The 138893-nt window shown below is 54.9% G+C and overlaps 5 protein-coding genes across 5 annotated transcripts in view; 2 read left to right on the top strand and 3 right to left on the bottom strand.

Moving 5' to 3' along the window:
- RNF213 (ring finger protein 213) overlaps positions 1-38633 on the bottom strand; it is a gene marked incomplete at both ends in the record, with an annotated part of 111379 nt that extends 72746 nt beyond the window's left edge. The window contains 24 exons of the mRNA XM_080714157.1: positions 862-951; positions 1803-1967; positions 3866-4019; positions 7295-7350; positions 8360-8843; positions 10119-10316; positions 12695-12954; positions 14345-14625; positions 15678-15877; positions 17212-17367; positions 17581-17714; positions 17813-17980; positions 18322-18444; positions 19128-19554; positions 20470-20576; positions 23356-23499; positions 27240-27360; positions 27666-27757; positions 27830-28002; positions 34855-34999; positions 35359-35390; positions 37321-37408; positions 37510-38298; positions 38574-38633. Of these exons, the coding sequence (XP_080570283.1) occupies positions 862-951; positions 1803-1967; positions 3866-4019; positions 7295-7350; positions 8360-8843; positions 10119-10316; positions 12695-12954; positions 14345-14625; positions 15678-15877; positions 17212-17367; positions 17581-17714; positions 17813-17980; positions 18322-18444; positions 19128-19554; positions 20470-20576; positions 23356-23499; positions 27240-27360; positions 27666-27757; positions 27830-28002; positions 34855-34999; positions 35359-35390; positions 37321-37408; positions 37510-38298; positions 38574-38633 (4647 nt within the window). The remainder of the gene's footprint in view (positions 1-861; positions 952-1802; positions 1968-3865; positions 4020-7294; positions 7351-8359; positions 8844-10118; positions 10317-12694; positions 12955-14344; positions 14626-15677; positions 15878-17211; positions 17368-17580; positions 17715-17812; positions 17981-18321; positions 18445-19127; positions 19555-20469; positions 20577-23355; positions 23500-27239; positions 27361-27665; positions 27758-27829; positions 28003-34854; positions 35000-35358; positions 35391-37320; positions 37409-37509; positions 38299-38573) is intronic.
- Positions 38634-45462: 6829 nt separating this feature from the next.
- On the bottom strand, positions 45463-71448 carry SLC26A11 (solute carrier family 26 member 11; the record flags this gene model as incomplete). The annotated part of the gene is made up of 16 exons (XM_080714262.1): positions 71234-71448; positions 69460-69652; positions 68620-68705; positions 64496-64575; positions 63466-63608; positions 60939-61114; positions 59246-59318; positions 56956-57006; positions 55120-55180; positions 52618-52673; positions 52315-52455; positions 50671-50798; positions 50342-50441; positions 49790-49923; positions 49270-49342; positions 45463-45554 (listed from the first exon to the last, which is right to left on the bottom strand). Exons 1-16 carry the CDS (start codon positions 71414-71416, stop codon positions 45463-45465), a joined length of 1770 nt encoding a protein of 589 aa, XP_080570388.1. The 5' UTR covers positions 71417-71448.
- Positions 71449-72755: 1307 nt separating this feature from the next.
- Positions 72756-82042, top strand: SGSH (N-sulfoglucosamine sulfohydrolase; the record flags this gene model as incomplete). The annotated part of the gene is made up of 8 exons (XM_080714261.1): positions 72756-72843; positions 75346-75506; positions 76538-76643; positions 76859-77009; positions 77915-78071; positions 78354-78435; positions 79686-79889; positions 81483-82042. The coding sequence occupies 8 exons, from the start codon at positions 72756-72758 to the stop codon at positions 82040-82042; spliced, it is 1509 nt and encodes a 502-aa protein (XP_080570387.1).
- Positions 82043-84771: 2729 nt separating this feature from the next.
- Positions 84772-110937, bottom strand: CARD14 (caspase recruitment domain family member 14; the record flags this gene model as incomplete). Its single annotated transcript, XM_080714155.1, has 20 exons — positions 84772-84979; positions 85417-85532; positions 87034-87155; positions 89609-89782; positions 89888-89999; positions 90562-90625; positions 91461-91698; positions 91918-92044; positions 93547-93826; positions 93942-94008; positions 97039-97121; positions 97255-97394; positions 100554-100661; positions 101745-101894; positions 102378-102503; positions 103982-104101; positions 105704-105871; positions 107502-107827; positions 109060-109197; positions 110727-110937. The coding sequence occupies 20 exons, from the start codon at positions 110935-110937 to the stop codon at positions 84772-84774; spliced, it is 3078 nt and encodes a 1025-aa protein (XP_080570281.1).
- A 16338-nt stretch (positions 110938-127275) lies between these two features.
- EIF4A3 (eukaryotic translation initiation factor 4A3) lies at positions 127276-137897 on the top strand (the record flags this gene model as incomplete). The annotated part of the gene is made up of 11 exons (XM_080714154.1): positions 127276-127444; positions 130908-130980; positions 132663-132729; positions 133127-133189; positions 133821-133953; positions 134153-134233; positions 134650-134791; positions 135257-135395; positions 136121-136236; positions 137548-137655; positions 137741-137897. 11 exons carry the CDS (start codon positions 127276-127278, stop codon positions 137895-137897), a joined length of 1248 nt encoding a protein of 415 aa, XP_080570280.1.
- Positions 137898-138893: the final 996 nt, after the last annotated feature.

Below are 138893 nucleotides of genomic sequence, written 5' to 3'. Positions count from 1 at the left end.
AGCCGCACACGGAGACATAAGCCATTGGTCCTGAAAAGATCCATCTGACAGCTATGTAATAAATGTGCATGTCCTGGAGGGAGTGGCTTGCCCAGCGTCCTGGGCCTTTAAAATGAAGAGTTTTTAGCCAGGCGTGGAGGCTCACACTTGTAATCCCAGCATTCCCGGCTGAGACAGGAGGATCGTGGTTTGAGCCAGCCTCAGCTACTTAGTGAAGTTCTGGGACCCTGTTTCAAAATAAGACTAAAAAATAGGGCTGGGGCTGTAGCTCAGAGATAGAATGCCCATGGGTTCTGTCCTAGTACCAAAAAAAAAAAAAAATTTAACAAGACCTCCAATCTTTCCTAGGGTTCCTGCCATCTGGAGCGTCTGCCCACTCGGTTTTACCCCGCATGTGTCTAGGCTCCCAGGTCGACAAGATTCACTCTATTTTTCTCAGAGATATTGCACTAGATTTTTTTTTTTGCAATACTAGGGATGTGACCCAGGGGCATTCGAACTCCAAGCTACTCCCCCAGCCCTATTTTTTATTCTTTATTTTGAAACAGGGTTTCCCTGAGGTGCAGAGGGCCTCACTAAGTAGCTGAGGCTGGACGCGAACCGCGATCCTCCTGTCTCAGCCTCCCAAGTGCTGGGATTACAAGTGTGCGCCACCACGCTTGGCTCGCACTAGAATTTTGAAGTGCCGGTTCTGCGGCCAGCTACAAAGGCCAGATCGAAACAGGAATACAAAGTCCTGGTTGACCCCATGCCCTGCACAGACTGCCTGTCCAAACGCAAGGTTCAGAGCTACTGGTGTTACTGGGGGCTGGTCTCATGCACGATTCTTTCTCCTCTGGAAGTGTCCCTGCCATCGGGCACCTGCTTGAGTCTGCCTTCCATGTCCCCCAGCAGCGTCTCCTTCCAGCCACGCTCCGCAGGGAAGTTTATTTCCACCAGCCGCCGCCACACCTGTAAAACCCACATGAAAGTGACCGACCGCGATGGAGACCAATCTGCAAGGCTGGCCAAAAGGAAAGCGAGCCAGGGCCAGGCGCGGTGTGCACGTGCGTAGTGCCGGGGACTTGGGACACGAACACAGGAGGATTGCTTAAGCCGGGGGGCTTGAAGCCACTCTGGGAAAGACAGCAACAGCCTGTCTCAAAAAACAAGACAGCCTGACCGCGCCAACGTACGGTGGAGAGCAGGCCGTGCCTCGCTCTCCGCCGAACAGAGAACAGCAGCTTTCACCGTACCGGGCCCCAAGCTTCTCCTCTGAGTAAGGCTGTGGCTTGGCCTCAGCTGCTCCGTACTGCGTACAGGGAGGCTCTGCACCTCGTTCATACAAAGAAACCACCACCGTCGGCCCGACACAACCACAACGCACAGACTGACGACTAAGAAATGATGACGAGCTGCCGTTATCTTCTAATGAAATCAGAACATGGACACACGAACACCCCAAGTCCTTTCAGGAACACCAGGCGCAGGAGCACACCAGGTTCCCCAGAGATACCCCTCACCCTAAGAGGAGGTGTACCCCAAGCCTAAGCATGGTACACTGCGACCCCGATCACCTCAGCACTGGTCATGAACTTGCCAGGAAAATCCCAGCATCAACCCTCTGATTCTCTGTCCCGGGGCTCAGCACGACGCGGGTTTGTTTAATTTTGCCACTGAGGTCGACACAAAGCATTCTCCACTCTGAACCCGCACCCACGGGACCCTGACCTCGACGGCGCTGCAGGATCCGTACTGAGCTGGCTCTTGGCTGGCCGGCGGTGGGTCTGACCACGTATGTCCCGCCCCTCTCTCACACTTACGTCAATCTCCTCGCGGTAGGTGAAGTGGACGGATGAAATGTTTTTCTGGAACATTCTCTCTTTAAACACTGTGTGAAGCCAGGTTCTCGTGGTGGCCAGCACATCCTGGAAGGCACTGGTCACTGCGCTCTTGGTGGCTTTGGCCTCTGGCCCCTCTGCTGTGTCCTGCAAGGATGTGGGAGACAATGGACCGAGGCCTTGTTCAAATCCCACCCGTGACGAGGACTTTGGTTACCCCAGAACCCCGGGCTGCCCTGGAGGGACTAAATCACAGGGGACAGAGAGGAGGCACATGGCCATCCTCTGATGAAGGTCCTTGCGCAGCCTCAGCCTCACCGAGAGCCTCCCAGGGCTGGTCCCAAGGAGGAGCCAGGTGCTTTCTCCAGGCCGGGCAAGAAGACAACCCACAGCACAGAGCTTCTGAACGCCCTCAGCGGGGCGTGCAAACTCCCGGGCCCCAGGCTGCTGGCCCGAGGTCCACCAACACCTCCTCCCGCATCCAGTACCCGCAGACCCTCCCCCAGGCCCCTCACTACAGCAAGGCCTCTCCAACTGCAATGTGGGGTTCCGCGGCGCCCCACAGACCCCGGGGCTCCTCGCCTCCCTGGGGTTTAGTGAGAACCCACCGCGGCCTCTCCCAGACCCGGTGGCCAAGACCACATGGATCCTGCCAGAATGGGAGGGAGAGGGTGGAGAGCCCCAGGGGGCAGCGTGGGCAGCGGCTCCGGGTGCGGCGTGACACGGGCGCTAGGAGTATGGGGTACGAGTCCCTTCGTAGGGTCCCTGAATGGCACGGCCCCTTCCAGAACAATCCAGAAGCCTCTGTATGATGAGGATATCCCTGTGGACATCGAAGATGTCCCCCAGGGCTGGATGCGGGGCTGCACGTGCTCAGCTCAGTGTGTATTGGTTTCCCCACCTCGGCACCGCAAAGTGTTTTTTCTACCACACAAGTATAGCATTTGTGAGACCCGTCCATTCAACTGAGCCGAGATCCCACACAGCAGAGTAGACAGTGGTCGCTGTAGGAAGGAGATAAGTAGCTGACGGCAGTCTCCGACCCCATTTACCCGGGACCTGGCATCTTCCCGTGATGGAGTAGATGGTACCATCCAGTTCGCCTTAGCAACAAAATTCATTCCTAAAGAGAGCTGGGCGTGGTGGCACACACTTTTATTCCCAGTACTTGGGAAGCTGAGACAGGAGGATTGCAGGTTCAGAGACACCCTCAGCTACTTAGTAAGGCCTCTGCAACTTTAAAAAAAAAAAAAAAAGCCAGGCGTGGTGGCGCACACTTGTGATCCCAGCACTTGGGAGGCTGAAACAGGAGGATCTTGGTTCGCGGACAGCCTCAGCTACTTAGCGAGGCCCTCTGCAACTCAGTGAGACGCTGTTTCCAAATAAAGAATAAAAGCTAGGGCCGAGGGTATAGTTCAGAGGTATAAAGTCCCTGGGTTCCATCCCCAGTCCTGGGGGGGAAAAAAAAGAATTCCAAGATGTGGGGCAGCAGGAGTGAGCAGAATGAGACTGGCAGGAGGCGGCATGAGGGTCAAAGCCACACATGCTGAGGGTCAAAGCCACACAGCTGTTGTCAGGGTGAAAACCAGAAAGCGACAGCCTCGGGGACATGGAGGGTGACGGAGGCCGCGTGGCGGGCACAGGGGCAGCAGAGTTTGCAACTGCCAAGGAAAAGCTCCGAGGAGGACCGGGTGTGCACTGGTGTCTGGGAGGGCGATGGCCAACAGGATGGGGGTGAGAGCAGGACCAGCTTCCAGGCCAGGCCCTCCCCGGCCTCCACCTTCGCTAGCCCTGTACTGTGCCTGCGGTCATGGGATGCGCCACAAATGGACTCCAGCCCTCCACGGAGGGCGAGGGCCGGCCGTCGCATTTGCTGAAGTCTCCTTGAGGCACAAATTAGAGGCCAGCACGGCACGGGTACCAAGTACGGATCTGATGGCTGCTGCGGCCTCACGCTCCCGGCCAGTTCCTGTTCCCCTGGGATGGAGGCTGCTCGGCTCCCCACCTCTTCTGGGCCCGCTCTGCGGGGTTTGGAGTCCACTTACCACCAGGGGTTTAAGTTCAATGATTCTGTTTAGGAGCTCGGCAGACAAAGCAGGCAGCTCATAGAACCTTCTGTCTTTAGTGATGGTGCACACAGCTTTGTGGAGCTTCAAGCACACGGTCAAGTAGGTCTGTAGCAAGGGCTCCTCGAGAATCCTACCCCAAGAGAGGCAGAGAAATCACTGACGTTGTGGCAAAGAAAATGAGACTCTTCTTTATAGAAGACCCTCTAGGAAGGCTTCTCTTCATCCCCTCTGGGCTAACATCTGGGAAATCCCTGTAGGTCTCCAACTTCTAAGATAAAAAGGAAGCAAAAAGCCGGGCGTGGTGGGCACGCTTGTAATCCCCGCGCCTGGGAGGCGGAGACAGGAGGATCGCGCAGGTTCAAAGCTAGCTGTGACAGCTGGCTTAAGAGATTCTGTTTCCAAATAAAAAAAATATAAAACATAGGTCTGGGAGTGTAGCCGGGAGATAGAAGGGTTTTCAGGAACCCCAGTACCACCAAAAAAAAAAAAAAATTAATAAGGAAACAAAATCTGTCTGTCATGCTTCTGTGGTCTGCACTGTCTACGAAAGCGGGTTTAAAGATCTGCACGTACATCCTCTTACTAACAACAACAAAAAAAAAAAAAAAAAGCAAGAAGGGTGCGATGGTGCACACTCCTATAATCCCAATACTTTGGAGGCTGAGACAGGAGGATCCCAAGTTTGAGGTTGGCCTCAGCAACTCAGTAAGACGCTCAGCAACTTAGTGAGAAATTGTTTCAAAATAAATAAATTAAGAGATGGGGGTGTAACCTGGAGTTAGAATGCCCCTGGGTTCAGTCCGCAGTACACTCTCCCACACACACTCACAACCCACAAGGGGTGTGCATTTTTAATTATTAAAATACTGTACACATGTGGAAATTTTTCATAGAGATACAGGGAGAGAAGGGGGAAGAACAAGAAATGCTAGAAAAAGGAACATGTGCTATTTGGGGAATTTCTTTCAGCCCTGTGTGAACTAGGTTTCCTGTTTAATGACTGACAGTTCATGAGTGGCTGAGGGTAGAGACATGACAAAGACTCAGTGGAATCAAGGGACAGCTGTCTGCCTTCCCAGGTGTTGACACCTGCATCCCACCGCATCCTCCTGCATCCAACCGGCATCCTCCTGCATCCCACCGCATCCCTCCTGCATCCCACCACAGCCCTCCTGCATCCCACCGCATCCTCCTGCATCCCACCGCATCCCTCCTGCATCCCACCGGCATCCTCCTGCATCCCACCAGCATCCTCCTGCATCCCACCGGCATCCTCCTGCATCCCACCGCATCCCTCCTGCATCCCACCGGCATCCTCCTGCATCCCACCACATCCCTCCTGCATCCCACCGGCATCCTCCTGCATCCCACCGGCATCTTCCTGCATCCCACCGGCATCCTCCTGCATCCAACCGGCATTCTCCTGCATCCCACCGGCATCCTCCTGCATCCCACCGCATCCCTCCTGCATCCCACCGGCATCCTCCTGCATCCCACCGGCATCCTCCTGCATCCCACCGGCATCCTCCTGCATCCCACCGCATCCCTCCTGCATCCCACCGGCATCCTCCTGCATCCCACCGGCATCCTCCTGCATCCCACCGCATCCCTCCTGCATCCCACCGGCATCCTCCTGCATCCCACCGGCATCTTCCTGCATCCCACCGGCATCCTCCTGCATCCAACCGGCATTCTCCTGCATCCCACCGGCATCCTCCTGCATCCCACCAGCATCCTCCTGCATCCCACCGCATCCCTCCTGCATCCCACCGGCATCCTCCTGCATCCCACCATATCCTCCTGCATCCCACCAGCATCCTCTTGCATCTCACCCACATCTCTTTTGCATCCCACCAGCATCCTCCTGCATCCCACCAGCATCTTCCTGCATCCCACCAGCATCCTCCTGCATCCCACCATATCCTCCTGCATCCCACCGGCATCCTCCTGCATCCCACCGGCATCCTCCTGCATCCCACCGGCATCCTCCTGCATCCCACCATATCCTCCAGCATCCCACCGTATCCTCCTGCATCCCACCAGCATCCTCTTGCATCTCACCCACATCTCTTCTGCATCCCTCCTGCATCCTTCCTGTATCCCACGTGCATTTCACCTGCATCCCTCCTGCACCTCTCCTGATTCCCAACTGCATCCCTCCTGCATGCCTCCTGCAACCTGGACCCAGCTCCAGGGGCCCAGTGGAGGGCACCCTGCGGGTTCTGAGACGCTTCAAAACCACCCATCCCTCCTGTGCAGAGGCTCTTTCCAGGGTGGTAGAGATCACACAAAGGTGTATAAGTAAATCATTTGGGTCAATTATCCAAAGTCATCCTTGATTTTATAATAAAATGGTCCGACTTGCAAAAAAAAAACAAACATAAAAACTTGAGCTGGGCGTGATGGCGCATGCCTATAATCCCAGTACTTGGGAGGCTGAGAAAAGAGGATCCTAAGTTCAAGGACAGCCTCAGCAAGTTGTGAGATCTTTATCAACCTAGCGAGACCCTATTTGAAAATAAAAATAAAAATAAAATAGGGTTGGGGTGCATATAACTTGGAGGTAGAATGCCCGTGGGCTGGCTCATCCCTCAATACCAAAAAATAAATAAATATTAAAGAAAAATAGGACACAAGCAGAAATACACACCATGAAAACGACCATTTTGAAATAAGTGGGGAAAAAAAGACCAGATGGAAATAAAAACAAAAATATCAACAGCTGATAGCCCCCCCCCACTCCAGTTCCCTCCCTCCCTTCCTTATCTCTGAGGCCAGAGGCACTCTACCACCGAACTAGACCCTTGACCCTTATTTTCTTATTTTGAAACTGAGTCTCAGTAATCCCAGTACTTGGGAGGCTGAGACAGGAGGATTGCACAGGTTTGAAGCCAGCCTCAGCTATTCAGTGAGGCTCTCAGCAACTTAGTGAGACCCCGTTTCCAAATAAAATATAAAATAGGTCTGGGAGCATAGCCCGGAGGTGGAAGCCCCTGGGTTCCATCCCCAGTACTGCAAAAAAAAAAAAAAAAAGAAAGAAAGAAAGAAAGAAAGAAAGGAGACTGGCCTTCAATGGGGTGCTGAGCTTGGCCTCAAACCTCTGATCCTCCTGCCTCAGCCCCCCCAAGTAGCTGGGTTACAAGCATGAACCACCATATCCAATATTATTCCCACTTAAAAAAAAACAACAAAAAAAAAACATATGGCTGGGCGTGGTGGAGCACTCTTGTACCACTACCAAAAAAAAACAAAAAAAAAAAGCCATATGATGGGGTTGGAGACCAGAAATGGGAAGGGGCTGCACACTGGTTTACGACCTTCCTATGAGGGCAACTGTGAGACACGCCAGTGCTGGGCGGCCGCACGACCCCGGGCCAGGTGCCTGCGCCTTGCGTTTTTACTTACGCGTCCTGATACATGTCGACCAGGTGCAACAGCATTCTAAAAGCTTTCCCCAAGTCCTGGAAGGCGAAGAGAAGGAAAAGAGAAGACATTTAACCATGGCGTGACTGTCTCGTCTATAAGGGGGCTGAGAAGTCCTTGTAACTTGGACACAATAACATGGCGTTTTTTCTTCCTATCCGGAAGCTTTAGACTGCCCAGGGCTGGTCTTCTTTGACCAGTGATATTTAGGATGCCAAAACTGTACCAATTTCTACACCCCCAAAAAATGTAAATGGACAGATAGCAACTGGGGCGTGCAAGGACTGGGGCTACAAGGTGCACCAGTGCGCCCAGCTCTGCGCTGTTTCCTAACACACAATAAAGAGTTCAAGAAATCAACATTTCTTTTTGGGGGGTGGGTCTGGGGATGGAACCCAGGGGCATTCGACCTCCGAGCTACACCCCCTGCCCTATTTTTTATTCTTTACTTTGAAACTGGGTCTCACTGAGTTGCAGAGAGCCTCACTAAGTAGCTGAGGCTGACTGCAAACTGTGATCCTCCCCGTCTCAACCTTCCGAATGCTAGGATTACGAGCGTGCGCCACCCTGCCTGGCTCCTCAGCTCTTTTTCTATTTTATTTTGAAACAGGGTCTCACTAAATTGCTAAAGGCCTCCCCAAATTAGACTCTGGCCTTGACCTTGCGATCCTCTTGTCTCAACCTCCCAAGTACTGGGAGTACAAACATGTACCACCAAGCCCAGCTCGCCAGCGTCTTTATATTTATTCGTTTATAGTATGGAGAATCGGGTCCAGGGGTGCTCTACCTCCAAGCTGGACCTGCAACCCTACTAGGAATCAAGGTCTCTCTAAGTCACTGGAGCTAGCCTCCAACCTGTGGTCCTCCTGTCTCAGCCTCCCAAGTACTGAGATTACAGGCATGGCCACAGTGCCCAGCTCGAACTCTTCTTTCTCAGTGCTTGCCCGATCGGGCCATCCATCTGGACAGAAGACTCACGAGCCCTCAATGTGCGCCTCTCACCCCACCCTGCTAAGTGACACCACACAGCCTACTTCCACAGCCAACCTGGGTGTTCTCGAGGGCGACCTCCCGCAGCCCCTCCAGGCGGTAGCAAAGCCCCAGGAAGCAGTCGAGGACTCTCGGGGGCGCGTGGCTCAAGTACTCCGTGCAGTGTTCCATATAGGGAACCAAGCTCCTCAGCGGCAGCAGGCTGAACCAGGACCGGAAGAGGTGCGCGTCCAGCCGCAGCAGATGCTGCTGTTTCTCCATTATCTGCAGCATCTGGCTCCTGAGGGAAGAACCCGGCGCCCGTGAGGCGGCGGCGAGGCCGCGGGACACTCCAGTACACACCGAGGAGGACTCCGGGGCCCTCTGGGAGGAGTCATGAGTGCGACGCCCGGAAAGATGGGGGGTCACGCCTCCCCGGAGACACCAGGCTGAGGAGAATAAGCCACCGCCAAAGGACACGCGGCAGGGCGGCACGCACACGGCCCGCAGCCACGGGCGCAGGCAGCGGGCGATGTGGAGGGGCTGGGGAGCGGGGTCCACGCTCCAGTTGGGGAAGGCGGGTGGAGGGGATGCCCGGGAACTGCGCACTGCCTCGGCAACTTAGCGACACCCTTCACGGCTGTTTCCGACCAAAAAACAACGCACCCTTGAAAGTGACCAACACGGCAAATTCCGTGCTAGGTGTGTTTTGCCACGATTTAAAAAAGAAAGAACGGGGCGGAGGGTGGAGCTCAGAGGCAGAGCGCTCGCCTTAGCACGCGGACGACTGTAATTCCGTGCCTAGCATCAAATACAAAAAGAGAGAGAGAATTCCTCTTCTGGCCTTTTTCTCCTCCCACACCACCCCGTACTAGGGATTGAATCCAGGGGTGCTCCACTTTGAACCAATGCCCCCAGCGGCTTTTACTTTTTATTTTGAAACAGGATCTTGCTAAGTTGCAGAGGCTGGCCTTGAACCTGTGATCTTCCTATCTCGGCCTCCCAAGTCCTGGGATCACAGGCGTGCATTAACACACCCTGCTACTGGTCTTTCAAGCACACACACAGCAACATATCCACATTTGGACAGAAGCTGGGGAAATGTGCTTTATTGTCAACCACGAACATCTTGGGCTTGTAACTACTTTCATGTTTTTCCTTACAGTTTTTTTTTTTTTTTTTTTTTTTTTTTTTTTGCAGTACTCGGGATTGAACCCAGAAGTATTCTACCTCAGAGCTACACCCCTGGCCCTATTTTTATTCTTTATTTTGAAACAGGGTCTCACCAAGTTTCAGAGGGCCTCATTAAGTAGCTGAGGCTGGCCACGAACCGCGATCTTCACGTCTCAGCCTCCCAAGTACTAAGATTATAAGCACATTGCCGGGCGTGGTGGGCACACTTGTAATCCCCGCGCTTGGGAGGCGGAGACGGGAGGATCGCGCAGGTTCGAAGCCAGGCTTACGAGACCCTGTTTCAAAATATAAAATAGGTCTGGGAGTGTAGCCCGGAGGTAGAAGGGCTTCCAGGAACCCCAGTACCACCAAAAAAAAAAAAAAAAGATTATAAGCACCACCACGCTTTCTTTGTAGCTTTTCAAATGTGAAGGGAAGCGTATGCCTTCTCCCCGTGGAGGCAGGGATGCGTAATGGGGTCCGCCTGGCTATGGAGGGCTCAACTGAAGATTGCTACTCTAGGCCCAGGACGTGGCGGGTGGTGGGGCGCTCTTCTGGCATGCACAAGGACCTGGGTTAGATCCTCAATGCCACAAGAGAAATCAAAAGTCAAAAACCCCACTCTTCCCTGACGTACTCAGACAAACACAGCCTTGCAACTTACTCCTCTTGTGTGCTGTCCCGAAACTGTGAGAAGGAGAGTCCTTCGAGGGCTGCCCAGGTGTCCTCGGGCTGGCGGGCGCAGTCCTTCCTGGGAGGCGGCAGCTTCAGACAGTGGTGCAGGACAGGAAGGGTGAGCAGCCAGTGGCCGACCTTCGCGTCCATGCACCTCTGGCACAGGTTTACCAGGTATTCCCGCCACCTAGGAGGGAACCAAGAGCCCGCAGTGAGCTGAGGCCGGCCGGGTCAGATCCCTGGAAAGAATCCTCGCGGGGCCCTGGGCTGGAACCCAGGAGGCCTGGCCACAGTGGCTCTCATCACAAGGCATGCCTTAGCTACTTCTCAAAAATTAAGAATAAAGCCGGGCGTGGTGGCACACGCTTGTAATCCCACGCTTGGGAGGCTGAGACAGGAGGATCGCACAGGTTCGAAGCCAGCCTCAGCTACTGAGTGAGGCTCTCAGCAACTTAGTGAGACCCTGTTTCCAAATAAAATGTAAAATAGGTCTGGGAGTATAGCCTGGAGGTAGAAAAGCCCCTGGGTTTCATCCCCAGTAACACACACACACACAAATAAAAAAGAGGGCTGAATGCCCTTGGGTTCTGCAAAGTAATAATTAATAATAATGATGTGCAAGCTGGTGTCCATTAGGAGCCAATCAGGAACACCTGCAGGCGTGACGGTCACCCCTACCATGTGAAGGCCATTGCCTGGTCATCAAGGAGCCTTGCCCGGCTGGCCTGGCGGAGACAGTGCGCTTCCTGAACCACCGCACAGGAAGACCATTCTGCGGGCAGGAGCACCGAGCTCGGCAGGAGGCACTGGGATGCTTTCTGTTGTCTTTTTTTATATATATATTTTTATTTGTGTGTGTGTGGTAAGGTACAAGGGATGGAGCCTGGGGCATTCTACCTCTGAGCTACACCCCCAGCCCTATTTTTTATTCTTTTTTTTTTGCGGGTCTGGGAATGGAACCCAGAGGCATTTGACCTCCGAGCTACAACCCTGCCCAATTTTTTATTCTTTATTTATTTTATTTATTTTATTTTTTATTTTTGGTGGTACTGGGGTTCCTGGAAGCTCTTCTACCTCCGGGCTACACTCCCAGACCTATTATATATATATATATATATATATATATATATATATATTTTTTTTTTTTTTTTTTTTTTTTTTTTTTTTTTTGTGGTACTGGGGTTCCTGGAAGCCCTTCTACCTCTGGGCTCCACTCCCAGACACCTATTTTGTATTTTTATTTAACAGGGTCTCTTAAGCCAGCGCATGCGCCTGACTTCGAACCTGCGCGATCCTCCTGTCTCTGCCTCCCAAGCGCGGGGATTACAAGCGTGCGCCACCATGCCCGGCTTATTTTATATTTTTTTATCTGGAAACAGGGTCTCTTAAGCCAGCGCATGCAGCTGGCTTTGAACCTGCGCAATCCTCCTGTCTCTGCCTCCCAAGCGCGGGGATTACAAGCGTGCGCCACCACGCCCGGCTTATTCCTTATTCTTTTGAAACAGGGTCTCACTGAGTTGCAGAGGGACTCACTAAGTAGCTGAGGCTGTCCTCGAACCGTGATCCTCCGGTCTCAGCCTCCCAAATGCTGGGATTACAAACGTGCGCCACCACGCCCGGCTCCATGAACCTTTTTAAAAGCAAGTGTATTCAAGAGAACTCAGAAAATAAGAACATTCAAAATACCCTGTGTGGAGCCTGGCATGGTGATGCACACTTGTAATCCTTTTTCTTGGAAGGCTGAGAAAGGAGGGTCACAGGTTTGAGGACAACCTCAGCAAGTAATGAGACTCGAATCAACCTAGCAAGACCTGTTTTCAATTAAGAAATAAAATTGGGCCGAGCGTGGTGGCGCACATGGGAGGGGGAGACAGGAGGATCGTGCAGGTTCGAAGCCAGCCTTGCTGGCTTAAGAGACCCTGTTTCCAAATAAAAACATAAAAATAGGTCTGGAAGTGTAGCCCAGAGGTAAAAGGGTTTCCAGGAACCCCAGTACCACCTAAAAAGAAGGAGAAGGAGGAGGAAGAGGAGGAGAAAGAGGAGGAGGAGGAGGAGTAGGAGGAGAAATAAAATTGGGTTGGGGGTATAACTGAAAGTAGAATACCTCTGGATTCAATCCCCAGTGCCTGTGTGCTAGGAGAAGGCAGGAGGCATAGAAACTGAAAGGTTACTGGGCGTGGTGGCGCACACTTGTAATCCCCACGCTTGGGAGGCTGAGACAGGAGGATCGCGCAGGTTCGAAGCCAGCCTCAGCTACTTAGTGAGGCTCTCAGCAACTCAGTGAGAGCCTCTTTCCAAATAAATTATAAAACAGGTCTGGGAGTATAGCCCGGAGGCAGAAAGCCCCTGGGTTCCACCCCCAGTACCACAAAAAAAAAAAAAAAAAAGAAAGAAAAATGAAAAAGAAAAAAACAACCTGAAAGGACAACTTGAGTGGGAGAATTACGAGTGGTTCTGACTTTTCCTCCTTGTACCCTCAGGTGTTTTATGACAAGCATTTATCTTTGTAATCAGATAAAAATAATCAGTAAATAGCTATGCACCCTGTGAAAGTAACAGAAATACCTCTCGGGGGTGTCCAGGATGTGGCTTAGGTCTCTGTGAAGGTCGTCCAGAGAGCTGCTGCTGGGGCCCAGGAGGCAGCAGAGTGAGCTCAGGTCGTCCTTGGGTAAGGCAAGGTCAACGTGCTCCGTTATGAACAGGACGACCAGGCCCAGGCGCAGCCCGCTCCGCACTGTGCACCCAGCGGGCAGGGCGTCCCCGCTCTTTTCTTTCAGAAAGGGCTGCATCTTCGCTTGCAAATAGTTCCACAGTTCTTTCTTCACCTAAGCCAGGAGAAAACGAAGACGGATGATCCACGGAGCGCACGCCTGGCGTGGAGGCTTGGACAAGAGCGAGGTAGTGGTCCAAGGCCCCACCCGCCTGCCTCCCCACTGCCCAGGAGCAGACGCATGCTCGGTCCTCAGCCCCACAGGTAGGAACTCAAGGTCAAACTCGGACACAGCTTCAAAAGCAGGGCACGGTGGCCCATTCCTGTAATTTCAGTACTTGGGAGACTGAGACAGGAGGATTACAGGATTGAGGACAGCTCCAGTTAACTTACATCCTCTGCAACTTAATGAGACCCTATCTATCTCAAAATTTAAAAATAAAACAGGGCTGGAAGTGTAGCTTGAATGTAGAATGTCCCTAGGTTCAATCCCCCTTTCCAAAATAAAATAAAATAAAATTATTTTCCCCAGTGTGGTGGTTCACACTTCTAGTCCCAGTACTTGGGAGGCTGAGACAGGAGGATCACAAGTTTGAGACCAGCCTCAGCAACTTAGTAAGTCCCTCAGCAACTTAGTGAGACTCTACATGAAACTCTTGGTGAAACTTTTGTTTCAAAATTTAAAGATTTAAGCCATGCTTGATGGCACACCTTATAATTCCAACATTCGGGAGGCTGAGACAGGAGGCTCACAGTTTGAAGGCAGCCTCAGCTATTTAGTGAGGTCTGTTGCAACTCAGTGAGACCCTGTTTCAAAATAAAGAATAAAAAATAGGGCTGGGGTACTATAGCTCAGAGGTAGAATGCCCCTGGGTTCCATCCCCAGTACAGCAAAACATAAAAATAAAAATAAATTAAAAAATAAGCCGGGCATGGTGGCGCACACTTGTAATCCCAGCATTCAGGAGGCTGAGACAGGAGGATCACAGGTTCACGGACAGCCCCAGCTACTTAGTGAGGCCCTCTGCAACACAATGCGACCCTGTTTCAAAATAAAGAATAAAAAATAGGGCTGGGGTACTGTAGCTCAGAGGTAGAATGCCCCTGGGTTCCATCCCCAGTACCACACACACACACACAAAGAAATTAAAAAATAAAATGGAGCTGGGGTATAGCTTAGAGATACAATGACCCTGGATTTTACCTCCAGTATGAGAGAGAGAGAGAGAGAGAGAGAGAGAGAGGAGAGAGAAGAGGGGAGAGAGGAGAGAGGAGAGAGGAGAGAGACAGAGAGAGGTCCAGCCCTGTCTTCAAAGCACAGGGCCACCTGGCAGTGTGGGCGGAGGTGTAATAAGGGGTCCCCCCCTCTTTCTACTCCAACCAGGCCAGAAGAAACCGATAGTTGTTCCTTCCCGTCCGTGCCACCCAGTCCAGCGGGCCCCAGTGGGTCATGGGACACTGCCTGCCCACGGAGCCGCCCGCTGGCGCCGGCGGGGACACGGTACCTCCTTCTCCGTGTAGTTGAGGTCCTCCCACGGCAGGGCCTTCCCTTCGTACACCATAGGCACTCGGGTGACAAAATAGAACTGGCGGAACTGGGTGAAGAAGGTCTTGAGGTTGACGGGGGTCCAGGTCTGCAGGACGCTGAAGATGTGGTCCAGCATGATGGCGACCGCGATCTGCTTCCCCCTCACCACATCCTTGGCCTTGTTTCTGAAGAAGTCCACCATCTTCTGGAACATCCCAGTGGGCTTCGTGCAGACGATGTCGTCATACTGATGCCAGTCTAAGGGCGACAGCGAGAAGAGAGGCGTCCGACTGGGGGCCCGACCCACCACCAGGCACCACCCGGCAGGAGGCGCCCGGCGGCACGGGGATGGTGAGTTCGAGGCTGGCCTGGGCAACTTAGGGAGCAACTGTCTTAAAGCAAACAAAGAAAACACAAAAGATACAAGGGAACAGACTGAGGAGGGAAGAAAGTCAGAAACACGGAGGCAGCCAGGGCTCCCGATACAACTGCCATGATGTGCGCCCACAGCCCGCGAGGAGTGGGCAGCCCAAGGCGCCGGAGCTCTGCAAGGCCACACCAGGCGCAACATCTTAGACAAACCACCGTGTGGCGCAGAGGCCTGCGGGCGGCTTGGGGGCTCTGGCCCGTGGTCACTTGTCCTCTGTCCCCTTGGCTGGTCCTGGAGGCTACTCCCGCACCTCTGCCTCGCCTCGTACACCCTGGGCCTCTTTGTGATTTATCTTCTCTCCTTCCCCTTGGTCAAATGCCCCAGCTAAGCATGGCCACACACCTGAAATCCTGGTATTTTGGGGAGGCTGGGATAGAAAGATTGCAAGACAATTCAGGGAGACCCTGTTTCAGAATAAAAAAGAGGGAGCTGAAATGTAGCTCAATGGCTCAGTGCTCCTGGGTTCGCTCCCTGGTACCACAAAGACAAAAGACTAAACCCTGTTCTTTTGGGCAAGGACTGGTCTAGATGTCTCTAAGCCATCGGGGACACTAAGAGTTTTACTAGCCGGGCCTGGTGGCGCTCGTTTGTAATCCCAGCATTTGGGAGGCTGAGACAGGAGGATCGCAGTTCATGGACAGCCTCCGTTACTTACTAAGGCCCTCCGCAACTTAGTAAGACCCTGTTTCCAAATAAAGAATAAAAAGAAAAAAAAGAGCAGGGGGTGTCAGTTGGAGACAGAATGCCCCTGGCTTCCACCCCCTGTATTGCAAAACAAAAAAGTTTTATTAGACACCAGGGAGGGAGCAGGCGCAGGGCAAAGAGGACGCAGGGACGGAGCACTCCGCCCTGCAGGGAGAAGCCAGGCCACGGCGCTCACCTCCCGAGCCCACGAGGGCAGAGCGCACGTGGAGAAGGCGGTTCACGTGCTCCTTCTTGCCCTCGCCCTGCTGCTTGTAGATGAACTCATAATGGCCCTTGCTGCTGTAGACGAAGTACTTGTAGGGGATGTCCTTGTCCAGGCTCCGCTTGGGAATGACCAGGCTGCCCTCGATGAGGAGCCCGTGCTCACGCAAATCCCTGCGGATCAAAGCACCCGGCCGGGAGTCAGCGAGGCACAGACCCAAGGCCCAGGGTGCATCCAGAACAGGGCCCAGTGTCCAGCCCCATCGTCCAACCCCATCCAAGACAAAGAGCCGGGGCCAGGGCAAAACTATTACAAAGAACGCACAGGGGCAGGGTTTATTTTATTTTGGTGGTCCTGGGGATGGAACCCAGGGGCCTTTTACCTCAGGGCTGTACTCCCAGACCTATTTTATATTTTATTTTGAAACAGGATCTCTTAAGCCAGCTGAGGTTGGCTTCGAACCTGCGCGATCCTCCTGTCTCAGCCTCCCCAGCGCGGGGATTACAAGCGTGCGCCACCACGCCTGGTTAGGGGCAGGGTTTAAAACACTTGAGCAGGCATGGTGGCGCACACTTAGAATTCCAGTCCTCAGGAGGCCGAAACAGGAAGAGTCCAGATTCAAAGCCTAGTGAGACCTTGTTTCCAAGTAAGAAATTTATTCAGGCGTGGTGGCGCACACTTGTAATCCCAGTGCTTGGGAGGCTGAGACAGGAGGATCGCGCAGGTTCGAAGCCAGCCTCAGCTACTTAGTGAGGCTCTCAGCAACTTAGTGAGACCCTGTTTCCAAATAAATTACAAAATAGGTCTGGGAGTGTAGCCCGGAAGTAGAAAGCCCCTGGGTTCCACCCCCAGTACCACACACACACACACAAAAAAAAATTTAAATCAAATAAGGAATAAAAACAGGCAAGGCGGTATAGTTTGGAGGTAGGATGCCTCTGGGTCCAATCCTCAATACCAAAAATATAAAAAATAAAAATAATGCCAGGCATGGTGGTGCATGCATGCAATCCCATTACTTTGGGAGGCTGAGACGGGAGGATGGCAGGTTCCAAGCCAGCCTCGACAACTTAGTGAGGCCCTCCGCAACTTAGTGAGACCGTTTCAAAGTAAAAAAAAAAAAAAAAAAAGAGCCGGGCATGGTGATGTATGCTTGTATGTATATAGCATTTGGGAGGCTGAGCCAGAAGGATCGTGGTTCACAGCCAGCCTCAGCTACTTAGTGAGGGCCTTTGCAACTCAGTGAGACCCTGTTTCAAAATAAAGAATAAAAATTAGGGCTAGGGGTGTCATTTGGAAGTAGAATGCCCCTGGGTTCCAACCTCAGTAAAAAAACAAGGGCTGGGGTTCAAGCTCCGAGGTAGAATGCCCCGGGGCTCAATCCCCAGTACCACAATAAATACATAAATAAATACAAAGCACCTGCCTTCCAGAAGCGTGCGACCCCGTGCACTTGTGGCGAGGAGAGTTATGCGCACCCGCCCAAGCCCACCCAGGACACACTTACTTGGTGTAATGCATCTCGCAGGCGTCCCTCCAACCGGACATCCCCAGTTCTTCTCCGCCCCTGACGAACACTTTGTGGACGTCGGGGTTGAAGCCGAAGTCCTTGGAGAGGATCGCGTGGAAATACACGGTGACGCCTTCCCCCGGGACCAGCGAGCTGGGGGTTCGAGAGGAAACAGCGGCCGCCCTTTCAGCCCTGGTCTGCAGGTGTGTGTGTGTGTGTGTGTGCACGCGCACGCGCGCTCCCGCACCATCCTGTTCCTTAACTGTATGAACAGAGCCGAGCAGAACTGTGGCAATCCCCCAGGTTCACACACTGCCTGCGGCAGCCGCCTCCTCTCCCCAGAAAGGGAAGCCGCCTGTGCCTCACCTTCGGTGGGCTGGGGGCCCGGGCAGGCAGCAGTCTGCGCCATCACGCATTCTCCTGACCCCCGAGTTCTGGGACTCCAGGGCAGATTGGGAAGGGACGATCTGGGACAGCTGCCTGGCCCGGTCCCCTCCTGCCTGGTTCCCCAAAGCTCAACTGACCAGGGAGCCCTGAGGGGCGCAGTCCGGCCCCCAACCCCCTTCCCCCCGCCGGCCGGCCGTGCCTACCTGGGCACCGCCTCCTGAGCCTTCGCCTTCTGGTTCTGCTGCTCCTTCTTATTTTTTACAGCCGCTGCATAATCTTGGGTGTCGCCTTTTGGCATCTTCGGTTCCTCTGGCTTCACGCTCTTGCTTTCAGCTGGTTTTTTTCCAGGATCAGTGGACTTGCCCTTGACCTCAGCTTCCTGGAAGAGGATCGGAGCCCACCTTTAACGTGGCCTCTGGTTTCCCACCGCCCAGTCCGTGCGGCCCCTCTCTAGCCTGACCCAGTCTGCATCGGGCCCCTGCTGAGGACCAGCCCTTTCCCTCATCATGTCTGAGGTCCATCCCCAGGCGGCCGAGGCCTGGCTCAGCAGCCCTCACTCCTCCTGCCCGGGCCTCACCCCCTTCCCCAGGGCGGTGCTCCCTAGCCCAGGTGTGCTCCTCCTCGTTCACAGGGCAGCCCTCACACTCCATAAAATATCTGCCACAGAACTGAAGGGCATGGGCGGGAGGCGCCGCGGGGGCCGTGGGGAGGAGCCTGTACCTGGGGGTGCTCCTTGGAAGCGGGGCTGCTCGCAGGCGGCTGTTTGGTTTCGTATGCTTTATCTTTCGTTGGGGTCTCAGCCCTGGTGACAGGATGACCTGGCTCAGCTGCAGTCCCAGCTCCCTGGGAGAAATACAGGGCCAACCGTGGTGACACCTGGCAGACAGTTCTTTATTATGATGGCGTGCACGTGTGTGTGTGTGTGTGTGTGTGTGTGTGTGTGTGTGTGTGTGTGTGTACTGGGGTGGAACCCAGGGGCCTTCTACCTTCCCACTATAACCCACCCCTATTTATTTATTTATTTGTTTATTTATTGGTGCTGGGGATTGAACCCAGAGGCCTTCTACCTCCGAGCTAAACCCCCAGCCCAATTCTATTTCTTATCTGTTAACAGGGTCTCACTAAGCTGTGAAGGGCCTCGCTCAGTTGTCAAGACTGGCTTTGAACCCGCAAGTCTCCTGCCCCAGCCTCCCAAGTACTGGGATTTACAGGCATGCGCCACCATGCCCGGCTTCGTATTTTATTTCTATTTGAACAGGGTCTCTCAAAGGTGTAGCGAGCCTCACTGAGTTGCTGAGGCTGGCTTTGAACCTGTAATCCTTCTGTTTCAGCCTCCCACGTGCTGGGATGACAGGCACATGCCGCCATGCCCGGCTTGAAAGGGGCTCGTTTGACTCCAAGTCTTAAGGTCATCATTGGCTACAAGCCCGGGAGGTGAGGGGGCTAGCAGCCCCTCCTGCCCCTCCAGGGTTCAAGACAGGAAAGTGTCACCTGACACCCCATGGCCGCTGCTCCTGGCCACTCACCCCAGAGGCTGGGGCCCCTGCCTGCTGCCCCCTTGACTCCTCCTTGCTTGGCTCAGAGGTGCCCCCTGTGGATGCGGGCAATGGTGGTCCTTGGGCAGCATCTTTAGCCTGGGGGCGGCCTTCGCAGGCAGAGGTGGTGGATCCAGCCCCCTGCTGGGGGACGCCTGTGTCCCCAGAGGGCACAGGGGAGTCCTGGTCCTTCCCCGGGGGCTCGGCAAGGTCCTGGGCTGCAGGGCTGCTCTCAGCTCCATCCAGGGCGGCTGCAGGCGTGCCGGGGGCGGCTGGGGCGTGCGGGGGGCCGCCGCCTCCCCCTGTGGGCTGGTTGGGGGGCCCTCCCTGCCCACCCTGCCCGGTGGGCCCTCCCTGCCCTTCTTGGCTTGGGGGCGGAGCTGTGCCCTGGGTCCCAGGGATGGAAGGCGAATTCAGACTGCAAGAAGACAGGCAAGACAGAGACGATTCTGGGGGAGCAGGAGCTTTCTGACTTTTTTTCTTCTTTTTCTTCTTTTTACTCTAAACAAAAGAGGGAGAGAGAGAGAGATACTAATTTTACTTTTTCAATTCGCTACACTCTGCCCAGTGTTTCCCTCCTATATTCTTCTTTGTTTCTCAAGACTACCAAGTTTAGCTCAGCCAAATCAGTAACTCAGTTACACCTGCAAGTTCTTGTTACACCGGCAACGTCTTTATCCTGGACAGAATGAAGAAACAAAGAAGCTGAGTGTCTGACAAACACCTAGAGTCCAGTTTTCGGGAGGCAGAGACAGGAGGATGGCAGGTTTGAGGTGAGCCTCCGCAGCTTAGTAAGACCCTGGGGAATTCAGTGAGATACTGTTTCAAAAATCAAAAATAAAATAGGGCTGAGGAGTATAGCTTGGGGAGGGTACCAAAAAACAAACAAACAAACAAACAAACCAGAAATGGTGGCACATGCCTGTAATCCTAGTACTTGGGAAGCTGAGACAAGAGAATCACAGGTTCAAGGCCAGCCTCGGCAATTTAGGGAGGCCCTATTTAAAAATAAAAATTAAAAAAGGGCTAGGTGGCCGGGCGTGGTGGTGCACGCATGTAATCCCCGCGCTTGGGAGGCAGAGACGGGAGGATCGCGCAGGTTCGAAGCCAGCCGCGCTGCCTTAAGAGACCCTGTTTCCAAATAAACATATAAAAATAGGTCTGGGGGTGTAGCCCAGCTTCCTCTCCCTCAGCCCAAATTTGGGAATCCGGTGCGGCCCAAAGTCCCCATGAGGCCCGGCCCATCCCCAGAACCAAGAAAATAAAATATTAAATTAAATGAAGTCATGTCCCTGCATCGCAGGGCCTCGTGAGGACGGCGTGGAGGCCGAGCCTGCGCAGTCTCAGGGAGCTGCCGGCCACGCAAGCCGCTCCTGCCTGGGTGCTGCTGTGAGCCGTCACCAGCCACAGGGAGCGCTTCAGGCTCCTCCCGCTCTCACCCTGCATGTGAATAGAGCCCTCTACTGCAGACCTGGGCTCAGCCCTCAGCCTTGGGCTGGAGACCCAATCAGAGCCAAGGAGACCAGAGAGAGCTTCCTTCTGTAGGGGCCACGAGAGGCATCCCCCATCCTGCGTGAAGCAGGGGGGCGGGGAGCTGTGGAAGCCACGTGTGACACCAGGGGACGGATCCTGGGCAGCGAGGGACCCTGTGGGGACGCTAAGGCAGAAGCTACCATGGGGGCAGTGTACAGAGGCAGGGGCACCAGGACATCAGAGATGTCTTCTAGGTACCTGGATCACGCCATGCCTGCAGCCTCAGGATTTATCAAGATGCGAGCAATAAATTCCCTTGTGATACAAATCAGCCTGAACTGGGCTTTTTGGTTATTTCTAGGAGCCAAAATCTTTTTTTTCTTTTTCTTTTTTTCTTTTTTTTTTTCTTTTCTTTCTTTTTTTTTTTTCAGTACTGGGATAAAGACAGAGGCCTTTTACCTCTGAGCTATATATACCCCAAGACCCATTTTATTTTTCATCTGTAAACAAGGTCTCACTAAGTGGCGGAGGGCCTCACTAAATAGCTGAAGCTGGCTTGGAACCTGCGATCCTTCTGTCTCAGCCTCCCAGATGCTGGGATTACAAGCATGCGCCACTACACCTGGCAAACCAAAAGATTCCTAATGGCTCAAACAGATCCGGAACTAGGCGGTTCCCTTCTGACCAAAGTGGGAGGAAGTCCAGGGAAGCTTTGATGATTAGCTGTCAGGTTTTACCAATACTTGGGCCACAGGTCATCAAGCCACGGCCCAGGAGGACCCCACTGTGACCCACCCAAGCCTCTGGACGTGTTAGAACATCACCCCACCCTCTGCGCTTGAGGGGGCAGGACGGAGCAGACCCCAGGGCAGCTGCCAGCCGCCCTCCCCAGGGAAGCCGGGTCCCACCTGCCCCCCAGTGAGGACAGGAGGGGACGCAGCTCCAGCATACCCAGGCAGTTCCCAGGACCCAGGAGGGTGAGGGCTGGGGCCAGGGGAGGCAAGGGAGGGCCTGGCTATCCCTACACAGCACAGGAGATGCTGAGACCCTAAGCGTGGGGTGGCCAGGGAGCGACCGGCCACACCTGGACGCAGTGGCCAGCCCAGGTCCCTTCTCTTCTTTCCTTCTCTGTTTCTTTCTTTTTTCTTTTTTGGCATTACTGGAGATTGAACCCAGATAAGTTCTACTTCTGAGCTACACCCCCAACCCTATTTTAGTGTGTGTGTGTGTGTGTGTGTGTGTGTGTGTGTGTGTGTGTGTGTTTTACTGGGTGTTGAATCCAGCGACATCCTACCTCCAAGTTACACCCCCCGCCCTATTTCTTTTTTCTTTTTTTTTTTTTTTGAAACAGGGTCTCTCTAGGTTGGTAAGAGTCTCGCTACTTGCTGTGGCTGTCCTCAAACCTGTGATCCTCCGGTCTCCACCTCTCAAATACTGGGATGCGTGAGCCACCACACGGGGCTTTTGATTTTTTTTTTTTTTTTTTTTTTTTTTTTATTTTGAATCGGGCCCTCATTAAACTGCTAAGGCTGACCTCGAACCTGCGATCCTCCTGTTTCAGACACTCAAGTACTAGGATTATAGGTGTGCTCTAGTGTGTCTCGCTGCAAACTTCAATGCCAACGAGCCTGGCCAGCCTGACGGATGGGAGCGCAGGGGCCAGCGTGCCCGCACCCCACACCTGACTGCACATCACAGGTTTCTCCTCTGCAAACCTCTGGCCTCTCCCGTCCACGGTTCTAGGAAGGCAGACGCTGCCCAGCGCTCCCCACTGGCCCTCCGCCTTGCGGGCTCACTCTGGTATCTGTGTGGCTGTGGCACAGGGTTCCGGGCAAGTCCAGCCCCAGTGCTGACCTGCTTCATTCATCCACCGAGCAGGGAGCTCGCTGACCAACCCAGGCCCGTGGAGGAAGACTCCACCGCTCCTGCCTCCCGACCCAGCACGGACAGCATGTGTTGCATGGCTCATCTTGTAACATGAAAAGGCCGGGCGTGGTGGCGCCTGCTTGTAATCCCCATACTTGGGAGGCTGAGACAGGAGGATCCCGCAGGTTCGAAGCCAGCCTCAGCTACTTAGTGGGGCGCTCAGCAGCTTGGTGAGACCCTGTTTCCAAATAAAATATAAAACAGGTCTGGGGGTGTAGCTTGGGGTAGAAAGCCTCTGGGTTCCATCCCCAGTACCACCAAAAATAAATAAACCCTTGTTAACAGGAACGTGTGACCATTGATCGACCATCCTCCGCAAGAGAGGGGTCATCACACTCCCTGCACGGCGCAGCCGCGGCCTTGCTTCTCCTCATACACAGCGCACTCTCGTTACATCTCTGAGCGCCTCTCATTTCTTAGTGGGCCCTACTGTGAGACACTCGAATGCTGCAGAATAGGACAGGAGTCAGGCTTCCAGGCACAGACACTAAATCCAACAGGGCGCCCATGACTCCGCGGGGTGGCTGGGTCACAGACACAGCCCAGAGGCCACCTGCCTGGTCCTGCACTCTCCAGGACTGGCCTCTGCCCGCCCCCGAGAAGCCGCCTGGGTCATCTGAGGCAATTCCCCAGGGCAAGTTTCTCCAGATGTCAAAGGAGAGGGTTTCACAAGAAATAAAGCTCACACACAGGCCAAAGGCGGCTCTGCAGACCACGCCCAGTCCTGGGCCAGAAGCGAGGGCGGCCCTGTGCCATGCGCCAGGAGGACCCGCAGGCATGCAGGGCTGATGGAGGCCAGGCAGGGGAGCATGCAAGCTACCTGCTCAGAGTCTGCAGGAAGCAGGCCGGCGCCCTCAGGAGGGCCCACGTCCACCTTTCTTCTCTTGCTGGGAAGGGACAGAGCAGCTTCCGGCTCATCACATGTGCCATCCGCAGCATCTACAAAAACCTCTGGGGCCACTGCCTGCAGAGACACGACCCTTCAGTCAGGGCAGGGCCATGGGTTCCCCGGCAGAGCCACCACGGGGTGGGGAGCTGAGCCAGCTGCCCAGCGACCTCAACAGCCAGGGAAACTAAGGAAGGGCCCCACAGGCAAGCAGAAGAAATCCATCCTGGAGCAGAAGTGCCCCACAGGCGGGCGCTCCAGCCTCCGCCCGCAAGTGAGCTGGGGCCCGGGCCACTGCTTCTGAAACCACAGTGGGCCGGGGACGCCATGCCCAAGGCAGAGCCGGGCTGGGCTCCAGAAGCCAGTGCAGCTGCCTGGCCCCTCGGTGGGTGCATGCATCTGCCTCCACCCACAGGGCCAGGGGTCCACCCTGCCCCAAGCGCCCTGGCAGGAAACCCAGGGAAAGAAGCGTCGAGGGCACTGGGTAAGTCGGAGCCTCCCAACCCGTGCCAGTCACAGCTAGGTCTACGCTGCCCTCTCTGCTGGGAGCACAAGCCCATTAGCCTGGAGAGGAAGCAGAGCCGTGCAGAGCCAGCAGGTGCACCTGGAGCCACCCAAGAAAGGCCAGGTGGGGACTGGTCACCAGGCGAGAGGAGGGCACTCCCTCCCTCCCGACCACAGCTCTCTGCTCTGCTGGGGTGGGGGCCTCGGGCCTGGCTTCTGAGGTGGGGGCCGCCTCCCCGGAGGCTCCCCACTGCAACACCACTTCTGAGCTTGGAGACCAGTTCTCTGCACCCTGGATGTTCAGACGGAGCCTTACAGGGCTGCACCACGGGACTAGGGACACTCAAAAGCCCCAGAGAGCCGGTCACGGAGACCACCTCTGACATTCGCTCCGGCACCACGCCCCCAACTGCACTCGCGTGGGGGTTGTGCAAAATCTGGCATGATTCTTGCAAATCTCCTCTGTGACAATACTATACAATGCGTTCTTTATAGAGAGGCAAAATCATATAAAAGGAATGTTCTGCTCTGTCTGTGGTGCCCGGGGTGGGATTGCAAAAGTGCATCCCCACGCCCAGTGCATGTGTGGATCGCGGTTCGCGGCCAGCCTCAGCTACTCAGTGAGGCCCTCCGCAACTCAGTGAGACCCGGTTTCAAATTAAAGAAAAAAATAGGGCAGGGGGTGTAGCTCAGAGGTTGAATGCCCCTGGGTTCCATTCCCAGACTCTCAAAAAAAAAAAAAAAAAAACTTTACTTACGCGTGTAGCACTCAGGATTGACCCCCCGGTGCCAAGACCGCCTGCCGCCTCGGCATCTATGTGTTGAGACCCCACTCCACATGGTTAATCGGCAACAAGCCCCGAGAAGGAGGTGTCGTCTCTGGCCAAAGTACCCCCCCACTTTTAGATACCCTTCATGACTATTATTTTCTTGGTAATGATTCCTTTTAACTCTCTACACGAATTGCTCCAGTGATGTGAGATCAGGACTATGAAATTGAGTCCGTGGAAATAAATTCTCTAATAATTTGTCTAAACGTCCTTGGCTCTGCTCAAAAATAATGAAAAACTGGCCAGAACTCAGACGCTGTGATAAGCATTCCAGCTGCAGCAATCACAAATGGCCTCCGACCCTCATTTCTATCACTAATTTAGGTTAAAAGCCATTAACTCCGGTAAAGTAGCTCAGTTCAAAGTAATTGTTTACCCTTGAAATCCTGCCTAGAGACAGAGAAGATAAAAACCTTGTGTGTGACCTTAAAGCAATTTAGTTGATAAACAACTTAGCTGCCCAAATACAATAGACCCAAGGAAAAAGATTGTTGACTTTTACCTCAGTGTGAGCATTCCTGGAGATAGGGAGACTGGCCGCATGGTTAGAAATAAATATGACAAAATAAAGGACAGACGTTCTAAATATATATGTACGAAGGAAAGGAAATACCGTAAGAGTAAGAAAAGCATTTTTGCATGAAGAAGAGCTTATCATAAGAAAGTCCCAACTGGGAAAGAAAGGAATTAGAAAGTTAGAAGCAGGCTGCAGAGAGTTTGTGACAAGGAAGTGGATTATTAAAAATGAGTAGGCTTTTAATAGGCTTGTTGTCTAAAGAAGAGTGCTCAGCAGTTAAGGAAATACATCTGACAATTAGAACTAAGAACCTTGTGGTGTTGTTTGTGGTATTTTGTCTGCCAAACTGTGTTGTGAGTATGCTTAAGCTTTCAGATTTAGAAGATAAGATGCCAACACCTGAAGAAACTCCATCACATCCACCTGAATCACCACATTTCCCCACACTTGCTATATGAACTGAGCCCAAAAGATGGAAAGTTCCAGGAAAAGTTAAAGAAGATTCCCCGAGAAGCTCCCAAGCCTTGACTATGCCTGTTTATTCTGGGAGGCTGCCACCTGGAACTGCTTATCTGCGAGACCTTGGAGAGGATCAGGAGTTAATATTTCGAAGGCCAACAGCCAGCTGAAAGACACCCACCCCCTTTTTCTCTTATTATTAACTTTACTGGTGAAGGGTATAAATTTCTTGGGGTTTTTGTAATAAAGTGTCATTGGCTCAAAAAGCCTTTGTCCACCTCAGGTTCTTTCCAAAGCGTCGTCATTTAGGGACCTAAAGAAAATTCAGTCCCTAAAGGGAAAGAATCGCTGCAGACAAGAGGCTGCAGAACTTCACTCTAATCCTTCCCCATCTTTCTGAGGCTCCCGGCCGCGAGTGAACTCGCGCCCCAACAGGACTGAGCCTGTCAGCAACACCCCGGGGCATTCTACTTCCAAGCTCTATTCTCAGCCCTGTTTGTTATTTCGTTTTACTTTTTATTTTATTTATTTATTTATTTATTTAGCGGGTCTGGGGATGGAACCCAGGGGCATTTGACCTCAGAGCTCCACCCCCTGCCCTATTTTTTATTCTTTATTTTGAAACCGGGTCTCACTGAGTTGCAGAGGGCCTCACTAAGTAGCTGAGGCTGTCCGCGAACCGTGATCTTCCAGGTCTCAGCCTCCCAAATGCTGGGATTACAAGCGTGCGCCACCACGCCCGGCTCCCAATTATTTTATTTTTTGTGGTACTGGGGATGGAACCCAGGGACATTCTACCTCTGAGCTACATCCCAAGCCCTATTTTTTATTCTTTATTTTGAAACCGAGTCTCACTGAGTTGCAAAGGGCCTCACTAAGTAGCTGAAGGCTGGTTTCAAACCTGCATGATGCTCCTGTCTCAGCCTCCGAAATGCTGGGATTATAAGCATGCACCACCACGCCCGGCTCATTCTTTATTTTTTTGAAGCAGGGTCTCACTGAGTTGCAGTGGGCCTCACTAAGTAGCTGAGGTTGTCCGCGAACAGCTATCCTGTTTCAGCCTCCCAAATGCTGGGATTACAAGCGTGCGCCACCACGCCCAGCTTACTCTTTATTTTTTTGAAGCAGGGTCTCACTGAGTTGCATACGGCCTCACTAAGTACTAAGTAGCTGAGGTTGTCTGCGAACCGCTATCCTCCTGTTTCAGCCTCCCAAATGCTGGGATTACAAGCGTGTGCCACCACGCCTGGCTCTGTTTGTTATTTTGAAACAGGGTCTTGCTAGGTTGAGGAGAGTCTCACTACTTGCCGAGGCTATCCTCAAACCTGTGATCCTCCTATCTCGGCCTCAGAGCACGGCCAGTGACGTCACTCCCGCCCCTTGTCTCCCAGCTAGACCAGAGTGTCACCTGCAGAGAACAAGACAGAAACCAGCCCCAGCCCAGTCAGAGAGGACGCCTCCCTCTTCTCATCCTGCAGCAGGAAACCCGGGGTCTGGGCTCCCTGTACCGGAGCCGGGCCCGGGGCACCTCTCCTCCAGCTGTTCTCCCTGGACACCTCCAGGATGATGTACTCGAGAAGCCGTTGCCACTGAGGAGGTATTGTCCAATACCACACATGGCAGGGGCCACTGCAGGCCACCAGGAGATGAAGGTGGCCTCAGCCTCCCCGCTGAGGAAGGGCATCCGCCAGCTGTGTGTTTCCCACACACAGGCCCGCGCCACAAATGGCCAGGCACCTCTGGGCTCACACCCTCCATGCAGACAGACCCAGGAGAGCGGAGAGCGGGACCCCTGTGTCCCTGTGCATGGTGACCGCAGCCTGGTCCCACTCCTATTTCAGCCACCGCTTCTGGGAGACACTTGCATGGCGGCGAGGGTGGGAGGACCTAGAGACCTGTGATGGGTGAGCCAGGCACAGGAGCTACCCGGCTACTGCCGGGGCTGGCTCCACAGCGCCCCCTCAAAGGCCAGCTGGACCCCATGCAGCAGGGCTGCTGCAGGAGTTAAGTGCGGCCCAGAATCCACCTGGCTCAGCCACCCAGGACACCAGAGCGGGAGGCAGCATCCGGCAGAGCAGAGAAGGGACGCCTCACTCACTCTTTGGACGGTCCAGGGGGCATCAGAGCTGGGCTCCTCTGGATTTTCCAGCCAGTCTCCGGAGCTTAGGGACAAGAACGGCCCCCCGTCTTCCTTCAGCGCTTCACCGAGCTCCATGGGCTCCGGCTCTCCCTCCGGGGCAGACATCAGCAAGGAGTTGTTATTCTCCAAATCTACAGGGGCGGGGGGTAAAGGAAGGGACAGGTCAGGGACGGCAGGAAGCAGGAGGTAGGGTGACCGGACCCTCCCCACACTGAGAACTCCTCCCCGGCGTCCTCCAAGCCCAGCCATGATTTCTGCCACCAGCCAGGCAGGACGCAGCCAGGGATGCCAGCCCAGCTGCGACGGGTGGAGAATCTAACAGAAAGACGCTGGGCAGCTCGGCACAGTGGCGCACCCCTGTAGTTCTAGCTATTTGGGAGGCTGAAGCAGAAGGGTGGCAAGTTCAAGGCTAACCTAGGCAACACAGCAAGACCCTGCTTGAAAATTAAAAGTAAAGACAGCCGGGCGTGGTGGCATACGCTTGTAATCCCTGCTCTTGGGAAGCTGAGACAGGAGGATCACACAGGTTTGAAGCCAGCCTCAGCTACTTAGTGAGACCCTGTTTCCAAATAAAATATAAAATGGATCTGGGAGTATAGCCCGGAGGTAGAAAGCCTCTGGGTTCCACCCCCAGTACCACCAAAAAAAAAAGTAAAAACGTCTGGGGGGGAGGGGTTCGGTGTAATCCCCAATATAAAAACAAAGCAGGAAGAAAGGCGGGCAGTCTGAGCAGCCGGCCCCTCTGGATGTCCACAGCACCTCAGACAGCACAGCTGTAAACCAGAACTGATAACCCTTGCCTCCCTACCAAAACCCGTCCTCCATTTTCAGGGTGGGAAGCCCCAGGCCAAACACCTCTCTGAGCAGCACCTTGGAACCGTCAGTGTCTCCCTCCTCCTCCCAGACTCACGAGCATCCTGTGGGTCCACCTACATCCACACCTGTGCGCATCTGTCACGCACACCACGCCAGCACTGCCACTCCAAAGAGCACATCTGAGCCTGAGCGGCACCCTCCCAGGGTCTCTTGCACATCTGGGTCTTGATGAGACAGTACCATTTATTTATCTTTTTTCTTTTCTTTCTTTTTTCTTTTTTTTTACAGTACTGGGGATGGAACCCAGGGGCGTTCTACCTCCAAGTTACACCCCCAGCCCTATTTATTTATTTATTTATTTATTTATTTATTTATTTATTTATTTTGGTGGTACTGGGGTTCCTGGAAGCCCTTCTACCTCCGGGCTACACTCCCAGACCTATTTTTATATTTTTATTTGGAAACAGGGTCTCTTAAACCAGTGCGGCTGGCTTCGAACCTGCACGATCCTCCTGTCTCCGCCTCCCAAGCGCGGGGATTACAAGCGTGCGCCACCACGCCCGGCTTATTCTTTATTTTGAAACAGGGTCTCACTAAGTTGCAGTCTGCCTCACTAAGTAGCCGAGGCTGTCTGCAAACCACAATCCTCCTGTCTCAGCCTCCCAAATGCTGGGATTACAAATGTGCGCCATCACGCCTGGCTCCTATTTCTATATTTTTATTTTAAAACACAGTCTCACTAGATTGATAAGAGTCTCACTACTTGCTAAGGCTATCCTCGAACTTGTGATTTTCCTATTTCAGCCTCCTAAGTACTGGGATTACAAAGGTGGGCCACCACGCCTGGCTAGATAGTACCATTTCAAGCCTGATTTTCTGCCTGAAACTTTCGTGTGTGTGTGTGTGTGTGTGTGTGTGTGTGTGTGTGTGTGTGTGTGTGTAATACTGGGGCTTGAAACCCAGCAGTTCTACCTCCAAGCCCTACTTTATTTTTATTTTGAAACAGGGTCTCACTAAGTTGCAGAGGCTGGCCTGGAACCTGGAATTGCAATCCTCCTGTAATCCCAAGAACTGGGACTACAGACGTGCACCACTGGGTCTGCCTGCAAACTCCTGACTCCCCAGCCCCTCTCCAAGGCCCAGGCTGCCCAGAGACACCCTCCACTCCAAGCTCCCCTCCCCATCCCCTTCTCTCCCTGGCCCAGCACTGCTGGAAGGCAGGCACTGCAGACCTCAAGCCCACGGTGCCTGAATGTATAAGTTCACTAAGAGAATTTAAGATTGATAACAAATCTACTGTCTACACACACACACACACACACACACACACACACACACACACACTCTCTCTCTCAGTGGCCAAAAAGTAAAAGCAAGAAAAAGATGTGTGTACACACATAGCTGTGCGGCCCTTTCCCTCTGCACAACTGAAGTGCAATAATAAACCTGGGATTCTGACTCCCTCTCGCTACTCCAGCTGGAGGGGCGGCCCTCGTTACCCCAATCCAATCAGAACTCCTGGCTCAGGGACTGACTCAGGGAAGGGCCAATCAGCAGGAAGTGTGTTAAGGCTCCAAGACTCCTTCACTGGAGTTTCTGACACATCCATTCCCTCGCCTAGAGGACCAACAGAGGGGATGCCGGATGCTGGGATAGGGCTGCGTCATTTCTGCCTCCAGCTAGAGGGCAGAGCCCTTGATACACAGAACGCGGAAGTGCAGGGCTGTCAGGCAGGACCAAGAAAGGAGGAGTGCTGGGCTCTGGCTTCCTTCCTCCTGCTAACCAAGCCTGGGGAAGTTGGGTTTCTCCAACATAAACAGCCACACGTAAGCGGGCGTGGTGGGCACGCTTGTCATCCCAGAATTCTGGAGGCTGAGACCGGAGGATCACGGTTCGCGGATAGCCTCAGCTATTTAGTGAGGCCTTCCGCAACTCAGTGAGACCTGGTTTTAAAATAAAGAATAAAAAATAGGACAGGGGTGTAGCTCAGAGGTCAAATGCCCCTGGGTTCCATCCCCAGACTCGCAAAAATATAAAAAATAAAAATAAAATAAAATAAACAGCCACGGGTAAATATCAATAAGAAAAAACAAAGCCAGGCGTGGTGGTACATGTTTGTAATCCCAGCATTTGGAAGGCTGAGACAAGAGGATCAAGGTTCACGGCGAGCCTCAGCTCTGTTGTGAGGCCCTCTCAGACCTTGTTTCAAAAAAAGAATAGGGATGGGGGTGTAGCTGAGAGGTAGAATGCCTCTGGGTTCCGTCTCCAGTACTACAAAAATAATAAAAGATTTAAAAAGAAAGATAAATGAAAAATAGGGCTGGGGGTGTAGCCCACAGGTAGAATGCCCCTGGGTTACATCCCCAGTAACACAAAAATAAATAATAAATAAATAAAACTCCTAGATGGCCCTCACCTTCACCTAGAAGGTCTGTTTTCCTTCAGATCTACATTTAAAAAAAGGTCCAGTCAGCCAGGCAGGGGGTGGTGGTGAAGGCTTGTGATCCCAGCATTTGGGAGGCTGAGACAGGAGGATCATGGTTCACAGTCAGCCTCAGCTACTTTGTGAGGCCCTTTGCAATTCAGTGAGACCCTGTTTCAAAGTTTAAAAAAAAAAAAAGAATATAGGGCTGGGGGTGTAGCTCGGAGGTAGAATGTCCCTGGGTTCAATCCCCAGTACCCCCCACAAAAAAAGGTGTGGCATGGGGATTGAACCCAGGGGCAATTCTGCCACCAAATTATATCCCCAGTCCCATTTTTTTTTTTTTTTTTTTGAAACAAGGTCTCACTAAGTTGCAGAGTGCCTCACTAAGTAGCTGAGGCTGGCCACAAACATGCGATCTTCCTGTCTCAGCCTCCCAAGTACTGGGATTACAAGCATGGGCCACCATGTGCCCAGCCAGGCCTAAATTCTTAAAAGGTCCAGTAAGACCTGGGCGTGGTGGCACACACTCTAATTCCAGTACTTGGGAGTCTGAGACAAGAATTGCAGGTGTGAGGCCAGCCTCAGCAGTTTAGTGAGCCTCTCCTTAGTGAGACCCTGTTTCAAAATAACAAATAGGGCTGAGTTATACCTTAGAGGTAGAATGCCCTGAGTTCAATCCCCAGTACCCCTCATAAAGGTCCAGCAAATCAAGGGAAGCGAGCACACATCCCCAGGCTAACACGTGCCCAGCCCTCATCAAAGTCCCCGGTAAAGAGCTCAGAAGGCTGGGCATAGTGGGCACACTTGTAATCCCAGCACCTGGGAGCCAGAGACCAGAGGATCCCGGTTCTTGGACAACCTCAGCTACTTAGTGAGGCCCTTTCCAACTCAGTGAGACCCTGTTTCAAAATAAGGAATAAAAATATAGGGTTGGGGGTATAGCTCGGAGGTACAATGCCCCTGGGTTCCATCCCTGGTACCGCAAATTAAAAAAAAAAAAAAGAGTTCAGAGACCTCAAACGCATCTCTCTGGAGGTGGCCCACATTCCCCCTTGAACGCGTATATCTTACTTTTCCTAAATAAACCTCTGTTTGTGTCTCTGATTGGCATGCGCTGAAATTCTTTTCCGTCTCAGAAGCCAAGGACCCCGCAGATCCTAAGTTGAGGAATCTACTCTTCTCCCACAACAGTAACACACACACACACACACACACACACACACACACACACACGCATCACATACACATACACACACATACACACACACACACACACACACACACACACACACACACACACAAGCATCCATCCCCCATGAAAACTTAGAAAAGCAGAAAGTAAAAGACACACTGCCTGGAATTCCACCCATTCCCCAAAATCACTTCCCAGCACTGGAGGTCCAAGTCCCACCTGGGTCCCTGGGGCCTGGGGCAGGGGACATCAGGACACCCCCACCCCTCCCAGCCCAGAGCTCTCAAAGCCCTCAGGCCTGCAAAGCCACCCTCCACCTGTGCAGGCATCTGGGCTGAGGACACCCTGGCCCCTGCTGGCCCCACACCCCTTGGGGACCGCCCACCTAAGCCCCCTCTTCAGAAGCCAGCACCCAGCCCCAGCGGCCCCACCAGTGGCTGGAGGAGGGGCCCCGGCTGCAGCCGGAGCGTCCCGAGGGCATCCGGTTTCAGTTTCTATTCCCGCAAACAGAATCACAAACAGAATCACTGCGGAGTAAATGGGAAGCTGGGCACGAGCCAGCTCAGACTTGGTAAGGCGGGCACCTGCCCGCTGCCCCGACCTGCTGGCTGAGTGGCCCCTTTAAGGCGACGGCTGAGGGCTCAGGTATGAAAAGACTTCGTGGCATCGGGTGTAAGAACCACACACCCGCGTTCTCAGGCAGACCTCCAAATTTTCCCACAATGAAAGAAGGGAAAAGGGACAGTGACCTTTGAGAGAAACCCTACCAGAGGGCGACCTAGAGTCCTAGGGTTGCCAACGGTCCCAACAGGACCAGACCAGATGCAGCCCCTCAGGGCACAGGGATTAGCCTGCTTCCTCCCATTAAGTAGAGTTTTGTTTTTGCAGTACTGGGGAGGGAACCCAGGTACGAGCTACACCCCCAGCATTCTTTTTTATTCTTTATTTTTTTGAAACAAGGTCTCACTGAGTTGCACAGGGCCTCACTAAGTAGCTGAGGCTGGCTGTGAACCTTGATCCTCCTGTCTCAGCCTCCCAAATGCTGGAATTACAAGCCTGTGCCACCACGGCCAGCTTAATTAATTTTAATTCCTTTGCAGGGCAAGCCTGTTAAGAGGAGGCCGAGTTGCTCCCCTCCAGTCCAGATCAGCACCCCCTTTCTTCCCTTCTCATGAGGTCAGCAAGACCTCAGCCAGGCCCCCTCCATTGAAAGGATACCAAGCATTCAAATCCTGCCTCTTTTTTTTTTTTTTTTTTTTTTTGTGGTACTGGGGGTGGAACCCAGGGGCTTTCTACCTCTGAGCTATACTCCCAGACCTATTTTATATTTTATTTGGATACAGGGTCTCACTAAGTTGCTGAGAGCCTCACTAAGTAGCTGAGGCTGGCTTCGAACCTACGTGATCCTCCCATCTCAGCCTCCCGGCCCTGGGATTACAACGCCCGGCATCCTGCCTCTTAATGCGAGCTGGTACCTCCCTGTGATTCTGTGATGCAAGCTCAGCAAGGGCAGGGCGCCGCACAGAATGAGCGCACTGCAAACCCTCCCCGCCCAGGCGCCACCCACAAAGATGTTCTTCCTAGCACGCAGGGATGGGGAGCCCTGGCAGGTGTCACTGCAACCCAGAACCAGCGGCTCTGTCGTCCCCACGGCTACCCATTCTCCAAGGCGAGGAGTCTATAAGAGGGGCCACGCGGTCACTTGGTACGCCAAGTCCAGTGGGTCCCCAAGGAAAGTACCCCGAATCAGTCAACCCAAGCCCCTTCCCAAAGCGCAGGACACAAATGGAACCCAAGGAAACAGAAATCAACAGTGAACAGCAGCCTCTTGTCGCCATGGCCCCAAAACAGCACTAGCGACAAGACGGTGCTGAGGGAGACCGAGCAGAGAGGGGCTCCCGGCTGCCTCCCACCCCAGCGGGGCCAGCCAGAGGCCGCGACCGGTCATTCACGCGCTCAACGCCCGAGCATAGCCTTTCAGGGAGCACACGTGGCCTTCTCTGAGGTGCGCGGCAAATGTGCACCTAGCGTCGCACAGGGAACTCGGGATAAAGCGGTGCACGGAGCAGGATCCCTAGAAAGCCTCAGGACCGGAGGAGGGCGGCGGGAGCCTGCAGGAGGGCAGGCCAGGTGTGCTCCTGGGGGCCTGCAGGCTGGCCAGGGCTGGAGGGGAGCCGCGCTGCCCTGGGCAGTGGTGCCTCCAGGCAGAGGTGGGTGCAGCAGGGGGTCTCCTGCACAGCAGGAGAGGCCTCAGGCCCCTTCTTGTCGCTCACTCCGCTGTCCTTTGTCCGATGGCATTACAAACCCAGACTTAAGACCCCCCCCCCCCGCAATGTCCTCTACGGTCCTCCGCTGCAGGATTCTCATTCCCAAGGGAGAAGGGAACCCCAAGATCTCTCAAAGAAACAAATTGTCCGAGAGAAGGGTGCCTCAGCCAGGGCCAGCCCACACCGCTTGAGGAAGCGCTTCCTCGATCCCAGCTCCAGGGTCAACGGAGGCCAGCATCCCGGGCCCCCGGCTCCACTCCCCGGCTCCAGAGCCGAGGCTCACCTGCTCCGGAGACTGCAGGTGGCAGCGGCGATCCACACTGGCTGCAGAACTTGGGGGCTTCCTCGCTGGAGACATGCTGGCACCGAGGACACGCCGTGCCCCCGGCTGGGGGCTTCTCCAGAGCCGCCTCCATCCCCCTGCAGATCTGGAAGGAAGGAAGAGGAGTCCTGAGGGAAGCCGGCTATAAACCCTGGCTCCTGTCACGTGACCACACTCCTCCTTCAGTTTCATTTTCTGGGAAAGTGAAATCAGTGTGTCCAGAAAGGTACCGGGTCAATCGAAACTCAGTGCTAGGGCGTCCGCTCCACCTCAGACCCGAGCCCGCCTCCTCTGCGCTGCCCCCATCCTGCTCTCCCGCTCACGCCTGCCCACCGCGACGTGGGCACAGGTGAGGATCAGGTAAGCCACCCGGGAAGCTTCCACGCACCTCCTGGGGAAGCCAGCCTGCCTAGGCTAAGGGGGCGGCCATCTGGCTCCTGATCACCTGGAAAGGCTGCCACTCACCGAGGCCCCGCCCTCCTCATGGGCCAGGTGCCCTGGGAACTCCACAGCCGTGAGGTCAGACAAGGCTAGTCCAGCCGGGCGTGGTAGGCACGCTTGTCATACCAGCATTTGGGAGGCTGAGACAGGAGGATCACAGTTAACGGACAGCCTCAGTTTAGAGAGGCCTTTTGCAACTCAGTGAGACCCTGTTTAAAAAAAAAAAGAATAAAAAATAGGGCTGGGGGTGTACCTTGGAGGTAGGATGCCCTTAGGTGCCATCCTTAGAATAAAAATAAACAAATAAATAAAAATAAGGCTAGTCCAGCAGGCAATGGCCAGGGGAAAGGGCACCCGCCTCCAGGGCTAACTTGGTGAGAACTGGAGCCCCCCACCCACCCAGGGCCTAACCTGAGAGCTACAGCCTCGGTGAGACTCCACCGTCCACTCTCTTCCAGGCTGCACACAGGCGCAGTGGCCAGGCAGCCTAGAGGCCTCCTCCGCCAGCTGGGAGGCCCTTCCTGCTCCTCCCTCCAGGAGGCTGCCCCAGTGCCGCCATTACCATGGCCTCCTACGCCTCTGAAGGCTCTAGAAAGTGAGCTCTGGTGGGCGGCTCCCTGGCTTCCCCGGCCACACCCCTCCCCTCTACCAGGAGACCTTCTTTGGCTCCCTAGGCCCAGGCCACTTCCACCGTTGAGGACTGAAAAACCCCTCCACCCCTTAAGGTTCTTTGGCTGGGCTGTGATTTAAACCCACATAAAACCCAGCATGGTGGCGCACGCTTGTCATCCCAGCATTTGGGAGGCTGAGACTGGAGGATCGCAGGTTCGCAGACAGCCTCAGCGATTTGTGAGGCCCTCTGCAACTCAATGAGACCCTGTTTCAAAATAAAGAATAAAAAGTAGGGGTGGGGGTGTAGCTCCGAGGTACCGCAAAAATAAATAGATAAATCAAATAAACCAACATAAGACAGATTAACAGGGGGAAAAAAAACCTACACATTTAATTATACACCTTTGCACCAAATAAAAGTCTGGGAGGGGTCCTAGGGCTGAAGGGGAGCCACAGAGGTGCTGGAGCCTGGGTCTCCCAAGGGTGGAGCCCTGCAAGTTGTTGGAAGGCTGGTCAGGGATTGAATGAAGGGTACAGTCTGTGTTATTATGCAAATAAAGTGATGTGGGTGCGGCCTTCAGCCCTTTCTTTACCCCAGGGCAATTTCCTTTACTGGTGCAAATTTCTTTTTTACAAAATAACTGCTTAGTCGTGGGAGGTGGTGCACGCTTGTAATCTCAGTACTTGGGAGGCTGATTCTGGAGAATCAAAGGTTCCCAGACAGCCTCAGATACTTAGCGAGGCCATACATAACTTAGTGAGACCCTGTTTCAAAATAAAGAATCAAGCTAGGCGTGGTGGCGCACCCTTGTAATCCCAGCGCTTGGGAGGCTGAGAAGGAGGATCGCACAGGTCCAAAGCCAGCCTCAGCTGCTTAGTGAGGCTCTCAGCAACTTAGTGAGACCCTGTTTCCAAATAAAATATATAAAAAAAAGGTCTGGGAGTATAGCCCGGAGGTAGAAAGCCTCTGGGTTCCATCCCCAGTACCACCAAAAAAAAAAAAAAAAAGAAAAGAATCAAAACTAGGGCTGGGGGTGGAGCTCAGGGTTAGAATGCTCCTGGATTCCAGTCCTAATACCTCAAATTAAATAAATAAATAAATAAATAAATAAATAAATAAATAAATAAATAAAGACAGCTTTCGTGAGCTACTCCAGAACCTAAGCTCAGAATTAACAACCTGCAGATATATTCTGGGGTGTCACCTTTTGGGGTGGTGTTTCCCGTTTATTCAACACCACCCTTCTCCAATGCTCCACGCCCCCAAACCAGGAAACTCTGAGCCGGGCTCAGGAGACCCTCCGGAACACGTCCAGACGTTCCCGGTCCCCCGGCTCTGGGCAGGAGCGAGACCCCGGCCCCGGCGCCCCTCACTCTGCCCGCTGCCACGCGTCCCGGCCAGGCCCGGGACCGACTCCAGGGCTGCGCCCACTCCCGCCGCGGCCGGCCCCGGCGCCGCATGCTGCGGGGTAGACACAGCGGGGGCGCCGCGCGGCGGAGGCGGAAACGTTTTTCTCCCCAAAGTTACTTTAGTTGCGGCGGGAGCGCGCGGCGGGAGCGCGCCGTGCTTGGGTGCGCCGTCCTTGGGCGCGCCGGGCGGGCGGCGGGGTCCTGCCCTCCGGCCTCGGGGAGCCCGGCCCCGCTCCTGCGGCCACTGCCCCGGCTCCCGGCCCGCGGGCCGAGCTGCACCCGCCGTCCGCGGCGAAACCGAAACTTGGAGCCGCAGGAAGGGGCGGCGGACGCAGGCGCAGCCGGACGCAGGGCTGGGCTCCTGCAGCCCCGCTCCCCGGACGCCGCCATCTCCGACCTGCCCCGCCGCCCGCCGTCCCGCACCCGCACCTCTCCGCGCGGGCCCGCTCCCCGCCTCCCCGGGCACTTGCGCGCAGGCTGGACCCTGTGCCGGCCCAGATGGCCGCCCCTGCCCCCGGCCTCCCGCCGCAGCGCGCCCAGGGCGGGCTCCCCAGAGGCACCAGTCTTGGCGCTCGGATCTCCCCACCCACCGGCCGCGGGGAGCCCAGGGGGCCCTGACAGGTGCGCGGCCCAGCCCCGGGCCCCAGAGTGGACCGTGCGCACGACCCCACCCCCAGAGCCAGCGGGCAGCCCAGGAAGGGCCCACGGGAAACCTAGAGGCGCTTCCAAGTGGAATCCCAGGCCCGGAGTCAGGCAGGGCCTGCGGATCGAGGGGCCACCAAGCTCGTGGTAGTGGGGGGCTGGCCGGCCGGTGCTCCAGGTCCCCCTCCTCTCTTCCCCTTTGCCTCTGGGACTCTCCTGAGCCACTTCCTTCTGCAGCTGCCTTGGGTCCCGGGAGCCACAGGCCTGATCAGTAAACACGTTTATGACGAGGGACCCAAACTACCCCAAGCCACAGGGAGCCCCCCAGAACAGATCACCCCAGGACCAGAGCCCCCCCGATTGGGAGCAATGGCCCAGCATGGAACCGAGGCTGCCCCTCGGCGGGAGAGGTCACCCCAGGGCATCACAACACCCCGAGATCCAATTCCGGCCTGCCCCGGGCACCTGCTCTGCCCGCTGGGCCCCATGCAAGCCCCGGGCCTTGCCTTTGCTCCCCTTCCTGTAGAACCTCAGAGGACGGTTCAATGCCTCCTCGAGGCCAGATCTCTGGGCACTGTGCCCGTGTCTGTGCTTCCTGGCTGGGCCACACTGCTGTAGCCTCCTTTCCGGCCCATCTCTGATTGGGATATTGAAACGGCACATGCTTGTAATCCCAGAATTTGGGAAGCTGAGACAGCAGGATCATCTGAGCTACACCCTCAGTCCTATTATTTTTCTTTTTTCTTTTCTTTCTTTCTATCATTTATTGATTGATTGATTTTTTGTGGCACTGAGAATTGAAACTACAAGAGCCCAGTGTGGTGGGGCACACTTGTAATCCCAGGATTTGGGAGGCTGAGACAGGAGGCTCGCTGTTCATAGACAGCCTCAGCTACTTAGCGAGGCCCTCTGCAACTCAGTGAGACCGTGTTTCAAAATAAAGAATAAGCCAGGCGTGGTGGTGTACTCTTATAATCCTAGCGCTTGGGAGGCTGAGACAGGAGGATCGCACAGGTTTGAAGCCAGCCTCAGCTACTTAATGAGGCTCTCAGCAACTTAGTGAGACCCTGTTTCCAAATAAAATATAAAATAGGTCTGGGAGTATAGCCCGGAGGTAGAAAGCCTCTGGGTTCCACTCCAGTACCACCAAAAAAAAAATAGGGGGGGGTGTCTTGGAGGTAGAATGCCCCTGGGTCCCACCCCCAGTAGCCTTTGGGTGTCAGGATTCTTTCTTCACAGAGGCCTTTCCTGGGGGCAGACAGGAAGCCCGAGCCAAGCCAGTGACCTCTGTAATCGAGGCACTTTGCTTCCTGGCCCTGACTAGCAGTCTTATCACCAGCTGTCCTTCCCAATCTTTCAAGGACAATCACCTGCCAGGGACGTTCTCTCTTCACATCTTTTGTGTGATCTGTTGTCTGGGAAACAGATTCCACCCTCCAGGTGGCCACAGCTCCTGAACAAATTCCAATTTGGTACTCCCAGCGTTTGGGAGGCTGAGACAGGAGGATTGCACAGGTTCCAAATAAAGTATAAAATAGGTCTGGGAGTATAGTCTGGAGGTAGAAAAGCCCCTGGGTTCCACCCCCAGTACCCCCCCCCACACACACACACACAAAATTAGGTAGAAAGGAGGCACACTGGGAAGGGAAGGAAGATAAGGTTTTAAAATCTGAAGTCTGCTGGGTCTGCTAGCGCACACGTGTCATCCCAGCATTCAGGAGGCTGAGACCAGAGGATCGTGGTTCTCAGACAGCCTCAGCTACTTAGTGAGGCCCTCTGCAACTCAGTGAGACCCTGTTTCAAAATAAAGAATAAAAAATAGGGCTGGAGGTGTAGCTCCGTGGTTGAATGCTCCTGGGTTCCATCCCTAGACACCCCCCCCCAAAAAAAAAAAGGCTGGGGATGTAACTCAGAGGTAGAATTCCCCCGGGTCCCATCCCGGGTACTGCAAAAATAAATAAATAAATCTGAAATCTTCAGTTAACAGAGTTTAGTTATTCCTAAAAAGCCAAGCCCACAGTTTTAAATTAAAATAGAATGTCTCAGGAAATTCCTGAGGTGATTACAACCTGAGAGCTTCACCTCCAGGAAGATCCTCACAAGTCACAGGTTGTTAACAGAGCCCCACCCCACAGCCTCTCTCTGCTCCTACTTCGGTCCCCCACTGGAGGAGTCCTGGCCCAAAGGGATTTTCACTTTTGTGAACCAGGAGGCTTCAAACAAAAGAGATCCCCATCCATTCTCTCCTGTACCCCTAGCCAGCCCTAGACACCCTAGGAAGAAAGACTGTGGAGGACCCAGGTGCTCTTATGCGCTCTCTCTTTTTTTTATTTTTTGGAGTACTGGGGGTGGAACCCAGGGGCTTTCTACCTCCAGGCTATACCCCCAGGCCTATTTTATATTTTTTTTGGAAACAGGGTCTCACTAAGTTGCTGAGAGCCTCATTAAGTAGCTGAGGCTGGCTTCAAACCTGTGCAATCCTCCTGTCTCAGCCTCCCAAGCGCTAGGATTATAAGAGTACACCACCACGCCTGGCTTATTATTTTGAAACACGGTCTCACTGAGTTGCAGAGGGCCTCGCTAAGTAGCTGAGGCTGTCTATGAACAGCGAGCCTCCTGTCTCAGCCTCCCAAATCCTGGGATTACAAGTGGGCGCCACCAGGCCCAGCTTCACACTCTCTTGAGGTGGCCCTCATTTCCTCTGAAAGCAAAGTATCCTTTGCTTAAATTAAAACCTGTGCCTTTATCTCTGACTGGCACGTGTTGAAATTCTTTTTGCCACAGAAGCAAAAAGAATTTGTTCAAGACAAGGGGGGTGCTATGCCATGTGTTGGCGGGGGTGGGGAGCCTTGAGAGGGCTGCTGGGCCCCGGCCACGGCCACAGGGTGTGGTGCTCTGCGGCAGCGCAGCTCAGTGGCCGGCTCTGGCTTGGGGCCTGCTGCCCCCACGCCAGCAGTGCAGGCTTGAGACAAGTCAGGAATGCATAGGACACTTGATTTCATTTGGGAATCATGTGAATAAAAACCAGAGCCAGGAGGGCCTGCAGTCCAGGGCCCCGATGGCCTCTGGTCCCCGGTCTTCTGCAGGCCTTCGGGCTTCGAGGTGCACATCAGATGAAGGTGAATTTGACTGCTGGGAGCCAGCTGTTGTCTGGGCCTGGCTGCTCCTGCCTGGGCTCAGGCTTCTCTGGTTCCGTGGATTAACAAATGACTAGCAGCAGGATCTTGCCCAGGTTAAAACAGTGCAGGTCAGAAAAGCTGGGCGGGGTGGTGCAAGCTTGTTATCCCCGCTCAATTTAGGGAGACCCCGAGGTCAGAGGTTGAATGCCCCTGGGCATCCCCGTGAGGAGATAGAAAGGAAATAGGCAGATAGGGAAAAGACCTCGGTAGAAAAAAAGTTAATTTCCTGAGTACTGAGGGGCGACAAATGCCTGAAACTCCAAAGGCTCAGAGATAAAAAGGCCAGAGCTTCACAAAGCCATCCTGAGTTTCCTAATCAACAAACCCAGGAGCCAGCACAGAGCAAGTCGGACACTCCCACTGAATGAAAGGAGACCCTTCAAAGGACTTGCAAATGTCCTATGCAAATTCTCCTTGGAATCCCAAAAGTCAAACGGACTTGCAAGCGGTCAGGCATTGGCCAGTTGGATGGCAAAAGGGGGGGACTTTCCTGCTCGGGACCCTCTCCCCTTTTGGGGAGCTGTTCTCTCTCGCAGGTCGTGTTGGCCCTGAGAGAAGGCAGAGTGCATCTGAGGGCACGTGGCTCGGGCGACTCTCGAGTAGTGACCTGAAGGCCTCCACTGGACATCATGGCTAACCAGGCCCCTAGGGGTGACCTGCACCTCTTTTCTGGCAGATCGCGTGGACTCTGGGAGAAAGTAGTTTGCAACTGACGGGCACTTGGCTCAGGCGACACTCTATTCCCTCTGGAAGAAAGCAGCCTGCACCTGAAGGCAATTTACTCCCCTTCCTGAGGTCTGCTCGGTTTCACCCAGACCAGCAAAGGCAATAAATAAGTAAATGAATAAAAAAGGCTGGCTTCTGTCTCTCCCTCTCTGTTTTTAGTTCTTTTCATTTCTCTGCTGGGGATTGAACCCAGGGGGCTCCTTCTTTACCCCAGCTCTTCCTTTGCTTTGAAACAGGGTCTCACTAAGCTGCTGAGGCCTCCAGCCTGGCATCCTCCCGTCTCCGCCTCCCAAGTGCTGGGATTACAGGCGCCAGCCACCATGCCCGGCTTGTTAAGGCTGGCTTTCTTCGACCTGCGTGTCAGCCTTGGAGAAAAGGAGGACGATTAAATGCCATGTCCCTGCAGTGCCCTCTGTTCCGGAGAGCCGGGCCAAGGAAGGGAACAAGGAGACAAGGAGGAGTCTGGGCTAGAATGACCAGAGGAGCAGATTCTCCGGGCGCCGGCTTCCTCTCCTGCGTGCTGGGGATCCGGGCCAGACAGTGCCCTAGGACTAGGAAGCCTTCTTCTTTTTTTTTTTTTTTTTTTTTTTTGTACTGGGGACGAAACCCAGGGGCATTCTACCTCTGAGCTACACCTCCTAGTTTTGATTCTATTTTATTTAATTAAGTAATTTATTTTTTGTGGTACTGGGGGTAGAACCCAGGGGCTTTTCTACCTCAGGGCTATACTCCAGACCTATTTTAGACTTTATTTGGAAGCAGAGTCTCACTAAGTTCCTGAGAGCCTCACTAAGTAGCTGAGGCTGGCTTCGAACCTGTGCGATCCTCCTGTCTCATCCTCCCAAGTGCTGGGATTACAAGCATGAGCCACCTCGCCCGGCTTGATTCTTATTTTAAAACAGGGTCGCACTGAGTTGCAAAGGGCCTCATTAAGTAGCTGAGGGTGTCTGTGAACAGTGATCCTCCTGTCTCAGCCTCCCAAGCGCTGGGGTTACAAGCGTTTGCCACCACGCCCAGCTTGAGCCTTATTAAGTACGTGGCACCAAGCCACCAGCCATCTCCCTACAGATCTGGTGACACTACTGAGGAGATAGAAAGGAAATAGGCAGATAGGGAAAAGGTCTTGGTAGAAAAAAGTTAATTTCCTGAGTTTCCTGAGGGGCGACAAATGCCCGAAACTCCAAAGGCTCAGAGATAAGAAGGCCAGAGCTTCACAAAGCCATCCTGAGTTTCCTAATCAACAAACCCAGGAGCCAGCACAGAGCAAGTCAGACACTCCTACTGAATGAAAGGAGACCCTTCAAAGGACTTGCAAATGTCCTATGCAAATTCTCCTTGGACTCCCAAAAGTCACCCTAACCAAAAACGGACTTGCAAGCGGTCAGGCATTGGCCAGTTGGATGGCAAAAGGGGGGGACTTTCCCACTCTGGACCTCCTCCCCTCTCAGGTCGTATTGGCCCTGAGAGAAGGCAGAATGCATCTGAGGGCACGTGGCTCGGGCGACACTGAAGGGTAGCGACCCTGAAGGCAGCTACTGGACCCCGGAGTTCCGACAGCCCCTATGGGGTGTTCGGCCACTTTTCTCTATTCCCTTCTGGCAGATCGCGTGGACTCCGGGAGAAAGCAGCCTGCACCTGAAGGCAATTCGGCTACTCTCAAGTATTGTCCTGAAGGCAGCTGCTGGACCCAGAGTTCCAGCCCCTTTGGGGTGTTCAGCCCCCTTTCCCCATTCCCTGCTGCTTCCAGTAAACCTTTTACTCCCCTTCCTGAGGTCTGCGGGTGTCATTCTTCGCTCACCGTAGACAAGAACTCTGTAAGGAAATGCCGAGTTTCTTTCTTCATCTATGATGAAACTCCAGGTTTCTTCTCAGGAAACCCCCCTTTTCATCTTGGGGGCTCAGAAGAAACCCCCGTTTCAGTACCAGCTACTCAGGAGGCTGAGGCAGGAGCAGCTCAAGCTTGAAGCCAGCCCGGGCAACTTAGAGAGACGTCTCTAAATAAAATTAGAAGAGCTGAGTGCTAGTGTAGGACCAGAGCGGAGCCATGGCAGGCGTCCTCCATGCAGCAGACACGCTCGGCCTGAGTTTCAGTCTCCCAGGAATACAACTGACAGTTAAGCGCCAGCTTTGGCACCTGGGTCAGGATGAGAAACTCCCAGCCAACCCCAGGAGGCACAAACCAAATGGGGGGCACCAAGTGTCCTGTCCGTTGCTTGTGATAACGGCAGCAAAGATTCCTTTTGGTCTAAAGATAACTCTGTAAATCACAGCCCGAGTGACTGAAATGTGTAAAACTGCCTTGGAACAAAGACTCGGGGTCCATGTCAAGCCTCCCTAGCTCAAGCTAGTTGCCCAATAAACCCTTCCCCCTTCCTGCTTTGCATTACTGTGTGATGGTGGTCTCTCTCCCCGAGATCCCGGACTTTGGGTGTAACACTAGAGCACTTGCCTAGCACAGGCCAGGCCCCGGGTCCCCAGTTAAACACACACGCACACGCACACGCACACCCAAAGATGACTTTTAGGGAGATACAATTTAGTCCGTAACCCACATGCAGGTTCAACAGAAGGCTCATTAAGTAAATTATGGTACAAATAGAAAACAAAATATTATGTAGACCTTAAAAGTCACGTATTTTAATGTCATTTATTATCACAATAAATAATTCACAGCAAATGATTGCGTGACAGTGTGATGTGGGTCACAAAGCACCATGTGTGAGGTGACCCCCTTTATGTGGGACCCTGACCACACCCACAAACTGACGGACACACACTCACACGTACCTGGGGGTCAGGGAGTTTCTAGGAGGACCACTAAAGTAGATTGGGGGAATGGTTTCCTGCGTTTGTTTTTTTTTATGATTTTTACACAAGACCACGGTACTGCATCCATTTAAAAAACACAAGGAAGCCGGGCGTGGTGGCACACGCTTGGAATCCCAGCATTTGGGAGGCTGAGACCTGAGGATCACAGTTCGCGGACAGCCTCAGCTACTTAGTGAGGCCCTCTGCAACTCAGTGAGACCCTGTTTCAAAATAAAGAATAAAAAATAGGGCAGGGGGTGTAGCTCGGAGGTCGAATGCACCTGGGTTCCATCCCCAGACCCGCAAAAAAATAAAAAATACCCAAAAACACAAGGCTGCTTTCAGACAGACTTGAGGTCTGTCTACCTAGCTACAGCGCAGATGCCCACGGAGGTCGGGCATCTCCAGGGGCCCTCCCGCCCTCTCTCCCCGGCCAGGGAGGGCCTGGTGGGAAGGGGGCTCAGGAACGCAGGAGGGTCCTGGAGACCCCTGCTCCCACCCCTCACTTCCTCGGTCATTCTGGAAAGCTCTCACCAAGCCACTGTCAAGAAGGGAGCTGCCCAGTAGACGGGGAGGTGTCTTCAACTGTCCCAGGGAATGCCTCAGTATCCCAGGGCCTCCCGGCTCCCCAGGTCACCTGCGCAGCCTTTCCTCGGCCCTCAGGCCAGCTACCAGGCGGCATCCGGCATCGCGCCACAGTGACAGGAACCTTCTGGAAGAACCTCCAACACCCCACGCCCCTCCCGACCCACTAAGCCTTCAGTAGCGCGATCCTGTGTTCCGGGACAGAGTCTTCACAGGCGTGGTAGGGCTGGGCCCCCGGGTCTTGCCTCAGATATTTGTCTGCAAGGAAAGTTTTTCAGGCACTTAAAAAAAAAAAAAAAGCCAGGCACGTAATCCCCGCGCTTGGGAGGCTGAGACAGGAGGATCGCACAGGTTCAAAGCCAGCCTCAGCTATTTAGTGAGGCTCTCAGCAACTCAGTGAGACCCTGTTTCCAAATAAAATATAAAAATGGGTCTGGGAGTATAGCCCGGAGGTAGAAAGCCTCTGGGTTCCACTCCCAGTACCACACACACAAGCCGGACATGGTAGCGCACGCTTGTAATCCCGCGTTTGGGAGGCGGAGACAGGAGGATGGCACAGGTTCAAAGCCAGCCTCTCTGGCTTAAGAGACCCTGTTTCCAAATAAAAAATATAAAAATAGGTCTGGGAGTGTAGCCCGGAGGTGGAAGAGTTCCATTCCCAGTACCACCCAAAAAAACAAAACAAAAAAAAAACCAAAAGCGACCAGTGCTGAGCGAGGTGCACCAGGCCTGGAATCCCAGTGCTCGAGGCTGAGCCCAGAGGAGCACATGTTCAAGGCCAGCCTCAGTAACTTGGCAAAACCATCAACAACTCCACAAGACCCGGTGTCCAAATAAAAATAGAACAGACCTGGGGGTGAAGCTTGGAGGTACAATGCCCCCCAGGTTCAATCCCCAATAAAATAAAAATACATAAAAAGTAAAAAGAGCCGGGGATGGTGGTGCACGCTTGTAATCCCCCGCGCTTGGGAGGCGGAGACAGGACGATGGCGCAGGTTTGAAGCCAGCCGCACTGGCTTAAGAGACCCTGTTTCCAAATTTTAAAAAAGTATAAAATAGGTCTGGGAGTGTAGCCCAGAGGTAGAAGGGTTTCCAGGAACCCCAGTACCACCAAGAAAAGTAAAAAGAGCCACAGCACCCCCATGGTGGCTCACAGGTGTGATCTCAGTATTTGGGAGGCTGAGACAGGAGGACTGTAGGTTAAAGGCCAGTCCCAACAACTCACACACACTCTCTCTCTCTCTCTCTCTCTCTCTCTCTCTCTCTCTCTCTGTGTCACACTCACACACACACACACACACACACACACACGCACACACACACACACTGTGGAAGCAGAGGAGACTCAGTTTGATCTCACCAGGCACTACCGGGTAACTGAATCCCCCTCCCTCTTCCTGTTTCCAGCGGCAAATCTAAAGTTTAACCTTGTTCCCCTAGGAATGAGTCCCCGCAGGGAGGAGACTACCCCTTCCCCCAACAAGGCTTATCTCTGCCTAAAATTCCTGTGTGCGGTCCCCTCCCCCAACACCTCCTAACCGGGGAATTCCGCTTCTGTAACCCGCCTGCCTACCCCTTAAAAGCCCCTACCGCGGGCAGTCGGGGCGCCCCTCTGGTCTGATTACAGACTGAGGGCTCTGCTGCTGGCCAGCTAATAAAGGCTTCAATTGGCACATTTCCCTTGGGCTCTCGAGTCTCCCATTTCTTGCAAATTCTGCATACAACAACAACAACAACAACAACAACAACACACACACACACACACACACACACACACACACACACACACCAGGCCTTGAGGTGTGGAGGTAGAAAGCCCCTGGGCTCAATCCACAGTACCAAAATAAAACAAAAAACAAAACTTGAGGGAGGATGGGTCATTCCTGGGATGGGGTTAGCTGGACATGGCAGGGCACGTCTGTAATCCAGGCACTTGGGAGGCTGAGACACAAAGATCACAGGTTTGAGGACAGCCTCAGCAAGTAGGAAACAGTCTCATCCACCTAGTAAGACCCTGTTTCAAAATAAAACTAAAGTAGGGCTGGGAGTGTAGCTCAGAGGCAGAATGCTCCTAGATTCCATTCTCAGTATCACAAAAATTAAAGATAAATTAAAAAGTAGGCCAGGTGTGGTGGCACACTCTTGTAATCCCCGCGCTTGGGAGGCTGAGACAGGAGGATTGCACAGGTTCAAAGCCAGCCTCAGCTACTGAGTGAGACCCTGTTTCCAAATAAAGTATAAAATTGGTCTGGGGTATAGCCTGGAGGTAGAAAGCCTCTGGGTTCCACCCTCAATACCACAAAAAATTAATTAATTAAAAAGTAAATAAATAAAACAAAAGGTGGGCGTCTGAGGGTCTGGTGTCCTGGACGGGTGGCAGGCCACTGGGCCAGCACGCCTGACTGCGGAGACGCCTCATCCTTGAGCACCTCACAGACCCGGGTGGCTAAGGCCGCCGGGTGTGCCGGGAGCGCCTTCCTGCGGCTGCGCCCGGCTCTTTCCTTACATTTGAACTGCTTCTAGTAACGACATGGAGGTGTCTCACGGAAGGCATGCTGAGCCCAGGAAGCCAGACACAAAAATCATCTTTTTCTTTTTTTTTTGCAGTGCTAAGAATCCAGGACTCGGGCATGCTAGGTAAGCGCTTTACCACTGAGCTACCTCCCCAGCCTCGCTTGCTCGCTTTCTTTCTTTCTATTTATTTTTATTTCTACTTTCGTATGTGTGCGTGCGTGCATGCATGTGTGTATATGTTTATTGGGGATTGAACCCAGAGGTATTCTTTCTTCAAGCTATACCTCAACACAATTTTATTTCTTATTTGGAAACAGGGTCTTGCCAGGTTGAAGAGAATCTCACTACTTGCTGAGACTGTCCTTGGACCTGCGATCCTCCTGTCTCGGCTTCTCAACTACTGGAATTACACGCATGTGCCACCACACTTTTTAAAAATTTTTTTTGTAGATCTGGGGATGGAACCCAGAGGCAATTCTACCTCTGAGCTACATCCAGCCCTATTTTTTATTCTTTATTTTGAAACAGGGTCTCACTAAGTTACTGAGGGCCTCCCTAAGTAGCTTTGGCTGTCCGTGAACCACGATCCTCTGGCTGTTCTCAGCCTCCTGAATGCTGGGATGACAAGAGTGCGCCACCACACCCAGCTCCGGCTTTTTATTATGAATCAGGGTCTCCCTAAGTTGCTGAGTCTGGCCTTTAACCTAGAATCTTCAGGTCTCAGCCTTCCAAGTGCCATGGTGCCTGGCTTGGAAACATGTTATCTTTTTCTTTTCTTTTCTTTTTTAGTACTGGGCATTGAACCCAAGGGCATTCTACCTCTGAGCTACACCCATAAGCCCTATTTTTATTCTTTCTTTTATTTATTTTTAATTTTTAATTTTTCAGTATTGGGGGTGGAACCCAGGGGCCTTCTGCCTCTGGGCTACACTCCCAGACCTATTTTATTTTAATATTTTATTTGGAAACAGGGTCTCACCAAGTTGCTGAGAGCCTCACTAAGTAGCTGAGGCTGGCTTCAAATCTGCACGATCGTCCTGTCTCAGCCTCCCAAGCGCGGGGATTACAAGTGTGCACCACCACGTCTGGTCCAAGCTATTCTTTATTTTAAAACAGGGTCTCACTAAGTTGCTGAGGCTGGCTTCAAACCTGCAAACTTACTGTCTCAGCCTCCTAAGTACTGGGATTACAAGCGTGCTCCACCACACCTAGCTATTTCTCCACTTATTTGAACATTAAATTAAGCATTTATACCAAATGCATACATATCTAAAAAAGAGAGAGGAAGAGGGCTTTGAGCAGTGTGCCAGGGCCTTTCTTCAGGCTCCCCCGCTGCCAAGTGTGGCTCCGGCTCCCCTTGTCCGCGGCCTCTGGAGCCGGGCACTGCATCCTCCCCTTCCCTGTAGTTTCTGTCTCTCTCGTCCCATCCTGCTCCTCCATTTCTCTGGTGTGAACCCACCTGCCTCATCCAGGGTGGAGAAGTACTGGAAGCCCTTGAGGTCAGCGGCCAGCAGGGTGCGGAGCACGGGCACCTGTGGGGCAGACAAGCTTTATGCTGGGCTCGGGTGCGCCTGCCCTCACACCAGTGGCCGGCGGCCTGGCAGGACACGCCGGGCGGCCTGGTGAGGCGCTGCTTCTCTCCCAAGCACACAGGTGGAGAGGAAGGCTGCCCGGGCTGTTGGAAGAGGGTCATGGGTATGAAGCGTCTCCAGAGACCCCTGGGCCAGCGCTCTGCCAACGTGACACCGAGGGTAACATCTCGAGCTGGGTGTCCCCGGCCCAGGGCCCCAACTGTGACCCCACAGAGGACAGGGACAGCCATTCCTCATGTGATGGGGAAGAAGGTGCGAACCTGCCAGGCCAGAGGCAGAGACAGAGCCACCCAGCAAAGGGCCAGGCTCTGGGTCCTCAGGAGGGGGGCAGGGATGTCACGGGGAAGGCTGCTGTCCCACCTCATCCAGAGGCTGGTGAACGCCTACCTGCAGGCCCACGAAGACCAGGGCAACACCCCGCTTATGGAAGTCCTCCAGCAGCTCACTGAGCCCCAGCACCACGGTGTAGTCCACACTGCAGATGTGGGTGCACTCCAGGATTGCGCAGCGTTGTGGGGACACTGGGGAGAGGGCTGAGCCATCATGCCGGGCACGGCAGTCCATGCCTCCCAGGGCCAGTCCTTGGGGCCAAGCCACCCAGCAAGGCAATGGGGTACAGGAGCCTTGTGACAGCTCTGCTGCCTCCTTCCGAGACCTGCCCACCTGGCTCCACCGAATGCCAGCTCCCCGGGGGGTGCAAGGTCCTCATGAGCACAAGGGCAACGCTTTGGGCATGTGGCCCTTGCTGAAGCTGATGGCGGAGCAGTCTCTGGGCTGAGTGCCCCACGGGGACTGTCCTATGCTCAGGGGACACCGCTCAATGACGCTGGAAAGCTCATGGGCCTCCGTGAGTCTCCCTGAGGGCCGAGGCTGGGTCTTGGGGCCACAAGGAACCAGGGTGGGCACAGACAGAGGTGGGAGCATGCCCAGGCCACCTACCTTCCAGGGCCCGGTTCAGTAAGGCGTCCCGCAGCGCCTCGATGGCAGGGAAATGCAGGCCGCTGGCAGGCTGCAGGACAACGACCGGCCCCTCGGACACCTGCAAAGGTGGAGGGAGGAGAGGGGTCCTGGAGCACAGAGAGCCACCCACAGCGGGGGTCACAGGAGCACGTGGTGGCTGGTGGCGTGAGGCCCCAACATCCCCGGACCATGGATTACAGGAGGATGGTCACCTTCAGCTGCGTCTGGGACCAGGGCCCCTCCGGAAGCTCTAGATATAGATGACCAGGCCGGGGAGCCCCGCTCACACACGCCTGGCCCCGCGGTACCTGGGTCTTGGGCCTGGCCACGGAGTGCAAGAGGAGGAGCAGGGACACCAGGACGCCCGCCAGGATGCCGTACTGGATCTCCCAGAAGCACAGCAGGAGTGTCACACAGAGGGGCAGCAGGTCCAGCCCTAGGAGAGGTGTGGGTGAGGGGCGCCCCCTCGCTCAGCTTCCAGCTCACGGCCGGGCCCCACACCCCGCCAGCCAGCAGGACGGCCTCCTGGCTCCTCACACAGCGGCCCCAGGGGCCTCCGTTCTGGAGCCGGCCTCAGTCTCCCTTGGTGACAGCGGCTGGGGGCTGCGGCTAGAGCTCAAGTCGGGGCCTGAGGAAGAGGACGGCCTCCTGTGTGGGGCTGGTTGGGGCGCCCAGTCGGGGAGGGATAGCTGAGGATTGGGCAGGGATCCCACGACCCCCAGAGCCAGGCAGGGCACCTTGGCCGGGATGTTGGGGGGTAAAGCGCCAAGGCCAGGGTCAGCCCCACGGCCCACCCCTGCTGCACGGACTCAGACCATCCCACCTTCCCCGGCCTCAGTTTCCCTCAGGAGCGACTATTCCATTCCACGCAGTGCCCTCTCGTGCTTCAAGGCTTTCTTAAAGACAAAGCCAATGACACAGAACAAATCAGGGTCCTTTTGTGGGGTCTCACTGGGGCTGACTGGAAAGAACCAGGCGGGCACCCAAGCACTTACCCCTCTGCAATAAACCAAACGGAAACCTCGCTCACGAATGGAACTACTGGCTCAGGACCCTGGGTCTGGCAGTGGCTCCCAGGGGGGCCAGGGGCTGCAGGCTGGGCCTGCTGGTCACCCCAGGGGAGGGGGAGCTGGGCAGAGCCCCTGCAGGCCCAGCCCCTCCCACAGCTGGCCTCGAGCCTCCAGGCCACCTCCTGCCCTTCCAGGCACTGGCCCAGGACAACCCTAGCTGTAGCCCTGTTGGGGCTGAAGGAGGGGTGTGTGTGTGTGTGTGTGTGTGTGTGTGTGTACAAGCATATCTGTATTTTTATTTCTTTATTTACTTTGGCACTGGGGATGAAACCTAGGACCTGGACAAGCTGGACAAGTACTCCACTACTGAGCTCCACCTCCAGCCCTTTGTATTTTTTTTTTTTTTTTTTTGGTGGGTCTGGGGATGGAACCCAGGGGCAGTTGACCTCTGAGCTACATCCCCTGCCCTATTTTTCATTCTTTATTTTGAAACAGGGTCTCACTAAGTTGCGGAGGGCCTCACTAAGTAGCTGAGGCTGGCTGTGAACCGCGATCCTCCTACCTCAGCCTCCCAAGTTCTGGGATTACAAGCGTGAGCTACCATGCCCAGCTCACAATTTTTTTTTTTTTTTTCGGTACTGGGGATGGAACCCAGGGGCATTCTACCTCCGAGCGACACCCCTAGCCCTATTTTTTATTCTTTATTTTGAAACGGTCTCACTGAGTTGCAAAGGGCCTCGCTAAGTAGCTGAGGCGGGCTGTGAACCTCGATCCTCGTCTCAGCCTCCCGAAGGCTGGGATGAGCAGCGTGCCCACCACGCCCGGCTCCTATGTAGTTTTTGAGTTGCCCCAGCCGGCCTCAAGTTTGTGACCCTCTTGCCTCAGCCTCCCAGGGAGCTGGGCTTAGGAGCGTGCACCACCGCACTGGGCCCCCGTACGTACTTTTAACGCGCCAGAGCGTCCTGAAGATCTGGATGTCAAACAGCGGGACCACAGCCATGATGATGACGGCAGCCAGCGCGGACTTGGGAATGTAGTAGAAGAGCGAGGTCAGGTAGCCCAGGGACAGCAGCACCAGCGCACCTGCGGGCGCCGCGACGTCAGGGCCGCGTCCCCGGGGAGGGCCCAGCTCCCCCGGCGTGGGGACCCGTGCCAGGACCGGCACCCTGCCGTCCTGGGGGACTCCCTTGACTGCGCTCCCCTCCCCCGCTACAGGGGTACAAGGGGAAGAAAGCGGGGGCTCACCGGTCACCAGCCCCCCCGCTGGGGTGCACACCCCCGACTGAGCGTTCACAGCAGTCCTGGAAGAAAACAGAGGCCTGTTGATTCCCAGCAGCCAGAGACAGAAAAGGGGCCTCTATCCTGTCTTCCAAAGGACCCGGCTGGGGCACAGGCCGGGGCCACAGGCCGGGGAGGGGTGAAGCCAACCATCGTGGAGAACGTGAATTCAAGACACCGGGCTGTCTTATTTATTTTCCTGGTATTGTGGATTGAACCCAGGGACATTCTACTCTGAGTTACACCCCCAGGCATTTAACTAATTAATTATTTTGTGGTACTACGGATGGAACCCAGTGGCATTCTATATCTGAGCTACATCCCCAGCCCTAGTTTTTTTTGTGTGTGTGTGGTGGTACTGGGGTTCCTGGAAACCATAGTCCTCCAGGCTACACTCCCAGACCTATTTTTATATTTTTTTTATTTGGAAATAGGGTCTCTAAACCAGTGCGCCAGGCTTTGAACCTATGTGATCCTCCTGTCTCCACCTCCCAAGCGCGGGTATTACAAGCGTGCGCTACCACACCCGGCCCTAGGTTTTTTTTGTTTTTGTTTTTATTTTGTTTTTTGGTGGTACTAGGGTTCCTGGAAGCCCTTCTATCTCTGGGCTACACTCCCAGACCTATTTTATATTTTTTTATTTTGGAAACAGGGTCTCTTAAACCAGCAAGGCTGGCTCCGAACCAGCGTAATCCTCCTGTCTCTACCTCCCAAGCACAGGGATTACAAGCATCGCCACCACGCCTGGCCCAGCCCTAGTTTTTATTCTTTACTTTGAAACAGGGTCTCACTGAGTTGCAAAGGGCCTCACTAAATAGCTGAGGCTGGTCACAAACTGTGATCCTCCTGTCTCAACCTCCCAAATGCTGGGATTACAAGCGTGTATCACCATGCCCAGCTTGATTGATTGATTGATTGATTGATTGATTGGTTGTAGCACTGGAAATTGAACCCAGAAGCAAACTTCATCCAAGCTACACCCTCAGCTCTGTGTGTGTGTGTGTGCGTGTGTTTCACTGGGGACGGAATCCAGGGCACTCTACCACCGAGCCGTACTGCCAGACCTTTTTTATTCTTTATTTCAAAACAGGGTCTCACTAAGTTGCAGAGGGCCTCACTAAGTAGCTGAGGCTGGCTGTGAACCTGCGATTCTCCTGTCTCAGCCTCCCAAATACTGGAATTACAATAGTATGCCACTACACCAGGCTATCATTGATTATTAAAAGCATGCATAGCTGGGCATGGTGGTGCCTGCTTGTAATCCCAGCATTTGGGAAGCTGAGACAGGGAGATCCCTGTTTGAGGACAGCCTCAGCTACTTAGTGAGGCCCTTTGCAACTCAGTGAGACCGTTTTTAAATAAAGAATGAAAGCGCCGGGCGTGGTGGCACACGCTTGTAATCCCCATGCTTGGGAGACGGAGACAGGAGGATCGCACAGGTTTGAAGCCAGACGTGCTGGCTTAAGAGACCCTTTTCCAAATAAAAAAATATTTTAAAAAATAGGTCTGGAAGTGTAGACCGGAGATAGAAGGGCTTCCAGGAATCCCAGTACCACAAAGAAAGAAAGAAAGAAAGAAAGAAAGAAAGAAAGAAAGAAAGAAAGAAAGAAAGAAAGAAAGAGAAAAGAAGAGAAGAAAGGAAGGAAGGAAGGAAGAAAGATAGGTAGATAGATAGATAGGGCTGGGGTGTAGCTTGGAGGTAGAATGCCTCTCCATCCCCAGTACTAAAAAAAAAAAATGGATGCAAGCCGGGCATGGTGGCACACACTTGCAATCCCAGTACTTGGGAGGTCAAGACAGGAGGATCTGGGTTCGTGGCCAGCCTCAGGTACTTAGTGAGGCCCTCTCTGCAACTTGGTGAGACCCTGTTCCAAAATGAAGAATAAAAAAATAAAATCGGGTTGGGGGGTGTGTGTGTGGCTTGGAGGTAGATTGACCCTGGGTTCAATCCCTAGTACTGCAAAAAAAAAAAAGAAAGAAAAAAAGAAAAAAAAAAAGGAGGATGCAAGTCCGAAAGCACAGGCCCTTTCAGGTCTCCCTGCTTGCCTTCTGCCCACGCCCAGTGACCAGGCACCGCAGGGCAATGTTCCTTTGGGCCCCGGGTCACCCACGTCTTCCTGACCCAAGGAAGGCACGTGGGGTCTAGCAGGCACTGAAGGCTGACTCGCCGGGGCAGAGCCTCAGGCCTTCTTGTCCCCACCTTCTCCTGGGAACTGACTTGGGCACCAATGTGCTGGGAGTGCTTCCAGGTGCCCGGGACTTCCTAGTACTAAACGCGTCTCTGGAGCACAGAGGCCATCCAGCCGGGCAGGCCGGAGCCCCTTGCCTGGCTGTGCGGGGCTCCCAGGGACCCCGGGCTGTCAGGAGGCCGGCCTCTGACAGAGACTGAGACAGGCGGCAAGCCTGGGCCGTGGGGGCCCCGGGCCGCCCTCCCTCGAGGCGCAGAGATGGAAGGCCATGCTTACTCACCGCCCAAAGCTGCCCGTAACCGGGTAAGAGGACACCAGGGAGCCCAGCACGTTGGTGAGGCCTGGGGAGAACATGGCACTTTACCAAGAGACCGGGCACCACACGGAGGGCTAAGGAGCTGGGGTGGGGGGAGTGGAGAGCGACAGCTAGCCTAGCCAGGGGAGGTGGGGGCACCCCAGGAGCCCACGTCTGGCCCTCAGCCCCTAGGGAGTGAACACGCGAGCCCTGGTCTTTGTGAGTTTGCCCAGGTTGTTGTTGAGTGTGTGTGTGTGTGTGTGTGTGTGTGTGTGTGTGTGTGTGTGTGTGTTTTCCTGGGGACGGAACCCAGCCCATGTACCAGGCAAGCATTTCACAACTGAGCCCCAGCCCTGACTCTGCCTCCAGCCTTACCAGGTGGCATAAACATGCCTCCCCCATGAGTGACAGAGAGAGAGGACAGACATCTCCCCAGTGTGGCTGGGAAGGATGTGCCCAGAAGACATGGCTGCCATCCACTCAGCCCAGCAAGCTCCCCTCACCCCACCTCTGCCCGCCTGAGATGACCCCAGGTGAGGACCAAAGGGCAGGGCTCGCACTGTCATCCCCAGGTGGTGCTAGTGAACCACCCTGGAGGGCACCAGGCTCAGCCCAGAACCCAAGCAGCAGCCCGCACTCATAGTCTGTCTAGGACGGAGATCTCCACTACAACCAGTCTCCCGCACTTTGTAAAACCTGGCACGGCGGTCACGGACAGGTTCAAGGCGCCCTCGTCTGACAGCTCGGGCGGGGGTCTGTCCGGTGCCAGGTTCTCTGGGGTCACACGACCCTGTGTGCACCTGTGATCACCAGGGGTCCTGGCACCAGAGGTCGAGGCAGAGGCCGCATGAAGACTGCACACGCCCAGGGTCCCCTCCCTCCTGGCGGCCGATGTGCACAGTCCCTGCTCTGGCCCGATCAGACCCAGGAATCTCTGGCCTGAGCTCTGTGGCCGCCCCTGGACCACGGCTCCATAGGCCGCACCGGGAGCTCGCTGGCTGTCAGGATGGCGGTGTGGTCACCGCTGTGCGGCTGCTGGGGACTGAAGGTGCTATCTTTGGGGTGAGGGGACCAGGCAGCTTGAGAAATCAGTTGGAAGGTCTGTGGGGGCGGGGGGTCTCAGAGGCCTGCCGTGTGTGGTTCATGGGAAGCGAGACACCGCCATTCACCTGGCCGTGCCGGCTAAGGGGAGCACAGAGAGGAGTGCTCCGCTGGCCCCTGGGGCCCAGCCCCGAGGCTGCTGGGAAGGAACCCCTGAGCTGCTAGGCTGGACGCCCGTCCAACACACAGGGCAAGGGATGTGCTAGAGAGCCCCCAGGGTCCACGTCACGTTGGACATTTAAGATTCACACTATGATATCAAAACATTCCCCTAGAGAAGTCAGTTTGTGAGGATAAAAGGAAACCCAGGTATAAACCCGACGGTCCCACCCACAGACAGACAACCTGGCCACCCACCTCCTGCGTCCTCCCAAAAGCCCCGGCCTGCAGAGAGTCCGCAGGGTGGAGAGGCGCATTCAGGGGACTCCCCAGAATGGCACCCGGCCACACCCTCCCTCCCCGGCCCGGCCCCACTGCCCCTCCTTGGATGCACCGCTTGGGGCACTCCTTGGCCTAGAACCAGGTTACAGACCTAGGGTGTGGTACCCGGGTGCTTAGTAAGTGGTCCACACCTGTCAACTCAACTCCAGGATTAAAGGGAACCTTCAGGGCTTGAGGGGGAGTCTGAGCTAATACTTGCAAAGACCCTGGTTCATCCTGACCACCACCGCGCCTGGCCAGCTCAGCCACACGGAGGCCCCGGCTGGGAAGGGGTCTTACCGATGGCCAGCAGCTCCTGGTTGGCATCGATGCGGTAGTTATTCTGAGAAGCTAAAAAGAATGGACAACACAACCATCATCACTGGATAGACACGCTGAAAGGAAAATGCTCCTGAGATGAAAAATGGGTCATGCCTTTCTGTGTTTGGCACTGTCGAAGTCTTATAATTCTAAGTGTTTAAATATACAATAAAAATACATTCAGACAGCTAGAGCACGCCTAATCTAAAGATGTGAAAGCCGGGCGTGGTGGCGCACACTTGTAATCCCAGCATTCGGGAGGCTGAGAGAGGAGGACTGCTGTTCACAAACAGCCTCAGCTACTTAGTGAGGCCCTTTGCAACTCAGCGAGACCCTGTTTCAAAATAAAGAATAAAAAACAGGGCTGGGATGGAGCTCAGAGGTACAATGGCCCTGGGCTCCATCCTCAGTACTGCAAAAAATTAAATTAAATTAAAAATAGGGCCAAGGGTATAGCACAGAGGTACAATGCCCCTCGGCTTAATCCCCAGGACCACAAAAACAAGAACAAAGAAAAAACAAAGATAATACATACAACTCGCCACACCCTAACTTGACCCGGTCTTACTGTGCCGGAGGCTTCCTGTGTCCACATAAGTAGCAGCAGCTTGTGTGCGGAGGAGCATCGAGCCCTGGCGCACTTGCATCTCATCCGACGGCGGGAAAGCTCCGCACGTGACCCTCCAGGCCTGTCAGCCATGGGAGCGTCCACACCCCAGGGGCTGGCACCGACTACCCCGCAGGCGGCTACGTCCACACCGAGCAGGCTGCCTGAAAGCTGACTAGGACACCCTGACCAGGTTTCCAACCAAAGAGCCGTTTGTACTGTACAGGGTGAGCGTCCCTGTCAGACCAGAGCGTATAGGATTTTAGAGCTGCTCAGGTTTGGGGACACTTGCATAAACTTTACTGATTACGCATCCTTCGACCTTCCACCTGTTGAATACATTAGCACGCAGAAAGTTCCAGACTTCACAGCATTTTGAATTTTGCATTTTCCGATTAGGAATAGTCAATGCACATTTATTTATTTATTTATTTACTTATTTTGTGGTACTGGGGGTGGAACCCAGGGACATTTTACCTCCAAGTACCACACCCCCAGTCCTATATTTTATTCATTTTGAAACAGGGTCTCACTGGGTTGCAAAGGGCCTCACTAAGTAACTGAGGCTGTCTGCAAACCGCGATCCTTCTCTCTCATCCTCCCAAACGCTGGGGTACAAGCATGCGCTACCACCTCTGGCTTGTCAATGAACATTTTAAAGAATGACCAAATATTACCTAGATAAAAATTATAATTTGGGGGGGGGGTACTGGGGATTGAACCCAGGGTTATTCTACCTCTGAGATATACCCTCAGCCCTAGTTTTTATTCTTTTTTTTTTTTTTTTTTTTTTTTTACAGGTTTGGGATGGAATTCCAGGGGCATTTGACCTCTGAGCTACACCCCCTGCCCTATTCTTTATTTTGAAACAGGGTCTCACTGAGTTGCAGAGGGCCTCACTAAGTAGCTGTGGCTGTCCGCGAACCACGATCCTCCTGTCTCAGCATCCTGAATGCTGGAATTACAAGCGTGGGCCACCACGCCTGGCATTTTATTCTTTAGTTTGAAATAAGGTCTCATTAAGTTTCACAGGGCCTCACCAAGTAGTTGAGGCTGGAGGTGAACCGTGATCCTCCTGTCTCAGCCTCCCAAGTATAGGAATTACAAGCGTGTACCACCACACCTGACCAAAAAATTCTAATTTAAAACAAAATAAAGGCGGAGCCGGGTGTGGCAGAATAGGCTTGGAATCCCAGCATTCGGGAGGCTGAGACTGGAGGACCATAGTTTGCGGACAGCCTCAGCTACTTAGTGAGACCCTCTGCAACTTAGACCCTGTTTCAAAATAAAGAATACAGCCGAGGGTGGTGGCGCACTCTTGTAATCCCAGCACTTGGGAGGCTGAGACAGGAGGATCGCACAGGTTCGAAGCCAGCCTTAGCTACTTAGTGCGGCTCTCAGCAACTTAGTGAGACCCTGTTTCCAAATAAAGTATAAAAGAGGTCTGGGGGTATAGCCCGGAGGTAGAAAAGCCCCTGGATTCCACCCCAGTACCCCCCCCACACACACACACACAGTACAGGGGGTGTAGTTGGGAGGTCGAATGCCCCTGGGTTCTATCCCCAGACCCCCCTCCTCCCCACTGCAGGTCGCCCAGCCAGGCAGTTAGCCTCGGGGAGGAGTCCCTGCGAGCTCGGGGCAGCTGGGTGGCAGAGATCTTACCGAAGGATTTGGCCACTGCAATGCTCTCCAGGAGGCCCATCAGGGGCACCACGGCCAGGCCAGCTCCCATGTCCTGAGAGACAGAGAGGGATGTGGGTGCCTTCAAGGGAGAGGGCGGGGTGTGGACAGGGGCTGCCAGGGCAGGACCGGCTCTCCTGTCTAGTGGAGGCCCAAGCACTCAGTTTGCAAGACTGTGGGCTCACAGGAGCAAGGAAGAGTCCTCGCTGTGAAGGAGAAAAGTGCTAACCCAGCAAATACATCTTTTTTTCTTTTTTGTGGTACTGGGTTGAACCCAGGGGTATTCTACCTCTGAGCTGTACCCCCAATCCTATCTTATTCTTTTATTTTTTATTTTTATTCTGTTGTGGTACTGGGGATGGAACCCAGGGGCATTCTATCTCCGAGCTACACCCCCAGCCCTATTTTTTATTCTATAGTTTGAAACAGGGTCTCACTGAGTTGCAAAGGACCTTATAAGTAGCTGAAGTTGGCCGCCAACTATGACCCTCCTGTCTCAGCCTCCCAAATGCTGGGATTACAAGCGTGTGCAACCATGCCCACCTTATTCTTTTATTTTGAAACAAGGGCTAAATAATCTGAAGAGGGCCTCACTAAGAAGCTAAAGCTAGCCACGAACCCACCATCCACTTGACTCAGCCTCCCAAGTACTTAGATTATAAGCATGTGCCACCATGCCTAACTTTTTTTTTTTTATTATACTTTTTTGTGGTGCTAGGAATTGAACCCAGGGCATTCTACCTCCGAGCTATATCCCCAGCCTGATTTTTTTATTCTTTTTTTTGTGTGTGTGGTACTGGGGGTGGAACCCAGGGGCTTTTCTACTCTGGGCTATACTCCCAGACCTATTTTATATTTTATTTGGAAACACGGTCCCACTAAGTTGCTGAGAGCCTCACTAAATAACTAAGGCTGGCTTCGAACCTGTGCGATCCTCCTGTCTCAACCTCCCAAGCACTAGGATTACAAACATGCGTCACCATGCCCGGCTTACTCTTTATTTTGAAACAGGGTCTCACCCCTGTTTCAAAATAAAGAATAAAAAACAGGGCAGGGGGTGTAGCTCAGAGGTCAAATGCCCCTGAGTTTCATCCCCAGACCCGCAAAAAAAAAAAAAAAAAAAAAAAAAAAGATACAGGATGTCAAGTCGTGTGTGGTGGCACATGCTTGTAATCCTAGCATTTGGGAGGCTGAGACAGGAGGATCTGGGTTTACAGACAGCCTCAGCTATTTAGTGAGGCCCTTTGCACCTCAGTGAGACTCTGTTTCAAAATAAAGAATAATAAAGAAAAAAACATAGGGCTGGGGGTGTAACTCGGAGGTAGGAAAAAAAAACCGTCTAAGTTGCTGAGGCTGGCCTTGAACCTGTAATTCTTGTGGCTCAGCCTCTCCAGTACTGGTATTACAGGCATGCATCACCACTTCCAGTTGGCAAATGCACTCTCAAACCAGTGTCCAGAGGAGGAGAGGCTCTGGGCGCTGAAGGCAGAAAGACATGGGTGCCCCGAGGTGGTATCCGAGGTGGGCCTCTTCCCAGCTGTCCCCACAGGTGCCCCTTCCTGAGGACCCAAGTCCTAGCTGGAGCCAGACCTCCTGTCCCTGAACAGCGCCAGGGACACAGCGCCAGGTGCCAGGACATCACAGCCTGAGCCATGCGGGCCCCACCTCCGCTCACCTGTACCATCTCAGCGAAGGAGACTGTCCCGTTGGCCGTGGTCACTGAGAAGGGAGGGGCCCGCACTGGAGGGAGCCCCTCGGCCGTCTCTCCAGTGAGAACGAAAGGCTGGTACCCAGTCACCTCAAAGGAGTACGCCACTAGGGCCGCAAAGGAGACCACCAGGGCATTGCGAGCTAAGGCGGACGAGAAGATGGTGGTGAGATCTGATCTCCTCGGGCTTGGAGAAGTCACTGGGACAAAAACACACCTGGGAGGGGGACTCCACCCGGCCAAACCCAGGGAAACTCCACCTGCACAGGTGACCTTGAGCACACACCACTGCGGGACACCGATAAACAGAGTAGTTTTTTTTTTTTTTTTTTTGGTGGTACTGGGGGTGGAACCCAGAGGCTTTCTACCTCCAGGCTATACTCCCAGACCTTTTTTATATTTTATTTGGAAACAGGGTCTCACTAGGTTGCTGAGAGCCTCACTAAGTAGCTGAGGCTGGCTTCGAACCCGTGTGATCCTCCTGTCTCAGCCTCCCAAGCGCGGGGATTACAAGCGTGCGCCACCACGCCCGGCATAAACAGAGTATTTTTTGTTTGGGGCTATTTTTGGTACTGGGGGTTGAACTCAGGGACATTCTATCTCTGGGCTACACACCTAGTCTTTTCTTAAAACTTTTAAAATTTTGAGACAGAGTCTTGCTAAGTTGCTGAGGGTGACCTCGAATCTGAGATCCTCCTATCTCTGTCTCCCAAATACTAGGATTACGGGCAGGTGCCACTACACCTGGCGCGCATGTGTGCACTGCCCCCCCACCCCCCCGTTGTTCGATTTCTCCACCTCCCTGAGAGCAGAGCCACACTTGGGCGATTTTTATTTCTCATAAGGTTCAGAAACACCAACACTTCCCTACTTTCTTCTGTGTGCCTTCCTGTTTAGGTACCACCTCCAGTGCTCGGTCATGGGACCTCTAAGCCCACCTGGGCAACTGCAGGGAGCAGGACGCACAGAGGAGGGTGTTCACCTCCTGGAAAATGGCACTTGGGCAAGCCATGGCCACGCCCCTGCCTGGCCCACAGTCTCTGTCTTGGCCTTTTTTTTTTTTTTGTGGTACTGGGGATGGAACCCAGGGGCATCTGCTCTGAGCTACACCCCAAGCCCTATTTTTTATTCTTATTTTAAAACAGGGTCTCAGCCAGGTGTGGTGGCGCACCCTTGTAATTCCAACATTCGGGAGGCTGAGACCGGAGGATCGCGGGTCGGGGACAGCCTCAGCTACTACTTAGTGAGGCCCTCTGCAACTTAGTGAGATCCTGTTTCAAAATAAAGAATGAAAAACAGGGCAGGGGGTGTACTCGGAGGTTGAATGCCTCTGGGTTCTATCCCCAGACCCACAAACAAACAAACAAACAAACAAAAAACCAGGGTCTCTTGCCAGGTGTGGTGGTGTACACTTGTAATCTCAGTGCTTGGGAGGCTGAGACAGGAGGATCGCTCAGGTTTGAAGCCAGCCTTGCTGGCATAGGAGACCCTGTTTCCAAATAAAAAAAATATAAAAAGTAGGTCTGGGAATGTAGCCCAGAGGTAGAAGGGTTTCCAGGAACAACAACAACAACAAAAAAAAAACCCTAGCCGGGCGTGGTGGCGCACGCTTGTAATCCCCCCGCTTGGGAGGCTGAGACAGGAGGATCGCAAGGGTTCGAAGCCAGCCTCAGCTACTCAGTGAGGCTTCCAGCAACTTAGTGAGACCCTGTTTCCAAATAAAATATAAAAAAAGGTCTGGGAGTGTAGCCAGGGGGTAGAAAGCCTCTGGGTTCCACCCCCAGTACCACCAAAAACAAAAACAGAAAAACAAAAACAAAAAACACCCTAAAACCAGGTCTCACTAAGTTGCGGAGGGCCTTACTAAGTTGCCAAGGCTGGCCACGAACCTGCAATTCTCCTGTCTCGGCCTCCCAAGCACTGGGATTACCAGCGTGCGACACCACGCCCAGCTTTTGGCCTTTCTCAACAGATCCTTTCATGAACTGACTTGGCCTGCACTGCACAGTTGATGCCTGGAGCTAGACTGTCACTCCAGGCCAGAGCACAGCTAGAGAAAAGCCAACAGTCTCAGGGGATAGGTTGGTGTCTGTCTGTCTGTCTGTCTCTCTCTCAGGGACCATGCACGCTGGGTTTTCTGAATCCAGGCCCTGCTGAGGTCTGGAGCCAGCTGACTGCTACCGGAGGCTGTCAGGTGTCCAACAGCATCCCCAGCTCCACCATTAATGGGTGTCGGTGACAGCCTCCTTCAGTAGCGTGGACCAAAGATGTCTCCCAATGTTGCCAAGGGTCCCCTGGCTGCAAAGTCTCCGCTTGAATCTACTCCAGAGCGTGCTCAGCTCTGGCTGCAGACCAGAACCACTCATGACTCCCCGACATCCCAACGCTCACGTTGTGCCCAGACCAGAGAATCTAGCGGGTGGGACTTAGGGCCGTCGGTGACCCTAGCACGTGGCCCACTTGCACATTGTCCGTGCAGCCAGAAGGCCCTCACCTGTGGTGGCGGTCCACACCAGCCCGTGGCTGAGCCGCACGCCGAGGGGCATCTCGGGGTGGACCGGAGGCACGTGGTCCCGCATCAGCTTCAGCACCAGCAGCAGCACCAAGCAGACCAGTCCCAGGACGGCGTCGCCCACCCTGTGACAGAGGGCTGGTCACCCCGCATGGCCGCACGAGCCCCTCCTGGGCACAGCTCTCACCCAAAGGCCTCTCTGTCTCTCTCAATGGCTTTTATTGTTTTCTCTGATATAGTCCACATCCCTCTTCGATTTCAGAACGTCACTCGGATCTCAGTGAGTACACAACCCCATGCAGGACTGGGAGCCGAGAGGCCCCTGGGGGCAGCCCGGCCACCAGCCCACGCATCAGGGCTACAGTTGCCTTGTCTGTTCTGGGGGGCTTTGGACGGCACCATCGGCGAGGGCCTGTCCACTTCCCCTGCCCCGGGAGGCTGACCCCTATCCTGACAGCCAGCGAGTGGCCCCCTTCAGGTCCTGGGAGGAAGCCATCCAGGATCGCCCCCACTGCCCTGGGCCTCTGCACAGGCAGCCCCTCCGCAGCTCCACAATCATCTCCTCTGGTCCCAGCAGGAGAGGGGATAGAGGGACCCTGGCTGGTCCAGGAGGGAGGCCCCTTCAGCAGAGATTGTTTGAAGAGTCTTACTCCCCATTGTTCATGGTTGAGCTGGGGCATCCCACTGGCATCTGGTAAATAAGAACCTTGCCAGAGAGACTCTTTAGGTGGGCCCTTCCCACTCCTACCAGTCAAGAAACAGGAGGCCTCGCTGGGCCTCTCCCAGGGTCCTCAGAGATCCCCTGGGGCTCAAGTTAAAGCGCCAAGCGGACCCAGCAGGGGTCCGGCCTGGCGTCTGCGTGTCTAACCAGCTTCCTGGGCACAGTCTGAGTAGCTAGGCCTCAGAAGGGGACAAATGCCCGCCTGGGGTGGACACAGAGGTGTGGCCTGGGCTGAGGCCTGCAGGGAAGGGCTTCCTTATCTGGGGGAAGAAAGCAAAGCCGGCAGGGTACCTGGTCTCCCCGAGGTTGAGGATGGTGTGGTACACTTGCACGAAGAACTGCCTGGGGATGTTCTGCAGTCCCAAAAGGTTCTGTCCAAACAGAGAGCAGATGAGATGACTGCTCCGGAAGCCCCGCCTCCCACACCCTGTGCCCGACTCCCCCACCCCGCCTGTGCTGGGGCAGGAGCCCTGGGCCTCCTGGAGACAGGATCCGCCATCCCCGAATCCTCAAAGAGGATAGCAGGAGGTCGAAGCTGGTTTCTCAGCTGGCTTCCGGAAAGAAAGCCCTCACAGTGTTTGATCAAGGAAGTGTCTGAAATGGGAAATCAATCTGCCCCCGCCCCCAGCAGAGACCAGCTCTGCAGTCAGGCCCTGGGACCCACCACGGGCCACCCCCACCCGCCACTGGCCTGCCGCCTAGCCCTCACTAGAAGGCCTGCCCTTGCCCCTCCATCATTGGCCTGAGGCCACGTCCGTCACTCCCTGCCCCACCTGGCACCTCCCCCTGACGGAAGGAAGGAAAAATCCTGCTAACCAAAGAACCCTGCAGTGTCTGGCTCCCAGAGAGTGGGGTCCAGGCCAATCAGGCTGTCCATGTGCTGGCAGCCCAGAGATCCTCGGCAGGGCCTAGGGCCTTTACTCCCTGCCTTTAGTTCTTTAAGACACTTGAGACTTGGCAGCGTTTATCAGCGGGGAATCTGAGACCCAGACTGCCAGGGGTGCAGCTCTGACATCCCCCAGCCCCTCAGATCTGCTGCAAACCCTGAGTAGGGGCCACAGCCTAGACACTGAGGGATTCTGAGCCCCAGGGCTTCTGACCTGGCTCAATCAATCAAGGTTTCAAAACTCAGGTTGGGTTTCCTACTAGGAATGCAACAAGCTGGTTTTTTTCCACTGGAACATATATACAATCAGTCTTCAAAGCTGGGAGTGGTGGTGTATGTCTGTAATTCCAGTACTTGGGAGGCTGAGACTGGAGGATTACAAGTTCAAGACCAGCCCCAGCAATTTAGCAAGGCCCTCCACAACTTAGCAAGATCCTGTTTCCAAATAAAACAATAAAAGCCAGGTGTGGTGGCGCACGCTTGTAATCCCAGCATTTGGGAGGCTGAGACAGAAGGAATGTGGTTCACGGACGGCCTCAGTTACTTAGTGAGGCCCTTTGCAACTCAGGGAGACCCTGTTTCAAAATAAAGAATAAAAAATAAGGCAGGGGTGTAGCTCGGAGGTAGAAGGCTCCTAGGTTCCATTCCCAGTACCAAAAAGGGGGGGGGGGGGCTGGGTCGTAGTTTAGAGGCAGAATGCCCCTGGGTTCAATCCCCAATAACACAAAAATAAGTAAATTAAATAAATAAATGCATTCTTCAGTCCCCAGGACCAAAGGAAACAAAATATTTGGCACCTAAGCTGAAAATGTCTCCAGAATATAAGCAGACCCTCCACCAAAGTGTGTTTACCAAGTAGGCCCAGTCGTGTGTGTGTGTGTGTGTGTGTGTGTGTGTGTGTGTGTGTGAGAGAGAGAGAGAGAGAGAGAGAGAGAGAGAGAGAGAGATCACACTCATCTGTAGCTGACTTGTCTTTGTGTGTGTGCGTGTGTGTCACTAGGGGTGGAACCCTGTGAGAGCACTGAGATGCAGGCTCCTGCTTGAAGGGCTAACGAAGCATCTCTGGCTCCTGAGAAGCAGCGTGGAAGGCCAGCTGGGAGGCGAGCACACTTCCTCTAACAGTGAGCTCGAGTTTTGCCAAGTTCCCGTGAAGGTCAGGAAGCGGCTCCGGGCCTCTTTGCACGTCCTTCCCAGCACAGACATCTCTCCGATAATTTTATTGGTATGATAAACAGCTTGAGATGTTACCAGCGGTCACAGGTGTTCTTTGCTTCTATTTGTAAAACAAAGAATTGTTTTAAGTTTGAGACCAGTCCTTTGGCTTTACTCATACACACCCATTGTTGCTTTAAGATAACCTTGTAATGTCTGAAATAGCTAACTTGTCTATGGATCCCACAGAAGCTGGAAGTCTGATTGCTCTCTCAGTAACACATGCGGTGCACATGAAACCTGCATCCCGTGTCCCGTGATTAAAAGGCTCTACCCTCAGGTCTCCACTGTGCTAGACACTGACAGAACCCAGGGGCTTTTCTACCTCCGGGCTATACTCCCAGACCTATTTTTTTATATTTTATTTGGAAACAGGGTCTCACTAAGTTGCTGAGAGCCTCGCTAAGCTACTGAGGCTGGCTTTGAACCTGCGCGATCCTCCTGCCTCAGCCTTCCAAGCGCAGGGATTACAAGTGTGCGCCGCCACGCCTGGCCTGCTGACCTGTCTTCTGAGAGGAACAGTGACAGACCTACCTCCTAGGGTGTGTTGAGAAACACCAGAGACGTGTCCAGTGCCCTGCAGAGGGGCAGGGCGTGGAAAGAGCTGGCTGCCTACACACACACACACACACACACACACACACACACGCACGCACACGCACGCACGTGCGCTGACCTTGACCTGTTCACACTGCCTGCCCAGGGCCACCTGGAGCAGCCCCAGGCCTTGGGAGCATGCCTTGCAGAGGTGCTGCTGGCGACCTGGGTCATGGGGCGGGGTGGCCCGAGCCTGCCACTGGGGCCCCATCTGCAGGCCGGAGTTCAGTTGCATTCGGCACTCACCCAATGTGGCGCACCCCAACTTTACACCAAGCACCGTGCTGGGTGCCACGGAAAGGCACAAAGCCATCGTGCCTGGAGCAATGCCAGACCAGGTGGTGCTATCCATGAATTCTGATTATACTTTTTTTTTTTGGTGGTACTGGGGTGGAACCCACAGGCTTTCTACCTCCAGGCTAGACTCCCAGACCTATTTTATGCTTTATTTGGAAACAGGGTCTCACTAAGTTGCTGAGAGCCTCACTCAGTAGCTGAGGCTGGCTTCGAACCTGTGCAATCCTCCTGTCTCAGCCTCCCAAGCGCGGGGATGACAAGCGTGAGCCACCACGCCCGGCTGGATTCTGATTATTCTAACAGATGTTTTAAATAGAAACATAAAAACTGTGGCATTTAAATAATCTTAACTAAAGCCGGGCGTGGTGGTGCACGCTTGTAATCTCAGCATTCGGGAGGCTGAGACCTGGAGGATCGTGGTTCGCGGACAGCCTCAGCTACTTAGTGAGGCCCTCTGCAACTCAGTGAGACCCGGTTTCAAAATAAAGAATAAAAAATAGGACTGGGGGTGTAGCTTGGAGGTCAAATGCCCCTGGGTTCCATCCCCAGACCAGCAAAAAAAAAAAAAAAAAAAAAAATTTGTGGTACTGAGGATTGAACCCAGGGACATTCAACCACTGAGCTACACCCGCAGCCCTATGTTTTATTCTTGATTTTGAAACAGGGCTTCACTGAGTTGCAAAGGGCCTCACTAAGTAGCTGAGGCTGTCTGTGAACCACGATCCTCCAGTCTCAGCCTCCCAGTCTTTCTTTCTTATTTATTTATTTATTTATTTATTTATTTATTTATTTATTTATTTTGTGGTACTGGGGATGGAACCCAGAGACTTTCTATCTCCAAGCTACACTCCCAGACCTATTTTATATTTTTGTATTTGGAAACAGGATCTTACTAAGTTTCTGAGAGCCTCACTAAGTAGCTGAGGCTGGCTTTGAACCTGTGCAACCCTCCTGTCTCAGCCTCCCAAGTAGTGGGATTACAAGTGTGAGCCACCATGCCTGGCTTATTTTATTTTCATTTTAAAATAGGGTCTCACTACATTGTTGAGAGTCTCACTACTTGCTGAGGCTGTCCTCGAACCTCTGATCCTCTTGTCTCAGCCTTTCAGGTGCTGGGATTACGTGCATGTGCCACCACGCCCAGCAGAACCCTCCTGCTCTACCAACCAAGCACCCTGGCATAAAAACTCAGGCAAGAGCTAGGGGTACACTTAAAGGCTCCCCAAATCAGCTGTAAAATCTGACCACTACCCAACATCAGTCCCAAGGAAGGTAGTTTTATCAAGTTGGGGGGGCGTGTCACGCGCTTCTTGGTCTACTCTGGTAAGTAATCCCAACGTCAAATGTTTCCTGGCTATAAATATGAGGACTAGCCTTTGGCTACTTAGCGGGGACCAGAGGACACAGTGGGCGCCATGCCTACCTTGACCTGTCCAAAGCCGATGGTGATGGCGGCGGCGGAGGTGAACCCTTTGATGACCGGGCAGGAGATGAAGTCCAGCAGGAACCCTGGAAGCCAAAGGGAACGCTGAACGTCCCAGCTCTCCCAGGCTCCAGAGGGCGGTGGCTGTCGCTCGAGAGAGCTGAGGAGCGGGCATCGCAGCAGGGGACGGGTGAGTGACGCCTTCTATTTTATTTTTATTTTTTGTGGTACTGGAGATTGAACCCAGGGATATTCTACCTCTGAGCTACACTTCCAGCCCTATTTTATTTTTTATTTTGAAACAGGGTCTTACTGAGTTGCAAAGGGCCTCGCCAAGTAGCTGAGACTCTCTGTGAACCCAAACCCTCCTGTCTCAGCCTCCCAAATACTGGAATTACAAGCGTGCACCACCACGCCCCACAAGCAGCGCCTTCTATTTGATTTTTTTTATTTTTTAATTTTTTTTGCGGGTCTGGAACCCAGGGGCATTCGACCTCCGAACTACACCCCCCCCCCTGTTTTGTATTCTTTATTTTGAAACCGGGTCTCACTGAGTTGCAGAGGGCCTCACTAAGTGGCTGAGGCAGTCCGCGAACCGCGATCCTCCGGTCTCAGCCTCCCGATTCTACTTGATTCTGGAGCACAGGAAATGGAGTCTGGGTCCTGAGTCCAGGTACTTCTCTAGGCACATCCACCCTCTGCACAGTGGGGGAGCTGAGGGCACGCCCCCCCATCCAGGGAGCAAAGGCTGAGGTCAAGGTCATTCCCGGCATACCTTGGTGCCTCAGGGAAAGCGGAACTGCAGCCCCCCCAACGCACAGCTCACAGGCAGAGTCTTACCCAAACGCAGCAACCCCATGGCCAGCTGGATGCAGCCCGACAGGAAGGCCAGCAGCACAGCATAGGCGGGCTCATGGAGGGTGTAGAAGGACACCAGGAGAGACATGATGGCCGTGGGGCCCAGGGTCACATCCCGGGATGTCCCCAGGAAGAGATACACAAAGCATCCCGTGAAGGCAGAGTAGAGGCCGTACTGTCAGAGAAAGAGCAGTGAGCGCACGGTGGCCACCTGGCCCTGACGGGGACCCAGCACCCAGCACAAAGGCCGGGACGCCCCCACCCTCCACCGACCACCATGGCGGACCTGCAGGAAGCGGGACTTTTTTTTTCTATTGACATCAACTAGGGCCTTGGGGCGCCAAGGACCAGAGGAAGTGGGGGCCAGTGCTTCCTGCTGAGAGCTGGAAGGCCTGTATGCTCATGTCCAGGGCCTGAGGAAGTGAGGTTTTTGTTTTTTGTTTGTTTTTTGCAGGTCTGGGGATTGAACCCAGGGGCATTCAACCTCCAAGCTACAACCTGCCCTATTTTTTATTCTTTATTTTGAAACAAGGTCTCACTAAGTTGCGAGGGCCTTGCTAAGTAGCTGAGGCTGGCCACAATCCTCTTGTCTCAGCCTCCTGAATGCTGGAATTACAAGCGTGTGCCACCACACCCAGCTAGAAAGTGGTAATTTTAAGTAATTTTTATTTTTAGTACTGGGGATGGAACTCAGGGGCATTCTACTTCCGAGCTACACCCTCAGCCCTATTTTTTATTTTTTTCTTTATTTAATTGTGTGTGTGTGTGTGTGTGTGTGTGTGTGTGTGTGTGTGTGTGTGTTTTACTAAGGGTAGAACCCAGGGGCTTTTCTACCTCCGGGCTAAACTCCCAGACCTCCTTTTTTTTTTTTTTTGGTGGTACTGGGGTTCCTGGAATCCCTTCTACCTCCAGGCTACACTCACAGACCTATATCATACTTTTTTATTTTTTTTGAAACAGGGTCTCTTAAGCCAGCACAGCTGGCTTCGAACCTGCGTGATCCTCCTGTCTCCGCCTCCCAAGCGCGGGGATTACAAGCGTGCGCCACCACACCCGGCTGTCCCAGACCTACTCTTTATAATTTATTGGGAAACAGGGTCTCACTTAGTTGCTGAGAACCTCACTAAGTAACTGAGGCTGGCTTCAAACCTGTGTGATCCCCCTGTCTCAGCCTCCCAAGCACTGGGATTACAAGTGTACGCCACCATGCCTGGCTTATTCTTTATTTTTTTTATTTTTTATTTTTATTTATTTATTTTTTGGTGGTACTGGGGTTCCTGGAAGCCCTTCTACCTCTGGGCTACACTCCCAGACCTATTTTTACATTTTCATTTTGGAAACAGGGTCTCCTAAGCCAGCGCACGTGGCTGGCTTCGAACCTGCGCGATCCTCCTGTCTCTGCCTCCCAAGCGCCACCACGCCCGGCGATTCTTTATTTTTTAAAACAGTGTCTCACTGAGTTGCAAAGAATCTCACTAAGTAGCTAAGGTTGGCCATGAACCATCCTCCTGTCTCAGCCTCCCAAATCCTGGATTACAAGCACACGCCGCCATGCCCGGCCCTGAGGAAGTATTGTAAGGCCACCATGAGTCATCCCTCTGGCCCCAAGAGGACAATCCAGGGTCATGGGTGTCCACGGGCAGTCACATGCTAGCGCTTACTAACCGAGGGTTCCTTGGGCGCCGTGAGGGTGCCTAGACTTGGTACTACGGTTTCTGCCCTGCCTCTGGGTGGGCTGTGGGACCAAGCCTCTCACCTGGGGTGGAAGTCCGGCCACCTCTGCATAGGCCAGCGCCTGCGGGATGACCGTGAGCCCGACCGACAGGCCAGCTATGAAGTCCATCTTCAGCCACTGCAGGGAGTAGCTGGGCAGCCACCCCAGGATGGGCAGCCTCCGCTGCAGGGCCGCAGGGGAGCAGCAGCGGGTGTTGGGGGCCATGGTGGAGCGGGAGGCCTGGCCTGACCCAGGCCTTTACGGCAGCGGGCATTCCTAGGGTGGGGCGGAGCACAGGGCAGCAGTCAGGGGGTGGGATTGGAGAGCCCAGCCTCGGGGAGGGGAGTTCAGGAGCAGGAAATCTGCTTCCCTAAGTTATTTTTGTTTTGTTTTGTTTGCAAAACTGGGCATTGAACTCAGGGGCATCCTACCTCCAAGCCACACCCCAGCCCTATTTTTTATTCTGTTTTTAAACAGGGTCTCACTAGGTTATGGAGGGCCTAGGTAGCTGAGGCTGGCCTCGAGTCTGGATCCTCCTGTCTCAGCCTTCCGAATGCTGGGATTACAAGTGCGGGCCTGGCTGTCTTCCCTTTAAGGAGTGGTCTGAACAGAGCGGTCAAAGTCCCGGTGACAGTCAGAGAGGATGTCAACACCGGCTGCAGAGGGGCCTGGGCTCGGCCGGAGACCCACCAGGCCCCTCACCACTCACTGTTCCTGAAGCCCACTTGCCCAGCGTCTAGGTGCCTCTCTCCCTCCGTCTAGGATCCTCCCGGCAGATAAGAACCCGACCAAGGACTACTTTCGACTACTTCGTGAAAAGCCTTAAGAAGGAAAGGAGAAATTTGCCTTTTCTCTCTCCAGAGAGCTTCACAGGACCAGGGCAGAGAAAAGTAGGGCGTTGGGGGGGGGGTGTGGAGTGCGCTCCCCCCAACACTGCGGACCGCGGCTCTGGGGTGGGCGGTCTCGCTTCCTGAGCCCTCCTCATCCAGCCCCCCACCTGTAGCATTCATGACCCTAGCGGGGCCCAGGGATTCTAGTGGGTTCTGGAGAATCGGGGTGGGGGGGGGCTCCTCCATTAATTCAGGGTGCGCAGCCTCTTCTAGGATCCTGGTACCCAGTGTGCGTGGAGCCGCCCCGGACCCCTACCCCGTGGGTGCTGTGTCTCCAAAGGGAGCGAAACCCCCCTCCTCCCCACCCCCACGGAGCCGCGGGCCCGGGATCCTGAGGTCCGGGGAGGGGGGGGGATCCTGGGCCAGGACGGGGCTCCCCGGCCGGCTGACGTCCGCGCCCCCACCCCCGCCCCCAGCAAGGCCCAGGGCCGCGCGGACCTGGGAGGGGACGCTGAGGAGGGTCCCGCCTCCCCCAGGCCCCAGGTCGCCCGGGCAGCCCCCAGCCAGACTCACGCAGCAGGCGCCGCGGCTCCGGGTCTCCGGGTGCCGTCCGAGCCGGGTCCGCGGGACTCCCGGGGGGGGGGGGCTGTGGGCGGGGCGCAGGACACGTGACCCGGGAGGGGCGGGGCGGGGCCCGGCCTGGAACCCGGCGGGCGCGCAGAGCCGAGGCCGCCATGCCCGGCCCCGGGCCCACTTGTTGCGCGCTGCTGCTGGTCCTGGGGCTCTGCCAGGCGCGCCCCCGGAACGCGCTGCTGATCCTCGGTGAGTGCCGCCGCCCCGGGCACCGCCGTGGCCTCCCACGGCGGCCACTCGCCCTGCCCCCGTGGGCGGCGCTGGCCCCAGCGTGCCCGGCCCGGCAGCCCCAGCCTTCCGCACGCACCAGCCGTCGCTGTGCCCAGACCTTCGGGGTTGGTCCTAATGCAGCGGGCGCTGGGTGCGTCAGCCTGGCACCCAGCCCCACCGCTGCCTCTCATCCCTGTCCGAGCCACTGGGCCCCCGGCTTACACTTGGAGCAGTCAGGGCGACCTCTGGGCCCCTAACTCACCTCGCTGGGCTGCTTTATGGAGGTCAGGAATCCATAGAGCCCAGAGGGGGTTTCAAGATGTAGCCAGGGCTCCCCTCTCACCCACCTGTGAACTTCAGAGCCCTGTTCAACTGTTTCTTCTCTTGGCCCAGGGCACAGCCGCCCACTACCCATCCACCTCTCCCGCAGGCCATCCACTCTCAGAAACCCCAAGTTCCTGCGGTGCCCTGTGCTCATGAGACTTCCGGTTTGGGTGGCCGAGGCCGGGCATGTGACACCCCAAACCCCCTTGAGGTCTGGCCTCCTGCCAGTCCCACGCTTTCTGATTAACTTCGTGGTTTATGAACAGGCTGTTCAGGTAATTGCAACATAAACAGCTCTCTCTAGTGAGCCCGTCTCCCAGGACACTCGTTAAGAATCTGCCCATTAACCCACCCTGCCCAGATAGATTGGTGCTGGAATCTTCCAGTGTCCAGTCAGTGCAGCCCTGGGGTCAGGTCCTGCCTTGGCTTGGGCTGCCTTAACAAAGAACCACAGGCCACTTGGTCTTACACAATACTTATTTCTCCTAAATCTGAGGTCTGGGTACCAGCATGGTCAAGTTAGGGTAAGGTCCCTCTTCCTGGCTTGCACATGGCTGCCTTCTCTGTGTGTTTTTTGTTTTTTTGTTTTTTTGTGTTTTTGGTGGTACTGGGGTTCCTGGAAACCCTTCTACCTCCGGGCTACACTCCCAGACCTATTTTTATACTTTTTTATTTGGAAACAGGGTCTCTTAAGCCAGCACGGCTGGCTTCGAACCTGCGCGATCCTCCTGTCTCCGCTTCCCAAGCGCAGGGATTACAAGCGTGCGCCACCACGCCCAGCTCTCTCTGTTTCTTATTAGATTGGGCACCACCTTTATGACCCAATTTAAGTTTCATAAAGACCCTCTTGACAGTCACGTCAGAGGTAGCTTCAACATATGGATTTAGGGTGGACACCTGTCAGCTCTAGCAGGGCCATAACCAAGAGAGTTTGGACCAGGGCATCATTTCCTCCTGGCTTGCAGCAGGATGCCAGGATGCACACCAAACTATGCGTCTCAGTGACCGTGTCCATCCTCCCAGCATGCTCATGTCCAGTGGGGTGGAGAGTGGTCCAGCTGGAGGCCACTGTCCACCTTGGTTCAAGGAGTGAGCTTCCTCTGAGGCAGGTGGGGAAGCATTGGTGCTGAAGGGTCCCATTGGCTCCTGCAGAGTGCCCGCATGCGCTCCACTCCAGAGCAGAGGGGGGAGGCTTGTGGCTCTGGGAGCTGGGAGGGTGTTGCCCACTCTACTCCCCGCCGTGTGGCCTTGAGCACTGCACCTCACCTCTCTGAGCTTCCGTAGCTTTGTGTAGGGTGAAGGGGTTGAAGTAGACAATCTTCCAGGTCTCTGCCTCAGAGAGGCAGGGGTAGGATGTGCCCACGCAGATCCTCAGATGTGCCCTGGGCACGGGATTCCTGGCCACTGTCTTGTGCAGTTTTAGCAGAGCCCAGGACTGCCCAGCAGTGCACCCTGTTGTGCGTTCAGCCATCACCTGGCAACATGTCTAGCTTGCGTGCCTGCTGGGGTGTCACGCCTGCCTGAATAGCATGTCCCTTGCATAGCATGCCCACCGGTTAACATACACCTGGGTACCACGCATGTTGGGCAACACCCCCCATAAACCGAGTGCTTCTGTCGGCATTCTCACTGCTGTGGCCCCAGGGATCTGATGTCAGCCACTTAGAGGAAGGAAGATTTGTCTGCTCACAGTTGTGGAGATTCAGGGGTTCAGTCCATGTTGGGCCAGGCGAGGTCTGTGGAGCTCAGCGCTCACAGAGGCAGGAAGCAAGGTAGAGAGCAAAGGGACGAGGGGCCATATAAAGTCCCCAGGGACCCCCTCAGCAGCCGAGCCCCGCCTCCATCATGGCTGCCGTGCCAGACATCTAATTCCAAGCCATAACACCATGCCCACCTGTTAGCATACACCTGGGTGCCGTGCGTGTTGGGTGTGACGCGTGCCTGGATAGCCTCCCTGCCTGCTCACATCTACCTGGATATCGTGCCTGTTGGGTATGTCTGTATGCTAACGTGGTCACCCCGGTATCTCTCCTGCTGGGGCATCATTCATGCCCTCCTGGGCTGGAGCGACCCGAGCCTCTGCAGTACCCCAGTCTCCCCCACTCCCACCTACCGTTCCTCCCCACCTCAGCTCCCGGTGTCTCCCTCCTTCCTCAGCGGACGATGGAGGCTTTGAGAGCGGCGCGTACAACAACAGCGCCATCGCCACCCCTCACCTGGACGCGCTGGCCCGCCGCAGCCTCATCTTCCGCAACGCCTTCACTTCCGTCAGCAGCTGCTCTCCCAGCCGAGCCAGCCTGCTCACCGGCCTGCCCCAGGTGAGGGTGGCAAGGGGTGGGAGGGCCGAGCCCGGGTCCGGGCCTCTGCTGCGGGGCACCCCCTTCTTCCTAGGGTGCCCCCACTTCCCCTCCCGTCTCTAGGGCACACAGCTGAAAGAGTCCAGCACAGGCGGCTCCACCGATCTCTGTGACCCCAAGCAAGTAACTTCCTTCTCTGTGACTGTGTTTTCCTCTGAAGTGCGGGGTACAGAAAGACTCACAGAGTCATCGGGGGTTGGCCAAGTGTGGTTGTCCACACCTTCCATCAGCCCGGTCCCCGCCATCATGGTGTCAGGGCGTTCCATGGCGGCCAGAGCTGCCTTGTTTTTATTCTTTATTATGAGACAGGGTCTCACTGAGTTGCAGAGGGCCTCACTAAGTAGCTGAGGCTGTCCGTGAACCGCGATCCTCCCGTCTCAGCCTCCCGAAGGCTGGGATGACAAGCGTGCGCCACCACGCCCGGCTTATTTTTTATTTTGAAACAGGATCTCACTGAGTTGCAAAGGGCCTAAGTAGCTGAGCCTGCCCACAAACCACAATCCGCCTGTCTCAGCCTCCCAAATCCTGGGATAACAAGTGTGTGCCACCACGCACAGCTTTTTTATTGTTTTTTTTTGTGTGTGTGTGTGTATGGTACTGGGGGTGGAACCCAGGGGCTTTTCTACCTCCAGGCTATACTCCCAGACCTATTTTCTACTAACTTGCTGAGGTTGGTCTTGAACCTGTGATCCTCCCAAGTACTGAGATTACAGGCATGTGCCATCATGCCCACCTGTGCAATGACTTTTTATGATATAAACAACTAAGTAATAAAAAGGCAATAGCAAAGAGATGCCGCCTGGTCAAACAGCAGCGCTTACCAAGAAGATGAGTGCCAGCCCTTAGCCAGGGCCACGCCCCAGGTTCCCTTCCTTTGTGCTGATGCCCCCGCGGGCTTCTTGGGCAGGGAGGTGCTGCTCATCTGACAGGGCCCCTGGGTGAGCCGTGGAGGCAGCTGGGGGGCCAGGGTCTTATGGCGTCCTTGCCCGCAGCATCAGAACGGCATGTACGGGCTGCACCAGGACGTGCACCACTTCAACTCCTTCGACAAGGTGCGGAGCCTGCCGCTGCTGCTCCGGCAGGCCGGCGTGCGCACAGGTGAGGCGGCAGCTGGGCAGTGGGGCCCCGCCTTCCCCTGGTCAGAGCCTGGGTGCCCGGAGCCTCAGCCCCACTCAGTTCATGGCGCCTGCAGGAGGCTGGTCCTGAGCGCCGGGGCTCCTGCCTGGGCTGGGGCTGCAGGAGAGGCCCGGGCTCAGCATGGGAGGGCTGGGGGGGAGGGGACAGGGACCCTGGACAGACTGTCGGCCTCCCAGGCATCATTGGGAAGAAGCACGTGGGACCCGAGAGCGTGTACCCGTTTGACTTTGCCTACACGGAGGAGAACGGCTCGGTGCTGCAGGTGGGAAGGAACATCACAAGGATCAAGCTGCTGGTCAGGAAGTTCCTGCAGACTCAGGACCACAGGTAGAGAAGGCCCGCCGGTCATCCCAGGGCGGGGAGGCCTCACCCAGCACCCCAGGGAGAGGAGACTCTACCCTGTGCCCTGAGGGAGAGGAGATCCCACCCCATCACCCCAGGGAGAGGAGATCCCACCCCATCACCCCAGGGAGAAGAGGCCTCACCCATCATCCTGAGGGAGAGGAAATCCCACCCCATCACCCCAGGGAGAGGAGACTCTGCCCCATCACCCCAGGGAGAGGAGATCCCACCCCTTCACCTACTTGGAGAGGGGACCTCACCCAGAATCCTATGGGAGAGGAGGCCTCACCCATCACCCTCTTGGAAAGGAGATCACACCCCTTCACCCTCAGGGAGAGGAGACTCTGCTTCCATCCCCCTCGGGGAGAGGAAATCCCACCCCTTCACCCTCTGAGAGAGGAAATCCCACCCCTTCACCCTCTGGGAGAGGAGACCTCACCCAGCATCCTCAGGGAGAGGAGGCCTCACCCATTACCCTCAGGGAGAGGAGACTCTGCCCCATCACCCTCCCAGAGAGGAGGCCTCACCCATCACCCTCAGGTATAGGAGGACCTGTGTTCCCACCTGGGTAGGGAAGACCCACCCTGTTGCCCTCAGGGGACCCCATCTCTCTTCATTTAACCTGGACGCACATCCCAGGTCTTCAGTTGGGATTGCTGGAGCCCTGAGGCCTCTGGGGTCTGGTTGGGGGAGAAGATGCTGGGTACCCTCCAGTTAGCCTGGGGAGAAGCATGTGGAGAAACTGAGACAGTGAGGTTGCCAGGGAGTCCACAGAGCTGAGCACGCGTCCCGCCTAAAGGACAGGGCTCTCCAGGGTAGAAGGTCAAAAGACGGCACTGGTCAGCCCTGCGTGGATCAGCCAGGTGACCTTGACCCGGCTCCACACGCAGGCCTTTCTTCCTCTACGTGGCCTTTCACGACCCCCACCGTTGTGGGCACTCCCAGCCTCAGTATGGGACGTTCTGTGAGAAGTTTGGCAATGGTCAAAGCGGCATGGGGCGCATCCCCGACTGGACGCCCCAGACCTACAGCCCTCAGGACGTGCTGGTAAGAGCCTTCCCATGCCTGCACCCGGACCTGCCCTCCCCGGTGCTCCCAGCCCGTGCCCCGATGCCCTGGTGTTAGCAGGTAGGAGACCCTGTGCCAGAAGGGGCTCCAGGCCCCTCCGTGGGCTGCAGAGCGCCCCCTGTGGACCTGTCGCGCGCTCAGGGTGAAGCTCTGGCCTGATCTCACAGGAAACAGCTGGCACCTCTGCCCCCTACCCTAGTTCTGTGGCAGGTCTGCCCTGCGCATGTCTTCCAAACCTGCCTTTCCACCCGCCCTCCCCAGGTGCCTTACTTCGTCCCTGACACCCCGGCGGCCCGGGCTGACCTGGCTGCTCAGTACACCACCATTGGCCGGATGGACCAAGGTAGGTTTGTCAGGAGCCCAGGCGGTGGGCTGTGCCCAGGCGTGGCTCAGCCCCGAGGGTCCCACCTGCAGCAGGGGGGAGGGAGGAAGGGCCTGTGCGGGTGGGCAGGGCCGGCAGCCCCTGCGGGAGGGGCACCAGAACTACTCCAGGGCTGCCCTGCTGCGGGACCACCCCGGGCTGACCCATCAGGCGGAGGTTAGGTGAAGGCTCCAGCCACGCCCTGCGGTGGGATCCCATGGATCTGGGGCTTGGGGGCTGCCTAGGTCCTGCAGCCGCAGGTGGAGAACTGGGAGGGTGTTGGTGGCCGCCATCAGAGTCCAACAAGCTGGGGCACAGCAGCTGGAGCCCGGGAGCTGGAGTGGGTCGCGGCGGCAGCGTCCCCTCCCGTGGCTCTCGGGGAGGCCCTTCCTCGCCCTCCTGGAGTCTGGCACGGGGCCCTGGTTGCCCCTTGGCTCGCGTCCCCGCGGCCTCGGCCAGTGTCCTCACGCGGTCTCCTTGCTGTGTGTCCTCTCTGTGTCTCGGTTCCCTCTTCTCATGAGGACCCCTGCCCCCCTAGAAGGACCCTTGCCGTTGGAGTCAGGGTCCACTTGGGACTTCAGGATGATCTCCTCCCAACTTCTGCAAAGTCCCCGTTTTTTTGGTCCTCGGGATGGAACTCAGGGGCATTCTACCTCTGAGCTACACCCCCAGCTCTATTTTTTATTCCTTATTTTGAAACAGGGTCTCACGAAGTCTCAGCCTCCCAAGTACTGGGATGACAAGTGTGCGCCACCACGCCTGGCTCCCATTTTCACGTAAAGCCATGCTGGCAGGCTGGGCCGTCTTTGGGGCAGGGCGACGTGCACCTCAACGGGAGGCTGGTGCCCTCGTCCTGTCCCTGCCGTTGACATTCACCAGAAGGGCCTGGGAACGGGGACACAGAGGAAATCCTGTCTGCCAGCCTCTGCCCAGACCGTCCCTTTGTTCCATGGGCCAGCTATGCCGTTCCAGAGTGGGGAAGTAGCAACTGCCCGGGCAGGACCGCGGTACCAAAGAATGACCGAGCGCCCAGAGGCCCTGGGACCTTCCAGGGGCGGGGAGCTGGTTGGTGCTGGGCGAGAGGCCTGGGCTGGCGGGAAGGCAGCAGGGTGTTTTCAGGTCCAGACAGTGACAGGGTCCAGCGGCCGAATGAGGACGTGTGGGTGGGCGCACGTGCCCAGGCCCGGTGCGCTGCCCGCAGCTGAACCCGCATCCCTCACCCGCCTCCGCAGGGATCGGACTCGTGCTCCAGGAGCTGCGTGGAGCTGGCGTCCTGAACGACACCCTGGTCATCTTCACGTCTGACAACGGGATCCCCTTCCCCAGCGGCAGGACCAACCTGTACTGGCCTGGTACCGCAGAACCCCTGCTGGTGTCTTCCCCAGAGCACCCGCGGCGCTGGGGCCAGGTCAGCGAGGCCTACGTGAGCCTCCTAGGTACGGCTGATGTCTCGGCAGGGAGGGGCGGGCGTGAGCGGGAAGGGATGCCATGTGGCCGGGCTCGCCGGCTCTCCACCCACCATCCCATACCACAGAGGAATCACTTGGAATACTCGTTAACACCACGTCCCCCGGAGCGCCTGCCGCATTCCCGGGTGGTGCCCATTCCTTGGGCCCAGGGACCCCACTCGGAGAACCTCTGTGCCTCTTGTGCCTTTTGGGGGGACTCAGAGCCCCGCACGACCCCACTCATCTCAAGAGTTGTCTAGTGCCATGTTGCAGATGAACAGACAAGACTTCAGGTGCAGGAAATGGGAACGAGCCAGGGGCGGTGGCATATACCTGTAATCCCGGTATTTGAAAGGCTGAGACGGAGGATCGCAGGTTCGAGGCCAGCCTTGGCAATTTAGTGAGACCTGGGAGTAACTTCCATGTTTCAACATAAGAATTTATTTTGAAGTAAATAGGTATGATGGCGCACACTTGTAAAACTAGTATTTGGGAGGCTGAGACAGGAGGATCCCAGGTTTGAGGACAGCCTCAGCACATAGTGAGTCTTTTACCTACACAACGAGACCCTGGTACCATAAAAAAAAAGTTAAAAAAAAAAAAGCCAGGTGTGGTGGTACACTGTAATCCCAGAACTTGGGAGGCTGAGACAGGAGGATTGCTGGTTCGACGCCAGCCTCAGTAACTTAGTGAGTGAGGCCCTCCACAACTCAGTGGACTCTGTTTCCAAATAAATGAACAAAACAGGGCTGGCATGTAGCTTGGAGGTAGAACGCCCCGGGCTCCAGCCCCAGCTCCACAAATACACGGGGCTTGGGGTATAGTTCAGAGAAAGAACACCCCTGGGCTCAATCCCTAGTACTAAGAAAAAGAGAAAGAGAGACAGAGACACGAGAATGTGCGTATGGGCGAGCGGTAAGGGGCCGATGTGAGCTTGGCCCTGGCGTGGGCTCACGCCACAGCACCCGCTTCTGGGAAGAGCAGCCACGGCGGTCACTCGGGCCAGCTGCACACGTGGGCTTCCTCCAGCTCAGGGCTCACGTCTCCCTCCAGCCTTAAACCATGAGCCAGAGAAGGCCCTGGCACAGCCCCGGGCCAGGACACAGCCCCTCCCTCCCACCCGGCATGCTCTCTCTGGCCCGCAGGATTCTTTTTTTTTGGCTGGTTTGGGGATGGAACCCAGGGACATTCACCTCCGAGCTACACCCCCACCCTATTTTTTATTCTTTATTTTGAAACAGGATCTCACTAAGTTATAGAGCGCCTCACTATGGAGGTGAGGCTGGCTTCAAACCAGGATCCTCCTGTCTCAGCCTCCCGAACGCTGGGATACAAATGTGAGTCACCACGCCTGGCTGCCTGAAGGACTTAGAAGGACCGCAGGCACCACCGGGGCCGGGCCTCTGGCTTCACCTTCAGAGGGCTCGGTCCAGGGAGAGGTGTTGGCCCGAGCAGCACCGCCCCCCGGCAATCTGGCTGTGGCAGGCAGCCGTCAGCTTTCCGGAGTGGCTTGAACTCGGCCCTTTCCGAGGGCGCTCCATGTCCTGCTCAGATGCTCACTGAGGTCCACCTCCTTTGCAGACCTGACGCCCACCATCCTAGACTGGTTCTCCATCCCCTACCCCAGCTATGCCATCTTTGGCTCCAAGACGGTCCAGCTGACGGGCCGGTCCCTCCTGCCGGCGCTGGAGGCAGAGCCCCCTTGGGCCACCGTCTTCGGCAGCCAGAGCCACCACGAGGTCACCATGTCCTACCCCATGCGGTCCGTGTACGACCACAGCTTCCACCTGGTGCACAACCTGGCCTTCAAGATGCCCTTTCCCGTGGACCAGGACTTCTACGTCTCGCCCACGTTCCAGGACCTCCTGAACCGCACGCTGGCCGGCCAGCCCACCGGCTGGTACAAGGACCTGCGTCACTACTACTACCGGGCGCGCTGGGAGCTCTATGACCACAGCCAGGACCCCCGCGAGACCCGGAACCTGGCCACCAACCCGCGCTTCGCCCCGGTGCTGGAGCTGCTCAAAGCCCGGCTGGCCAAGTGGCAGTGGGAGACCCACGACCCCTGGGTGTGCGCCCCCGACGGCGTCCTGGAGGAGAAGCTCTCTCCGCAGTGCCGGCCGCTGCACAATGAGCTGTGACGTCCCCAGGAAGGAGCGGGGCCCAGCGTGGGCAGCCCCTCCCGCGCGCCTCCGCCATGGTGTGGGTGTCACGCCTGCCCCTCTTGGAGGAGACCGAGTTTGGACCTGTTCCCCCTCTAGCAGGAGACACTTGTGTCTGAGCTGTGCGGTGCACAGGAATCGTAGGAAGCACCCCGGGACGGGGGGCCCCAGCCCATGTTTTCAGGTGGGTTTGGGAACCTGGAGACGGATGAAGGCCTGAGATGCTTTTGCTGTGTGGGCAGCAGGGCCAGACGCATAACCAGGAACCCGGCATCTGGCTTTTATCAACCCTGGTCTCCGGGGCTAGGCCTGGGGCTTGCTTCCTACAGCACACTCCAGCACCTGACCCAGGAGGGATTCTCCCTGGTCCTTGGTGGGCAAGTTTGGCCTGATCTCGCTGGGCAGAGCTCAGCCTGGCTGGGCCGAGGTTGTGACGGTGACCCTCTTGTGCAGGGTCTCGTCCTCCCACACCCCGGCTTCCAGAGCAGAAGCACAGCCTGGAGAAACCTCTGGTGGGGAGCTCTGACCCTGCCCTCCGCCTCAACTCCATGTCACCGGTGAGGGTGGCAGGAAGCCCAAGCACTGGGAAAGCTTTTTTTTTTTTTTTTTTGCAGTACTGGGGATGGAACCCAGGGGCATTGGAGCTACACCCCCAGCCCTAGTTTTTATTTTTGAAATGGGGTCTCACTGAGTTGCAAAGGGCCTCGCTAAGTAGCTGAGGCTGTCCGCAAACTGCAATCCTCCAGTCTCAGCCTTCCGAATGCTGGGATTATAAGTGTGCGCCACCACGCCCGGCTGGAAAGCTTTTTATTTTAGTAAAATACACAGAAGTTCATTTTCTGAACTCATTATGAAAATAGCAACCTGGATTCTAGGACAATGTCCTAATTCAGGGACACTTGCAAAAGGACATTCAGCTGACGACAATCCCCAGAGAGGGGAGTCAAGGCTGGGAGGGCGCTCCCCGGAGCTGGCCCAGCAGCTCCCACGCCCTGGACGTGGGGTGAAGATGCTGCCTGGGGAGAATCCCACTGGCGCTGTCCAGAAGAGTCTGTGCCGGGACTCTCCTGCACACCCCTGTGGTCCCAGGGCCAGCTGTGGAGGCCACCAGCTGTGGACCTGTTGCAGGGGTAAAAGTCCCTCCTAGAAATAAATATGGCAGGACGGTGATTTTTCCCTCCGTCCTTGCTTCCCCAGAGAGCAGTTTCAAGCAGAAAGCACGAATAGGGGATACACAGGTTGATTTAGAAAACGGCCCAGGAATAAAAGGCGGCCATGCACAAGGGGGTTACACTCCAGACAGAAGTCGGGAGGTTTGGGAGTCTGAGAAGCGCTACGTCCCCATGGGAGAAACGGCTTGGGACAGAGAGGGGGTCTGGGCCGCCCCTTTTATTCTTTTTCTTCTTTTTCTTTTCAGAATTGGGGATGGAACTCAGGGGCATTCTACCTCCGAGCTACACCCCAGCCCTATTTTATTTATTTATTGCAGGTCTGGGGATGGAACCCAGGGGCGTTTGATCTCTGAGCGATACCTCCTGCCCTATATTTTATTCTTCTTTTTTTTTTTTTTTTTTTTTTTTTGGTGGTACTGGGGTTCCTGGAAGCCCTCCTTCCTCCGGGGTACACTCCCAGACCTATTTTATATTTTTGAAACAGGGTCTCTTACGCCAGCACGGCTGGCTTCGAACCTGTGCGATCCTCCTGTCTCCGCCTCCCAAGCTCGGGGATGACAAGCGTGCACCACCACGCCCGGCGCTTTATTCTTCATTTTGAAACAGGGTCTCACTAAGATGCGGAGGGCCTCACTGAGTAGCTGAGGCTGACTGCGAACCAAGATCCTCCTGTCTCAGCTTCCCAAATGCTGGATTACAAATGTGCGCCACCACGCCCGGCAGCGGGAGCCTTTTGAAAGATGAACACACAGGTGTCTATGACCTCAACGCAGAGGTTCCCAAACTTAATTGGCTTACAGTCCCCTCCTCAGAAAAAATAGTACCCAGCGCCCCCACCGTGCACACTAATGCGTGCCTGCTTGGGAGGCTAAGGCAGGAGGACCGCAGGTTCACAGGCAGCCTCCACAATTTAGTGGTGTTCCACCACTTAGACCCTGTTTCAAAATACAAAATAAAATAGGATTGGGTGTGCCTCAGAGGTAGAACAGCCTTGGGTTTCATCCTCAGGACCACAAAGATGGAGTGACTGGTTTGCATTCCTTTATGTTTTGATTGGTTCTAGCACCCCCAAAGCCCCGCCCGCTGTGGGAACCTATGCTCAGCCTTGTCTCAGCCTTCAGGAGCTGAGAAAAGTCAGTAGGGGCCACTGGAGTGCAGGGCCACAGTCGCCTTGGGGACACAGGGTGCACCTTGGGCTTGGAACACGCCCTTCGGCACCTTGAAATGTAAACGGGGGGAGGGGCAACGTGGCATCAGCTCAGCCAGAACTCCAGTTCTCCAAGGGCTCTGCCCCCACCCCCGCTCCACGGAAATATTCTCCAGGCCCATGCCCAGCCCCAGCAAGTGGAATGGGCTGGCATGGGTGACCACAGTTTCTTTCCCCACGTGGGGGAGGAAGGTGCAAGGCTAGCCGCCAGCCAGAGGGGGAGAGCCGGGCTTGTGTGTCCAGCAGCCCAGCTGCTGCCCGGAACCCGAGACGAAGGACTGGGCCGCGCCAACAGGCACCTGGAGGGCCCACGGGAGGGTGTGGCGGCGTCAGCAGGGGCTCTGCTCCGTCCACACCACCTTCTTCTGCTCATCTGCAATGGCCAGGCGCACGCAGCTGAGCAGGACATCCAGGTCACTCCAGCTGTCCGCGGCCAGGCTGGTATACAGGCAGGGCACTTTATCTAGGTCTCCCTCCTCCTGCCTGGCCGCCTCCAGCAGCTGCTCCTCAGAGCTGCCCAGCCGCTGAAGTCCTTTCCTGTGTGGCAGAGTAGGCTCAGCCAGGACAGCTGACCCAACAGGAGCCCCGGCAGAAACCAACGGGGCACCTGCTCAAACCGCCCGATGCCAACCGCCGTGGTGACCCAACGAGGGGGCTCACTCCCACTGACGCGGGTGCCTAGGATACAGCCTCGCTTCCCAGAGTATCAGGGCCGTAAGCTCTCTGCTCATCCCAGCCATAGCAGAGCCGGACCCCCGCTCTGGGTCCTCAGTGTGGACTGTGAGCCCAGGGAGCGCATAGTCTGTTGGCTAAGGCAGGTTCTGACCCAGAGGAGGGAGCTGGACCTCGGTCCTGAGGCAGTGGGGACATTTTGCTAGCAAGAGCTGGGCACCATGGGCTCTGGGAGCCCCACAGCTGGCCCAGAAGCACGCAGCGTGCCCAGCCCCGCTGCCCAGCCCCTAGCGCGCACCTACCTGAGTTTCTTTGCTGTCTTCTCGCTGATGGAGACGTGGATGATGATGGGGTAAATGTCCATTCTGTGCAGGACGTGGACTCTGTCCAGCCGGATGTCCAGGAGGGCGTGGGTGTTCTTCAGAGAGAGAGAGGGAGGACATGAGTCAAGGTCATGGCCTCAGGCCTCGGAGGAAGAGAAAGCCCTTGTGTGGCGGGGTTGGGGGGCGGCGCGGGGCAGAGGCAAGCTGTGGGAAGGGGGCGTGTCGCTGCACACCGGGGGCTACCGCGCCATCTAGGGTTCCCATCTGTTGGCCTTTTCCCCTGGGAAATCTAGAATGCCAAGCCTTTGGAACCGAAGTACACTTAGCACGGAGGGAACCCTGAAGACAGGAGCGTTCCAGCTCTGTCCCGTGTGTGTCCCTTCCCTATTTTTTACCTTGACGAAGTAGGAAGCTTTGGAGTTCACAGGGAACAGGTTTTTTTTTTTTTTTTTTTTGACTGGGGTTTGAACCCAGAGGCACTCTATCTCTGAGCTACAACCCTAGCTCCACCTTTTTTTTTCTTCTTAATAACAGAATCTCACCAATTTGCTGAGGCTAGCCTTGAACCTGCAATCTTCCTGTCTCTGCCTCCCAAGTACTAGGGTTAGAGGTGTCTCCACCACGCCTGACCAGAGAGCATCTTTTCATGCATGTGAGCCTTCAAATGTGGGGATGCTGCTGGCTCCATTGTTTTGTGGTACTGGGGACGGAACCCAGGGGCCTTCTACTTCTGGGCTGTACCCCGGACCTATTTTATATTTTATTGGAAACCAGGTCTCACTAGGTTGCTGAGAGCCTCATTAAGCTGCTAAGGCTGGCTTTGAACCTGTATTTTCCTGACTCATCCTCCCAAACACTGGGATTAGGAGCGTGCGCCACCACGCCTGGCTGGCTGTTTTATTCATTCATTAATACATACTATTTTTTTAATTGGGGACTGAAACCGAGGGGGGGGTCCTCTAAGCTATACTGCAGCCCTTTTATTTTTGTGGTGTTGGAGATTTTGAACGCAGGGCATTCTACCTCCGAGCTACACCTGCAGCCCCATTTTTAATTTTTTTTTTTTTTTCATTTGGAAATGGTCTCACTAAGTTGCTAAGGACCGTATTAAGTTGGCTTTAAACCATCAGCCTCCAAAGTACTTGGCAGAGGTGTGTGCCACTGTGCCTGGCTAATGCCTACTTTTAAAAAATTTTTTTGCAGGTCTGGTGATGGAACCCAGGGACATTCGACCTCCAAGCTAAACCCCCTTCCCTATTCTTTGAGACAGGGACTCACTAAGTTATGGAGGGCCTTAGTAGCTAAGGCTGTCCACGAACCATGATCTTCTAGTCTCAGCCTCCAGAATGCTGGGGTTACAAGCGTGCCCACCACGCCCAGCTTAACACCCACTTATTAAATACCTCCTAAGTTGTGGAAACTGAGGCTCAAGGAGCTAAGACTTGCCCAAGGCCATGTGGATTCTAGGTGGAGAAATATGGTTTGGTTTGTGAGCGCTAAGCCAGGATTTCCAGGGCCCCAGGCGTCGTTCCCCAGTCCTCCCCATGCCAGTGGGGACCGCTGTCCCTGCAGGAGCCTCCATATGCTGTCCCCTACCTTCTCCATGAGGGACTCTACAGCGTGGCGGGTCACCCAGCAGCGGCCGCCGGGAGCCTCTCCCTCCTGGATGATGTCCCCTCTCTGGCTCCAGGTGCCATACTCCTCCTGGCTCAGGTACTCTGGAGGTGACACCAGGCAGGGTGGTCACACACCTGCCTGCATGTGTGAACACACCACACCCCTCCAGCTCCGGGAGCAGCCATTCCTAGGGGGCACTTGAGGAGCCTGACCCCACTCTCGCATCCAAAAGAGGCTGTGTCAGACGCACCCGCCCTGAGGGATCCTGAGACACCGAGGGTGCACCATGGGGTGGGGATGTGGTGGTGGGGGAAGCAGATGAAGGGATGGACAGATGGGTAGGTGGACAAATGAATGGATGATGGGTGGATGGATGGGTGGATGGATGATAGATGATGGATGGATAGATGGATGATGGGTGGATGATGGATAGATGGATGATGGGTAGATGATGGATGATGGGTGGATGATGGATGGATGGATGGATGATGGATGGATGATGGATGGATGATGGGTGGATGATAGATGATAGGTAGATGATGGGTGGATGGATGATGGGTGGATGGATGATGGGTGGATGGATGATGGGTGGATGGATGATGGGTGGATGATGAATGGATGATGAGTGGATGGATGATGGGTGGATGATGGATGATGGGTGGATGGATGATGGGTGGATGGATGATGGATGAATGATGGGTGGATGATGGATGGATGGATGATGGGTGGATGGATGATGGGTGGATGATGAATGGATGATGAGTGGATGGATGATGGGTGGATGATGGATGATGGGTGGATGGATGATGGGTGGATGGATGATGGATGAATGATGGGTGGATGATGGATGGATGGATGATGGGTGGATGGATGATGGGTGGGTGGATGGGTGGGTGGATGATGGATGATGGATGGATGATGGGTGGATGATGGATGATGGGTGGATGGATGATGGATGGATGGATGGATGATGGGTGGATGGATGATGGGTGGATGGATGATGGGTGGGTGGATGGGTGGATGGATGATGGATGGATGATGGGTGGATGATGGATGATGGGTGGATGGATGATGGATGGATGGATGGATGGATGATGGGTAGATGATGGATGATGGGTGGATGATGGATGGATGGATGGATCTGAACACCACCCCACCACTTCCCACAATCCAATCTTACATACCTACCTTTTTAGCCTAGAAACCCCATGGGTCCCTTAAGGCTTTGTTTTTCCTCAGGAGCAGTTCTGCCCCCAAGGGGACATTTCAGAGCAGAACAAGAAGTCTGCTCTGCATCCGTGGGAGGAGGGCCGTGCACTACAATGCGCACAACGGCTGACCACGGCGGTTGGTGCTGACGCTGCGATCCCCGCTCCAAGAAAACCTGCTGGGGACCCCACACTTTGCCCCCTGTCCTGAATGGCTTCCCTTGGTTCTGGCCACCCAGGCCCCAGGTCAGAGCTGCACCCTCCCCAGGCCTGCCCTCCCCCTCAGAGAGCCCCCCCTTGGCTTTCTCCCCTCTGCGCTGCTGGCGCCTGCCCTGGCCCTGGTGTCCAGTGGCCAGGCATCCTTCGGTACTAGCTGGGCCCTCTCCAAACTCCTCGTCTCTGCTTTCAAGATGAGCATTTAACGATCCAGCCTGGCCATGCCTTCCCGCTCTACAACCACACCGGCTCTCCTTTGCACATTATACACAGGTGACTTTCCAGCCTCTCCTTTGCACATTATACACAGGTGTCCTTCCAGCCTCGCGCGGGGCCTCTCAGGGGCTGGTCCCCGCTGTGGGGGCTGCTCTCCATCTCCTCTGCTCGCCAAGTCCTGCCTGTCATGTCCCAGCTCGCTCGCTCGCCCCTGTGCCTCCTGCAGAAGCCACCAGCCCTGCCCAGGCTCACTGTGCCCCAGCCCGTGCTGGCTGCGCTGCTGCCCTGCCCGGGCCAGTGGGCCCCTAGGGCCTCAGGGCCTCCCTATCTCCAGCTGCCCCATGGAGCCTGGCTTACGGCAGGTGCTCAGTAGGGGAACCTCACGGGCCACGCTTGCTTGTCTCCTCTGTGGCCATCAGAGGGTGGGAAATGGCCCTCTGTACACCAGCTGTAACCCCACACCCACCATCCAGGCTCCAAGGCTGTGCAGGCGCCACTCAGGTGAGATGGGTGGAAGAACACCCCCCACTCATGCTCACCCAGAACCTCTGAATGGGACCTTACTTAGAAATAGGGTCTTGCAGAAGACTGGATGAGTTCATACTGGATTAGGAGGGACCCTAAATGCAGTGACTAGTGTCCTTACACTGAAGACGTGCGGAGACTCCCAGAAAGAAAAAGGCCACCAGGCACAGGGCTGAGACGGCAGCCACAGGAGCAGATCCAGGAAGGCAAGACGGCTGGCACAGGAGCGCCCGCCCTGCTGCACCCAGCTGACGGACATCTGCCTGCCAGCCCTTGGAGACACGTGTGCTGGTTTGCCGATCCTCCCCAGCTTTGGTCCTTGCTATGGCAGCCCGGCCCCTCCCCTGGCACCCAGCACCTTGCCGGCCACCTGACAGGTGAGGGCTTACCTGCGGGGCACTTCTTGAAGCGTTGGAGGAGGCACAGCTTTTTGCTCAGGATCTTCCCCACCATGCTGGGCACCAGGAGCACGGGCCGGGCCTGCGTGGGCCTGTGGGGGTGCACCAGGCTGTAGGGCGCCAGGGTGAAGCAGCTCTCCGCCCAGAAGCACACGCAGGAGCAGTCTGTGGAGGAGAGGGGCGGTGAGCCCGGGCAGCCCCCGGGAAGGACCAGGCTCAGCATCCTGACTGCTCCAGCCTGGCACCAGAACAGCAGGCTCCAGGTCTCACCTTCCCCACTGCTGGGGTCCAGCCGGCCCTCATCACAGGACCCACACGGACGGCTGGCCTTGGCTTCGTCTATACTGACGATTCGCACCATCTTCTGCGGTCCACCGGAAGACTGGCACAGGAGGAGGAGAGGGGAGAAGGGCAGGAGGAGTGGTTGGAGCTATGGGCCCAGCCTCAGGGTTCAGCACCCCTACCCGGCTTGACACTGCAGCCTGGAAACAAATCCACTATGGCCTCTGGACCACTGAACAGCCAGGATGCCCAGGCCCCATGCCAGGCGTGGAAGGCAGGACAGGGTCCTCGGGCAGACAGCCTGCAGCGGGCTCTGCAGGGAGGGTTGGCTGCAGAAGGAGTGCGTCTGAAGGCCCGGCACCGCCAGGGCAGGGGAGATCGTCCTAGCACGCTGCTCAGGGACAGATGGGTGCCCAGCAACGTTCACAGTGCTGTGTCCAGAGACTACAATGCCCAGCTCGGAGGACAGAAGCAGGCAGGCAGGGTGACAAGGAGGGCCAGGCAGAGAACGGGCTGATGTGTTTGCACGTCAAGTTTCCAGAGCCTGCAGGCTGGGTGAGGGCGCAGATGGCTCTGAAAGATTGGAGGCCCCCGGGGCACAGTCACCCCGCCAGCACCCCTTCCCTTCCAGCCCGCCCGGGGCCCCTCCTGCAGAGCCTCACTTTGCAGGTGACAGCGCGCTGTTGAGTCACATCCTGAAGGAGCGAGATGAGCCGCTGCTGCGCCCTGCGGGACAGGAGAGGCCCTGACCAGCTGCGGGCGGCCGCCCCGGGCTTGAAAAGCCACCCCGAGATGCTAATTTAAGCGTCTAGAGGTGGACCCGGGGCTCAAATGTAGTCAGTGCAGGGGACCTGCTCGGGACCTCGCCACGCGGTGCAGCCAGGGCTCCAGCTGCCGATACAGGGACAGAGAGCGCAGCAGAAACGCAGACCGCAGACCAGCAGTCCTCCTCCCCACCCGTTGAACCTGCTCCCTGCACACTCCCGTGAACACGGGCGAGAGGCACGGGGCTGGAGCACACACAGGCTGTGTGTGAGCCTCTGAGGTGGCCACAGGTTGCTCTGGACAACGCTTCTCACACAGGGAGGCACTTTCAGTCCTGGAAAACCAGGACACTGGGTCACCCCGCTCCAGGGGACACTGGCAATATGTGCGGACATTTCTGGCTGCCACGCTGGGGGGTGCTCCTGGCATCTAGTGGCTATGCACCATCCGGCAGTGCCAGGGATGACCCCACCACAGAGTGACCCAGGCCCCAAAGTCAGTGGTACCAGGGGTGGGACGCTCCGATCTAGAATGTTCTAGAATGACCCGAGGTCTATCCCTGTCTTAGAGAAAGAGCATCTGTCACAGGGAGATCCCGTCCTCAGCAGTGATCTTGGTAGGTGTCCCTTGTGTGGGGCCTCCATCCCTCCCACCCTCCATTCCTGCACAGCAGCTCTTGGCTCTTCCGTCGTAGGGAGAAGCCTCTGGAAGGGCCTGGCTTCCTCCTGGGCAGGAGGGGGCCCTCCACGCAGAGCTGGGCCCTGCTGGGGCGAGGCAACTCGGGGCGGCCGCTCACCGCGGGTAGTTGGGGATGGTGCCCGCGTCCATGTCCCTCATGGTGTAGGGGTCCACGCGGTGGGCGCACCAGCGGCCGGGGCCCTGGAACGCGGTGTTGGTGACGTGCAGGACTTCGTTGCAGTGCACCTGAAGCTCCCCCTCCAGCCTGCTCTGCAGGGCCAGGTTGACCCGGATGTAGAAGGAGTCCCCCGAGGTCACCACTTTGGCCTCCAGGTCCTGGACCAGCTTCTTATAAACTGTCAAAAGAGGACATGAGGGGCCGATGACCCCAGAGTCCCACACAGGGAAGGTTCTAGCGTGTGGAAGTAGGAGAGAAAGAAGGTCCCCCCTCTTAGTCCGGGGGGCCGTCCTGAGCTGGAGGCCCTGGGCAGGGCGTCTGGCTGCCATGGGGTCCTGGGGTGGGGGGCACGCAGGCCAGGAGGGGCAGGTGGCTGGGCAGCCTGAGGGGCGCCTACCCTCCGTGTTGACCTTCACAGACAGGCAGCAGAAGCCGCTCACCCTCCGGAGGAGCCCCATGGCCTGCTCCAGGGTCACGTCCTCCAGACTGGCCTTGAACGAGGGCTCCGTGGCCTCCTGATCAACCTGGGGGCAGAGCGCCGGGGTCAGCTGCCCGATCAGGCCCCTGCGGCCCGGTGAGGGCGAGGATGGTGGGGAGGGCGCCGGGGGCAGCGCCATGCCGTGGTACAGCCCTCTGGCCTTTCCCGCCGCCCGCACCTTGGCCAGGGCGGCCTCACCACGAGGCCTCGTCCCAGGCTGCGCCTCGGGAGCAGGACGCAGCATCCCACAGCCCTGTGGGTGTGTCACACAGCCCTGGCCCGGAGGGTACCCACCAACCCGCTCCCTCTTCCCCACTGCTGAAGAGTTCCTCGTGATAGGCACTTTCCTCTCTTGAAAAAAAAAAAAAAAAAGAGAGAGAGAGAGAGAGATCTCAGTTCTAGAACATTCTGGAGCATTCTAGATCTCAGCCTTGGGACTGTTCACATCTGGGGCCCAACCATTCTGTGTCTAGGGCTGTCCTGAGCACCGTGGGTGTTGAGGGGCCCCCCTGGGCCTCACCCTTCAGTGAAAGCCCAGCCCCAGGCCTCCACTGTCCTCTCCACTCCTTCCCCGCACTGCATTAAGTTTAGGAGAATATGCATTTTTACTATGAAATAAAAATCAAGTCGTGTTTTAAGACTGTGAGGACTGAGCAGGCCGGCGAGGACATCAGGACTGTCTCTGGAACCCCACAGAGGGTCTCTGTTGCTTTAAACACATCTCGGCTGATGGCTGCAACTCTTAGGACTATAGAAATGTCACTGGGGCTTGCCTGTAATCCCAGCATTTGGGAAGCCAGAGAGGAGGGTCACAGGTTCAAGGCCAGCCTCAGCAACTTAATGAGCCCCTCAGCAACTTAGCGAGACCCCACTTCAAAAGAGAAAATACAAAGGGCTGGGAGTGTAGCTTAGAGAGCGAATGCCCCTCAGGTTCAATCCCCAGTACTAAAAAAAGTAAAAATAAATACCAGGGAGGGCTTTCTGTGTCACCTGGAGTAAGGGCCCAGGATGGCACTGTCCTAGGAGCGGAACACACAGACCACTCGAGACTGAGGAGGACTGGGAGACGGCTGTGGGCTCACAGGATGCTCCTGGAAGGGTGCCCGCCCCTCACCCTTCTCTGTACCTGTAGCCCAGCCCCAGCCTCCTCCTGGGGCCAGTGGGGTGGAGCTTGGAGGTAGAATGCCCCTGGGTTCAATCCCCAGTACCACACACACAAAAACCCCACCACGGTCAGGGCGAAGGAGCACTAGCCTGGCATGCACAAGGCCCTGGGCTCCATCCCCGGCACACGGAACAAACCTCCTGGCAGCGTATGGCACCTTGGAGAGAAGCCTTCCCAAAGGGCGTGCCACCTATCCTGAAAAAATGCCAGTTTCCAGGCTCCTGGAGGCAGGCCGGGAGGAGGACTGGGTTCCCTCCACAGGGTGACCATGAGCAGAGCGCATCCATGGGCCTGGATGGAGAGACCCGGCTGCATCCACGCGTGGGCCCGTGGCTACGCGGCCTGGGAGGAGGCGGCTGCGGAGAGCCTCACCCCTCGCTCACCATCACGATCTGGGTGCCGGGGCGCAGGGCCATCTCATCCACGGCCGAGCCGGGCACCACCCGGTGGATGAAGATGCCCGTTTGGTTGCCACCGATGACGCTCATCTGGTCCAGCAGCGCGTCGCCCCGGAACGCCACCACCGTCACCTGGCTCTGGATCTTGTGGGCCGGCCTCCTCCGCACCGGGACGCTGCTGCAGACCGGCGGGTGAGGGGCTCGGGGGCTGCCCAGGCAGGGGTCAGGCACGGCTGCTTCCCCGTCGCTCCCTCCATCCCCGCATCTGTAAGCCCCCACACACCCTCTGTTCTTGGGAAGGCTGTGTCCTCTCGGTGCTGAGAGGACAGCCACTCTTCTTTGGTTCCCCACTCTATGGAGGGTCCCGGGGATGCTCTCACCTTTCAGAGACATCGAGGTTTCTGTAAGACTGCTGCGGGCTGCCCTCCAGCAGGAGCATAGGAATATCTAAGAAGAAGTCTCCAGCTGAGCCACCTGGCCCCGCCCTCCTCCCTGGCCCCGCCCCTTTCCTGAGCCTGAAGGCAGGGAGAGGTGCTCCAGTCTCCTGTGGGGTTTTTTTTTTTTTTTTCATGGTACTAGGGATGGAGCCCAGGGGCATTCTACCTGCAAGCTACACCCCCAGCCCTTTTTTTATTTTTTTATTTTGAAGCAGAGTCTCACTGAGTGGCAAAGGGCCTCACTAAGTAGCTGAGGCTGTTTGTGAACCACGATCCTCCTGTCTCAGCCTCCCAAGTCCTGGGATTACAAACGTGTGCCACTGGCGCCGGCTTTGTGATATTTGAATGAGTTGCTCACACCTTAAGATGAGGGGGGCTGGGCGTGGTGGCACAGGCTTGTAATCCCCGTGCTTGGGAGGTGGAGACAGGAGGAGTGCGCTGGTTCGAGGCCAGCCTTGTTGGCTTAAGAGACCCTGTTTCCAAATTAAAAAAAAAAAAAAATTATATATATATATATATATATATATATATATATATATATGAATATGAGGTCTGGGACTGAACCCCAGTACCACCAAAAAAAAAAAAAAAAGATGAGATTTCTGGGCGTGGTACCTCAGGACTATACTCCCAGCCTTATTTTATTTTTATTTTTATTTTATTTTAATTTTTTTATTTTTTGGTGGTACTGGGGTTCCTGGAAGCCCGTCTATCTCCGGACTACACTCCCAGACCTATTTTATTTTTGGAAACAGGGTCTCCTAAGCCAGCACGGCTGGCTTCGAACCTGCGCGATCCTCCTGTCTCCGCCTCCCAAGCGCGGGGATTACAAGCGTGCGCCACCACGCCCGGCCCTTATTTTATTTTTTTATTTGGAAACGGTCTTGCTAAGTTTAGGAGAGCTTCACTAAGTTACTGAGCCTGACTTCAAACCTTCAATCCTCCTATCTCAGCCTCCCAAGTAATGGGATTACAGGTGTGCACCACCATGCCCAGAAGATCTAGCATTTTATCTTATTTATTTATTTATTTATTTATTTCAGTATGGGGGATGAAACCCAGGGGCATTCTACCTCCGAGCTACACTCCCCAGCCCTGTTTTTTTTTTTTTTTTTTTTTTTTTTTACTTCTTTATTTTGAAACAGGGTCTCACTAAATTGCAGAGGGCCTCACTAAGTAGCTGAGGCTGGCCGCACTCCTGCGAGCCTCCCAAGTACTGGGATTTCAAGCGTGCGCCACCACGCCCAGCTAGATCTAGCAATTTAATTTGCAGCCTGCACCCAGGAGCCAGGGAGCCCAGTACTTTTCCTGCTGTGAACTCCTGGTGAGAGCCAGGGGACACCTAACAATCACCTGTGCCCACTCACGGGCAAAACCCTTGTGACTGCAGAAAGAACCAAACTAGATTGATTATATGCACTTTCAGTGTATCTAGGTCTTCTACCAGCAGTCTGTGAACTCCAGGCCTCATGCAGAATTCTCACAGAAGAAAAGGAAAAGGAATGCGCCCTCTGAGCTCAGGATCTCGCATCCGGGTGAAGTCTGGCTGGGTCACGGGCGGGCCCACACTATAAACTATCCCGGGGCACGCGCGCCCCCTGGCGGCCATGGCGTGACTTCTCGTTGGGAGCTCAGCGCTTACTGTAACTAGGGAAGGAGAGACCGCGGGTCTGCATGTGCGGGGCCCACACACTTGAGAAGAGGGACCAGCTGTCACAAGCCAAGGAAATGGGCGCCAGGAGGACTGTGCGCCTCGGGGCCCTACGCCCCAGGGGAGGGTGCTCCTCCAGTAGGGGTCAGCGTGTGCCCTGTGCCTGCCAGGACCATCTCAGCACAAGGTGCTTGCCCCTGGGGGCCCCGGGCACAGGCTGGAGCCAGAGGGTGGAGACAGGCGTGCAGTGGCTGTCTGAACTTGTCGCTGAGCTGGACGGCTGTGGATACAACTCTGCTGTCCTCCAGGTGAAAAACCAAAGGACCTCAGCCGGGCGCGGCGGTGCACGCCTGTAATCCCAGTACTTGGGAGGCTGAGACAAGAGGATAGTAGGTTTGGGGTCAGCCTCGGCAACTTAGTGAGGCCCTGTTTCAAAACTAAAAAAAAAAAAATAGTCGGGTGTGCGGGTGCACGCTTGTAATCCCAATGTTTGGGAGGCTGAGACCAGAGGATCACGGCTCGCAAACAGCCTCAGCTACATAGTGAGGCCCTTCGCAACTCAGTGAGACCCTGTTTCAAAATAAAGAATAAAAAGTAGGGCTGGGGGTGTAGCTCGGAGGTTGAATGCCCCTGGGTTCCATCTCCAGTACTGCAATAAATAAATAAATAAATAAATAAATAAATAAACAAACAATAAAAAAGAAATGGGGCTGGGATATGATTCAGAGGTAGAATGCACCCTGGGTTCAATTCTCAATAATACACACACACACACACACACACACACACACACACACACACAAGACCCCATTAAACAGAGTACACTTAACATTTAGCTGGGCATTTGGTGCATGCTTGTAATTTTAGTACTTGGGAGGCTGAGACAGGAGGATTGCAGGTTTGCAGCCAGCCTCCACTACTTAGTGAGGCTCTCTACAACTTAGCAAGACCCTGTTTCCAAATAAAGAATAAAAAAAGCTGGGCGTGGTGACGCACTCTTGTAATCCCCGCACTTGGGAGGCTGAGACAGGAGGATCACACGGGTTCGAAGCCAGCCTCAGCTACTTAGTGAGGCTCTCAGCAACTTAGTGAGACCCTGTTTCCAAATAAAATATAAAATAGGTCTGGGAGTATAGCCCGGAGGTAGAAGAGCCCCTGGATTCCACCCCCAGTACTACAAAAAAAAAAAAAAATAGGGTTGGGGTGTAGCTTGGGCCACCGGGCAGTCTGGGTTTCCCCAGAGACTGAGGACAAGGCCCAGGCCAGGGGTCAAGTTTCCAGGCTGTCTCTCTTGCATCCTGCAGCCCCTGGCTCCCCCCCCCCCATGGCCAGTAGCCGGGAGAGGAAAGGCGTGCGCCCCAGAGGCTTGCACGGGGTGGCTGCACGCACCTGTGCTGTCCAGGACCTCGTAGTCCAGGTCTGCGTCGTCCTCCTTCACCCCTGGAGGGGCTCCCAGGACTTCTGGGAAGAGGCTAAAGCACAGGGTCAGGCTGCCTCGCCCGCTCCCTCCAGCATGGGCCCAGCTGCTGCAGCCAGAGCTCAGACGGCTGGAGGTCCAGCGCCACGCCCCCATGAGCTGGACCCCAACGCTGCACCCTGGCCTACCTGAAAGCCTCGGTGTCCTCGCGGAAGTCCTCTGCTACCCGCTTGTACAGGGACTGCTGGCTGGGAGGCAGCGGGCTGCTGGAGCGGAAGCTGTCCAGCTCGCGGCTGGACGCGGCACTCAGATCCCACCAGAGCTGGGGCTGGAGGGGGTGGGCAGGGGCGAGGGAGGGAGGGTGGGCATGAGGTCTCAGGCACTGACACCTATGGGTGCCAGGGACTCCTGGCTGCTTTCCGTGCTGCTTGTTGCTGGGCCCTGAGCAGGCCGCACAAAGTGGGCACGGCTCTTCTGCGCACTATCAGAGGGACCGAGGGCCAAGAGCGGCGTTACTGGTCAGAGGGAGGAGCCGGGCCTCCGGGAGGGAGGCTGCTCAGAACAGCTCCCCCACCCTGCATAGGCGGATCTGAATTCACTCGCTGGGAATTCCTTGGGCACCTACTACGTGCCACACCTCTGAGGACGGGCACAGTCCCTGGGGGAGGGGACCAACTGGCAAGCACAGGGTGGAGTGGGTCCCACAGGGCTGAGGGGACAGGGGCAGGGTGCCCTGGGAAGCCTGTAGAAAGTGACACAGAGAGAGCCCGGTGTGGTGTCGCACACTTGTAACCTCAGCATTAGGGAGGCTGAGACTGGAGGATCGCGGTTCATGGACAGTCTCAGCTACTTAGTGAGGCCCTTTTTTTTTTTTTTTTGAGGGTTTGGGGATGGAACCCAGGGGCATTTGACCTCCGTGCTACATTCCCTGACCTATTTATTATTATTTTTTTTTGGGGGGGGAGGTCTGGGGTTGGAACCCAGGAGCATTCAAAATCCGAGCTACATCTCCTGCCCTATTTTTTATTCTTTATTTTTGAAACAGGGTCTCACTGAGTTGCGGAGGGCCTCACTAAGTAGCTGAGGCTGTCCGCAAACCGTGATCCTCCTGTCTCAGCCTCCAGAATGCTGGGATGACAAGCGTGTGCCACTACGCCTGGCCCCTGCCCTATTTTTTATTCTTTATTTTATTTACTTATTTATTTTTTTTGGTGGTACTGGAGTTCCTGGAAGCCCTTCTACTTCTGGGCTACACTCCCAGACCTATTTTTACATTTTTATTTGGAAACAGGGTCTCCTAAGCCAGCGCGCGGGGCCAGCTTCGAACCTGCGCGATCCTCCTGTTTCAGCCTCCCAAGCGCGGGGATTACAAGCGTGCGCCACCACGCCTGGCTAGTGAGGCCCTTTGCAACTTAGTGAGACCCTGTTTCAAATTAAAGAATTAAAAAATAGGGCTCGGGGTGCACCTCAGAGGTTGACTGCCCCTGGGTTCCCGGGGTGCAGCTCAGAGGTTGACTGCCCCTGGGTTCCATTCGCATTAACACAAGAGAAAGAAAGAAAAAAAGAAAGAAAGAAAGAAAGAAAGAAAAGAAAGAAAGAAAAAGAAAGAGAAAGAAAGAAAGAAAGAAAAAGAAAGAAAGAGAAAGAAAGAAAGAAAGGAAGGAAGGAAGGAAGGAAGGAAGGAAGGAAGGAAAAAAGGCCCAGAGAAGCCAGGGGCGGTGGGTTTGGGGGGTGCAGCACATTCCAGCGCTACCGAGAAAGGCCTGCGCTGCAGAGCAAAGAATAGCAGAGCGGCCTCCCCAGCGTGGCAGAAGGTACATCGTCGGGAGCCGAGAGAGTGGCTGGGCAGGGTCAACCTCAATCGATCGTTCAGAGGGGCAGAGGTGAGTTGGGCGCCCGTTCTGAGCCGCAATCCCTTGCCTTCCCCACCCCATGGCCAGTAGGAGGAAAGCCGCGCGCCTTGTCACGGGGCCGCAGGAGGGGAGGAGTGTGGCCGTTGAGCCGCGGGCTTGGAGGGTGAGCCTGCCCCGCTCAGGTGTCCAGGGTTCTGGGGGAAGACCCCGGCTTCCCACAGTCCTCCCGGAGCCCAGTGAGCACGGAGCCTGGCAGGGCTCTGCGGGGTGGGGGACAGTGCAGGGCCTCTGGCATCGTAGGGAAGGGAACTGCGGTGGACAGTGGCACAGGGCTCCCCTGCCTCTTGCCCTCTGTCCAGCTCGAGCAGTGCACGGCGGCGGCTCCACCCTCCGAGAGCATCCTGAGCTGATGTCCACCGAAGCCCAAGGAGGAGAGCAGACCCTGGGGACCCGAAGCCCCAGAAACCATACCCTAGGGCCCATCTGCACTGGGTGGGACAGCACCCGCCTGAGTCACGCTTACCCAGAGCCTGTGAGGGACCTCAGAGGTGAAACAGGGCCAAAGACAGCCAGACTGGGCTGGACTGGGCCCCGAATCCCATAGGACGGGCCCTCTCTGCTCAAGTTTGTATCTTTTTTTTTTTTTTTTTTTTTTTGTGGGTCTGGGGATGGAACCCAGGGGCATTCGACTTCTGAGCTACATCCCCTGCCCTATTTTTTTATTCTTCATTTTGAAACTGGGTCTCACTGAGTTGTAGAGGGCCTCACTAAGTAGCTGAGGCTGTCTGGGAACCGCGATCCTTCGGTCTCAGCCTCCCGAACGCTGGGATGACAAGTGTGCCCACCGCGCCCGGCTTCAGGTTTGTATCTTAAATGTCCCCACAGCCCTTCCTGGTCACCAGCCTGTGGCTGTGGGGAGGCGGTGGGACCTTAGGAGGTGGGGCCCCGAGGGAGGCAGCCAAATTACCAGTGTGTGACCTTGAGAGTGATATTGAAACCCCAGCCCCTTCCCTCCCTCCCTCCCTCCCTCTCTCTCTCTCTCTCTCTCTCTCTCTCTCTCCCCATCCATCTCTCTCTCTCTCTCTCCCCATCTCTCTCTCTCTCTCTCTCTCCCCATCCCCCCCTCTCTCTCTCTTTCTCTCTCTCTCCCCATCCGTCCCTCCCTCCCTCCCTCCCTCTCTCTCTCTCTCTCTCTTCTATTCTATTCTGCCACACCCTTCCGCATGGCATTCTCCTCACCACAGGCCTGAGTGACCATGGACAGAAACCTCCCAAACCATCTGCCCCATAAACCTTCAGGTTGACTATCTCAGGCATGCTGTCAGTCGCAGAAAGCTGCCCAGCACACTTCCTAAGAGGAGGAAAGCCTGGACTGAGATGTACAGAGGAGGGAGGCAGAGACGGGAGCCACCAGAAGGGAGAGGCAGAGGCCCGGGCGCAGCAGGAGTGTGGCCCTGCCCACACCCTCCATTTGGGTTCCCGGCCTCCTGAACTGGGGGAGAATCGACTTCTGCTGTTTGGAATTCTCCCCTCGTTTTTGGCCTTCCCACAGGAATGGGTGCAGGAAGAGGCCTGGAGTCCTGGCAGAGAGGTGCAGGCCAGGCTGGGGAGCAGGAGGCAGGGGTGCCACGTACCTCGGTGGAGCTGAGGAGGCCGCTGTCGCTGTCGTCCCGCGGGCACAGGGCATGCATGCGCACCAGCCGTTGCTTCCCCCGTGGACAGGGCTCTCTGGCCTCTGCTTCCTGCGTGGGCCCAGATGGGTTCATTAATTCAGGAAAGGTTGCCCTGGAATATCCTCGGGCTCTCACAGGACTCACCACCATCCTGACCTCCCTGCGGTTTCTGCACGCTTATAATCCCAGTACTTGGGAGGTTAAGACAGGAGGATCACAGGTTCCAGGCCAGCCTTAACTACTTATTGAGGCCCTCAGCAACTTAGTGTGATCCAGTTTCAAAATAAAGAATAAAGCCGGGTGTGGTGGTGCATGCTTGTAATCCCAGCATTTGGGAGGCTGAGACCCGAGGATCACAGTTTGCCAAGAGCCTCAGCTTCTTAGTGAGGCCCTTTGCCACTCAGTGAGACCCTGTTTAGAAATAAAGAATAAGCCGGGCGTGGTGGCACACGCCTATAATTCCAGCCCTTGGGAGGCTGAGACAGGAGGATCACACAGGTTCAAAGCCAGCCTCAGCTACTTAGTGAGGCTCTCAGCAACTTAGTGAGACCCTGTTTCCAAACAAATTATATTAAAAAAATAGGGCTGGGGGTATAGCCTGGAGGTAGAAAGCCCCTGGGTTCCACCCCCAGTACAGAAAGAAAGAAAGAAAGAAAGAAAGAAAGAAGAAAGAAAAAATAGAGCTGGGGGTAAGTGCCACTGGTTCTAAATGAACCAGAATACCAGTGGGTTCAATCCCAGTAACCAAAAAAAAAAAAAAAGAGCAAGCAAGCAAGAAAGAAAGAAAGTTGGGGGAGTGACTGAAGGCAGAGCTCGGTGTTCCAGTGCTCGCCAGGCATGCTCAAGGCCCTGGGTTCCACCCCAGCACTGCAAAAATACAGAGCAGTTTCAGAGCTCCTCCGTTCCTGCACGCTCTGCCTTACAGGTTCCAGAACCTTCCCTGAGCTGCCCCCTACAACCTGGTGCTATTGTCTACAAGGAGGCCCAGCGTGCCCAGGTGCATCTCCAGGACGTCACAGCCACTCCAGCTCTCGGGAGGCAGCGGGCAGGCAGAGTCAGAGCCGGAAGCCGCACCAGGTCCCTGTGGCCCAACCCCCCACACACACACTGCCCGGGAGCCGCCATGCTGCCTGTCCCCGGCAGAACACTCACCCCTCCTGGGCGCCCTGCCTGCAGCTTGCGCAGCTCCGTGCGCAGCTCGCACACCTGCTCCGTCAGCTCGAACACTCTTCTGCGGAGGGAGTCCTTCTCCGTCAGGCTCTGAGAGATCTCCAGCTGGGCCCCATCCCTTGCAGAGTATGCCTGCGGGCCACAGCAGGACAGACAGACAAGAGACAAGACAGCCAGGTGAGACAGTCAGGAGTCGTGCCCGGGGCTGTCTCGGCTGGAGAAAGCGCCCGTGCTGGGGGCACTTGCTGTGAACTCCAGCACAGGCTCAGAGCTTGCACCAAGATGCACGAACATCCTTCAATTCCTGGACGCCTCGGTGGCCTTAATAAAGGCCGCTGTCTAGGATGGGCTTTCTTGTGCCAGGAATGAAGGTGGGGAGCATATCTGTTGACAGCAGAGGTGGGGAGTTGAGAACTCTTTTGTGGACCAAGGAAAGAGGCCCTGAATCCCGTAGCCGTCTACCATGGAGGACAGGTGGAGCCCAGGCTGCCCGAGCCAGCAGCCCTCAGCCTCGGCCAGACATAAGCTCAGAGTGGCAGGGGGCCCCTGAGCTGCGAGCCTGTGGGGGCAGGCACCGCGTGTCCTCCGGGCCCTGGTCCAGCTCCCCGGGGGTACCTGGTCCCGCTCCTTCTGCAGCTCCGCCACCTGGCCCTGCAGAGTGCTCATCTTCTCCCGGTACAGCTCACAGTCCATCTGCATTTTCCGGAACTGCAGCAGGGTCTGCTCCTTCTCCTCCCAGTACTGGACAGAGGGGACAGGCCAGTGGAGGTCAGTGGCTCTGAGGCCCTGGGGGGAGGAGTGGGTGGGGGAGGGGAGAGGGGCAGGGCAGGCAGGTGGCTCCAGAGGTGAAGTAGATGAATTCAGGCTACTCCTGCAGGGCCAGGATTGGAGGTGCATCTTCAAAGCCCCTGTCCTGACCAAATACATATATTGAGGACTGAACCCAGGGGCATTCTACCTCCGAGCTATATCCTCCGTCCTTTATCTTTTATTTTTTATTTTATTTTTATTTTTTGTGGTACTGGGGTTCCTGGAAGCCCTTCTACCTCCGGGCTACACTCCCAGACCTATTTTTTTTTATATATTTTTATTTGGAAACAGGGTCTCCTAAGCCAGCGCGGGCGGCTGGCTTCAAACCTGCGCGATCCTCCTGTCTCTGCCTCCCAAGCGCGGGGATGACAAGCGTGCCCACCACGCCCGGCTGTCTTTTATTTTGAAACAGGATCTTGCTAAGTTGCTGAGGGACTTGCTAAATTGCTAGGTTTAGCTGGGCGTGGTGGCGCACACTTGTAATCTCCACATTTGGGAGGCTGAGACTGGAGGATCGCGGTTCGCAGACAGCCTCAGCTACTTAGTGAGGCCCTCCGCAACTTAGTGAGACCCTGTTTCAAAATAAAGAATAAAAAAAAATAGGACAGGGAGCCAGGCGTGGTGGTGCACGCTTGTAATCCCAGCATTTGGGAGGCTGAGACCTGAAGGATCGCGGTTCGTGGACAGCCTCAGCTACTTAGTGAGGGCCTCTGCAACTCAGTGAGACCCGGTTTCAAAATAGAATAAAAAATAGGGCAGGGGGTGTAGCTTGGAAGTCAAATGCCCCTGGGTTCCATCCCCAGACCCGCCCCCCCCAAAAAAAAAATAGGACAGGGGGTGTAGCTCAGAGGCTGAATGCCCCTGAGTTCCATTCCAACCCACAAAAATAAAAAAATAAAAAAATAAAAAAATAAAAAAAAATAAATACTGAGGTTTGCCTTGGATCCACAATCCTCCTGTCTCAGCCTCTCAAGCACTGGAATCACAGGTGTGCGCGATGGCACTGGACTATGCCAATTATACTGGATGTCGTCATCAAAATGTGAACATACATTGCAGGCAGAATAGTGTTTCACTAAGGTTCCCAGATACGCAAATAACCCCCCCCCTCGCTGTCTCCCACTGTTTCTGTTCTCCTATTTCCCCTCAACTCAACTGCTGGCTCTCCCTGCTCCGGGCCCTTGAATGGCCTTGGACTTTAGCCACAGGCCTGCCTGACGGAGGCTTCCAGTTTCAGCTGTGAGTGGGTGTTCAACAGGGGCTCCTCTGACGCAGTAGGTAAATGAGCCAGCAGATCGGTTAAGCAAAATGATCTAAGTGGGGGGAAGGGATCTGTCTCCCCACAAACATGGCCCTGACTTGGAGACCAAGGGTCACCATGTCCCTCCGAGGAAGGCGGCAAGCACCACCTGCTTTCGCTGCCGCTCTGCGGCCACCGCCCGCTCCCGCAGCGAGTGGATGCGGTCCACCAGCTCCTGCTTGCTCTCCAGCGCCTCGTCCAGGTTCTGCTCCAGGATGTCCTTCTCCACCTGTTGCAGACAGAGGTCAGCCAGGACCTGGCCCCCCTAGAGGCCCGCCCTGGGGAAACAGAGTCCCTGAATATGGCACCAGCAACCACAGAGCCAGGGCCAGGTGCACAAACAGAAAGTGTCACCTCCTCACTGCACATGAGGCAGGAAACTGGCCACGAGAAAGGCATCAATCATAAATGAAAGAGAGACACATGAAGGAAGCTGGAGCCCTCTGGCCGTCTTCCACACAGCTGCCAGCGAGTCTGGAGGAGAGGGGGAAGCCAGGGGACAGGTCACCCTTTCTTGTGCCCACGTTCTACAAAGGGGCTTGATGCGCGATGGCCAGGCTTTGTGCTGGGCTATGCCCTGTGCCCAGGAAACGTTCCTTGAAGGCATTTCTCACCAAATTGGTATCTGCTTATTAAAAGGAATCAAAAGAGGAGAAGCTAAGCGCCCACACAATTCCACGGCTTCAGCATCACTGATTCCTCCGCTCCCAGGAACTTTCAGCTCCCTGAGGCATGTCAGGAGAGAATGGCAGGATGTCTCGTGGGCAGAAAGGTTCCATTCCTGAGCCTCAAAGCTAGTCCCCTCCTTCACGACCGGCGCAATCTGCTCCTAAGCAGTGCGGGGTAACTGCGGAAAGCCTTCTCAGTCATCAGCTTTGCGGCCACCTCTTCGTCCGGTGTGGGAGTGGCCCAAACTCTTCACCCAAGTGGAGATCTGTTTGCACGCAGACAAATCTTCGAGGACCAGATGAGACTGATGGGCAGACCTGACAACCGCCTTGCTTACTCCTTCCTCCCCGATTCATCCGAGACTACCTTGATGTTTTCCCTGACTCATCCTGTGACTGCTTGGCTGTTTCCTGTGATTAGTCATTGTTACAGTGCTTTGGTTAAAACCCTCGATAAAAGACTGACGCTGGTGGAAGGACAGGAGATTGGAGATCTCTTCTCCCCAGCCTCCTCAGCTGCCATTTCTTTCTTTTTTTTTTTTTTTTGGTGGTACTGGGGTTCCTGGAAGCCCTTCTTCCTCCGGGCTACACTCCCAGACCTATTTTATATTTTTGAAACAGGGTCTCTTACGCCAGCGCTGCTGGCTTCGAACCTGCGCGATCCTCCTGTCTCCGCCTCCCAAGCGCGAGGATTACAAGCGTGCGCCACCACGCCCGGCTCAGCTGCCATTTCTCTAATAGTAATAATTTTCTCTAAAAATCATTCTGACTCCACTGCCGTTCATGCAAGAGACTTCTAATCGATCAATCAATCAATCATTCAACATCAATACTATCTGCAGCATGCAGTCACCTGCTGAATGCACACTGGACAGCCTTTATAAACTTCTGCTCTCTGTAGGGCTAGAGAAGAGGAAGGAAGGAAAGAGAAGTGGTGGGAGGAATGGGGTGTGGCTCGGAGGTATGGCCCTTGCCTAGCATGTGCAAAGCTCAATCCCAGCGCTTCTTTAAAAAATAAGTAGATAAAGGTGTGGGACAGACGGTCCTCGGCCTCGCCTTAGAAACCACCTGTCGGAAGCCCGTCAGCCACCAGCGGAGGCGGAGGTCCCTCCCAGCCGAGCTCGGGCAAGGCACTGGCCCTGCTGGAGGCAACCAGAACGCACCAGGCTGAAGGTCAGCGCACGGAGTTTCTCGTTCTCCTCCTTCAGGCGGCTCAGCTCCTCGCCCCCAGCCTCCAGGTCGCCGGCCATCTTCAGGGACCTCTCTCGAAATTCCCGCTCGCAGGAAGACACCAGGCTCATTCGCTGCAGCTCCTGCTTCAGCAGGTACAGCTGTGCAGGGAGAGGAGCAGGAGCGGGATGGGCGCCGCCACTGCACCAGGGCAGGGGCTCCCTGGTCCTCGCGGGAGGGTGTGCTCCTGCGCAGAGGGCTCTGCCTCGGATTTACCGCTCATCCTCGGGTTTGGGCCAATGAGGAGTCCCAGTTCCTCAGGGGTGGAGAGGGGCCCCTCGGCTTTACTTTGTGGGTGAGGCACAGTGGTGGGGTGTCAGAACACATGCCAGGGCACCCAGCTCCTCCATCTCTTATCGGTAAACAGATAGTCACCAGCAGCCAGGAAGGGTGGCCAGGTGCTCCCTGGGGCTGCCTTCCCACACGGGGCTAATTTGGATTAATGAAAACCAGTAGAATAAATAGTAAATAAATATAGCCAGGCACAGTGGTATATACCTGTAACCCCAATACTCAGCAAATTAGTGAGTCTCTGCTTTGAAATAAGAAATAAAAAGGGCAGAGGTGTAGCTCAGTGGTAGACTGTCTCTCGGTTCAATCTTCAGAGAGAGAGAGAGAGAGAGAGAGAAGAGAAGAGAAGAGAAGAGAAGAGAAGAGAAGGGAAGGGAAGGGAAAGGAGAGAGGAGAGAGGAGAGAGGAGAGGGCAGGAGCAGGATTGAATCCAGGAATGGTAGGGATGCTGGGGTGCAACCTGGACTATTCAGGCAGGGAAAGTTTTGCAATGTCTTGCAGAGCCCAGGAGCTGTGCATCAGGGTTCCGGCCCTCTGGACACCACCCAGCCAGGTCCTGCTGGCCCCCTTCCTCTGGACAGTGCCCAGGAGAAGCTTGGATGTCAGGCAGAGGGCTGGCAGCTCCTCCTGCTGGGCCTGGTGCTCCTGGGAAGCAGGAACTTCCCCGTAAGGACAACCCAGGCAGTCTGGGGGTCGCTGCTTCTGGGGGCTGATCCTCTCCTGGCTTGCTTGGGTCAGGGAGGAGGAAGGGCCTTCCCACTTGGACCTCTTCCCCCAGCTCCTACTTAGCAACTACCAGTAAACAGTGACTGAGCTCCAGTTATTGGCCAGCTGGGTGGGGCATGTCAGATTCCACATGCTCAAAAAGTAAAACTATCTGAGGATACGGGTTGGCTGTAAGACCCTCTGCAACTTAGTGTGACCCTGTTTCAAAAAAAATAATAAATAAAGTAGAGCTGGGGGTGTATCTCAAAGGTAGACCATCCCTGGGTTCAATTTCCATTATCCCTCGTAAAAATTAAAGAACCCAGAAAAATCAGTAAGAAGATCATTACCTAACAGAAAACAAGTACAAGACTGTGCTGGGCTTTCGGAGGCCTGACTTGCTAATACTCCTGTCTTCCCACCCAGGATGGATGGTCCCGTGTCGCCACACTGCTGGGGCTGGGGGATGCAGGTGGGTCTACTGAAGTGGACCCCAAAATATCTAGCCCTGCCCCAGACACCATAGGGTGGGCCTCCTCCACAGCAGCCCACAGCCAGGCGCAGTAATTTTTGCTGCGTCAGCTTCGCAGAGGGGATCAGCTTCCTAGACAGGCCTCACCAAGGCTCTGGGGTAGGAGTGCGTTGGACAGGAAGGGGGGAAGGGAGCTCTGGGCAGCCGGCTGCGCATGTGCAAAGGCCCGGGGGCGCCTCCCCCGCTGCGCAGGCCGCCCCTACCTCCTCCTGCAGGCTGCGGCTGCGCGAGGCGGCCAGCTCCTTCTCCCGCAGCGCGTTGCTGTAGTGCAGCGAAAGGCTCAGCATCTCGTCCTTCAGCTTCAGCACCTCGTGGAAGTGGGAGCTGGCCTCGCGCCGCATGCGGCTGTGGTCGGCCTCCAGCTGGCGCAGGTCCTCGGCGCGCGCCTCGGCCTGGCCCAGGCGCTCCTGCAGCCGCTGGTACTGCCGCAGCAGCGCCTCCCTCTGCGCCTTCTCCTGGGCCAGCTCCTCCTGCAAGCTCCCGATGGCCCCGGCCAGGCACTCGGTCAGCTTGGACGTCTCCATGAGGCCTGGGGGGGTACAGGGGCTCCGACCTCAGCCCTAGTCTCTGCACCCCACGCCCAGACCTAACCTGCTGGTCTCCTTGAAAGCCTCCAGGCCTCCGTTGGACTCTGCTTTGGTTAAATAAATAGCACGAGCGATTGCCACAGAGGATCACTCTTTGCGTCTGCGGTGGGAGCCACTGTCCAGATGTTGAAGCCCTTCCTCCTTAGCCATTGGCGCCCAGAGCCCACTCACCTTAAGGTCATCCTCAAACAAGTAACATGCACATCTGCACCAGAACCAGAACTCACGGAGAGGCTACTCGGGCCAAACAGGAAGAGGCCAGACCCCTCCCGGCCGCTGTTTCAGTCACAGGAGTCCTGCTCTTTGGTCTGTCTTTCTTTCCTTCTTTCTTTCTTTCTCCCTTCCTTCCTTCCTTTCTTTGTACTGGAGATGGAACCCAGGGGCTTTTCTACCTCTGGACTACACTCCCAGACCTATTTTATATTTTATTTGGAAACAGGGTCTGACTACATTGCTGAGAGCCTCACTCAGTAGCTGAGGCTGGCTTCGAACCTGCGCCGTCCTCCTGTCTCAGCCTCCCAAGCGCTGGGATTACAGGCGTGAGTCACCACGCTCAGCTTACCTTAACCTTTTAAGAGGTCTTCCAGAGAAGCCCCAAGTCATTCAATGTATTCTTCAAACAAGTGTAACTCTTTTTTATTTTTTATTATTTTTTTAGTACTAGGGATTGTTGAACCCAGGGGCATTCTACCTCGGAGTTATACTCCCAGCCCTATTTTATTGTTTATTTTGAAACAGGGTCTTGCTAAATTACTGAGGTTGGTCATGAACCTGTGATCCGCCTATCTCAGCCTCCCCAAGTACTGGGATTACAAGCGTGCACTACCACGCCTGGCTTTTATTATTTTTAATTTTGAAATAGAGTCTCCTCCCTAAGTTGCTGTGAACCTGTGATCCTCCTATCCCAGCCGCCCAAGTACTGGGATCAGAGGTGTGTGCCACCATACCTGGCTTAACCTTTCCTTAGACTCGTGTGCCGCGGTGCAGAAGGCACCACTTCCCTCTCCTCTCTGAAAGGAGATCTAGGGCCAGGGATAGCGCTGTCTAAAGCCAAGGAGGCTCAGCCTGGCCAGGGACCTCGCCAGGAGGGAAAGCGAGATGGCCTGGGAAGGCCGCAGGCACTGGGCCTCTGGGCTGCAGGAGGTGTCCCGCCGGCCAGGCGCTCAGCCCTCACCGCTGAAGTTGCTGACGTCCACATCGGGCTGCAGCCCGGTGATCAGGGTGTAGACGTCGGGGTTGTGGAACTTGAGGCTCTCCAGGAAGGCGATGGCCCCATTTTTCCCGCGGGTCTTCAGCAAGTCCAGCAGGTGCCCTTGGGAGAGAGCCGTCTCTTAGGCACCAAGGGCGCAGGGCTGGCTTCCCCCTGGGGAGGGCTGGGGAGGGGACCCCCTGGTAAATCTGACAACCAGGAAGCGGAAGGGATCACGGGTGAGACGCAGCCCTCACTCCTGATGTGCCCTCACGCAGCTTGAGAAGACGGAGCCCACGCTGACTGAGCAACCCATGTGCCCCAGGAGGAGCCGGATGAGGACACGCACAGAGACATACCACCGTGGTGCTCCGAGAGCATTTGGGGCCCTGTGTATGACGGCAGCGCCCACCCCGGCTCCAAACACGGCCCCAGAGAGCCGTGGGGACTCTCGAAGCCAAGGCCCAAACCCTCTAGCTCTCAGCTGGAATCAGTTGCTTGGATTCATCTCTCCCATACTTGAGATCTATAAACTAACACGCGCAAACATCACAGCGTTACTAGCCGCGGCCCCGGCTTCACTCTGAATATCGTAGCAGTGACTCGGTCATTCCTCCTAACAACACTCCAGGACAAAGCCAGTATCAGCCCCATTTTTCGGATGAATAAACACAGCTAGTCAGACCATTTGAAGAGATTCCAAAGTCATCTGTAGTGGGTTGAATAGTATCCCCCACAAGATAATGTCTACCTGGGATCTGTCTGTACAGATTTTGTTTGGGAAAAGGATCTTTGCAGATATAGTTAAGTTAAAGATCTTTTTTTTTTTTTTTGGTGGTACTGGGGTTCCTGGAAACCCTTCTACCTCCGGGCTACACTCCCAGACCCATTTTATACTTTTTTATTTGGAAACAGGGTCTCTTGCTGGCTTCAAACCTGCGCCATCCTCCTGTCTCCACTTCCCAAGCGTGGGGATTACAAGTGTGCGCCACCACACCCGGCTTTAGGCTGGTGTTTTGTTTGTTTGTTTGTTGTGGTACTGGGGGTGGAACCCAGAGGCTTTCTACCTCTGGGCTATACTCTCAGACCTATTATATATATATATATATATTTTTTTTTTTGAGGGTCTGGAGATGGAGCCCCGGGGCATTTGGCCTCCGAGCTACACCCCCTGCCCTATTTTTTATTCTTTATTTTGAAACCGGGTCTCACTGAGTTGCAGAGGGCCTCACTAAGTAGCTGAGGCTGTCCATGAACCGCGATCCTCCGGTCTCAGCCTCCCGAATGCTGGGATTACAAGCGTGCGCCACCACGCCCGGCTCTATTTTATATTTTATTTGGAAACAGGGTCTCACTAAGTAGCTGAGGCTGGCTTGGAACCTGTGTGATCCTCCTGTCTCAGCCTCCCAATCCCGGGGATTATAAGCGTGCGCCACCACGCCCCGATGGGCTGGTGTTTTAAAGAACCATGCTGTGATCACTTGTTGGGACGCTAGCAGAGTGTCCCCGGAGTCTAAACTCTGGTCCCACAGTGCTGCAGTCCTGAGCTCCCTAGCCTCTGTGGCACGGGCCGCGTCAGCTGGCTGGGCAGGAAGAGCCCAGCTGGGGCCCTAGCGGCTGGGAGTGCGGGCCAGCGGCCGCCCGGCGCTCACCGACTCTCATGGCGCTGTTGGAGAAGCGGGGGCTGTGCAGGACCTCCTCCTCGTCCAGCTGGCTCAGCACCTTGGCCTGGCGCAGGTAGGGGGTGAGGCGGCTGGGGCAGATGCTGCGGACGACCCTGTAGCGGTGGTTCTCCAGCATTTCCCACAGCACCTCCTCGTCCAAGGCGGTCAGCGTGGAGTCCGTGCGGCACAGCTCCCCCATGCCTGGCGCTGGGAGGGCCCCGGGAGGGGCACGGTGCTGTCTGGAATGAAAGCAAGGGCTTCAGGCACTGGGAGGATGCTCCAGGCAGACCCCACTCCTGGATCCACGGAGCGCTGTGAACGTCCCCGTCCCCAGAGTGCCCCTCCACCTCCCTCGGGCCCTGGTGTCACGTGACCAGCAGCGGGAGGTGGACAGGCATCTGTCCTCAGGCTGACATTAAGTTAAGCGTCTCCCTGGCTCAGCGAAAGGACGTGGGCTGCGCCTGGTGCCAGCAGACTAGATTTGACTTGTGCTGTTCCTGGCCCAGGGACCCTACTGAACTAATGAGGGCGACGTTAGACCTTAGTGGCGCACGCTTGCGATCCCAGCAATTGGGAGGCTGGGACAGGAGGATCGCGGTTCACGGACAGCCTCAACTACTTAGTGAGGCCCTCCGCAACTCAGAGAGATCAAATTAATAATAAAAAATAGGGCTAGGGGGTTTAGCTTGGAAGTAGAATCCCCCTGGTTTCCATTCCCAGCACTGCAAAAATATAATAAAAAATAATAATAATGATAAGCAATAGGTGAGAGTCAGTGAAGTCTGGGAAGGAGGTCGCAGGCTGCCTCCACCCGGTCTCCCTGGCCCAGCTCTGTGCAGACAGTGTGCCCAAGCCATCCCCTGTCCAAGTCCCTGGAGAGCAGCTCTGCAGGGGACAGGAGATTAGTCTAGAGGCCTCCAGGTCAGTCACCGGCCCAGCCTCCCCCCCACCGGAACGCCTCCGGGACCCGGCTTCCTAGGTGACTCCTGTCCACAGGAGCTAGAACCTCCAGTCCTATTATTTATTTAATTAAATTAATTAATTTATTTTGGTACTAGGGATTGAACCTGTATTCTATTCTATCTCCGAGCTACACCCCCAGACCTATTTTATTTTGAAACAAGGTCTTTGTTACGGATTGGGAGACAATGGTTTGGGGAAACTGTTCCCCGGGAACCCCTGCTAGGGTCCCGGACACACTTACCCCCAACCTATAACAAAACCCCAAATGACCCCAAACAGAAGAAAAACCGTGGATTCTTGTCCTAAGCTAAGAATAAATATGCATAGCTTGGACAGTTGCTGAAGATTTAAAGAAGTTTATTAATGAGCCGGGCGTGGTGGCGCACGCTTGTCATCCCCGCGCTCGGGAGGCAGAGACAGCAGGATCGCGCAGGTTCGGAGCCAGCCTCGCTGGCTTAAGAGACCCTGTTTCCACATAAAAAAAAAAGTTTAAAAATAGGTCTGGGAGTGTAGCCCGTGGGAGTGTATCCCAGAGGTAGAAAGGCTTCCAGGAACCCCAGGACCACCAAAAAAAATAATAAAAATTAAAAAAAATAAAGTTTATTAAAAAGATAGAAATACAGAGATAGTTACAGCCCTGTGCGGAGAGGGGCACAGGGGGGCAATTCGAATGGAAATGCCCAAAGAACTCCAGTTTACTGAGTGTCTTTATCCAGACCAAGTCCAGGGCAGGTCCTTTGATCTGGAGATATGCTACCCCTTATCCCCAACCCCGGCTCTGCTGTCTCCAGGCGGATTTGCCCTGGAGGGGGGGCAGCCCCATCTCCGACCACCTTTTTTGTTCCATCCCCTAAGATGTGTGAACTTGTTTCTCCAGGATCTGGGATTTCCTCCCATCTCTGGCTCCAGCCTTCTTCTTTCTCTTTTAGAAATGTAAATTACAAGTCCCTCCTTCCTGCCCGTACTGGCTTTTTTTTAGTATACAGGAGATATATTTTTAAAATTGGAAATCTTTCCCAATACTGATACATTTTAAAACCTCTTCCCAATACTAGTACAGTCTTGCTAGGTTGACGATAGCCTCACTACTTGCTGACGCTGTCCTTGAACTTGCGATCCTCCAGTCTTAGCCTCCCAAGTACTGGGATTAAAGAAAGGCATGTGCCATCACTCGGCTTTTTTTTTTTTTTTTTTTTTTGGTGGTACTGGGGATGGAACCCTTCTCGGGATACACTCCCAGACCTATTTTATATTTTATTTGGAAACAGGGTCTCTTAAACCAGCGCAGCGCAGCTGGCTTCGAACCTGCGCGATCCTCCTGTCTCCGCCTCCCAAGCACGGGGATGACAAGCGTGCGCCACCACGCCCGGCTTTTTTTTTTTATCTTTTGAAACAGGGTCTTACTCAGTTGCTAAGGCTAGCCTTGAACCTGTGATCCTCCTGCCTAGTCTTCCAGTTACTGGGATTACAGGCGTGCATTCCAAGTAGTGAGATTACAGGCATGCGCAACCATACCTAGCCTCCCATGATGTTTCTTTTTATTTTCTTTCCTTTTTTTCTTTTTCTTTCTTTCTTTTTCTTTTTCTTTTCTTTCTCTTTTTTTCTTTTCTTTTCTTTTCTTTTTTTTTTTTTTTTTTTTGTGTGTGTGTGGTACTATGGATTGAACCCAGAGCCACTTTACCTACAAGAGGCACCTCCAGCCTGGACCAGTATTGGGAAATGGCTTCAAAATGTACCATGACATCAGTATTAGAATGCCAGACGCTTCAGAGAAAGGGCTGCAGAGTTCCAGGTGCCAAGGGGGGGCTAGTGAGAGGACAGAGGAAGCCAGGTCTTTTACATTTTAAAGATAAATGAACTTCCCCAGGATGTGGAGGAGGCCATGCTCCTCCAAGAGGTCCCAGACCCCGATAATCAGCTAACACATTTTGGGCTGTAACGAGAGGCTTAGGGTCAATGCCGGAGACAGGGCAGGTCTACAGGACGGAATCCTCACATCAAAAGACCTGTCCCAGCCGGGCGTGATGGCACACGCTTGCAATCTCCGTGCTTGGGAGGCAGAGACAGGAGGATCGCGCAGGTTCGAAGCCAGCCGCGCTGGCTTAGGAGACCCTGTTTCCAAATAAAAATGTAAAAATAGGTCTGGGAGTGTAGCCCGGAGGTAGAAGGGCTTCCAGGAACCCCAGTACCACCAAAAAAAAAAAAAAAAAGGCCTGTCCCGGAGGAAGGGTGGATCTAGTCTGGTCGGAAGAGGAGGTATAAAATGTCCTGGGTCCAGAAACCTCCAGTCTCTTCTTTTTAAGTCACCCCTCTATACTACCTCTGGTATAGGGCTTTATTAACTCTGTCCTCTCTGTCTTTGTAAAACTAAAATTGTTTAAGCTCACAGCAAGAGTTCGGGCTATAGTTTTCTACACATAGCTCAACAAGAACACGCGGCTTTACACCTCACTGTAACATTTTCGAGAGCCCACCAGGGCCCGGAAACAGGTCCAGCACCGTAACACAGCCCTTTTTTGTTTTCTTTTGTTTTGCCATCCTCCTGTCTCAGCCTCCTGAGTACCAGGAGGGGAGCATTTCTTAGATACACAGTTTTCTGTGTTTGATTCTTTTGGTGTAGAATGACAGGCTGGACCGGCCGAAGTCGAATGTGCCTTGAAAAGGTCTGCACACTAAAACTGCTCGCCAACTGAAGCATGAACCCTTGTGATCAGCTGGGCGTGGTGGCGCACGCTTGTAATCCCTGTACTTGGGAGGCTGAGACAGGAGGATCACAAATTCGAAGCCAGCCTTAGCAGCTTAATGAGGCTCTCAGCAACTCAGTGAGACTGTTTCCAAATAAAATATAAAATAGGTCTGGAGGTGTAGCTCGGAGGTAGAAAGCCCCTGGGTTCCATTTCCAGTACCACACACACACACACACAAAAAAAAAAAAAAAAAAAAAAAGGAAAGGAAAGGAAAGAAAGAAAGAAAGAGAGAGAGGGAAAGAAAGAAAGAAAGAAAGAAAGAAAGAAAGAAAGAAAGGAAAAACCTTGTGATCTAAAGAAGAGTAGTGGCTGGCGAGCCCTGACTTTGACCAGCTCTGCATCCATCCCAGGAGCAGGGCTCCGACAAGCACCCACCGGGGAGGCTCGGCCAGCTTCTGCAGGAGCTCTGGCAGTGGGATGTGGTCTGGGGCCCCCTGCAGCCTGGGAGTCTCCCAATCCCTGGGCCGGGTGCGCTGCCCGGGCTCCTCTCCCGCAGACTGCCAGAGGAAGAGGGCTGGGCAGGCAGCGCCTGAAGCCAGACCGCCTCAAGAGGACCTGTTAGCTTTGCCACACCGCATGGCTCACTCCAAAAGTCAACATTCAGGCACCAAACTATCGCAGGTAGGGAGGAGAGAGAGAGGGGCTGACGGCGGCTCAGGACCGAGTGAGTACTCCTCCTGTCTCTGCCACTGAAGAAAACAGAGGTAAGGCCTGCCATCAGGAGACCCTGCCCCGGCCTCTCAGCCCCGGGCTCTCCTCTGGCGGGGAGAAGCAGACTCCTAGACTGTGTCTGAACTGGGAGCCCTGGAACTGCGCAGAGGGCCAACAGCACACCCCGACCATGTCCAGAGGCCGAAGGGACCCTCACCGCAGGGCCAGGCCAGCACCGCACCTCAGCCTCCTGCAGAGAGAAGCGTGAGCGGTGTCAGGGAGAAGGGCGTGCCCGGGCTGGGCCGGGAGGGCTGAGGGAGACCTGGAAGGAGGAGGAAGCAGCTCTCAGGGCGAAGCTGGCCCTGACATTCCTGCGTCATCAGTTCCCAAACCTGCTCCGCTCAGGCCGTCACTCCCAGGACTGGGAGACCTGCCAGGCTCCATTCACAATCTTAGTGTTACCGTAAGTTCACCCACAAAATTAAGGTGTATTATTCATTAGCTCATGCAATAATGGATTAAGCAAAGAGAGAGAAAAAACAATTTTTTGTATGTGTGCGATAATGAGGATTAAACCCAGATACCCCCAGCCCTTTATACTTTTTTTGGTGTGTGTGTGTGGTACTGGGGCTGGAGCCCAGGGGCATTCTACCTCTGAGCTACACACCAGCCTTAGTTTTTATTCTTTATTTTGAAACAGGGTCTCACTAGGTTGCAGAGGGCCTAAGTTGCTGAGGCTGGCTGCGAACTGCGATCCTCCTGTCTCAGCCTCCCAAGTGCTGGGATGACAAGAGTGACCCACCACGCAGGGCTCTTTTTTACCTTTTATTTTGAAACAAAGTCTCACTAAGTTATTGTGCACTGGCCTCGAACTTATGATCCTCCTGTCTCAGCTTCCCAAGTATTAGGATTACAGGTGTGCACTGTTGCATCGGTGAGATACAATATTTAAGAAATTTATAAGCTGGGCATGGTGGCATACACTTGTAATCCCAGTATTTGGGAAGCTGAGACAGGAGGATCGCAAGTTCAAGGCCAGCCTCAGCCACTTAGTGAGGTCCCCTGCAACTTAGTGAGACCCTGTTTCAAAATAAAGAATAAAAGCCGGGCGTGGTGGAGCCTGCTTGTAATCCCTGCGCTTGGGAGGCTGAGACAGGAGAATCGTGCAGGTTCGAAACCAGCTGAGGCTGGCTTAAGAGACCCTGTCTCCAAATAAAATATAAAATAGGTCTGGGAGTGTAGCCCAAAGGTAGAGGGCCCCTGGGTTCCATCCCCAGTACCACCAAAAATAAATAAATAAATAAATAATAAAAAATAAGCCGGGCATGGTGGCGCACACACACTTATAATCCCAGCATTCAGGAGGCTGAGACTGGAAGATCGTGGTTCACTGACAGCCTCAGCTACTTAGTGAGGCCCTTTGCAACTCAGCGAGACCCGGTTTCAAAATAAAGAATAAATAATAGGGCTGAGGATGCAGCTTAAAGGTAGAATGTCCCTGGGTTCCATTCCCAGTACTGCAAAAATAAATAAATAAATAAATAAATAAATAAATAGGGCTCGGGGTATAGCTCAGAGTTAGAATGGCCCTGGGCTAAATTCCTAGTACCACTTGTATACACATACACACACACATACACACACACACACACACACACACACGCACATACACGCACACACACAAATAGATCACCCGAGAGTTGCTGGAGACCCTGCCCTGCGGGGGACGGTGACAGGGCTGCCCCACCGTCCAAGGCTGGCTCTGGCTGCCCACCATGGCTGAGACACCAGTCTCTCCCCTCCCTCCCTTGCCTCCCCAGCCCGGGCCTTTATCACAGCCAGCACCTGGCCACCTAGCATCCCAACCCAAGCCTGTCCCCTGCACTGCCCTGGGCACTCTGGCGCTGCCCACCACTCCTCCCCAGGCTTCCGGATCCCGCGGCCTCAGCTGACCCCGTGGCCTCCCAGGAATGCCTCTCGGCTGGTGCAGAGGCTTGGGGTTCCCCTCCCTGCATGCCTCTGCAATGACAACAGGGCGTGTGTGGCCGCCTCAGTCACGTCAACAAAGGCTGGGGTCAAACACAAACCTCAAGTCAGGGCAGACACGGACGGAACCAAGTAAGATGGATTTTTGGCTGTCTCCCCAGCTCCTGGCAAGATGGCCTTTTTTTTTTTTGGTCAGTACCTGGGATGGAACCCAGGGGCATTCTGCCTCCAAGCTACACTCCAGCCCTACTTTTTATTCTTTGCTTTGAAACAAGGTCTCACTGAGTTGCAAAGGACCTCACTGAGTAGCTGAGGCTGACCATTAACCATGATCCTCCAGTGTGCGCCACCACGCCTGGCTCTATGTTTTATTTTGAAACAGGGTCTCACTAAGTTGCAGAGGGCCTCACTGAATTCCTGAAGCTGGTCTCCAACCTGGGATCCTCCTATCTCAGCCTCCCAAGAACTGAGATTACAGGTATGAGCCACTATATCCAGCCCAGATACTGTTTTTTTTAAAAAAAGTTAAAAAAGAGCCGGGCGTGGTGGCGCACACTTGTAATTCCAGCATTCGGGGGGGGGGGGGCTGAGACCAGAGGATCGCGGTTCGCGGCCAGCCTCAGCTACTTAGTGAGGCCCTCTGCAACTCAGTGAGACCCGGTTTCAAAATAAAGAGTAAAAAATAGGGCAGGGGGTGTAGCTCGGAGATAGAATGCTCCTGGGTTCCATCCCCAGATCCGAAAAAAAAAAAAAAAAAAAAAAGAAAAAGAAAAAAGAAAGGTGGGTATGGTAGTGCCACCATGCTGGGCAAGGATCGCCCTTCATGTGAACTGGCACATGGAGGGCCGGGAGTAGACCCAAATGACAGATGTCTGTGAAGCAGGAAAAGTTCTAGAAGGCCAGGGAAAGGGAGAAGGAAGCCGTGGTTGGGCCAGGATTGCCTGGGTCGGGACGGCGACCTAGCTTTACTGTTGGGATTAGGCTCCTTAACTTTCCCCTCAATAGAGGGGAGTAGACATCGGCACAAACCTTTACATTTTCCTCCAAATATGTCAAGCACGAAGCCTCTGCTTAAGCAGGCCTTGGCCTTACTGAGCCCGAGCCTCAGAAGCAGATGGGGAACGTGGTGTTCCCAAATTGTGACCTTTCCTCGACCAGGGTCAGTGGCCTGTGATGAAGTGACAAGTCGCCAAAGAGCCGATGACCCCAAACCAGGGCTCACGGAGCAGTCGCTTTGGGTTTTAGCAACCATACTCTGGAATTCTTTCCCATTTTTCTTTTTTTTTTTTTTAGGTGGTACTGAGGATGGAACCCAGGGGCATTCTACCTCTGAGCTATATCCCCAGTCCTATTTTTTTAGTCTTTATTTGGAAAAGGGGTCTCACTAAATTGCAGAGGGCCTCACTAAGTAGCTGAGGCTGGCCTTGAACCTGCGATCCTCCTGTCTCAGCCTCCCAAGTACTGGGATTACAAGCGTGTGGCACCATATCCGGCTCCCATATTTCTTTATGTCAAAATATAACAGGCATTGTTCTGGCAGCTGGAGCTTGGGGAACTCTGGGCCTTGGGTCTCCCAGGAAGCCCTGAGGTCCAGCTTGGTGCTTGGGGGACTCCTGGAGGCTTCCAGAAGGGGCTGGGTCCAGATGGTCATAGCTGGTCCTGGAAGGGACTTCGAGCCCAATTACCCCATCCTCTCGCCCAGAGGGTTGTAGGACTCTCTGGATAGCCCGATAGCCCCTTGGGCTGACCCTACCATCCGTCAAGGTGAACCCGAAAAGTCAGGCCCAGACTTTTTTCTGGGACTCTCCAACCCCAGCCCCTGGGCCAGGGTTCTGGCACCCCCAAGCCACACTGGGGTGAGGGCAAAGGTAGGTGTGGCCAAGTAGTAGGCATCCCAGCCCACTCTGGAAGGAGCAGAGTGGCTTACCCTAGACTCCAAATGCAATTTATTATTTACTCTTCTGTTGCTGAGGATTGAACCCAGAGGCATTCTGCCTCTGACCTCTATCCCTAGACCTTTTTATTGTTTTGTTTTGAAACAGGGTCTTGCTAGGTTGCTGAGTCTAAGTTCCTGAGGCTGGTCTTGAACCCGTGATCCTCCTGTCTCAGCCTCCCAAGTACTGGAATCACAGGTGTGCACCCCCACGCCTGGCCCAAACGCAGTCTTAAAAGTGGGAGTGAGTTTGCAGTTGGCCTCTGATGTAAGCAGGGGTCGGTCCTAACAGGAAACAAGAGACCAGAGACCCCTCAGGGCGCCCCCTCAGCTCTGCGGTTCTCTTCCCCCCAGGTGATTGTAGAGGTGCCTGCGCAGCTGCGCCTGGTCCTCCCGCTGACTCCCTCCCCATCCACATTTCTCTCGGACCCCAAGGGTCTCCTCTCTGCCTGGGACTCAGGGAGGGGAAGCACACACACCCTCCATTCTGGACTCCTCCACAGGAAGGAAAGGTCAGAGGAACCGATGTGGTGGACCAGGCGGATGGCCACCGCACAGGGGCGAGGAGGGCGCCCGGCTCCCCTGGGGCTCAGACCCGGTGCCTCCGTGCCAGGCGGCTGCCCACGACCTCACTGCCAGCAGCAGGCCCGGGTCTAGCCCGCCTGAGCTAGGAAGCCTGTCCCCCTCTGTCCAGGGGCAGCAACGCGGAGGCACGGGTAGAAAGCACGGGGTTCCTTTGGCCTGTCTTCAGGTGGTACCCAGTGGCCAAAGAATGTGCCAGAACTTGAAGCACAGAGGGACACCAGTTTCTCCTTCCCCACAGACCAGGCGCCATCTACAGTCCTAATGAGGAGGAGCCGCCCCTCTCCCCCACCTCCCCGGAACAGCTCCGGCCCGACCCCAGTGTGCTGACCTGGTTTTGAGGGACAGACTCCGCGCTCCCCTTCTCTCCCCAGCAGCGCGGACAGGCCTGGCAGCCTCGGGCCGGGCTGAACTGCAGCTGACCAGCAGGTTTGACAGCACAGTCCCGCTGAGCCCGCAGGAGCAGGGCCTTATATGGGGCCTCCACACTCACCGGAGACACCAACACATCCCACTGTGGGTGTGGGCCGGAGAGTCACAGGGACCCGCAGGAGGTACACCTGGGGGTGCTGGAGGGGGGGGGCTCTCCTCTGTGACAATACCTACCCTCAGGAAATCCTGGGGAGATTAGGATAATTAACTTCCAGGGGCTTTCTTAATCCTCGTGGTCAACTGTGGGAAGTAGGTAAGTAATTCTAATGAATCCATCTAAAATCAACATTTCAAAACTATGGCTTAGCCACTATGGCTTAGCCGGGCTGGTGGCCCACGCTTGTAATCCCAGGCTTGTAATCCCAGCGCTTGGGAGGCTGAGACAAGAGGATCACACAGGTTCGAAGCCAGCCTCAGCTGCTTACTGAGGCTCTCAGCAATTTAGTGAGACCGTGTTTCCAAAATAAAGTATAAAAAAGGTCTGGGAGTATAGCCCGGAGGTAGAAAAGCCCCTGGGTTCCACCCCCGTACCACAAAAACAAAAGAAAACCCACTATAGCTTAGGTTGAAAAGGATATCTTGGATCCTTTATGTTGAAATAAATTTATTTGTTGATTTATTTGCGGTACTGGGGATGAAACCCAGGGGCATTCTACCTCCAAGCGACGCCCCCAGCCCTATTTTTTTAATCATTTATTTTGAAACAGAGCCTCACTGAGTTCCAAAGGGCCTAAGCAGCCGAGGCTGTCCATGAACCGTGATCCTCCTGTCTCAGCCTCCCAAGTATTGGGATTACAAGTGTGCACTACCATGCCCGGCTCTATGTTGACACATATAATTTTTTTTTTGTACTGGGGATTGAATTTAGAAGCATTCTACCTCTTGGCTACACACTCCAGCCCTATTTTATTTTTGCTTTGAAACAGGGGCTTACTAAGTTGTGGCGGGCCTAGGTTGTTGAGGCTGGCCTCCAGCCTGTGCCCCCGCTTCTCAGCCTCCCAAGCACTGGGCAGCTAGCTCAGTAAGCGAGGAGCCCCTGATCCTGAGCAGCGTGTTCAGATGAGGGGATAACTGGCCTTTACTGTAGGTCAGTGTTCTTATTTCGAAGTGTGTTGCTTTGTTTCTAAGCAAATAGAGATTTCTGATGTATCTCTTCCTTTTTTTTTTTTCTTTACTACTGGGGATTGAACCCAGGAGCATTCTTCCTCTGACTTATACTCCCAGCCCTGCTTTTAATTAGGAAGCAGGGTCCTCTTAGCTGCAGAGGACCTAAGTAGGTGAGGCTGGCCTTGAACCTGTGGTCTTCCTGTCTCAGCCTCTCAAGTACAGGGATTACAAGTGTGCGCCACCATGCCTGGCTTCCCAACACGTTCTAGACTGGGTTCTCTGTCCCAGCCGGAGAGCTGGGCGGTCGTGCAGGTGTGGCTCCGCCGCTGGCTGCCAGCACAGGGACTGGGCCAGGGAGGGACAGGACTGGCTCTCACCACCAGAGCAGGTAAAACCTGCTGTTCTCCTGTCCCTCCCTGCTCCCTCCCTGTCTCAATGCCCGAGTCCTTCCATTTAGCCAGCCAAGTCACATGATTGACGTTTCTCTTTAAAAAGAAAGAAAAAAACTGGTGAAAATCACACAGCATAAAATAAGCCATTTATTTTATTGTGGTACTAGGGGGCGTTCTACCTCTGAGCAACACCCCCAGCCCTACTTTTTATTCATTTTGAAACAGGGTTTCACTAGGTTGCAGAGGGTCTCACAAGTTGCTGAGGCTGGCCTCGAACCTGTGATCTTCCTGTCTCAGCCTCCCAAGTCCTGGGATTACAAGTGTGCACCACCATGCCCAGCTCAAAATGAGCCATTTTATTTTATTTAAAATTTTTGCAGTACTGGGGATGGAACCCTGGAGTATTCGATCTCCAAGCTACACCTCCAGCCATATCTTTTTATTCTTTATTTTGAAATGGTATCACTGAGTTGCAAAGGACCTCACTAAGTGGCTGAGGCGCTCCGTGAACTGCGATCCTCCGGTCTCAACTTCCCGAATGCTGGGATGACAAGTGTGCACCCAGCTAAAATGAGCCATTTAATTTTTTAATTTTTTTTTGTGGTACAGGGGTGCAACCCAGGGGCTTTCTACCTTCGAGTTATACCCCTGACCTATTTTATATTTTATTTGGAAACAGGGTCTCACTAAGTTGCCGAGAGCCTCACTCAGTAGCTGAGGCTGGCTGTGAACCTGTGCGATCCTCCTGTCTCAGCCTCCCGAGTGCGGGGATGACAAGTGTGCCCGCCACGCCCGGCTGAAATGAGCCATTTTAATGTGCACAAGGGACATTCACAATGTCATGCAGCCACCACCTCTATCTAGTTCCAGGACATTTTCTTCACCCCAGTGTCCCCCTCCCCCCGCGGCCATATTCCTGCGCTTCACACACACGGACTCGTCTCGTGGCCTGTGTCTGGCTTCTCCCTCTGGGCATCTGTTCTTGAGCTCATCCACACTGGAGCAAGCGCAGCGCACCACTCCTGTTCATGGCCGTGTGGTAGTCCATTGCACAGCCACCGCCCCTGGTTGAGTGACTGCCTCCTGGAGCCCCTGGCTGGCGTGGGCTGTGCTGCTGTGCACTGGGCGCACATGCGCAGGTCCGGCCGGTGGGTTTTGCTCCTGCCACTGGACTTCCGGCGCTTCCCATCCCCTGCCAAGACGCCCAGCTGCTCTCGCCAGAAACCCATCAGCTGACAGGTCAGCCCGTCCATCTCTTCCCAAAACATCCTCATCCCTCCAGTCGCCATGTCTACCTAGTCAGCTGCCACCTCTGCCTCCGGTCCAGCTTCTCCCTGCAGCTGGGACAGCTCTCTAAACCCCGCTTCGGAACTCGTGCCCCCTCCCTAAGCCAGACCACGCAGAGGGCCCTGTGGCACCGAGACGCATTCAAACTCCAGGGCACGGTCTGTTAACCCCTTCTGGTCCGTTTCCTGCTCGGATCTTCCTCCCGCCTCCCCCCTTGCAATCACCCTGACCTCCCAGCCCTCGGTGTCCAGGGCCTTGGCAGTCACCACCCTTCAATGGACACACTCTGTGGGTGTCACGTGGACACCTCCACTCGGGTAACACTTCCTGCAGCCCCCAGGTAAATCAGCAACCCAGTACCTTTTTTTTTTTTTTTCAGTACTGGGGATGGAACTCAGGGGCATTCTACCTCCGCGCTACAACCCCAAGCCCTATTTTTTATTCTTTATTCTGAAACAGGGTCTCGCTGAGTTGCAAAGGGTCTCACTAAGTAGCTGAGGCTGGCCACGGATCGGATCCTCCAGTCTCAGCCTCCCGAATGCTGGGATTACAAGCGTGCGCCGCCATGCCCGGCTTCCGGTACCTTTTCCCACTTTGTTTATTTGCATTCCTGTAATTATACAACCTACAATTACCTTATGTGTGGGTTTTGGTTCCTCTGGAACCCAAAAACTGGGAGGGCAGGCGCCTCTACTGAATCCCGCGCCTGCGCAGAGGTGCAGCAGCTCCCGGGACTTGCTGCGGGGGCCAGGAGTTGGGTCTGCAGCAAGGCGGGTCCAGCGGCACTTCATAAGGTAAGTTTAGAGGCCTGTGCTAGAAAGGAACAAAGTCCAGCCTTTGATGCCCGTGGTGGGCGGGATCTTGTAGCAGAGGCCTCCCTTGGGGACAGTCTCTGGGAGCCCAGCTCAGCCACACTGCCCGAGGCCCCTCTGCTCCTAGACACCAGCCATCCTGACCTTCACTCTGATTCCAGGAGCAAGTGTGGGTACAGGAAGAGAGACAGGTGGGCTCCCGGGAGGGGCAGCCCTCCACTGCTCGTCTCCCCAGAGCCTGCTCCTGCCTGGCCAGGACAATGTCCTGTGGCCCTCCCTTGTGTCCTGGACAGCCAGTGAGCAAGCCAGCAGCTAGACTGAGCAACTACCATGTGTTAGGAAGAACAAGGGAGAACTAAACAGACAGCCCCTCCCCAAAATATAAAGAGCACTGGAAGTGGGGTGCTGGTGGCAGAGAGGATGCTGAAGTGTAATGCACCTGTCCAACCCAGGAGCCCAGGGGTGCAGAGCCCAGGCCGACAAGCCACACCAAGACACTGCGCAGGGAACTTCGCAGTCACTTTGGCTTAGTAGACTGGGCCTAGTTCTCATCAGTAAAATAGGAAGTGGTAATTAAGGCTCCCGAAGATGAGAACTGAAATTAATCTGGTCGCTCCAGCAGTGAACTTGCGTACTGACTACTGAGCTGGTGGGACGGACATTCTTGCTTTTTAAGATGTTTATGTAGCTGGGCATGGTGGCACATGCTTGCCTGTAATCCCAGCATTCGGGAGGCTGAGACCGGAGGATCGCGGTTTGTGGCCGGCCTCAGCTACTTAGTGAGGCCCTCTGCAACTTAGTGAGACTGTTTCAAAATAAAGAATAAAAAAATAGGGCAGGGGGTGTAGCTCAGAGGTTGAATGCCCCTGGCTTCCTTCCCTAGACCTGCAAAAAAAAAAAAAAAGATGTTGATGTATAGCACAGCTACACAGAGCAAATGTCTTAACAAACAGGACACATGACTATCGCGTGTTCTCAATACCCTACTAACTACAGTATTAATTGCTTAATAATCATTAAACAAAATAACGGCCTTTGAATCACATAGCTACAGTAAGAAATGTGGTGACCAGTTTGTAATTCCAGTACTTGGGAGGCTGAGACATGAGAATTGCAGGTTCACAGTCAGCCTCAGCTACTTAGCGAGGCCCTCTACAATTTGGTGAGACCCTATTTCAAAATAAAAAAATAAAGCTGGATGTGGTGGTGCATGGCTGTAATCCCAGTACTTGGGAGGCTGAGACAGGAGGGCAGTCTCAGCAACTTACTAAAGCTCTTAGTAACTTAGTGAGACTGTTTCCAAACAGAAGGCCCCTGGGTTCTATCCCAAGTACCACAAAAATAAATACATAAGTAAATAAACAATAAAAAATAAACTGGATATGGTGGCACATGCTTGTAGTTCCAGTACTTGGGAGGCTGAGACAGGATTCCAGGTTCAAGTGCAGTCTCAGCAACTTTTGAGGCCCTCTGCAAGTTAGTGAGACTATATTTCAAAACAAAAAATAAAACAGGCCTGGGGTGTACCTCTGAGGTAGAATGCCCCTGGGTTCAATCTCCAGTGCTACAAGAACAACAAAACAAAACAAACCCAGGCATGGTGGCACACACTTGTAATCCCAGTACTTGGGAGGCTGAGATAGGAGCATCGCAGGTTTGCAGCCAACCTCTGCTACTTAGGCCCTCCCTGACTTAGTGAGATCCTGTTTCATTTTATTTTTATATTTTATTTATTTTTTGGGTGGTACTGGGGTTCTGGAAGCCCTTCTATCTCCGGGCTACACTCCCAGACCTATTTTTACATTTTTATTTGGAAACAGGGTCTCCTAAGCCAGCGCATGAGGCTGGCTCCGAACCTGTGCGATCCTCCTGTCTCTGCCTCCCAAGCGCGGGGATTACAAGCGTGCGCCACCACGCCAGGCTGTGAGATCCTGTTTCAAAATAAAGAATAAAAAGTATGACAGGGGTGTGTGGGTGTGGTGGTGTATGCCTGAAATCCCAGTACTCAGGAGATTGAGACAGGAGGATCTGCAGGCTTAAGGCAAGCCTTTGCAATTTAGCAAGACCATGTCTCAAAATAAAAAATGAAATAGGAGCTGGGCATGGTGGTGCACGTTTGTAATCCCAGTACGTGGGAGGCTGAGACAGGAGGATCGCGCAGGTTCGAAGCCAGCCTCAGCTACTTAGTGAGGCTCTCAGCAACTTAGTGAGACCCTGTTTCCAAATAAAGTATAAAATGGGTCTGGGAATGTAGCCCAGAGGTAGAATGCCCCTAGGTTTCATCCCTAGTAACACACACACACACACACACACACACACACACACACACACACACACACACACAGAAAAGTAAAATGAAAGAAAAAGAAAAAAACTAGGTATGGAAAGCTAAATGTGGTGGCGCATGCCTGTAATCCCAGCACTTGGAAAGCCGAGACAGAAGTTCAGGTTTAAGGCCTGCCTCAGCAATTTAGTGAGGGTCTCAGCAACTTGACGAGACTTTATTTTAAAACAAAAATAGGGCTGGGGGTGTAGCTCAGAGCTAGAATGCCACCTGGGTTCCATCCCCAGTACCAGATAAATATATAAACACACACACACACACACACACACACACACACACACACACACACAAAGCTGGGGTGTAGCTTGGAGGTAGAATGCCCCTGGGTTCAACCCCCAGTACCAGAATTAAAACAAAGAATTGTTGGGCAAACAGCAAGGAGAAATGCCATGTTCCGAGGGTTAGGAGGCCGCTCAGTGACAGAGCGCTTATTTAGTATGAGTGAGGCCTTGGGTCCCATCTCCAGCACTAGAAAACCAAAACGGCCAGGCCAATAATAAATCAAAAACAAAAGCCCGAGCAGGCCATGGGTGGGGTAGAACTTCCCAGAGGTGAAAGCACGACTCCCCAGCGTGAGCCGAGCACCAAGGGCGGAAGGCCGGCCCACAGGCAACTCGGCCGGGGTGTGGACAGGCACTGCAGAAAGCCCAGCATGGGCGGCAGGCTCGGTGCCCGCCTGGCCGCGCTCCCCGGGGCCACGGCATCCCGACCGGGGTCACCGCTTCTGCGGGACAGCCAGACCAGCGCGGCGGGCAGAGCCCTGACCTCGCCGAGCTCGGACGGGTCTCCCGCCTCGCCCTCCCTCGCGAATTCCAAGAGCCTGGACGCCGCGGTTACCACGGCAACGCGGGCGGCTGCGCTGCATGGCGGCGCGGTGTCACCTGCCTGGACCGCGCCAACGAGCGAGCCTGTGCCTTCGGAGCCCGCGCTCCGCCAGATCCGTGGACGCCGCGCCCGACAGGGGGACCCTTGGCCATTTTCTTGGTGCCCCAGCGCAACAACCTGCGAAAACCGCACAGCCACCACCCAACCTACACCGCAGATGAAAGGAACGTGCCGCCTCCTGGTTTATATAGCAGCTTGTAGTCCCGCCTCTCGCGGGAAGTCCAAGTCACGCGAGAACAGAAGCCCCGCCCCTCTCAGGAGGAGCCCGGGCCAGGGCGCACGCGCAGACGGGCGCACTCACGTTCGTCCTGCGCTTGCGCGTGGCTGACGTCACTTCCGCCCGGCGACGGCGGCGGCGCAGGCCTACTTCCGCTTTTCGCGGCGGCGCGCGCTCTCCTCTTAGCGGAGTCGGGATCATGGCGGCTACGGCCACGATGGCGACCTCGGGCTCGGCGCGGAAGCGGCTGCTCAAAGAGGAGGACATGACCAAAGTGGAGTTCGAGACCAGCGAAGAGGTGGACGTGACCCCCACGTTCGACACCATGGGGCTGCGGGAGGACCTGCTGCGCGGCATCTACGCCTACGGTGGGTGGACGCGGGCCGGCCGGGGCGCGCAGGGCCGCGGGCGGGGGCCTGGCCCGGCGACCCGCTGCTCCCCGGCCGGCGTCGGGGCCCCGGGGCGAGGCTCCGGGCGCCGATGACCGGTGACCCCGGCCCCGGGCTCGCGATCACCACCCGTGCGGGGGTCGGGGCTGCAGAGTGTTCGGGCACGTCAGTCACTCGTCCCACCGATGACTGCTTCGCACCCACGGCGTGCTCGAGACAGACACTGGGGGCTTCGCTGTAAACCAGACCCCCGCGCTCCTTTACGGAGCGTGTTTCATCTGGGAGGCGGAAAGTACCAAACCAAGGTTGCTTCAGGCGGTGGTGGTTGCTACGGAGAACATGTAGCTGGCGATTTAGGAGAGCGGGATTGGGAGAGGAGGGAAATAGAACCGATAGAGGAGGGGCTCCCAGGAGGCGGAGACGCTGATCTGAGGACGAGAAGAGGGGGGAGAGTCAGGGCAGAGGGAGCAGCTGGTCAAGGGCTTGCAGAAGCCCAGTCACGGCAGCCCAGGAGTCAGTTTGCAGAGACAGGGATAAGGACGTGGAGTGCACGTCTAAATGCGGTAGGAAACTACTGGAGGGTCTTAAGCACCAAAGTGACACGGCCAGACTTACAGTCTCAGTGGCTTGTTCTCCTGTGTGGATTTGGGGTGAGAGGAGCCAGGAGAGGAGTTGGGAGACTTGCTCAGGTCCAGGGAAGATGGTGATGTCTCAGGGGAGATGGCGTGCATAAAGCCCACAGGCTTGGTGGTGGATTAAGTGAGTGGTGGGCGGGAGCCCTGGGGTGGTGGGCAGCCCTTGAGGGAGGCAAGACTGGAATGGCTGTCTTGGTGAGAGGCCTGTGAGCTGTTCAGTTGGGGGATGTTGGGGAGGCAGTTGTCTGTAACGTTTAGATACCAGGGAAGGTGGTAATGGGGGATGTACAGATTGGGAGTCATTGGCATCGGGGTCGTGTTCAGTGCCCAGGACGCGGACACCCTTTAGCTAACAGTTGTGGGTTTGTGGGTGTCAGCAGAGACAGAGTGAAAGGAAATCGCTGAGTACTGAAGGTGAAAAGAAACCCGCGAAGCCCGGCCCTGCCTGCCCGCTTGGCCCTCCAGGTCCTCCTGCCCCCAAACACCTTTACCTTCTCCCATGCGCTTGTTTAAACCCCCGGATAATTGCATTTGTGTGGAGATGGGGAACTGTGCTACATTTTAAAAGACTAACATAATTAGGTTATAATATTTATGTAAAGTTTTGTTTGTTTACATGGAAAACACATGTCCTTCAGAAAAGCCCCGTCCCTCCCTAGGGAGTGATTGCTAGGCAGTTGCAGCTGCCTCAGGAGTCAGGCTGTCTCCTCTCTGGCCATACAGGTTAAGTGCTCTGTAGGCGACAGGAACGACCCATGGGCTTCCTGCTACCCAGTAGCAAGAGGGCTGAGCACAGTAACACTGGGCTTATTTCTGCATGCCCAGAAAACTTGTTTATTAAAAAAAACAACAACTGGTGGGGGTTGTTGTTGTTGTTGTTACTGGGGATTGAGCCTAGAGGCATTCTACTTCCAAGCTACACTCCCCCGGCCCAATTTTATTTCTCATGTGGCTCTCATTAGGTTGCTGAGAACCTTGCTAAGTTGCCAAGGCTGGCTCTGAACCTGTGATCCTCCTGTCTCAGTCTCCCAAGTACTGGAATTACAAGTCTGCGCCACCATACCCAGCACAAGCTGGTTATTCTCAACTTGATGTTTCCTTTTTAGAGATTTTTGTCTTTTCAGACAATATCCCGTGCTAGTCAGTATAAAAATCCATTCAGAAGCTAGGCGTGGTAGCGCATGCTTGTAATCCCAGCGTTCAGGAGGCTGAGATTGGTGGATCATAATTCTCAGACAGCCTCAGCTACTTAGTGAGGCCCTCTGCAACTCAGTGAGACCCTTTTTAAAAATAAGGAATAAGCTGGGCGTGGTGGCGCACACTTGTAATTCCCGCACTTGGGAGGTGGAGACAGGAGGATCACGCAGGTTCGAAGCCAGCCTCGCTGGCTTAAGAGACCCTGTTTTAAAAAAAAAAGTAGCCGGGCGTGGTGGCGCACGCTATTAATCCCCCCGCACTTGGGAGGCTGAGACAGGAGGATCGTATGGGTTTGAAGCCAGCCTTAGCTACTTAGTGAGGCTCTCAGCAACCTAGTGAGACCCTGTTTCCAAATAAAATATAGAAAAGGTCTGGGAGTATAGCCCGGAGGTAGAATGCCTCTGGGTTCCACCCCCCAGTACCACCAAAAAAATAAAATAAAAAGTATAAAATAGGTCTGGAAGTGTAGCCCAGAGGTAGAAGGGTTTCCAGGAACCCCAGTACCACCACCCCAAAGTAATAATAAGGAATAAAAAATAGGGCTGGGGGTGTAGCTTGGTGGTAGAATGCCCCTGGGTTCCATCCCCAGTACCACAAAAGAAAGAAAAATCCATTCAGAGCCACACATATAATCCTAGTACTTTGGAGGCTGAAATAGAAGGATCACAGATTCACAGCCAGCCTCAGCTACTTGGTGAGGCCCTCCACAACTTACTGAGACCCTGCTTCAAAATAAAGAATATGGGCATGGTGGCACATGCTTGTAATTCCAGCATTCGGTAGGCTGAGACCTGAGGATCGCGGTTCACAGACAGCCTCAGCTACTTAGTGAGGCCCTTTGCAACTCAGTGAGACCTGGTTTCAAAATAAAGAATAAAAAAATAGGGCAGGGGGTGTAGCTCGGAGGTCAAATGCCCCTGGGTTCCATCCCCAGACCCAGAAAGAAAGAAAGAAAGAAAGAAAGAAAGAAAGAAAGAAAGAAAGAGGAAATGGTTGTGAAGGCAGTCTGGCTGTGACATCTGTCACCCCACTGATCGCCAGGGTCGATTCGGCTGACCTGGCTGGCTAGGCAGGTGTCCCCTTCCTCCCTCACTGTTCCATGTGCGTCCCCTGAAGCTGCGCACTCGGTCAGGAGGATGATCTTCCCGAATAGAGAGGGACTGGTCTTCGGTGAAGGGTATATGAGTAGTTGCGCTCCCCTACTAGAACCTCCAAACAAGCTTTCAAAGAATAAAAGAGCTGGGCGTGGTTGGCGCACGCTTGTCATCCCAGCATTTGGGGGCTGAGACTGGAGGATCATCGTTGGAGGACAGCCTCAGCTACTTAGTGAGGCCCTCTGCAACTCAGTGAGACTTTGTTCTTTGTTTCAAAATAAAGAATAGAAAATAAGGCTGGGGGTGTGGCTGGAGGTAGAATGCTGCTGGGTTCCATCCCCAGACACGCAAAAAAGACAAAACCCCACTTAGCCCTGGGTCTTGGGAGCTTCCTTTGAGCGTTTGCGGGGCGGTGTGCTGGCGTCTTGGCTGTAAAAGCCAACCACAGTGTCCTCGGCTCTGTGGTCTTAATGCTGTCAGGTGGTGACGATTTTTTTTTTCTGTCTTTATTCGCAGGCTTTGAAAAGCCGTCAGCCATCCAGCAGCGAGCCATCAAGCAGATAATTAAAGGGAGAGACGTGATCGCACAGTAAGTGGCCACCACGCCCGCTCCTCCTCAGGGTCTGTCCCAGGTGCGGGCCGGCTTGTTCTTTCACCTCCGTCAGGGCTTTGGCGTGTCCTGCCTCTGTGTCCCTCGCCAGAGGGCGCTTTGATTAGCCGGCTCTGCTTAGCTGTCCTCGGCTGTGGACGGCGGGTTACACTCTCACTTGACAGTCTAGTTTGCGTGTGCCTCCTTCTCTCTCCTTGCGTGTGGTGCTGGTGGCCGGGATGGAACCCGGGGCTTCGTGCATGGGAGGTGAGTGCTCCGCGACTCGGCTGTGCCTTGGCCCTTTTTATTTTTTTTGTTTTGAGACAGGGTCTTGCCAAGTTGCTTGGGTGGGCCTTGATCTTGCAATCCTCCTGCCTCAGCCTCCTGAGCAGCTGGGATTACTGTGTGCCACCATGCTGGGCTCTATTTGCCTATTTTTATTTATTTATTTGTGTGTGTGTGTGGTACTGGAGGTTGAACCCAGGGGCATTCTACCTCTGAGCTCCACACCAGCCCTATTTTTTTATTCTATATGTGGAAATAGAGTCTCACTAAGTTGCAGAGTCTCACTCAGTAGCCGAGGCTGGCCGTGAACTTGTGATCCTCCTGTCTCCGCCTCCTGAGTACTTGGATTACAAGTGTGTGCTACCACACTCAGCTTTTAGTTACCTATTTTTAAAAAGACTCCTTGAAGCCGGGCATGGTGAACCAAGCCTGTAATCCCAGGACTCGGGAGACAGGAGTGTGGCAGGTTTGAGGCTAGTATGCAGTAACTTAGTGAAATTCTGTTTCAAAATAAAAAACGGTAGCCGGGCGTGGTTGCGCATGCTTGTAATCCCCGTGCTTGGGAGGCGGAGACAGGAGGATCGTACAGGTTCGAAGCCAGCCCCGTAGCTTAAGAGACCTTGTTTCTACATTAAAAAGTATAAAATAGGACTGGGAGTGTAGCCCGTGGGAGTGTAGCCCGGAGGTAGAAGGGCTTCCAGGAACCCCAGTACCACCAATAAATAAATGAATAAATAAATAAATTAATTAATTAATAGGGTAGAGGTATAGCGTAATGGCAGAGCACCCACAAAATTAATCCCCACCTTCCCCCCAAAATAAAAAAAATTATATATAAAAAGTTTTTGGAGGCCGGGCGTGGTGGCGCATGCTTGTAATCCCTGCGCTTGGGAGGCTGAGACAGGAGGATCGCATGGGTTTGAAGCCAGCCTCAGCTACTTAGTGAGGCTTTCAGCAACTTAGTGAGACCCTGTTTCCAAATAAAATATAAAAAAGGTCTGGGAGTATAGCCCGGAGGTAGAAAGCCTCTGGGTTCCACCCCTAGTACCACCAAAAAAAAAAAAAAAAAAAAGTTTTTGGAGGACAGTTTTAGTCCCAAAATCTTAGAAACAATTGTGTTTGTTTAAAGGCTCTTCTCTTTGCGCCATCTATGTAACACCTGCTGAAGTCAGATTGGCCGATACAGAAGCCACATCTCCTGTCTTCTCCGCCTGCAGAGTTTAAAGTTAGGGCGCTGGGGCAGCCTCTGTCCAGCAGGTCTCAGTGTCGGTGGAGACAGGGCAGAGAAGGTCTGAGGGCGGGAGGTGAAGGTGCCGGGCGAGGGGGGCCGCGGCGGCGTGGGAAGAGCGGCTTCCCCTCGCCCTCCCTCTGACCCCGCCGCCTGCTTTCTTGAACAGGTCCCAGTCCGGCACCGGCAAGACGGCCACCTTCAGCATTTCAGTGCTCCAGTGTCTGGACATCCAGGTGACTGCCGCTCCACGCACCCTTCGGCCCTAGGAGGGCCTGCTGTATCCGTAACGCAGCGGTCAATGGGCTCAGTCTTTTAAATTCCGTGCTGGGACTGGCTCCGCATTTTAAAGAGAATCGTAGCTGCACACTAATATTAGAGCTGACGCAAACCCTGCGGTAAATTCCTTCTTGTCTAAACTGGGAGGTTTTTTACTTAGAGGAAGTTCTTGTGTGCACACGAGAATCCTGACTGGTATCTCAAGTGCTGCCGCAGTTAACACCACTAGCACTGAGATCGCCAGCCTCGTTGGCGGTCAGAAGTGTAGCCAGCGCGCGACGATATGGGACGTAGACCCGAGTGTGAATTCCTGTTGTCCACCTTGAAACTACCGAGGACTCTTTCTGATTACAGGTTCGAGAAACCCAAGCTTTGATCTTGGCTCCAACAAGAGAGTTAGCTGTGCAGATTCAGAAGGTGAGACAGCCCGAGGGCGCCTGCCGCGCTCGCCGCTCGCTTTCAGGTTCGGCTGTAACACCGACCGACCGAGTTAAGAGACGCTCTTTCCATTTCCTCAAAAGGTTTTCCCTGATTTCTTTTTTCCTTTTGGTGCTGGCTACCATACCCAGAGAGCTTCACACGTGCTGGGCAACCAATCCTTAACGTTTTGCCAAGAGTCAATATATGCCATATGAATGGCTGGTTACGGCACTCCCCTGCAGCTTGTATGCTTTCAAATTTGTTTTTGAATTTTTGATGTTTCCAACAAAAAACTCATACAATAACTGTTGTATACTTACATTGTATATATTTTAGAAGGCTGTCTGTACTTGTTGCTGATGTTGTCTTGGGTACTTAGGATTAGGAATTACGTATGTGTGCTCCTTCCTGATTGTTCTGTAATTGTATATTGCTTTTGTAATGAGAAATGAGCAAAATTAACTTTGTTTTGGTGCAGAAAGGAAGAGAGTGTTGTCGTTTGGGGCATAGTGGAACAGTTGATAGCGGTCACTTTAAGCTGGGATAGACGCGGCCCTGGTTTCTGGGCGGTTGAGCTGCGTCTGCCGCAGTGCCGGCCCGGCGTCAGCCTGTGCTTCCCTCGTGCCAGGGCCTGCTCGCGCTGGGAGACTACATGAACGTCCAGTGCCACGCATGCATCGGGGGCACCAACGTGGGCGAGGACATCAGGAAGCTGGACTACGGGCAGCATGTCGTGGCGGGCACACCCGGCCGTGTCTTTGGTGAGCGTGCTCGTTGTAGAGACCGCTGCGGGTGGTATTTGGAGAGGCGCCGGGGCCGCGCGGCCTTTGGGTTCGGCGTGCCGTGTGGTGGGCCTCTGCAGCCGGGTTGGGAGGTGCGGAGGGAGGAGCCGGAGGACCGGTTGCAGTGGCTTACTCTTACCCTGGCGCCTGCCATGACTCTGAACTTTTAATTTTGTAGATATGATTCGCCGTAGAAGTTTGAGGACCCGGGCTATCAAGATGTTGGTTTTGGACGAGGCTGACGAGATGTTGAATAAAGGTCAGAGGAGCGGCCGTTTCCTACGGGCGCAGTTCTTTGCTCTCGCCACGCGCAGCTCAAACACGTAGCTAATGAAGCTTCTGGGTTTGAGTGGGGCTGGCTTTGTGGACAGCAGCCGTGCCTTGGCCGGCTTTGTGGGCAGAAGCCATGCTTCGGCCGGCTTTGTGGACAGCAGCCGTGCCTCGGCTGGCTTGCACATGCCACTCCTGCTTCTGGCCGTCAGGGCAGGGGCTGTGCGACCGTCACAGCCGGCCGAGGTGGACTACGCAGTGCCATGTCGGTTGGGGGCAGGGAAACAGTATGTGGGTGAGCTTGATCTGAAGCCACAGGCCTCTCTGGCTAGACACGGTCCGCCAGAGTAGGCAGCGCGCGTCCCTGCGGGCCGCCCCAGTAGCCCGCCTGCCCTGTCCTCCCAGGCTTCAAGGAGCAGATCTACGATGTGTACAGGTACCTGCCTCCAGCCACGCAGGTGGTCCTCATCAGTGCCACGCTGCCACACGAGATCCTGGAGATGACCAACAAGTTCATGACGGACCCCATCCGCATCCTGGTGAAGCGGTAGGTGCGGCCTCTCGTTCCCGTGGGCGAAAGCCACTGGAACCAGGCCCGGCTTTTAGAATCCTCCGACCCAGTAGTTCCAAATTAAAAAAGAGCTCTTAGTACTCAGTCATTATAAGTGTGCTTTGTAGAGTCGATTCAGAGCGCCTGGGCATGGTGGCACAGCCAATTCCAGTGCATGTGAGGCTGAGACCGGAGGATTATAGATTTGAGGCCGGCCTCAGCAACTTGGTGAGATCCTGGTCCAAATTCCAAAGGGCCAGGAGTATAGTGGAGGTAGGATGCCCCTAGGTTCAATCTCTAGCACCAAAAGTAACAAAATCATCTGTTTGGGGAGGGTAGTTGTTAAACGTTGAAACATGTAAACTCCCAAGTGGCAGAGCGGGGGCCACGTAGGCGGTGTGGCCGGGGCAGGGCCGCGTCCAGGGAGGCGTGGTGTGCAGTGGAGCGCGTCTCCGTCCACAGTGACGAGCTGACCCTGGAAGGCATCAAGCAGTTCTTCGTGGCGGTGGAGAGAGAGGAGTGGAAGTTCGACACGCTGTGTGACCTCTACGACACGCTGACCATCACGCAGGCGGTCATCTTCTGCAACACCAAGCGGAAGGTGGGGCTCGGCCACGGCCGTCCTCTGAAGAGCAGGCGGGTGTCTTTCAGGCTTAGTGTTCTACGGTTCGTGTGTGGCAACCGCGCACTGTGAATGGGCACCCTGGCTTAGCCCAAAATATCAGTGCTGGGCCAGGCGCGGTGCCATGCAGCTGTGGTCTCAACTCTTTGGGAAGCTGAGGCAGGAGGATCGCTTGAGGGCAAGAGCCAGCCTGGGCTACAGATTCCAGCTTGAGAGAGGGGGGGGAGGGGCGGGCACGTGCATGTGTGTGTGTGCGTGTGTGTATGTGTGGTGTGTGTGTATGTGTGGTGTGTGTGTGTGTGGAGTGTGTGTGTGTGTGTGTGTGTGTGAGATGTATATATTGATGGCGGTCCCGGCCCTGAGGATTCAGTGTCTGGCTTCGGTAGACGGGCCCGCGGAGGTTGAGGTCCCGGGTGTTGCTGGCGGGCAGAGTGGAGAACTTAGAGTCTGGCGCAGGAAGAGGAGCTGCGCTGTGTTCCAAAAGAGATGTGAATTTAGATTTCAGACGAGAACGTCAGACACATTGCTTTCTAAGTAAGGAACAGGAGGACTAGGCCCTCTGGCTGGGCGGGCCGCCTGGCCAGGGAGAGCCTGAGAGCCAGCAGCGGTTGTGGGGATCGTGCTGGCTCTGCACGAAATGGGGGCAAAGCCGTGAGGACGTGGCTCTGGGCGCGCCCAGTTGCACCCGCTGCTTGGCTTTGTAGGTTGACTGGCTGACGGAAAAGATGCGGGAAGCCAACTTCACGGTGTCGTCGATGCACGGGGACATGCCGCAGAAGGAGCGGGAGTCCATCATGAAGGAGTTCCGCTCGGGCGCCAGGTGGGTCCCGCCTCCTCTGGCGCAGGGGTGGTGAGCTGCCCCGGTGCTGCGCGCTCTGTGTGGAGTACCCTTTGTGTGTGTGGCCGTCCTGGGCTGGCACCGTCCTCCCTGCGACTCTGGAGGAGCGGCGGCCCCGGGCGTGCCCGCTGAGGGGTCAGCGGCCTTCACTAGAAGGAGGTCCCCTGTGCCCAGCCCATCCTCAGCCTCCTGGGGAGCTGGGCTGTGGGCCTTACCGTCGCTGTCAGCCGGATTCACGCCTCTTCTTGAAGGTGTTTGTCCCCCCTTTTTTGGCAGTACTGGGGTTTTTTTATTTTGACCTCACTGAGTTACTGTGCGCTGGCTTCTAACCTGTGATTTTCCTGTCTCAGCCTTCCAAGTGTTGGGATTACAGAGGTGCAACACCACCCTGGCTTTGTTTTTTCTTTGGGACAGACGCCCAGGTGCCCAGGCTGGCCTTGAGCGTGGCAGAGTCCTGCCTTGGCCTCCGAGTAGCTGGGATCCTGGTCACAGGCAGGTGTCTGTTCTCAGGCGCTCTCTGGGTTGGGTTTTGTGTTTTGCATTTGGGAGTTGTTGCTCTGCTGTGTCTGATGTGGATTTCCTTCTGTCTCCAGTGGGCGTTCGTAGACTTCAGGGCTCCCTGCCTTTGTCTTCGGGCACTGGGCAGGCGCATTGTCGCTCCCTCTGGGCCTGAGCTGGGGGTTGCGGGCAGCGAGGCCCTGGTCTCAACTTCCCTGCCTCGTGTTACCTGCTTGGGCACCTCTGGCGCTGCCCTGGGAAGCAAGCGTCCAGCTACTGTGATCTAAAGTTTCCTAGTAACCGCGTTGGTGTAGGCGGAGAGGAGGAGCAGGTGCAGGTCATTCTTAGTGTCTGCCAGCCCACCGTGGCGTTCCAGTGCTCAGCAGTACTAAACGGTCCTGTGTTTAGTACCTTTCACACCGCACCTGCAGTCCTGGGACTCACCTGGAGCACATCGGGCTCAGAGGCCGCGTCTCCGTGCTCCGCTTCTCTGCCGTGTGTCTGCCGGGGGCTGGGAGGACGTGGGCCTGTCACTGAACCAAGGCCAGTGCTTTGCCGTTGACTGCCTTTCTCTAGGCAGAAGTTTTTTCCTTTTCTTCCATTGACTGATAACGGACTGACTTGAGGCAAGTTACTAGTGGACGCGTCTCTTTAACCAGAGCACATGGTGTGGGTTACCTGACCACTCACTCCCTAAAGGACGCGTCTCTAACCAGAGCACATGGCCTGGGTTACCTGACCGCTGACTCTGAGCGGGGGGCGGGCCGCCTCACACCTCTGCGCCTCTTTCTGCAGCCGAGTGCTCATTTCCACAGACGTCTGGGCCCGGGGGCTGGACGTCCCTCAGGTGTCCCTCATCATCAACTACGACCTGCCCAACAACAGAGAGCTGTACATACACAGGTGAGCCTCCCGGCCTCCCTGCCCCGTGCGGAGGGTCGCTGGGGCCTCTGGCTGTGTTTGCTCAGTGGTTCTGTTCTGTTTGAAGAATCGGACGGTCGGGGCGGTATGGCAGAAAGGGCGTGGCCATCAACTTTGTGAAGAATGACGACATCCGCATCCTCAGGGACATCGAGCAGTACTACTCCACGCAGATCGACGAGATGCCCATGAACGGTGAGGGGCGCCGGCGCGAGCCCGGCTGAGCGTGCACGTTCCCGTCTGTGTTGCGTGGTCGGCACTGCTGCTGTTAGCATTCTGCTTATTCCGCTCGCCTTCTTTGCAGTTGCGGATCTGATCTGAGTCGGCGCTCCTCTGCTGGGCCGAGCTGCGGCCTGTCCTGCGGTCCTGTCTGGAGATGTTCGGGAGTTGACGAGTTTAGTGTGAGCTCTTCTTCCAGCCGGCCTAGAAGAGCCCTGGGGGTCTCCCATCTTTTCTTACCCACATGTAAATAATGCATTGCTAATTTTTTCATTAAATGTTTAAAAATTCCCCACGAGCTCTTTTGTTTGTTTTTCTCAAGGTGCCACCAGCTTTCTAGTAACTCGCTTGTGGTCCTGGGCGGCCTTCGCTCCGTCGGTCACAGCGCACAGGTCTCGCTCGAAGGGAGGATGGCAGAGTCTTAGCCGTAGACCTGAGCGTGGCAGGCAGCGAGGACTTGAACAGGGTTGTGAGCCAGGCGGTTAATAAGTACACATAGTCACAATTCATCAGTGTTAGCCGGCGTGGTGGCGCACGCTTGTAATCCCAGCATTTAGGAGGCTGCGATAGGAGGATTACGGTTTGAGGCCAGCCTCAGCTACTTAGTGAACTCCTTTGTAATTCACTTAGACCCTGTTTCAAAATAAAGAAAGAAAAATAGGGCTGGGGGTATAGCTCAGAGGTAGAATGCCCCTGGATTCCACCCCCAGTACCATCAAAAAAAAAAAAAAAAATTAGGAAAAAAAATTGGGCTGAGGGTATAGCTCAGAGGTAGAATGCCCCTGGGTTCCATCCCCAGCATTGCAAAAAAAAAAAAAAATTATTCTTCAAGAAGACACTTGGGGAGCTGGGCGTATTGGCACACACTTGTAATCCCAGCATTCGGGAGGTTGATGTAGTAGGATTGAATAGGTTCGAAGCCAGCCTTAACTACTTAGTGAGACCCTGTTTCTAAATAAAGTATAAAATCGGTCTGGGAGTGTAGCCCGGAGGTAGGAAAG

This window comes from Muscardinus avellanarius (assembly GCF_963383645.1).
Source record: "Muscardinus avellanarius genome assembly, chromosome: 16".
Lineage (NCBI taxonomy): Eukaryota > Metazoa > Chordata > Mammalia > Rodentia > Gliridae > Muscardinus > Muscardinus avellanarius.
This window is presented reverse-complemented; position numbering and strand designations above follow the sequence as displayed.